Raw genomic sequence first — 134,585 nt, 5'->3', positions numbered from 1 at the left:
ACACGCCAAACCCTGCCTGAGGCCCAGGGATACGAGCAGAGGGCGCCTCTTCACCTGCTGGCAAGAATGGGCCCTGAGTGAGGCTCTGGGCATGAATCGACTCTCCTGAGGCAACTGGGGTTTTGCGTGAGAGTCGGGACCCTGCGCGGGGCCGAAGGAGGCCTGTGGCCAGGGCAGGAGGAGGCTGCAAGCCTTCCTTTAGGGAAAAAGGCCAAGCCAGTGATTTATCGCGGAGCGGTATCTCAGGAGACGCGAGCCAGAACGCAGTCAGGCAAGCAGTGATGGCTTTCGCAGCAGACAACCAGCCCCTGTTTGGACGGAAAGGTACCCAGACGGCTACAATTTAATTGTGTTTATGTGTTGCCGCGTAATCCATTTTAAATATGGGCGGATGGGGGTGCTGGACATATCAGGAGTGAAATCTGAAATGAAAAGTACTCAGGGAAGAGTGGGCCACCCTGCAGTCACCGGGGTGGGCTCATGACTGTCAGGAAGGCAGGGGCCTTGGACACATCCTCTGTCTCAGTTTCTTCACGTACAGAGTGAGACGTAGTGAGATGACAGCATTCTAAATCAGCAGTGATCTCGACCTGCTCTAAGTCCACCTGTGAGCCCACAGGGTGATGAAAACAGCCCACAGGCGCCAAGGGGTGGTTGTGTGCCAGGCACCGCTGTGCCTGGAGGGGCGGGAGGCTGGAACACAGAGAGGTAAGCAGCTTTCCCAAGGTCACACAGCCAGCAAATGATCATGCCAGGATGTACACCCAGCCACTCCACCAGCCTCCTGAGGGTGGCAGGGGGTGCAGCCAGCAACCTCAGTGTGAATATTAAGCTGCAGGAGGAGGAGCAAATGACCAGGGGGAGACTGAGTGGTCACACCTCTCTGAGGTGCAGCAGCAAATTTCCAGGGGTGCGCCATCAACAGGAAAGGAAATAAAAAGCATCCTGATTGGAAGGAAGGAGTAAAATTAACTTTACTAATAGATGACAAGAATAAAATACTGAGGAATAATTTTTTTTTAAGTACAAGACTTGGAGAGTGAAAATAATAAAACTACAGAATGAAGTGAGAGAAGACCTAAATAGAGAGTCCAGGTTCATAGGGTAGGAGACTCACCACTGATAAAATGACTGTTCTCAAACTGATCTATCGAGTCAATGCAATTTCGTCAAAATGCCAGGGTTTGTTTTTGTTTTGTTTTTTAACAGACATTGACGAGCAGATTCTAAAATGTTTATGAAGGTACAAAAATGTCTAAATGTTGTGAATTCACCATTTAGTGTTCTAAATGTTCACCGTTGGTGATGGCTGCGTCACATTTTTTAGTGAAGTTACTAAAATCACTGAATCATACATCTGAAATGCTTCAATGGTATGTAAAATGGGTAACTGTAAAGTTGTTTTAAAGATTCTCAGGATGCCTGAGTTTAATAAGAAAGACTCAGGGTCTCCATCCTCAACTCCACGGGCAGTACTCTTCACGACCTTTCCTGCAGGGTCAGACCCAGAGAAGCTGAGGAACTCTGTTCTCTCCGGCAAGGAGGTGACAGGGTGGTCGGAGGTCAGAGAGCCTGATAAGGGATCTTTTGAGTGTCATTTAATCCCAAGAGCCCATCTTACGCTCAGATCCCCCTTGCCGCCCTGTAAGCTCTGTGACCTTAAGCAAGACACTTGCCCTCTCTGAGCCTCAATAATTTCAGCAATTAATTGGAAGTAACTGGCGCATGGAATTCAGTGCCAGAGTGTTGACTCAGAGCTCCTGACTTCCAGTCGAGTGTCTTTTCCATTATGATCTGCATTCTGCACCCCTTTAGTCATCACAGATTCCGTGAGTGTCTGTAGCGATGCTAACCTGAGTCAGCAAATGAAATGCTGGTTCCACCAGAGAAAGAAGGACTCGGCCGCCTGATTCCTGCCATCCTCATGCCCAGGGACTCCTGACCTCTACTCCTGGGTGGACGCAACCACCACACCTCTGTCAACATGCCCCCAACCCCTCAGCTACCCCATATCCCCATGACACCACGTCCTACAGCTCCTCACTCCTCACATTCCCCCCATCTCAGTTACCCACCTCCAGGGCCTCACTGCCCAGCCCGGCCCTGCGGCCTCCCCTCAGCAGAGCACCTAAAGCTGTCAGACTGTGAGACTCCAGCTGGAAATGCTGTTGGCTCTTGTTTCCTGGACTGTGGGCTTTCTCTCTCCGTCTCCTTGGGAGAAAGGGTCACCATGGCTTATATTTCTTATTTTACATGACACATCCGAGCTCCTGTGTGTCGGGATCGTGGTGGGTGGCTCAGCAGAGACAGCAGTCTGTGAACTGGCCAGCCAGAGGAGAAGCTGACCTCGCAGTCGGCCAGAAGCAGCATTCCGCTTGGCAGGGGAGGCACGATGCAGAAGACTCCCAGGAGGGAGAGCATGAGGGAGGAAAGTCCAGGAGGGCGCCAGGAATCCGGCCACTCCCCTCCATCACCCCCCAGTGGCAGGTGGGGGCAGGTAAACCGAGGCAGCAGCTCTGGGCAGCTGGCAGAGACCCCGGGAGGGCTGGGACGAGCACGTCCCTGATCCAGGCTGGGTATTCTCCCCCAGTGACAGCAGTCACAGCCTCCCTCCCTAATATTTCATCCAAAGCGGGGAGAGAGGACGAGTCCCCAGCCTGCTGAGCTGGGGCTGGAGGCCCAGAGCCCATGGGGCCTGGGAGAGGCTGGGATGAGCCTGTCCATTCCCCCACAGGTGGGTGGCTGACCTGCCCACACAGGCCAGTCTCCCAGGCCCTGCAGGCCAGTGGAGAGCAGAGGCGCTCAGGGGTGGAATGGAGTAGGGACAGCTCTCCTGGCGTTTCCCCCGTATTTCTTTCAGACAAAGCCGCACACACCACATACAAGAACAACTAAGTGGAGCTGAGAGAACCTTCCAGGCAGCTCTGCAGCGTCCTCAGCAGGCGGAGGGGGCATGAATCCCGCTCTGGGTGTGTTCCTCCCGGACTTCTCCTCCTGCTCCTCCCCACCAACCTTCTCTCCCTCTCTCTTCCTCCCAGCCAGCCCCCAGGGCTAACACTGTCTCAGCAAGACAGGACCAGAGAGGCTGACCCGCCGCCCCTTCCTGGCCACAGGCCGTAGACCAGGGCCAGCAGGCTTTTTCTAGAAAGCACCAGAGAGTAAACAGCTTAGACTCTGAGGGCCGTGGTCTCCGCCATTGCAGTGCAAAACCAACCACAGACACCGGATGAATGAATGGGTGCAGCTGGGCTCCAATAAAGCTTTATTCACAAAAGCAGGTGGGGGCTTGCGTGTGGCCCACAGGCACTGGCTTGCTGGCCGCCTGGCAGAGAGTGCTTCATGGATTTGAAGGGTGTCTGAGGTCCTCCCTGGAGAAGGAAATGGCAACCCACTCCAATATTCTTGCCTGGAGGATCCCAAGGACAGGAGCCTGGCGGGCTACAGTCCATGGGATCACAAGAGTGGGACACAACTGAGCAACTAAACCACCACCACCTGAGGTCCTCAGCGAACAGGAAAGAGTAATAACTGCAGCAATGATGAGGGTGATGATAAATGCTGAGGGCCAATGTTCTGTTACAGCAGCCTCCTGACTACTGAACACTTACTGAGTGGAAGAACAGTGACGTGCGAGACGGAGGGGTGCCGGCCCCCCAGAGTGGGCAGTCTGATGGAGAGTCCCGCACACCACACAAGGCAGGGGCCGTGTGCATCCGTCTGTGACAGATGAGGAACCTGAAGTTTGGGGAGGTGACGTGATGCACCCAGGGGGCATACGTGATGAATCCCAGTGGTTCCTGACTCCTGTTTGACACACAGGTGGCCTCACAAGCTGTGTGGCTCAAGGGAGGGACAGTCCCCTGCCCTGAGCTCCCTCCAGGGGACGCCTCAAGGGGAGGCAAAGAGCAGAGCATGGGGGCGACCTCCCTGGGCCACCATGTGGGGCGGCAAGCTTGCATTTCTCAAATGACACACGATGCTGCACAACACCAGCTCCAACGCTCCTTTTAAACAAAGACTCTATTCTCTTGCCAGTGTCCTCAGCTCAGGTGGGAAGAAGCTTTGATCTATCACTTACGTTCCTGGGCTGTCAGGTGACAAGCGACCCCATCCCGACACCACGGGTGACGGACGTGCCTTTGACTACCAGGGTGTAAGAAACAAGGCCCCGCGGGCCAGCCGGCACCCAGCAGGGGGGACAGGTTGCGGGCTGCGCGGTGAGGCAGCGAGTCCCGGCCTGCCCAACGTGGGACCCTGCAGCAGCCCACCCGGAGGAGAACCGGGCACGACCGTGGTGAGGTCCTGCAAAGTCTAATTACTGAACGCATCCCGCCAGTGACCCCGACATACTACATGGGCCGCAGAACCACTGGGCACGCACAGAATAGTGAGAAACACAAGGTTGTTGTTTAAAGCCACTAATCTGGGATGGCTCGTTAGGCAGCAGTGGGCAATCAACTGATGCCCACCACTCCCTGCAGCACCGGGCACCTGCCTCTTAATCTACCTCTGCATAGAGAATCGTGACAGCCTGGCCGCAGATGCCATCAGCTGTGCTCCGGGCTGATTCCTTCAGAAAGGAATGAGGGAGTGAGGACGGCCAGATTCCAGCCACCTTCTGGACAATCAGCCACCAAGAACCGACACCGTCAATGGCTATTTGAGCTGCTAGAGCTCAACAGCCCTGTGGTCACTCCTTGTTTTCTATGCCCCCATCATCGGTGGCAGATCTCTGTCCGAGCTGCCCAGCCTGGGAGCTGCAATGTCGGGACACGGGGGGGCAGTTAATGACCAACCCAAAGTCAACAACCCACACAAGCCGCTCTTTCATGGGAGGAGTCACAGCGGCCGCTCCCCGGTGGCATCTGAGCAGTAAGAATGCCATTTTGTGTGGCCCTTCCCTGCTGACAAGCCCCAGGTAGAGGATAGAGTAATCCAGTGGACAGAGTGGATCCTGGGTGGGTCGAGAACCTGGCGGGGCTCATCCCCATTAGGAAGGGGCTGCCGGACATCTGTGAGTGTCTGCAGAATGCCAGACACTGTACTAGGATGTTTACAGACAGACAGCATGTTTTAAAAGGTCCTCCCACCTTTCTAAAGGGGATGTTTAAGGAGGTGAAGCTGTCTGTATGACACTGTAAGTGGATAACCCGCAGAACGTCCAGCACCAACAGTGAACCCTACGGACTTCTGTTAGTCATAACCTATCAGGGTTACTTCATCACCTGTTACAAATAGTCATGCAAATACAAGGTGTTAATGGTAGGGAAAACTGCGTATGAGAATTCCCTGTACTACTCAACTTTCTGCAGACTTAAAACTATACTAAAAATTAAACTCTGTTCATTTAAAAGGAAGGAATGGGTCGTGGGTGGGAGGGAGGAAAGGAGAGAGACAGAGACAGCCACACCACTGAGAAGGCTGGGAACTTTGCAGGGTGGAGCAGACCCATCTGGTCACTGTTGGCGTCTCCTAGGTGTAAGGACTATGGGGTCTGATCCGGCAGGACCCAGCTGCTGGGGAAAGGGCAGGGCTGGGCATGGAGGGGCAGGCAGGAGGCCAGGAGGCTGTGACCAGGAGCCGGGTGTGAGGTGTTGGCACACACCAGGGGCAGCCCTGGGGGTAAAGCCAGCGTTCCCAGGGACTGCAGCAGGAATGGGAGGAGAGAGGTGCCCCCACCCTGTCCTGTCCTAACTGTGAGCTCTAGGGTGAGTCGTTCTTGCAAATTACATAAATATTAGTAAGTTTATATGTGTTCAAGTCTCATGAGTGGTGCTCCAAGAAATAACAATTTATGGAAGCAAAATAAGGCCTTAACTTGGTAACTCTGACATGATTCCGTGCAGAGCTGCTAACATTTCTAGACGAGCTGGATTTGGCATTATTTCTGGTGCATGGGTTTTCATGGCAGGGCACCTATCTTTGTAAACACTTCAACAGAAAGAGGCAAGCAGAAGTGGGGGAATGTCACTGCAGACACTCTAAGTGAAATCAGAATGCACTAAAGCCCATTGCAATAGCAAAACTGCAATCAGGCCAGCAGATAAAATTTTTTCAATATTAAAAAAGGGAATCTAATTTATATAAAGCAGCATGCACTTAAGGCTCAGACTGAAAATGCTTTTGGATGCAGTCTTAGCCATTCAACCAACATAGCTGCCAGATCAAGGAAAACTTTCTAAGTCTGGATTATCTGTTAAAAAACAAACATCAAAATCTTCAGACAGGGCCATTAGTAGACTGTGTTTTAAAAATTTCAACATCAGGACCAATAAGTTTTAATTACTAAATATGTGTGGTACCACAATTGTCTAAAGATTTTATTTGACATTTTATTTTGTGTTAATATGTCTTTCTTTTAATATTTTCTATTATCAGACATCTGAATCAGGTGCAAATTAATGTAAAATCCTATTACTGAATACATAATATTGGCAAAATATATTGATTTAAAACAGTAATAACCTATGCTTTACCATTGCATTTTTTAATTTAATAAAACTTTGAATGAAATTTCTCATATAATCCAACCCCAGAAAATAATTTACCATTTACTATTATGGTCTTTCATTGTTATTCAATACACTATAAGCACCGTAGAATGTAATTTACAATTTCAGAAATTCTTGTATTTTCCCAGGAACTTTGATATGTTGTTTCTGAATCCCAAAGATTAATATCTGCTGAGGATCTGGAAGTCCTAGCCTAAACTGAAGTAGCAGGAGCCAATATGGGTGATAGAAGTGGACAGGATGAAGACACGGAGCAAAGCGGGGATGCATCTTGGAGACAGTGGCCAATGCCAGCAGCCGAGGTATCTGGTGTTTGCACGGGGGATCGGGGCATTTAATAGAACGGAGACAGAGCAGATATTTGGGCTGGAAGATGCACATCTCCCTCAATCTGCCCTCCACTAAGAGTTCATACGTCTCTGCGGGAGGCAGCACCACACCAGCCGCTGAGTGGGGACACGGTCTGCCGGGACCACTCAGGCCTCACAAGAGGCCGCCCTCCACACAGACACGGGAGCTACACCAGTGCACTCCCCCACACACGCGGGCCACAGAGGTTGGGGAGTGGGTGGGCTGGTTCTCCATCCCCCCGCACCCCGGTCCAAGTTGGCCCCAGCCGGTTGGGCAGCAGGTTCCCAAGCCTTGTGGGCAGGGCCTCCAACCAGGCTGGATGTGAGGCTCTGGGTACACACACAGTGTTTTTCTTTGAGGCTTATGAGCGCTTATCCGTGTCATAAATTGTCACCTACTTCCCCTGAGGGATTCCAGGCCGGCGATCCAGGGAGGTCTTGGCTTCCCAGGAGTAGGGAAGCGAAGCTTCCTGATTAGCTCATGGGGAGGTAAGAGTGACTCCACCACGAGGATCCACAGCGATGACTCCTGGCCCTGGTTCATTCACGCCTTCATCCGCTCACCCTTCAACAACACTTGGCAAGTGCCCTCTGGGCCAAGCCTGTGCTCCAGGTCTCAGATGAGAAAAGAACACACGGTGCAGAGGGGAAGACAAACACCCAGAAATGCAGTTGCCTTTCAGAGACACTGAAATATTTACTGATGATATGATAGGATGTCTGGGCTTTGCTTCAAAAGGAACCAAGAGAGAGGGAAGTGGTTGGATGTGTGTGAGGGGCAGGACTGGCCATGGGAGGAGGGTTTCTGGGGCTTGGGTCGGGGGGAGCATGATAAACACATTTATTATCCTGTTCTGTCTGCCTTTGAGTAAACGTTTCATAAGGAATCATGACACCAAATGATAACAGCCTCAGTGAAGATGCACAGTGTGAGAATTAGCAGGATGAGGGCTCAGAGCCCGGCTCTGCCACTTTCCAAGGGGCGTGGCCCTGGGCAGGTGTCCTAAGCTTTCTGCTGCTCCGTGTGCTTATCCGTGAAGTGTGGACAATACCAGCACGGCCTCCCCATGCCATGGGATTAATGAGCCATCGTTGTCTGCAAGAGCTCAGGCGGGTCCCTGCTAGGCAAGCTCTCTCTACCTGGTGTGACTCTCTTCTTTTTCCAGATAAAGACACTGAGGGTCAGAGTGGCGGAGACACTTGCTTGAGGCCACACAGCTCAGAAAATGGCAAAGCCATGGCTGGAAACCAAACCTGTGGGGCTCCAGAGTCCCTCACATTCCAGTATGGGACTGGGTGGGTGGACATGGTGCAGCAGGGCAGGAACCCTCATCTGCCAGCTGCAGGGAGCACCCGAAAGCCTGATGCCTTGCCAGGGAGAGACCTCCCTCCGTGGGGATGCCAAGACCTCCCCGGAGTGGGTCCTGCAAGGGGCTTAAAGTGGTCTGACTCAGGTATGCTTGGCACTGGAGAGAGAGGCTTGGGCAACCCAGAGGTCAGGGACAAACCTCTAGGGTTGGGTGCTGCTGCCACCACCCCTGAGCTGCACGGTCCACCCATACCACCTCCGGTGATGCCTGCTCTTCCCTCGGTCCTAACTTAGACCTCACCTCCCCCAGGAAGCCCTCCCAGTCTCCACAGCCTGGAGGTTCTTCAAAAAAAAAAGCACAGACTCAGCATATGACCCTTCAATTCCACGCCCAGGTACAGAGCCAAGAGAAGTAAAAACAGGTTCTCAAGCAAAAAATCTGTACATGAATGTTCATAGCAGCACTTTCCATGATAACCAAAAAGACAGAAACAGCACAAATGTCCACCAATGGGTGAACAAATAAGCAAACTGTAGTCACAATACCATGGAATATTATTCATCCATAAAAATAAGAATCGAGTGTGATATGTAGTACAAGGCAGAGAACCCCCAAAACAGGCTAAATGAAAAAAGCCAGACACCAAAGGCCACGTATTGCAGGATTCCACTTACATGAAGTGGGGAGGGGGATGAGGAGTGACAGCTGATGGGCACAGGGCCTCCTTTTGGGGTGACGGAAATATTTTAGAACGAAATAGAGGTGCTGATTGCGCTAAACACACTAAATTGCCACTGAATTGTTCACTTCAGAGGAGTTCATTCCATGTTATGTGAATTAACCTCCATTTTTTTCAAGAAAGGGAGGATGCAGTCCGAGACAACCCAAAGCCCTGGAAAGTCCATTATCCTACTCTTGACATTATATAAGCGCGAGGCTGGCGATACAGGGAGGCAGCGGGAGGCAGCTGCGCTGGCCAGGAACACAGGGTGCGGCTTGAAACGCTCGCGGTTTAAAGTAACAGGAAGCCTGAGCGGCACCGTAAATCAGGATTTTCTGACTGGGCTGCTTGTACTGAGCAGAACAAAATGGATTGAATGTCCTAAGTAGGTGTGAGTCCCCATTGCCAGGCCCTGCCGGGGGTGGGGGGGAGGCCTCTAATTTGACACTGGCCTCAAACTGAAAATCGCTCAGCGAAAAGTGAGGTTTCAACATTTTAAGGAAAATCGAGCTGGAACCAGCATTAAACATGAGCCAGAGGATTTCAGTAACTGCAAGGAAAACACAGACGGACAAACGTCTCGCGTGGCTGAAGCAGCTGGGGGAATGTTTCCTCTTCAGGGGCCTGTTTAGGAGCTCAGCACTGTGGCTGCAGGTGACGAGGCCAGGCCTGGGCCAGGCTGTGTCTGCCTGCTCATACCAGCTCCTCAAGCCTTATTATCCACGCCCTCCCCCCGCCCATCATCCCATGCTGGACTCTGTGGCTTTGGGGTGATGGCACTCAAAGACTGGACCCCAGTACTTCTGGATCTGGGCTGGCTGGAAACAGACACATGGGATTTGGGTAAAGCCCCAGAGTTTCCTTCCTGAGCCTCTGAGGGTGTGCAGCGCTGCCTGGGCTGGTGGGCAGCCTCTCTCGGAGACACGGTCTTCCCCTCTGCATAATGAGGAACTGACACCACGGCACCATCTGTTCTGAGAATCAGACTGGGGTTTGCGCTCTGGTCTGTCTGCCTGGCATGCTCCTCCTTCCCTTCTCTCATGGCCAACTCCATCATCCTGTGAGTCTTACCTTGAACCTGACTCTCAGGGCTGCCTGTCTGAGCCCTAGACTGGGTTAATCTCCTTGTTAGACCCTCTCCCCGTGTCCCTTGCTATCAACCCTGTGCTCCCTGGAATTATTTATACATGGCCCCCCCCACACTCCCGGATAATCCAGGGTGCTCTGCCATCTTAAGGTCCTTAACTTAATCACATCTGCAAAGACCCTTCTGCCACGTCAGGTCACAGATCCACAGGTGCAGGGATTAGCACACGGACATCGTGGAGGCCATAATCCTGTCCACCACCAGCGGGAAAGCTGCTCTTTCATCTTCGTCCAAAACTGACACAATTTATGGCCCGACCCGATGGAACTGGCAGCTTGGCAGGGGAGAAAGATAATAAAACAATTGCATGAATAATTGCTCTAAGGGTGCCTAACCTTTCTATCTCAGTGATGACAATGACAAAAATATATATTTATATAGCATTTACTGTATGCCAGGCTTTCTGTTAAATACTCATAGACATTGCCACATTTCAAACAATTATGTTAGAGGGTGAGTCTTATTAGTCCCACTTCACAGAAGTGAAAACTGGGGCTTGGGGAGGTTATGATGGGCCCGTGGATTCATAAGCTTATGTAGACCCAAAGCTGGGTCCGAAGCCATTGAATTGCAGTGCGTTGAAATTCACTATATTTAACTCTGCAAGTTCATAATCATTTTTTAAAAATTCAAATTGATGACTTTTTGAGAATTGCAAGCAATCTATTTATCAACTTGAGAACTAGGTAAACAAAATGAAAGATTAAATTATGTATCCTCTTTCCTGTGTGAACCACATCACTGGGTAACCAAATGGTAGACAAGTGGAAGCATCTCTGTATAAACTTACTCCAGCTAATAAATGAAAACAAAATAACAAGAATCAGAACATCATTATTGTGCAGCCCCTCATGAATTACTGGAAAGGCATTAGGCACCAATGGTTGCTAAGATCAAAACAGAGTGGCAACAGAGAGAGAACCTAAGGAGAAAAAAATCAGAAGTCTCTCCAGTGGTCAGGGAAAGGCCAGTTGTGGAAACACACAACAGTAATTTTAGTCCCAACAAGTATACATATGTGTGTGTATGTTTACACACACCTGGACAGGTGTAAACAATATGTGGGTACTTGATTGAGATAAATTAATTTTTCTCATGCTTTGGAAGCAGAATATTTCAATAAGCAAAAAGGAAATGAAAACCCTAACTTTAATCTAAAAATCTCTTCTTTTTTTTTTCATAATAGACCCATCGAGCATGGATTGCCAAGTTGCATTTAATACAGGCATTTCGTTGCCAGGGCAATTCCATTGTCCTTTATATCTGTTTTTGGTTTTGATCCTTGAGGCAACTAATATTCATTTTCAGGAAACAAACCTATGAAAATTACACCGGCTTTTGTGCAACATGCAAAGTGAGTGCATGCGGGTTCAGCATTTCCAGGCAGAGAAGGGTACTCTGCATGGCTCACCCTGAATTCCCAACATCTGTGGGTCGGCAGGAAAACTAATTCTTCAGGAAAGAGCCCCTACCCTAATTAGATTTCACTTGGCTTATTTGTAAATCTCATTCACTGACTTAATGAGAAACAAAAGTCATGTGATAAAAGAGTCACGAGCAATAAAATGTTAACTAAATTTATACAGCAGAGGGCTTGAAATTTTCCCCCCATATCAGCAAAACTGAAATCCACAGTGGAAACAGGAATTGCTATAAATGGCTCAGACCTAGGCACGGGGACCTTTTTATATTCAGGATGTAGCTTAGAGAGAACACACACCATTTAGGCATTTAAAGTGCTAGACATGTCCAAATCTTTAATAATTGGGGGCAGTAATAAGAGCTAAGACGTATTGCTTACTTCCTATGTGCCAATCTATTCTAGTAGCTTTAAATGCATTAACTCATTTAATTTCATGAAGGCAGGCTATTATTATTCCCATTTTATAGATGGGAAAACTGAGGCCCAAAAGGTATAGGGACTTATCCAAAGTTGCTCAGAAAATAACTGCCAATGATGAAGTCTAATCTCCAAGCCAAGAGAGTCAGACGCCAACACTTCCATTACTCCTAACACTTGAAAGTCGAGGGAGGGCCTCTCTGGTAGTCCAGAGGTTAACAATCTGTCTGCCAATGCAGGGGACATGGGGTCAATCTCTGGTCTGGGAAGATCCCACAGACCACAAAGCAACTAAGCCTGTGCACCACAACTACTGAGTCCATGTTCTAGAGCCTGACGGCTGTAACTACTGAGACCACGTGCCCTAGAGGCTGAGCTCTGCAGCAGAAGCTACACTGCAATGAGAAAAGCAGCCCCCGCTCGCCACAACCAGAGAAAGCCCACATGCAGCAACAAAGACTCAGCACAGCCAAGAATAGATACATAATTTTTTTTTAATTGAGAGAAGTATGTTTTCTTGTTTTTTTTAGTCAAAAATTAGCTTTTCGAATTATTATAGAACAATTCAAGAAGATGATCGCATGTTGGGATTCCCATGGATGTCAGTTGCAGCTTGACTACAAAGACTCCTTCAGCCATATTTTTGGTCGGTTTTATCAGAGTATCTGAATTTCAGTTAATGTCACAGGATAGACAGGTCTTCACGTTTGTCACAGGGGAGCCTGGGCTTCAGCACATCTTCCCCGACATGGCCTTGCAGCCACTGTGAGGACAAGAGGAGGGACGCTCCCAAGGGGCACGACTGCAGTTTGGGTGGAAACAGGTACTTTCAAGGACTAGGCTTATGCCCCAGTTAACGGCTTTACTGAGCCCTGATCTCACACAGTCACCCCAGGAGCCCCAAGAGGGTGGCACCTACAGTTGGAAATGCCCGCGGTGGAAGGACACCCACGGCTAAGGTGGACTAGGAACCTCTGACCCCCAGCCCCGCATTCATTCTGCTGCAGGGTAGTCCCTCTGCTGGGCCTTTGAGCTAAAGCTTTCAAGGGTATTCAAGTCCAGACAGAGAGAAAATGTCTCTCGTGTTGTCTGCTGCTGTGTCTCAGGCTGCGCAGGCACCTGGATATGTGGTGCCCAGCCTCCTCTTCACCCTAGGACACCTCTCCCCTGGGGCCGGAGGTCCCTGGGGATCTGTTCACCCAGCTCCCCGGGCCCAGATTGGACCATTCAGGTGATATCTTCCTGGAATTCTGTGTGGGAGTGGATATCAGTGGAGCCAGCACACGGACGCTTCCCTAGGCACCTGGAATCCCTGGTTCCAGGTATGAAGATGCCTGCTGCCAGCTGGTTCCTCCTTCCTAGAGTCTGAATGTTTAGTTCTTCTTTTGTCTCCAGTATCCTTCTGCTAAACCTTGTTCTTGTTTTTTACTACTGTTTGGAAATTTAGCTGTACTCCTAGATGTGAATGCCAGAAACCCCAAAGGCCATCCACTGACCCTCTTAACTTTAGGAGGACTGAAAGGGTGGGTCTGGCTTCAGTCACACCTGGACTGGAAGCTGTTGGGAGTCTGTCCCTTTCCTTCTTTGACACCAGTTGTCTTAATCTTGTTCTTGAGTAAAAAAAGAACCCCAGCAACATCAGGTCTTATTGGTCCATGAAACTGGGGTCCCAGAGAAGGGAGCCATGCCTCCCAACAGTGCTGGGAAAGGCCTGGGGAAGACGAGGGTTGGCTTGGGATGGCCCCATGTCCATCTCGGTAGCCTTTGTTGTGGGAGAGGAGGGGCATAGAGTGCCCAGAGTGGTCGGGCCCAGGTCACACCCCGTCCAAGGGCCAGGAAGCAAGGCCAGGCTTACCTGAGACGCACAGATTACTGTGGAATAAAATGTCAGCTCCAAAGGAAATTATGCCAGACATGCCCCCTCCCACATCATGCAAAGAACAATATCACTCTCATTCCAACCAAAGGCCCCATCTGAGGCCACCGAATCCACTGTGAATGGCAGAGATTCTGAGATAAATTGGAGCCCAAGGACAGATGGAGTGCTCAAGGAGCTCCAGCAAAGACTGTCTGTGGGATCTTGGAGAGCTTGCATGGAACCAAGGATGACCTCCCAGGCACCATGAAGGATGGCTTTGGCCCCGCCAGGCATCTTGCGAAGGCCCACCTACCCTCCAGGCTGGAGGGCTTCCAGTGGGTGAGCAGCGGGGAGATGGTCCAGAAAGAGCAGTGCGTCCAGGTGACGGTCACCCCAGAGGGGCGGGAAGAGAGCCTTGCAGAACCAAGGAGCTGGATCCAGCCACTAAGCCAGATCTTCCCTGGGGAGGGCCTGACTCCACACCTTTCAGGCAGAAAGAAGACACTCGTGTCCCCAGGGAGGACACCAGCCTAGCCTGGGGGGCCCAAGGAGGCTCCAGTTGGGAGCCTCTGGCCAAAGGGGTGGACACTCATGGCATGAGTATGACTTCCCAGGCACGAGGGTAGGTGTTCAAGGGCCACATGGGTCCACTATGCCCACCCACCCACCTGCTAGCCCCCCTGGCCTACCCTCTACCACCTGAACTGGGACCTCTTCCCGTCGGGCAGTCTTTGCTGTCTGCACACCACAACCACACGCACAGGAATACGTCTTGTTTCCTTTGTTAAGAAACTCACTTTTTAAACCTTAATGTGAGTTTGATCTGTGAGAAATGTTTTTACAATGCAAAAGCATGTGTCAGCCACATTATAGCCCGAGGCAAAAAGGAAAAATCAGTAATACTGCTCCTGCCTTCGTTTTGTTCATCGTGCATTATTTTTTGCATTTTTATTTTTCAAGTGCTGCATTCAAGTTGCATTTATCTTGATGACTGGCTTGTTTGGGGCCTCCTTAAATTTTGCACCCATGGCTCGTGCCTCATTTGCCTCCCCCAGCCCCTTCTCGGCATCATCATTTAAACAAAGCTTTGAGATCTGCAGGCGTGGCGTGTATCACCTAAGCTCCCCTCCATCCTGCACGGTCGGAAACACTCACTTCACCTGCCTAAAATAGAACCAGTGACACAGATGAGCTTTTGTGAGTCTGCTGGTCCAAATCCCTTGTGTCCAACCAAGCCCAGGGCCCACAGCCACCTGAAGGCAACACCAGCCAGGGCCCAGGTCTGCCGGGCACCACCCTCTACTCGGCCCCTCCATCGCCTGATGAATCGGGGACGAAAAAGGAAGTCAGGGCTGTGGCCTCAGCTTTCTGCCAGCTTTGCTTCATTTCTGAAGGAGCCAACCATCTCTGGCCAAGGAGGGAATCATAAATTCCACTGGGAAGGAGCCTGGAGCTCCTGAGCCGTGGCCAGGGAGGCCCCTGGGGAGCTCGAGCCTGGCGGGGAGAAGTCACAGCAAGTGCCCCTTCCGCCTCCCCACGCCTGCGCCCAGCATTTTTAGGCAGTGACATCACAGCACAGAGACCACCCCTGAAAGGAAAAACAAGTCACAAAGAGGGCAGGGGGTAGTGCGAGGGGAGGAGCCAGCCCTCCTTTGCCTTGGTGAACACAGTCAGCTCAAGAAGGAAGAATTCTCCAGGTTATAAGGGTATTGCTTTAAGCTCAGGCCTGGTGCCAGGCCCAGGTTGACTGTGAGATGCATCGCCTCATTTAAGCCCTCCGAGGAAGGCGCTATTTCATTCCCATTTTATACACAAGGAGACTGAGGCTAATTGCCCAAAGTCTCTCCCTCAACAGAAAATGGAGTCAGGATTCAGGCCCAGGTGGCAGCATATACAGACCCTCTGTGAACAGACTGGCAAGAACCCCAACTGAAGAAGTGCCACCCTCTCTGCCTGTCGGAAGCCCCCAGTAATCTGGGCCAGAGGTCAGATGTGTGTTCCCCAAACCCCTGGCTCCAAGAGTCCTAACACCCCAAACCCCCATTCCTCCAAGTGGGGGCCCCTTGCCTCCATAGGCCTCTTGCTCCCCACCTCCCACCCACTGTCAGGCTCTCAGACCCCCCTCCTTCCCAGACTTTCTCTTTTACCAGATCACTTGAAATATCTGTGTGGCTTGGTCTATGCCCCAAGCTTGCACCCCTTGTGCCAGAAAGAAGTTGGCCCTGAGCGGATGAAACCCAAGATAGATCTGTCCACCCACGTGTGAGATTCCTGCAGAATTATGTGCATTTTTTGGTGGGGAGAGGGGGGCTTAAATATTTCTGATGGGACCGGACCAGGGCTGGCAGGAACCCTTCTCTGAATGGGCCCTCCACCCAGACGCTCCATTTCACAACTTATCAATTAACTGTCAATGAAGAACCCACAGTCCTGCTCAGCCAAGAGATGTACCACCCCCAGAATGCATGCATACAGTACTCCTTTCCAAAAGTAGGAAAAGAAGCTTTCCTACTGCAAAGCCCATTTCCTGCTCAGACCAGGTGGAAAATCTGCTAACCTCAAAAGGTCAAACCTAGTTTAATTTTATACTCTTTTGTTAAGAATATCCCCTTAAAAAAAAAAAAAAACTCATGTTTCTTTCCAACTTTTCAAAAGTTAATTCATGTGGAAGAAAAAAAAAGATTAGGATAAAATTTCAAATATTAAATTCAAATGCAGGATTAATGACTTTTATTTCTAAGCCCAAGAGGTTGTCTGGAATTTAGGACATTTTTGGAGTAGTGGAGACCAGACATAACCAGATGCGGTTGTGTTTTGGACCAAGTCAGCACAAATTTCATACCTTGAAAGATTATATCCACGTCCGTCTTAATACAAGCAGTCCCCCCCTTTCCCGAAACTCTCCATCCAAAACGAACCCAGAGCCATCAGCTTGAAGACAAAGACTAAACACTTTCTAAATGTAAGTGAAAGTAGCTGACGACTGCAAACCCATATTAAATACCCGCTACCCGGCGCAATTTAAGCGTTCCTCTGCATCTCCCCTCATACCCTCCTAAAATGCACAGGCACCTAAACACAGGCCAGTGGGATTGGGGAAATAGCTAATCTGAATGAAGAGAAAAACAGCCTTTCCACAGCGTACAATTTCCCTGAGTTACTAAATACTGTGATAACATGGCTGGTAAGGTATTTCAAGAGTCTGAAGGTACTGAACATCCTCACATGTGGGCCCTTGGCTAATTTTCCAGCCAAAGCAGTTTGGATTACTTAGGATAAAGTCTAAACTGAGGTTGACATGATTTAGTCCAGTTCACGGATGAGCCTCATAAAACAGTATCAGGACCTGAGTGCACACAGAATGGACAGGGAGCGGTGGGAAGGTGCTGGCTGGTTGCAGGAAGAGTGTGGTCTGAGAAACATGAACACTCCTTGAAAAAGAGCTCCGTGATCTAATGCATTTGGAAAACACTTCACACTCTAAGACAGGAGCCAGCAAACTACAGCTCAAGGGCCAAGTCTGGCCTGAGACTTGTTTTTATAAATAAAGTTTTACGGGCACAGGGCCATGCTCGTTCATTTCCATGTCATCTATGGTGCTCTTAGGTGACAACAGCAGAGCTGCATAGGTACAACAGAGACCATGTGCCCTGCGAAGCCAAAAATATTTACCAGCTGGTACTTTAGAGCTATGATTTGCTGACCCTGCTCTAAAGCCATCTCAGAGATTCACAAATCACATCAGCACACTAGAGATTCCAGGAAATTCAGCAGCAAGGAAATCTATTCCACTTTGCTTAGCATAATATTTCACAAGCATATTTGATTAAAATAAAAACATTTTCCCCCCATGAGATATGCATCAATTCCTCTCATAGAATGTGCTTCACACGCATTTTGGAAAATACTGGGGTGTGTGTATGTGTGCGTCTGTGTGTGTATGCGCCAGAAGGAGACATGTTAACACAATCTTCTCTTCACAGGGGAAACGCTACACATGTTTTCAGACACTTGGTGGTCAAACAGGCAGTGACACAAGAACATTGTCAAAGTGGTTCTACAACCAGCTCTGGAGATGGATTTAATCACACCACAGCCACACACTCTAATAGAATGGCTCAATTTGTTTGGAGGGAGAGGAAAGATTTGATGTCAAACGATTTGACTGTTTCCAACACAGACATCTCCTTGTTATTAAAACATCAGATAAGTAGCTTCATGGCAGGTCCCCGTGGGGAGGAGGAACAAAGAGGAAGCAGATGCTGGACTGTGTGCTCCCCAAATTCCTGTGCAGCAGTCCTAACCCCAGCACCTCCAAATGTGGCTGGATTTGGAGACAGGTCTTTAGAGAGGTGATGGAGTCAAAATGCAGTCACTGGGGTGGGGCCTAATCCAATAGGACTGCTGTCCTTGTAAGAAGTGGAGATTGGGGCACAGGCACGCACAGCCCAGGTGAGGACACAGGGAGAAGATGACCCTGACACGCCAAGGAGAGAGGCCTCAGGAGGTACCACCCTGCTGACACGTGATCTCAGTCTTCCCTGCCTCCAGAATTTAGAGAACGTAAATGTCCTCTGAGCCACCCAGACTGTGGTGCTTTGTTGCAGTGGCTCAATCAGACCCGATACAGCCAACAAGGCTTTTGAGCAGAGAGCTTATGAAAGGCACCTGATAGCTCATAGCTACCCGCTATGAGAAGTGCCCCATAGCTAATCTTCACTCAGTCAGCCTACAGTGAGAGCTGAGTTTCAGTCAATGGACTTACTAGCTGTGAGAGTTTAGGCAAGCTGCTTACCCTCTCTGATTCTATGCCTCTTACTCAGTCACATGGGAGCAACGTCTTCCTCACCTGTGCACCTTCCCCAGTTGTTTGTGAAGGTGAAGTGAGACTGTGCCCAGGGAACCAGCACCAGAGGAAGCACTCGGTGAGCAGCAGCTCTCATGAGCACCGTACTGCTTCCATCCTGAGGCCACGTCGATTGGGGTCCAACACCAACTTACGACGGGCTTTCACGGGAGGAAAGAGACCCTAGAATATATGTAATCATCAGTGATGAGACATACGCTGACTAGAGAAACACTCCGACAGGAGGGAAAACAGACATGTGTTTCTGGGCTTTGAGAAAAGGTGATATTCCTCTTAGTTGTGTATCTATGGGAGGCACTCACATCTCTGACTGTAGAAGTGACAGTAACACATCTATGCCAGGCTCTGCTGAATGGCCTTGGATGTTGCACCCCAAGTCTTGATCTAAGACGTTACCCAGAAGCAGGTAACTGATTCGGCAGTAATTCCTGTGCGACTGCACTGCTCCAGGATGGAGTTCAGTTCAGTTCAGTTCAGTTCAGTCGTTTAGTCGTGTCCGACTCTTTGCGACCCCATGAACCACAGCACGCCAGGCCTCCCTGTCCATCACCAACTCCCGGAGTCCACCCAAACCCATGCCCATCGAGTCGGTGATGCCATCCAGCCATCTCATCCTCTGTCATCCCCTTCTCCTCCTGCCCCCAATCCTACCTAGCATCAGGGTCTTTTCCAATGAGTCAGCTCTTCACATGAGGTGGCCAAAGTATTGGAGTTTCAGCTTCAACATCAGTCCTTCCAATGAACACCCAGGACTGATCTCCTTTAGGATGGACTGCTTGGATCTCCTTGCAGTCCAAGGGACTTTCAAGAGTCTTCTCCAACACCACAGTTGAAAAGCATCAATTCTTTGGCACTCAGCTTTCTTTATAGTCCAACTCTCACATCCATACATGACTACTGGAAAAACCATAGCCTTGACTAGATGGACCTTTGTTGGCAAAGTAATGTCTCTGCTTTTTAATATGCTATCTAGGTTGGTTATAACTTTCCTTCCAAGGAGTAAGCGTCTTTTAATTTCATGGCTGCAGTCACCATCTGCAGTGATTTTGGAGCCCAGAAAAATAAAGTCAGTCACTGTTTCCACTGTTTCCCCATCTATCTGCCATGAAGTGATGGGACCAGATGCCATGATCTTAGTTTTCTGAATGTTAAGCTTTAAGCCGACCTTTTCACTCTCAAACTTTCACTTTCATCAAGAGGCTCTTTAGTTCTTCTTCACTTTCTGCCATAAGGGTGGTGTCATCTGCATATCTGAGGTTATTGATATTTCTCCCGGCAATCTTGATTCCAGCTTGTGCTTCATCCAGCCCAGCATTTCTCATGATGTACTCTGCATATAAGTTAAATAAGCAGGATGACAATATACAGCCTTGACGTACTCTTTTTCCTATTTGGAACCAGTCTGTTGTTCCATGTCCAGTTCTAACTGTTGCTTCCTGACCTGCATACAGGTTTCTTAAGAGGCAGGTCAGGTGGTCTGGTATTCCCATCTCTTTCAGAATTTTCCACAGTTTATTGTGATCCACACAGTCAAAGGCTTTGGCATAGTCAATGAAGTTCAATGGGAGGCAATTAAATTATTGCATTGTGTAATTTAAATTATATTAATATAATTATGATACATTATGATATATAATAATTAAAAGAGCTATAGACACAGGAACACCACAGGCTCTACTCCAGGCACAAACTGGGGACTCTTCTTAGGCCGAGACAGGCAAAAATCATGTCTTTATGCACTGATTTATTAACCATTAAACAAATATGAAGTACCCACATGTTAACAGGCAGTGATTCATCAGTTGGGCAGCCATGGTCCTTGCCTTCCAGGGGCTTAAAACCCATGAGTGTGTCCAGTACAGTGAAATACAAAACAGGTGACCGGACCCCATTCTGCGGGTTAGGGAAGGTGTCCCCGAGGAAGGGGTGTTATGAGGAGATCCAAAGGATGAGCTCCAGAGGCAGGGTGGGCGAGGGAGGAGGGTGTGCCAAGCAGACGGAAAGTGCAAAGAACTGGAGGCAGGACAGAGCAGTCATCCGGCCAAGGTCTAAGAGGAAGGCCTAGCCGTCAGAGAACAAGCTGGGAGAGGCGGGCTGAGATGCTAGAGGGTAACCCCTGCTCCTCTTTCTTGACTTTCTGATAGGATCCACAAAGCCAAACGTCACAGCCTCTCCAGCTGGGGGAGAGTCTCAAGCTCCTCCTCCCTTTGGCCCAGGGGCTGGGCGGAGTCCTCCCTGGGACAGGCTAGGTGCTATACCCGCTAGAGTCTTGGCTCAGCAGACCCACTTCCTTGCTCACATCCGAGCCCAGGGTGGCAGGAGGAGAGCTCTGCTCCTCAGTCACCGGGCACTTCCTTCTGTGTCTGGGACCTCTTCAGTGCATCACTGGTGCTTGTAGGTCAGTCCACAGCCACAGCCAACCCCAAGGGAGGCTGGGCTCTGGAGGCTGAGCTGTGGTGGTGGCAATGTCTCCAGGCAGAAGAGCAGGGCTCTCTCTGCCTCTGAGATGGGAGGTGGGGAGGGCCTGCAGCTCACCTCTCTGCTGCGGAGGAAGCTCTGGTCATAGAATGGCCAGCTCCGGGGAAGAGCTTTTTGGGTGGAGGTCTCCCCACCAATCACACCACAGAGGTCGCAGGGGGCCTCTTCCCGCTCACAGGGAGCCCATCTCCAGGCTGGCCGACCCTCTATGGGGGAGGGCGAGGGTGCTCAGAGACCTCTTGGGTTTGACCCCTGAACACATCAAAAGTATCTACGAACACAGCTCTGCACAAATGAGGTCACCTCCCGTGAAACAGGCACCATAAAGTGCTGAGCACAGCACCCACACAGAAAAGTGCTGGATAAGCCTCAGATACATTATGAGATGGTTGGATGGCATCACCAACTCAATGGACTGGACTTGAGCAAACCCCAGAGATAGTGAGGGACAGGGAGGAGGCCTGGTGTGCTACAGTCCAAGGGGTCACAAAGAGTCAGACACAACTTAGCAACTGAACAACACATTATGTAGTAGAATATAAATCCATAAATGTCATCTGATGGTCTTGCTAGAGGATTGTTTTTCTAGTTATTTTACTTGCTTTTTCTTAAACCTAGAGGTTGGTCTCTGGGGTTTTTACCATCTCATCCGTTGGTTCCAGGAAACTCTCTGGAAAATCTGCCCCTTTCCTCTTGGAGCACCAGCCTCTAGTGATAAGATCCATGTATGTTCTTGCCCCAAATACTGCTTAAGTGCCATGCATGTAGTAAAGATTACTGGTTAAAGGCATGAACTCCAGAAGAAGACTGACAAAGTAAAACTCAAGCTCTAGACATTAAACAGCTGTATCACCTTAGGCAAGTCATTCAACCCCTCTGAACCTCATTTCCTCATATACAAAATAGGGATGACTGAAGTACCTACTTCATAAGGTTGTTGTTAGGATTTAAAGACTCACTCTACTAGGTTATTGGAACAGGCACTTAGCTAGCACGGTGTGTTTTCTCATACTATTATTATATGGAGCTTCTAGAGAACTTGCCCAGATAATACACATATTACATATTATATACAGACGGAGGCCCAGGAGTAAGCACTAGTGTCATGTTCATTATAGTCACAAGTGCCCCATTACCTAAACTGATCAGTTTCTGAATTTGAACAGTGAGAGTGTCGATGGTGGATGCGAGTGTAGTGACCAATCTGTTTCATGGCCCCTCTGATGACAAAGCAGCAGCAGCCATCCTTCCAACTGGACCATTGAAGGGCCAGGAGACAAGACACCCGCCCCTGAGGCTCTCTCCTATCTTGGGTGCTGCAGGGAGAGGTGGGCCCCCACGTGGCTCAGCCAGGCAGAGGCCACACCCCATCTGGATGGCGTGCTCCCTGGTGGCCCACGAGGCCCAGCAGGCCCTCAGGGCAAGAGGAACAGGCCTGGACTCCAGCAGGCTTGACATTCCCACAGGTGCCGCTGGCAGGACGGCCGGTGAGTGGGAGCCAGGGGGCCTGGAGTCAGGCCCGGCTGGGGCAGGGGAAGTCTGCAACATGCCCATTTGTTCCCCTGCCTCGGGGTCACAGGAGCTGGAATAGGCTAGCTTGCCTCGAGCCATAGGCCCTCAATCTGTCATGACACCCCAGGAAAAAATACAGCGAAATACTGTTTTTTCATCCCGTTTATTACCCTAACAAGACTTAACCCGGAAGCACCGCTGGCACTGGGTGGCGAGGTGCTGCCATGCCCGTGGCGCCCGGCATGTCCGTGGCAAGAGAGCTCTGACCGTGGGGCCCCCGGTCCTGCTGGCCCGGCCACAGGGGGATCTCTGCCCTGCAGTCTCTATGGCCCTGCCCCCGCCCCACAAAGGCTGCCATCACAGTGACGTCAAGGGACTCCCTGCCATGGCGTCACCATGCTGGGTGGGGCCACCCACTCGGGAATCCAGAACCAGAAGTCAGCTGCTTCTGGGCTGGTCCTCGGACTGGATTCTAGGGGGGACCGTCCAAAAGCTGTGCCCTTATCCCACCGAGAGCAGGGGTCTGCACGCCGCTGTGGTGGGAGCCCTGGACTGAGGGTGCAGTGAGCAAACAGTCCATGAAGTCAGCGACTGCCCTCTGAGTGTCTGTGGGTCCTGCCACTTCCTGGGTCCTCCAGGATCAGGTCAGAAGTGTTCCAGAGATCCCAGTAAGTGCACCATGGGGCCCACACCCAAAAGGTGCCCTTGTGTTGCTTTTTTCCCTGTCCGCAGGCCACGGCTCTTAGGAGAAACAGCACAGAGTGCCTTCCCACCCGGAAGGCTGCATCACCCGGGGTACTATTTCCCCCATAGCTGAAGCTCCCTGGGCTGGAATAGGGGAAAAAGACAACTTAAGAGGATGCATGGCTCACGTTATCTCCACCATGGGGGAGCAGGATGAGGGGTGCAGTGGCCAGGAGTCATTCCCCAAATCACACCAGACAGCAGGGACGGGGGCACCCCGGCAGCTGTGCCCCTCCATGAGAGCCTGCACTGTGCTACAAGCTGGCTTTGCTGCACTAAACAGAAACCAGGACATCAGTATCTGAGATGAGCCATTTGTAGAATTTGCTTTTCTCCCACAAAGGGCTGAGTTCCACTCTCTAAAACCACCGGGCTCCCCTCTCTGCCATAAAGCATGGGGTTCGTCCTTGTGAGTTATCCTGGTGTATGCACCAAGTGTATGCTCCGAGCCATGGGGACAACACAGAGAGGGTGGGGGACGTGGCCCCTCCCCATAGGGACAGACACCAGGGGCTGTGTGTGCGTCCCTTGGAGAATCCCGGATCCTGGGTGTCATGGTTTACAGGAGAACAGGAGTCGGCTGTCACCGCGCCCCTCATGGGGCCGGGTGTTCTTGGCAAGCATGGTGTTGGGGAATACCCCGTCCTTCTCAAGAGCACTTCCCAAGGGCCCTCTGTGCCCTGAAGGTATACAGAGAGGCTCAGCCTGGCTTCTGTCTCTGATTCCTACCCCCACCCCTCAGCACTGTACTACCTAGGAGTAAATACACTAGGCAGTTCATCTGTCTCTAACATAACGTTTTTCAAGCACTCTCCATGTGCTAGGCACTGTTCTAAGGACTTTACAAGCATTAACTCCGTTAATAACAATCTTAGAGGTAAGTACTCTTACTTATTGCATCTTACAGAAGAGAAAACTGAGGCCCAGAGATATCAAGGGACATGCCTGAAGTAACACAGTGACTTAATGGTAGAACCTAGATTCAAACTCAGATATCTTGGCTCTGGAGCCTTCGCTGGTAGTTGCATAAACACAGGCTGGTTGATTATGATATGAGGACCACGTTGGCAATATGGGAAGGTGGGAAGTAACACATAGGTCACTAGCTCCTGCTAAGCCAGCACATTTTTAAAAAGATTTCCAACAGATTCCAATCCACTTGGCCTGGGGTGGGGCCCAGGAATCAATACTCTTTAAGACTTCCCAGGTGACCCCACCATGCCACCAGGTTGGAGAACCTCAGCTCTTGGAAGAGGCTCACCGCACACGTGCTATGCAACCCTGCGCTATGCGCTTAGCCTCTCGGCCTTAGCCTCCACATCTGGGGAATGGGAACACTGGCTTTGGTGACTGCAAGGAACCTCACGTGCGTACAGCCAGCAGGGGCCTGCCACACACTGCCAGCTCCTATCACAAAGCACAGGAGCTGTTGGCACCCAGGCAGAGATGGGCGTAACAGTCTGCTCGGGCAGCCGTAACAAAGCACCACAGAATGGGGCTTAACAACGAATTGATTCTCTAACAGTTCAGAGGCTAGAAGACTGAGATCAAGGAGCCTCAAGGCTGGTATCTCCTGAGGCCTCCCTGGCGTATAGACGGACATCTTCGCCCTATGTCCTCATACGATCGTCCCTTTGTGTGTCTGTGTCCCCTCTTCTTATGAGGACACTACTCACAGTGGATCAGAGCTCATTTTAACTCAGTACCTCTGCAGAGGGACAGTCTCCAAATACAGTCAATCCTGAGGTCCCAGGGCTAGGGCTCCAACACATGAACTTTGTAGGGGGAGTTTACAGTTCAGCCCAGCACGTGGACAGAACCTGTCCTGAGGTGCTGTCTTGGGCACAAGGCTGAGAATCCAGAATCTCACACTGCAAGGTGGGTGGTTCTCACTTAAGAGAGTATTTGACAATCTCTGAGCCTGGGTTCCTGATCTGGGCTTTGCCCCTGCCAGCCCTCTGAGGGTTAATCCAAAGGTCTCTGGTGTTGGGGGGATTTACTGCCCCCGGACCTTTATCATCTCACCCTGACGTTGAGGGCTCACATTTCCCACTTAATTACTTGTCCTGCAATCAGAAGAGATAGCTGGCTCTGTGCTGAGTTGGCTGCAGCTGTGAACTGTTTATTTACTTTTCCTCAGCCCGAGAATGGCTATAATTTAAAGGTTCAGATCTCAGCTACCCTGCCTGGTGCAAACCCCGCTTAAACACTTCCATATTGCTCGGGTGGAATGCGCTGGAAGCTGCCCCCACTCCCCTCTCTGGATGGAGAGCACTGAGGAGGCAGGTGTTCCTAGTTATGGAGGCCACAGGGCTGGGGAGGGAGGAGGCTGCCCACCGTGACTGCCAATTCAACCGTCTACCCCAAGAGCTCGCAGGAAAACCTAGAAGCCAGAGTCGGCGTGAGGACTACAAGATGGCAGAATGGACTGGCCCCAGACCACTCCACTCCCACCACAGTGGTCCCGGCCACAGTGGAAGCCACCGCTCTCACTAATTCCTGCGGCAAATGGTGTAATTACCACTGAAGTTGTCAAATGGCATCCAGATGGTCTCGCCTTTCACACCAGTGGTTTAATAAGCTTTTAGGCGTGACCTTGGCAGCTTGTGCTCCACCTGCACACCCCCCGGTTTGTGAAATCTGAGCACACAATTAGATCAGATAATGAGTGCCCAGGCCACCAGCCTTGAACTCTGCAAGCCCTCTTCAAGGGGCGCCCAGAGAGTCACCCCATGCCACTGACAAATGGCATGTGTCCCACCACAAATGGAGGGCCCCTGTGCATGGCCCCCGGAGGCCTGCTGGGGAGATCACAGAGACCCTGAGGGGCCCAGCGGCACATGTGAGGGGCCAGGAAGCTCCCCGGCAAGCTGTTTCAAGAGCTGAGTTCAGGCAAACCAGAGGCTTGAGCCTGGCCATCTCCTCGAAAGCCCCAGGCAGCCCACCAGGGAGGAACTGCTTCTAACGCTGCCACCCCATCAAGGGGGAACCCCAGCATGGGAGCCACCTGCTGCCACAATGCTGCCCCTTCGAATACCTCGAGCCTGAGTATCTCCAGAGTGAAGCTTCCAGCGACCGTGCACTGAAGAGTCACATTTCACTGTCGTTTTGAAAAGCCAGTTATTCCTCCCCAGCGTGGGGCACACTGCTCTGGTGTGCACACAGCTAACAGGCCTACAACCAGTGCCAACCCTGGGGCTTCTCACACAGTGACTCATCTAATCCTCAAACGACCTAGGTGCTGCTTTTATCCTCCATTTACAGATTAGAAAACTACATAGAGGGTAAGTAACCTGCCCAAGGTCACACAGTTAGGGAGTGGCAGGAACCGGATCTGAACCCAGGTAAGGAAGCAAGACATCACGAATGCACACAACTACGATCCCATTTGTGTAAACAAATAATAGTTATCATATCATTGTTAAGCCTGTAGGAAAACAAGCTACATGTTTTAAAGTTTAAGGATTTGTGCAGAGGTTTAGAAAATGACAAATAGCTCAAGAAGAGCCCCCATAATGATAATCTCAGTGCCCTTCCAAACCTGAGAAAATGGGTAGATTCAAAGAAAAGAGCAAATCAGAAGCTTTCGCTGTGATGGGTTGGCACAGAGGGCAACCGGAGAAGAGCCAGACACTTGAGCTCTTGGCCAGGGAGTGAGGTTTCTGTGGGACAATCTTGTCCCCAACTTTTGCCAGGTCTGGTTCCTGCAGACCTCAGAGAACTAGGGGAGGCCAAAACCCAAAGGGAAAATGCAAAATGTCCTTGTTCCGACTCCCTCATTGCATTTGACTCTTTCTAGGGCATCAACCGGAGAAGGCAATGGCACCCCACTCCAGTACTCTTGCCTGGAAAATCCCATGGGCGGAGGAGCCTGGTAGGCTCCAGTCCATGGGGTCGCTAAGAGTCAGACACGACTGAGCGACTTCACTTTCACTTTTCCCTTTCATGCCCTGAAGAAGGAAATGGCAACCCACTCCAGTATTCTTGCCTGGAGAACCCCAGGGATGGCGGAGCCTGGTGGGCTGCCGTCTGTGGGGTCGCACAGAGTCGGACACGACTGAAGCGACTTAGCAGTAGCAGCAGCAGTAGCAGTAGGGCATCAACATTCCCCTCATAGGCATCCTGGGTTTTAATGGTCCCATCTCAAGTTGGCATCGAAAACCTACTCTATAGACTGTACCACCATTGTCACTAAGATACGAATGACTGACATTTAGGAAAATGAGATTGCAGTTCAGGTTACCACCTTAAGGTCAATTTGGCTTTTGAAATAAAGACACCTTGAGAAGACTCAAGACAAACATGATGCGTGGAAAAGTCATCATTTTTGCTAAAATAATCGGAGGGACACAATGGCTTTTTTAAATGTCTCTGCAAATAGCACAGAATGTAGAGCAAAGATGACGTGACTTGAGGTGAGCAGACACCCAAGGACCATGCCTGGCCAGGCTGTGCTCTTGGTCCACACTACTGGGAAGAGGAGTCTCTTCTGTTCAGATTCTGGGACAGAAAATTTTGAGGAAGCCTACATTATGTAAGTGTTTCTTTCCAGGGGTGACATCACCTGGCAGGTCACAAACTCACTCCAGCGTGAGCTGGGGGGTTTCTGGCCACAGCGTTAGGACTCAGAAGCCACCGCTATGAGACATATGCAAAAGGCCAATCTGTCTCAGAACCCTCCTGGCCCAATTAGGCGTTCACAAATGGGACACATCAGTGGTGGACCCACCTCACCATGCAGGGTGTGTCTGCATGTGTGTGTGCCCCTGCGTGTATGCGTGCCGGTATGCACAGGTGTGCGTGTGCATGGGTATTTGTGTGTTATGTGTCTAAGTATGTGGATATGATTGGATATGTGTACGTGCATGTGAGTGTGTGTGTTCCTCTTCAAGAGAAAAAAAGTCTCAGGAAGACAGCATGAGACCATTTGGTCAGCCACCATATTTCACGTTTTATTGCACCCCTGCTTTGGGAAAACATAAGCCAATAAACGTGAAACCAGCTCAGAGCCTGCAGCTTCCTGCTTTGGTCAACAGAAACCCTGGGATGTGAGATGACTGAGAGATTCTGACAACTAAGCAGAAAGTTCATAAAAGACAAGGACCCAAACTCTGAGGACTCCACTGGGCTCCCCTTCCTGCTGACTTTCAGAAAGGGGCATAGGAGCTGGACAGACAGGGAGCGAGCCTGTCCGAGGCGCACCCGCCCCCCCATCGCCCAAGAACCTGCTGACTCTGCCCCACAGTCAGGCCACTGGCTCCGGCCTCTGCCGCCGTCTCCATGCCTGTCTTTTCACAGACTGGATGGCGGTGCAGATCTCCCAAAGGCCCAAATTCATATCCCAGCCCCACCACGCATCACGAGGTCCTGGGGCAAGGGAGGAATCCCTCCTGGCCCCTCCAGCTTTTGTCACCGCCCCTGGTTCCGCCTGCGGGCCTCTGCATCGGACTGCACTTGCTCCTCGGGGACTGGTGACGTCAGGACTAGTGCCTCGCCTCACGCAGGAGGCCCCGGGCACCGGAGAATGCGGTGGGACCGCGCGGTGCTGAGTCAGCGCTAGAAGGCCAGCGGCCTCGGAAGGCTCTCCCGGGCACTTCCTCTGCTGCCACCCTCGTTCCCAGGAGGGGCTTGTTGCCCCCATCTGACGGGAGTGCCTCTGACGGGTCTTGCAGGATTTCTTCCTCACTGCTGTAAGGTTTCCTCATGGGAAGCACGAGCATTTGCCTGGTCTTTTCTGAGTTGGACACGACTGAGTGTGACACTTCACTCACACTTGACTCACTTTGTTAACTTGCTGTGTCCTAAGAGGGGCCAGTCTCTCTCTGGCCCTGATGCATCAGCTCTGAGAATCCCAGGCTCACTCCATGTTTCTCGATTCAGGGCCCCAGAGAATAGCAAGGACTTGAGTCCCTTGTATTACTATCAACATTTGGAAATTCCCAATGCAAAGAGCTCTGGCTTCTAAAATGAGGCCTCAGAAGGTGCTCAAAACAGCCCGTCTCAGCTTTGACTCCAGCCCTCTGAGCTCAGCATGGTCTGCCCCATGTTTATGGTTATCAGAAGCTTTGTGAGGAAGGTTCTTTCGCTGAACATCACTATGGGCAGTGGGAATTAATCCTTTCCTGAACACACTGTCTGTGCTGGCTGTGTGCAGAGCACCCTAGGATGTCTCCCAGCTGCCCTGTAAGGCTGATAACATCATCCGCAGTCAGTGGAGGAGACAGGTTCTGAGAGGCTCCAAGACTCAGGATGACAAGGAGGGGTAGTGGTGGAGACGAATCTCAGCCTGTCTGACTCCAGAGCCTGCCCAAGCTGCCAGGCCAGCCTTTCCCCGCCTGTTCCAGGTCAGAAGAATTGCCCGGGGCCTGGTGTAAACTGTGTATGGTGGATCCCAGCCCACTTGAATGAGTCTGATTCTGAAACCTGCGGCCTGAGATTCTGCATCTTCAAACAAACAGTACTGCCCAACTCCATCACAGAGCTAGATTAATTACTGCTTCCATGCACGTTCTGTGGCTTGACAAGAGCATCTCTCAGATGTTAGCACTGATGGGAGGTGGGAAGATGGAAACCTAGCCCAGGCCAGGCAGGCAGGCCCTCACCCAGCCCTGCACAGCGCCCCCAAGGGCCGTGCGGGGCACTGCGATCCCCAGCCCCCTCGGCAGGGAACCCACTCGCTGCCCCTACAGAAAGAATGGGCGGAAATGGCCGCAGGCAGGAACTCACCCCTGCCATTTCACAGTGCTCCGCTGGGGAGGGCCTGCAGAGGAGCTGAAAAGGCCAGGGACGTGAGCCGGCCGCGCGCGGGGGCCTGGCAAACAAAACACAGCCCCCCCAAAGCAATCGTCCGCCAAAATCTGCAAGCTCATCACGGTGCCTGGAAACCTCGGTGGGGACACAATACAGGACGCATCCTGCTCGGCAGAGATAAGAGAATTCCCAGGTTCTCACTGCCCAGCCTCTCCCTCGGGACAAAAGAGCTGGCAGGGAGCTTGGAGGAACGTGAGAAAGATGCCCGAGGCGAACACTGCCAGAAGCCCCACACGGCACTCTGCACCCTGCACCTCTCACCTCTCACCCTGTTCTTCTCATCTCTAACCTGTCACCCTGCACCTCTCATCTCTCACCCCTCACCTCTCACCTTGCATCTCTCACCCTTTGCTCATCCCTGAAGTCAGCCCTCAGACTGACTAATCTTCAAGCATACCCTACCTCTGGCTGGTTGTGGGGCACTGGGCAAGTGGCTTTGCCTCTATGCTCCTCAGTTTCCCCACCTGCAAAATGGGGCTATAGGTGGGACCTACAGCTGTTCCCTCCTCCAGGTTTTGGGGTGATCAATGGTGTGTTTATGTCCTCAGCACTTTCCTGTGTCACCTGGTCCAGCCCTCGGCCAATCACAGCTTAGTTTAATCCAAATGCTGAGTATTTGCTTGCGGAAATAAATGATTTGCACACACACACACACAAAAAGATTAAAAAAAAAAAGTCCCCACAAGCCTGAAAGCCAGTACTTAAGCACACTTTCCATACGATGCCCTGGGAGGGTGGTGCTGTTATCTGACCCCCAACAGTCGAGGCCACTGACATTCAGAGATGTCAAGTCATCTGTGAAGCGTCACCCAGCAGTCATCAGGGGAGTATGTGCCTCCACAGTGCAGGGACCCAGCCCTCAGGACCTCTCTGGGAATTCTCTTCCCCTGTTCCCCTCTGTGTCCCCAGAGGATGCCAGCACGGCAACTAGTTGATGGGTGGTTAGAAAGCAAAAGTCTAATTGACTCAGATTTTATTTCCCAGGTGGTTCTGAGCATGTGGTATCCAGAACAGGCAGGATGCGGCTCCATGCTTGTGGAGGTTGAGGCTCCCGCCTCTAGAGGGACCCATGCTGCCCACAAGGTCTGCTTCCTTCCCACCAAGTACACTGAATGAGCTGGGGGCAGAGCCAGTGTGTCTTGGGGGGAACTCAACAATAAGGGGTCAGAGGCAGAGCCTAGCTAGGAACCCAGAACCTGTCCCCACTCTCCAGGCAGAGTGGAGGTGCTGACACCCTCAGAACCCTAGTGGGGCCACCTGGTTCAAAGTGCACTGAGTCCTTAAGTCAGGACAGAGGTGACCCTGTGAAATGGAAGCCTGGGGTGGGCAGGGGATACAGGGGAGTCACACCTCCCTCTGCCAGGCTGATGCCCAAGAGTGCCTGCCACACATGCCCCAGGGCACTTGAGCTCTGAGAACCTCCAGGAGCCCCATGAGTTGCATATCCTCTCTTGTTCCCAAGTCTAGAAGGTACTGGAACCCATGAAAGCCAACTCCAAAGCCCAGAGCCTTCTCCACAATTCCAGGGGGAGATTTTAGGTCTCTGTTTAGAGCTTTGAGAGTTCCTGTGAACCACATCCCACTGGAAAGTTTAGAAGCCCTGCCCTGGAAGCCACCACTTCCTCCCTCCTGGTGCCCTCCCCGGGAGGAGCTGCTGAAATAAACAGGAGTGTGGGAAGGGGGCTGTGGCAGACCTTGTGGGTGTGCTTCCCACAGTCTCTGATGCCCACCTTCTCCTGACTGTGTACCTTACCAGCTTCCCTTGCAGCTAGACTCAGGCAGTGACCCACTTCTGACCCATGAGATGTCAAAAGAATCTGTTTGGACACTTCTGGGAAACCTTTTGCCTTCCTGATAAAAAGACCAAGACCCTGCTGATGCAGTCCTGGAAATCTGCTCCACCCCTCCCCTCTCAAATATAGATGTGATGTCTGGAGATACAGTAGTCATCTTGAGACCGTAACAGGACAGGTAATGGAAATGTGGCAGACAGAATGATACCGACCCTCCCCAGCCCCCGACAAGAAATACTCACATCCTAATCCCCAGAACCTGCCAAAATGTTGGGAAATATGGCAAAGGGGAATTAAGGTTTCTAATCAGCTGATTTTGAAATGGGGAGGACATCCTGGATTCCCCCACGTGAGCCCAGTGTGATAACAGGATCCTTGAGAGTGTGAAATGGAGGAAGAAGAAGTCAGAGAAGAGCTGTGATGAAGAAAGAAAGGTGGAGATGCAGTACACCTGGTCAAGAAGATGGAGGAAGAAACCAGGAGCCAAGGGGTGCAGGAATAGGCCAGGAAGTGGGCTCCAGGAGGAATAGAGCCTCGTGAGACCCATGTCAGACTTCTGCCCCCTAGAACTCTGAGAGAAAACATCCGTGTTGGTTTAAGTGGCCAAGTCTGTGGTCATTTGTCACAGCAGCCCCAGGACCCTGACACAAGCCATATGAGATGCTGGCTTGCCTTTGTCGAGCAAATGAACCAAGGCCAGCAGCTGCCTTCCTCCACATGTCTTGTTGTGTGAGGAGAATGACTCCAGGCTGGCTTAAGGCACTTCAAGGTGGACTATTTGTGATGTGAAGCTTAACACATTTCTAACTGGCATTTGTGTCAGCTAGGGAAGCTTTCATCTCAAAATTCCTTTTGTGAGAAGGAAACAGCATTGCCAGCTAACAATGTGACTTGAACCCCAGGACAGCACCCCGAGGTCTGACAATGAATGCTGGGCAGCCCTGGGACCTTTCCAGAGAAAGGAAGGTATAGTGAGATCAGAGTTCCCTGAGCAACTCTCTTCAGAAAATTTTCCCTCCATATAATGTCCAAAAGCCCTCAATATTCTAAAATGAGAAACGGAATGTCAATTAAATGTTTGTTGAACTATAAAGTGGACCTAAGACGAAAGAGCTGACTGCAATAAATAGAAGAGTGACCTTGTCTGGGCGTTGTGGCCACTCCATGGCAGCGTCCCCATGTTCATAGTGGCCCCCCTGAGAGGACTGCATGCAACTTCTCCAATTTAATGGCTGCTCAGGACAGGGTTCCTTGTGTCTTACTTCTATGGCAGACTGTTCATCACTGATGTGACTTCGCTGACAGAGAGCCCTTTTCAGAAATACAACTTTACTGTAATGTAATTTCTGAATTGCATTTTCCTAACCTATTTTATCACTCACTTTACAACTGGGTTTTGAGGAGTGGGCTGTGGGAAGATGCCTTTGCTTATTCGTGACACACAAAGAGCCTGCGAGTCGGGAAGGGACATTTGTTGGGGACCTGCCCCCTCTGTGCTGGGTGCAGGGGAGCCAGGACTCAGGAGAGGGTCACTCGGCACCAGAGTGGGCAGACATTTGATACTCACTGCTCCCGCCCAGTGTGGCCTGACCCGGTTATGGATGAAAGAGACATTCAGTGAAAGGTCTAGCAGAGGCCCGGCAGGTGACCAGCACTCAGCAAACGTTAACTATTGAAATGCCTTTCTCTCCAGCACTCCTGGCAGCTCTTGAGATTAAGTCTGGGGAGCATTCCCACACTCCAGGCCAGGAATCTGAGGCTGAGCAGGGTTCCGTGACAGCAGGGGAGTGACTGCTCTCCACCCCTGCCAGATGCAACCCCCACCGCGGTACCCACCTTCCTCGTTGCCCCTCATGACAGCCCTGCGAAGGGCCTTGCACTGCCCACCATTATGAGATGCGTGGAGACAGGTGTGAACGCAGACAGCCAGATGGCACTTTCTGGGCTCTGACCTGTGACCTCACAGCCCCGCCAGCCACAGCAGAGCCTTCCCTGGCCCCAGAGCGCAGCGAGGTTGAGCAGGCTGTCAGCCAGAAGCAGAGAGAGACCCCTCCCAGGGCCCAGCTCTGAGTTCAGGGGCCTGACTCACAGACAATCCCAGACTGACCAGGAGCCCAAGAGAGGTGTGGGGGCAGAGAAAGGAAGCAGTGGACACCCCAAGACCCACCCCAAGAGCCTCCCAGGCTGTGACCATAGAGGCCGGGCTGCCCTCCCCCAAAGCTGGCCCACACACCACCTCCGCCCACCCTGGGGAGACCTTTCCAAAGCCCCAAGCCGCGGGATGGGGTCCTGGCGCCCAGGGAGAGTCTTGCAGGTTGGACCCCTCTCTAGCTCTGACACTGTGTGTCTCTGGGCAAACCCACAACCTCTCCGTGCCTCGATTTCCTTCCCTGTGAATTGAAAGTCATAAAAGAAGCCCCCTGCTTTTAAGGGAAGCCTTGGCCCCAAAAAACAATCCTTTATTGTCCCGACTGGTAGAGACATATTAATTCACTTTATTTTGAAAGAGGCCATGAGTGAGATATCCAGAATGTGAAGAGATAAACATCTCATCAGAAGGGTTTCTGTACAGAAAAGTGTCTCTTTCCGCTTCGCATCAGGAGAGCGTCACGTAATCGTCAGATGTGACCCGCGCCACCTCGGCCCTCTGCTGGTCGCCCAACCGCATCTGTTCCCCACCCCATTCCTCCCTGTTGACAGGATTCTGGTTTTGTTTGGCTTGGCAAGGGACCCGACTAAAAATATGCAGCTTCCCAGACTCCTTTGCAGTGAGTAGTCAGGTGACACGGTCCCAGCCAGGCGACGGAGGTGAGCTGCCCAGAGGGGGCCCCTTCCAGAGGACAAGACAGAGCAGCGTCTTGCTCGCCCTTTATCCTTCTTGGAATGCCATGAGTCTCAGAGGTGTGCCATTCACCTCAGACCTGAGCCCACAGGTCCAGAGCCCCAAAGATGGAGAGAACCAGGGTCCCTGTCCAGTCTGCCATTCCTGCCTCCCCCGCCTGGGACAACACCCCTCTGTTATCTGCAGCTGACCCACATGCACCTGAATACTAGGACCTCATCTTTGAGAGTAAACACAATAGAGGTTAGACAGGTCGTCTCCATGGAAATAACTCCCACCTTGGCCTGGAGGCCCCACCTCCCTCTTGTCTAGCAGAGAGGATTGACATCAATACCATTCAATCACAATGTTCTCTGTCTTCTTTGGGGCACTGAAAAGTAGGTGCCTCTATTCACTGACTTAAGTATTTTATTTATTTGGGCTTGTTTATCTATAATTTTCTTAGTGAAACCAGCCTTCAGGCTTCCCAACGCACAACATGACACAGACCGTGGCACCCCTGAGCTGTTGCCTCCCGGGGTGGTGACAGAGGGAGCTGGCTGCTCAGGAGAGGGTCTCAGCATCTCTGTGCAGATGGCAACTTCTTGGCCCTGGGAATGTGGAGCTGAGCTGAAAGCAGCTACCTGCCCTGACCTCGGTGATCTGGCCAAGGCTGTGGTCTCTGACCATGTCCCCCCTCGTCCACCCTCCGTTTCCCATTCGGTCTTCATGCTCCCTTTGCCCAGGCCAGTGCCAGGGACATCACTGCCCTGTCCCCACTGCAGGCTGAGCCCTCACATCTCCATTCAGAAGCCCATCTTAGGGCTTCCCCCAGACCCCGTACCTACACACCAGTGCCTCAGCCAATGCTCCCCCAAGACCGCAGCTGTCCATCACATGTCTGGCCTCCCTGTGGGCTGTGGGCTGAGACAGGAACCACCTTGTCTGTTGTTCACAGCTGTAAACCCAGAACCACCTAAGCGTTGGGCACAGAGTCGGGCTCCACACACACTTCCTGCCCCTGGAATGATTGCCTGCTGACCAAGATGGGGGACATAGTTATTTCACAGTGGCTGCGGTGGAGGGCCGAGGGGTACAGCAAAGCCTCGTTTTACCAGGTCTGTGTTTTCTCTCCCACACGCCACGTCCTTATACCTCCCAAGCTTGGGGAAAGGCTGAGGAGCATCTTATCACGTGGGCCCATGATGGGAGAGGGTGCTCACCCCAGGTCACCCAGAACAGCCCAAAAGGACAGGAGGGAGAAGCAAAATACCCAGAACCCCCTTCAGTTCTCCCCTGCACAGAAGCCTTGAGGCAAGGAGGTGAGTCACTCGTTGGAGGACAGGGAACCACACTAGAGGAGAGGGAAGAGCGGGTGCAAAGGCACTGAGGCCTTTGAGGAATGAGAGTCGTGGGTGTGTCAGGGGGCACAGCGAGGAGGACTGAGGCTAGACAGTAGTGGTTGTTGGTTTTATAGCATGAGATTATCATTAACTCTGTTTATAATAATGACAATGTTTGTCCAGCACCAACTATGCTCCAGGCACTTTGCATCCACCATCTCAGTTCCTCTAACCCCCAGAACGTAGGCCCTACAATTATCCCCATCTTTAGAGGACAAACCTGAGGCCCAGAGAATCAAACTGACTTTCATAAGACACCTGACAAGAAGGAGCAGAGCTAGAATCTCAGTCTAGACTCCTGGCTCTGCAAACATCATTCCCAAGGCCCATTTACACCACAACGCCTGCCCTTGGGCAAAGTGAAGAGAGCTGCTCAGTCACCAGGTGATATGGATCAGTCAGCACATTCTGCTGCGTAACAAAAGCACACAACCTGGGCATTTACACCCTGCTTCTGAAGTGGTCAGCTAGGCGTCCCTGCTGACACTGGCTGTGCTACTTACACATCTGAAGTTCTGCTGGGGTGAATGAGTGTCTCCTGTCCTTCCTCAGTCCAGCAGCTCAGGTCCTGCTCACTCGATGGCAGAGGCACCCAAGGACTAGTTGGGGCAGGTAAGTGTGCCTCCAAGCTTCTGCCTGAGTGACGTCTGCTAGCACCCTATTGGCCAAAGCAAGTCACAGAGTGAAACCCAGCTTCCAGGGACAGGGAAATCTACCTGCCACTTAGTAGAAGGAGCCACAAAGCCCTCAGCAAAGGCTGAACCCCTGAGGCCACTTATGCATTCCACCTGCACAGGTAAGAAAGGCCCAGAGCAGGACCAGAGGAGGCGCTGGGGATAGGGGGAGACAGGGGTCTCTCTGAGCCTGGGTCCTCCCCCAGGTAAAGAAAGAGTGACTTGTCCAGGGTCGAGCAGGAGGCAGTGGGGGAGCTGGAGCCTTTGTCCAAGCCCTCTGACTCCAAGACCCCTTCCCCTTGAGGTGTGAGCCTGGGTGGATCACTAGGTCCAACCAAGAAAAACAGAAACTTCACTGAGTATTTAAAACAGAAATTCAATATGTGGAACTGGTTGCTCTGACGATGGAAAACGGAGAAGCCAACCAGTGGAGCTGGGAGATACACATCTCATGGGCAGGAAGCTGCTGGCACCCTGGGGCTGGAGGGACAGAGAGGGGCCCCAGCTGGCAAGAGCCTGTCTCTGCAGCAGCACACTGCTGAGATGGGAGCCCAGAGTAGGGGGCGGGGAGCGAGGAGGAGGAGGGTGGTGTTCCCGGCTTCTCCCTTCTGCAGCCCTCCCTCCCAGCTCTCACCAGCACCTCTCACCAGCCAGACCCAGTGGGAAGCCTGGGGACCCAGCGGGGAACTAGGGGAATAATCTACCCCCTCAGACCGCAGCACAGAGCCGGCCAGGAAGGGCTGACGGGCGGGCTGAGGGCCCCGGGTTCCAAGCCAGAGCACACAAGCAGAGCCCTGGTTCGGACCCAGGAGGGCTGGGTGGGGGAGACTCTGCACGTCCAAAGCAGGCTCCTGGGGAGGCCCAGTCTCCTCCCAAGGCAGCACCCGTGAGGAGCGAACGCCTGCAGGGAGACGTCCAGAGGACACTCGGTCAGTGCCTACTGTAGCTGGGCTTTCCCTTCTTCCAGCCTCTGAGGCAGGAATGGCAGCCGGAGAGAAAATCAACGTCAGTAATTCGAGAGACTCACCGGGGTCACCTGTTCCCAGGCGGCCCCTCTCTCTGCCGGTTTGCTCCTGGGCTCCGGGAACTGGCCCACAGACGGCCGTGACCCAGTCCTCCATCCTGCACATGCGAGGGGTCCAGCCTTCTCATTCACAGTCTCAGATCCTCAGGACCTGGAAAAGAAAGATCACCAGCTCCATTTTATGTAGGAGGAAACCTAGACTCTGGAAACTTAAACACTTCACCAAGAGTCCCCAGGGAAGGAGAGCCCTGTGGGAACCCAAACCTGCCTCAGCCCTGCCTCTCAGACTCAGCTGCTGTCACCCTACAGTACTGAACTCACAGGGCCTGTGGGGTCCTGCTTTGGAAGGTGGGGACTGTGATCCCCCCGCCTGGATTCAGATCTTACTCCTGTCCAGCCCTGCACACAGGCTGGGCCTCCTGGGAGCCCCACTCAGTTTCCTCGATTGTCAAGAAGGGACAAGGACATTCCCGATCGCATCATCACATCATCCAGTTATCCTGTGCGACCCCAGCATGTTCCAACTTTGGATAGATACGCAACGATCATGCCGTTTAGATTCTGGTGGGGAGACACAACTCACAAATCATCAAAACTGGGAATCTGTCATCTGACTGTGTGTCCAAGGTTAGAATTCCAAGAAAGCACGTGCAATGAAATGAAGAGCAGCACCGAAGCACTATCCGAGAAGCTGCCCAGCCCCGTGGGACTGGGTGCCCAGGAGGCCGCCTGCTTTGTGGACTGGTCTTAGCTCTCCCAGACGGGAGTGTGTCCCATCTCCTCACCAAGCCAGCCTCCACTGTGGTCTGGGAACAGACCAGGGGAGAGCAGCCTGGAATGTCTGGGGCCTCCCGTCACTCCTGCCTGGACACCTCTGTGCAGAGGCGGCAATGCAAGACCACTGAAGAGTGGCCTCCAACCTCATTTCTCCAAACCACACAGAAGATGCTGGGCAAGTTTGTTTCTGAGAAGACAGGCAGGGATTTGAGTTTCTGGCGCTTGTTTGCACAAAGGATTTCGGCCGTCTTTCTCCTGACACGCAGCTTAAACACGTTAGCTGACCCTTAAATGGAATCCCCATGATGCCCCGGCTCCCTCCAAGAAAATTTCAGGGCAGAGGGTGGGAGGGGGAATAAAATGCATTGTGTCCTGCGGGCTTATTCCTGCCACTGCCAGTTTAGGGTTGACGACTCCATGCTAACTGTGTCTCCTGGTTTATTTGGGTGTCTTTTTCTCTTCTCCTTTATCTTTTAACTAAAACACAAAATAAGCATTTTGATTGCCTTCAGCTGTGAAGAGGGAAGTACATCTTACCGCCTCCCCCCGTTTGCTGGCAGAGATCAAACGTGAATTTCTCAAAAAACAAAAAGTGGAAGGTTTACAAATACAGGACTCAGAATCTGCAACAGTGCGTCATCACTCCAAGTCAGGGATGTGTGTAGCCCGACATGCTTGCCGGCAACCAGGCCGCCCATGCTCTTTCTGTAAACCCACATGCAAAGATAGTACCAGGGCCGCTTTCTGCCCATCTGCCAGAAAAAAACAAAAAAGAAAGCCCAGAAGAGGCAATAATCTTTGCATCAGCTGAGGCCCTATCAGCCTGGCTGGCAAACTGAAACATAATATTTTAGGCTGAAGTTGATCACATAGGTTTGCTGAATTCATTTTCTTAAAGTCTTGCCCCGAACAAGTTTATTCATTTTCACGAAGTCTGAAAGTGCTTTTTCTTGTTGGGTGTCTGAAACCTGAAATATTTTCAACTAAATGAGAAAATGTTCGCTGTTGAATGGCCTATTAGAGCTGTCACAAACGTGATTTCTGGAAATAAACAAGATCGTAAGAAGGTTGGCTGGAGCAGAAACGTAAGTCAGCGTTAATAGGTGGTGTAATTAAATTATCCCTTAAGCCAAGGTGGCAAGTGACACAGCTTTTTGTGTGTGAATTCTAATACAGTCACCTCCCTGGGCCTGCACAAATCTGAATGGACTTCTCTCCAGAATCACTAATTTTATTTTCTTCGGTTTCTACATATCAAATAGCTCTCTCTGTTCTGCTAGCTAACCAAAGTTCTTGAGACAGACAAGCCCATATTTTCTCGTATCATTTTACAGTTCACTTGATACAAACCTGGCTCCATAAACAATGTTTATTTTTTATGGTTTAGTATCTTGCTCAAGAAAATTAGAACTAAGTTTCATGAAGATTTATTTTCATTTTAACTATATTGTTCGCTGGCCACTGCCACTCAATACTTAAATGACTTTCTCCCCAAAGGGCAACATCTTTAAAGCGGAACAGAGTTTATTTAAACAGCTGGTTTTTTGCACAATCATTTTATTAATACATAGATTGAAGTCACGAATAGTCGGTAACTTGCTCAGTTTGTAAATACATACGGGTATAAAAGCTGGCATATCAATTAAATTCTTAAAGAGCAACACATGATTAATTGCTACCAGTAGGATGAAGTCATTGTACTCTGCTGCATTTACATATTTCTATGTCTTTAAATAGCATTTCACACTTGGAGTGAAATGAATTCCTGCCTATCTCCCTGCCAAGGACAAATGATAACATCATTTTTAGGAAAATAAATAAATCTTTTTGTTGCTATTGTTGAATTCCAATTTGTTTAAAATAATTGTCAACACGCACCCTATTTCTTTTTAAATTAAGATATGGCAAATTATTATATGAAACAAATTAAGGAATCATGTTGTCCCACGAAGAATCAAAACACTGAAATTTCCCAAAAATATTTTAAAGTCATTTTAATGTTAAATATGTTAAAGGACATGCTCATCGTTATTGAGATTCTCTCTAGTAAAGAAGTGGGGAGAGAAAAATGTTTGCTTGTTTTGGGAATAAAGTAGAAACTTTTCCAGTGGGAGAAGAGGAGTTTCATTCATGGGAGATAGAGGTTTAAAAGCTTTAAGAAGCTGGTGATACCATTTAGCAGGTGCTGATATAATGAAATACAATGTCCAGGGTGGGAGTCCCACGTGCATTCATCACTTTCAAAAGGAAGAGACTTTCTCGAGAAGGTGAGACTCTGGTATCGCTATCCGTACATGCCGAATTTTAACTGGTCATTTGTACACATATAAGATTCTATGCAATACTGTAACAAGTGCATTCTTCATGAACATTACAGGAGAACCATGAAGAGATCTTCTACTTGATAAAACATAGATGGGCAACAGATAAAATATTGAAATAGCTGCTAACTGTCTTCCATTTTCATTCTGAACATTTCCAGGTGTTTGTGCTCTAGCTGGGTGCTGCCTCAGACCATTTCGGGAAGGTGAGACACTTGGTAATTAAGAGTTGCCTTAACACTTTAATACTCTCGGATGGCTTGGCACATTTCAGGTGAGGCCACAACAAAGTTGTTCTTCTTGCTTTTAGAGATGACTGGATGGGCTCCGGAGAGGGGAAGGGGTTCCTGACACAACTGGGACTAAATCTCAGTCTCTATCTTCCCCACCCCCACCCCGTGGGTCACTCTAGAAGTAACATCGCCATCTGCTGGACCCCAAAGGAACCTCCCTAAGAGGGGGAAGGTTTCTGTTTCGGCAATCCACATTAGACCACTTACAAAATGTATTTCACATGTACAAGGCCACCACTTCGGAGACAGGACAGCAAGAACAAAATAATCAAAAGTTCAGGAAAGTGGCAATATCCATTTTGCACAAACTGGTCTGTAGCAGTTTTGAAAACTGGTTCTCCTCGATCCCCCTTTCCCAGGCAACAACCCCCAGAGAAGGTGAAAAAAGTAAGACAATTGCCATTTTTAATTTCTAAGAGTTATGAATTTCTGGAATGAAAGTTTTTTTGTTTGTTTTTTTGTTTGGTTGGTTTTTTGGTCACCAGTCAGTGCCCACCATTTTCTCTCCACACTTTCTCAGGGCTGGAACTGTGGGGGGAGATGAGCACGCATGCGCAAGTGTGTGCTTTTACACACACACACACACTATTCCTTTGGAGTTCTTTAATCTAACAAGGCTTCGGGAACACAAGAGTACAAAACTGGGATAACCCAAATATTATTCTAACTCTTTTTTCAGGAACTTAAGCAAAACAACTACCATTTTTGAAGTTTATATAACTTTTCCTTATAAATACAATCACATTCCGATTATACATCTGCATGATGTCGATTTCTGGATTTCCTTATGCAAGTAACAGTCTTGCTTCCCCCCTTCTTCCTGCTCCTAACTGATCACTGGATTGGCCTTGAAATTTGAGCATTAATTGCTTTCTCTTGGTAATTAAAGTCAGGGTATTCTTTTCATGAGAGAACGACATTGTTTTACAATTTCCCATACTCCTTGGAATAGTTTCATAGAAAGGAAAGAAGTCAGTTGTGACCTAGAATATTAACACATGTTTTCTTTACAATCCTCCCAACATTTGACAAGATGTTCAGGAAAATAAATTTTTAATAGATTACTTATGTTAAATGAAAATTACAATTAAATTTGTTAAGTATCACAATTCACCCATTTTAAAAGAGAAACATTTTTACTGAATTTTATTTTCCTTTATTACGCATCATAAAAAAATTTTAAGTGTCCTAGGAGCCTTAAAGTCAGGCTTGCTATTGCATTACAGTCACAAATTACTTCATTTCACATATATATATATTCATTTCATATATATATATATAAATACCAAGGTATTTACATTTGTAACTTAATTTCTCACTCAATAGAGTTTGAAAGATCTGGATATTATAAAGGCGAACTCATTTTCTGCTGGAATGAAATGAGAAAATGAAAATTTTAAAAATTCGTTTTATTAGGTAAATTCAGCAGGGACTCCCTGTTAGCCCCTGAAATAAACCAGCCTGCTTCTGTTTACTTTCTCCATCTTTCGGAGCCTCAAAATGAAAATTGAAGTCACTGCCTTCGGTAAGCACACTCCCCCTCCCCTTCCTATCCGATGTTTGTGTAGAAATTGTAGAGTCTCTTTTCCTAAAAGTTGAGAATGGTGCTGAGGGCTGACAGAGCCGGTTCAGATGGGGAGCCCCGTAGAAAGTTAACCGCTAGAGAAAGAAAGGGGAGGCCTGACGTGAGGGGACGATCAGGGCCAGAGCCGCAGGACAGACTGGAGTACTCACAGTTCCCAGTGTCCGCTCCTCTGTCTGGGTCCCAGTGCTGGTTCCAGAAGGAAATGTGGCTCTTTGTGCAGAACCAGAGTGAACATCCAGGAAGCTGGCAAAATCACTAGCTAAACAATCAACAGAAGAAACACAACAAATTAAAGTACCAAATTTGGGTTTTTTCTCCAATAAAGGAAAAGAAAGTGAGCAGCAGAGGGGAAGGTGGGGGAAAAGGACATATTTAAATTTTTTTTCCTGTGACCTGAGCTGGGCCCCAGGTTAATCTCAGTGTGAATCTGGATATTGCTCTCCTGACCCGCGTAATATAAAGCATTATTCGACTGCCTGTAAAGGACACAGGCTTATCGCAAACCCTGAAATTCGCCGTGTGAAACAGCCCGAGTTCCTGCCGCAGACCTGAAATGAGTTTTCCTAAGAAAATACACTTTAAAACTCAGCGACCCCCACCCCTAACGAAAGCCTTCGGTGACAGGAAATGTTAACCATTTTAAGCACTTTTTATTTGCATTTGCTCAGAAGCTGAGGGAGTGAGGGGAGAAATGTACTTCTAATGACTGGTGGTGAAAATCAGAAATCAGAGGGTGGAGTGAGCGTGGTCCTGCGTGTTTCTGAGCCGGTGAGGGGTGAGGGGTGTGGAGCGTGCTGGGCCCTGAATTTGCCCAGACAAGAGTGACCTCTCCTGAGTTCCCACAGAAGCTGGAAAGGGTTTGCATGGAGCAGTCGCGCAGCATTTCAAATTCTCTTGCTGTGTTGATAAGTTAAAGGCAGTCCCTTTCCACTCTTTAGCTGAGGCATCTACAGAAAAGGGCCCGTCTCGCAATGTTTGTGACGCTGAGATGTGTTTGTGTGTGTTTTCTCCCTGGGATCAAAAGGGAAAAAAAATTTTCCCCGAAATCAACTAAACACTGAAACTCAGAAACACACAGAATGTGTATCACATTGTCCTTCAGAAATCCATCTTGAATTAAAAAAAAAAAAAAAACTCTCTTTGATCAAAAGCCGACAGAGAATTGCATTTTTCTCCATTCTGTTGCATTTAACGCAGACTAACACAGGGTGAGTTTAAACAAACAGATGGCCTGGGTATGAATGCTCCTTTCAGTTTGAGTAGCTTGAGGTGGGTTGGATCCATGAGGGGGGTGGGGGTAGGCAGCAGTTGGGAGGATTAGTTGGAGGGGAGGAAAGCTGCAAAGTTTAGGGGGGAGCCAAGACAAGAATAAACCCATGATGAAAAAAATTTTAAACTACCTCTATGCTTTAAGTCTGTGACCCTCCAGCAAGTGTGCAGTGTAACTGTTGAAATTCTTCTGCCTAAAAGATAAATGGCCTACTTGATTCAAGAGTGTCAAGTAGGAAAAACAAAACAAAACAAAAGCCCTTCAAAGTATATTTTCAGAAGATAATCTAATGCACAATGAGCGCCCGGTAAGAGGGGCGTGGAGGGGGGAGAAGGCCGGCTCCTCATGGGAAATCTTGCTTCAGAGCTGTGTTCCAGCCGCCTCGGGGTGGGTTGGGGGCCAACTGAGAAAGGCCAGTCCTGGGCTGAGGGTCTTCACGGGGCATGAACTGGACTCGCCCCCCAAGCCCCATCAGAACAGGCTGCTCACGGCCTCCCTCCCCTGTGTGGCCCCTAAGCCACCAACCCAGGAGCCCGTGAGATTCTTCAGCCCATGGGGAATATGCGGGTGTGCAAGGCTGGGTGATCCCTGCTGAGAGCCAGGTGATCTGTACTGTGTCTTCCCCATGTGGAGGGAGGGGGGTGCTGGCCAGTGCCACTCACCCATGGGTGAGCCATCCATGGATGCCTGCCCCTAACCCCGGCCCGGCCTCAGAGACCTTCCTGAATCCTCCTCCTCCATGGAAAGAGCCTGCAGACGAGGGACCGAGGGACCGTCGTCCTCACCCCTGCCCCACAGCATGGGAGCGTCTCACCTCTGCACATCCCAGGCACGGAAAGAAGTCCCCCACCCCAGCTAGCTCTGTGGATAGGCCTGTGCCCTGGCTTTGGGCCGGTGGTGATAGAATGCTGGGAGCCCTCTGAGGCCGCTCTCCAGCTCCCTCCCACTGCCAGCAGAGCAAGCTGAGCTCCCCTCCACACTCCTTCCTCCATGCTCCGGAAGCCATGGGAAGGAAGGAAAGGGAGAAAAAGCCACAGGTCATGCAGAGTCACTTCTTAGCATCCGTGCACGCCCTGCTAGAGTGCTTAGTTAAAAGCCGGGTGATATCTGGAGGCTCAGTCCAGAGAGGAGGAACCCGGACCCAGCCAGGCTGCTTTGTGAAATTTGGGGGTCCTCTGGTCCCGGGGACCCCACAACCCAGCCACCGCCCCACTCTCTCAACCTTCACAGGGTCTCTCGGGTTCCCGAGCCCTGAGGTGATGCGTGTACCTTGAGCTCCTGTCGCCCAGATTCTAGCTTCCCCTCCATGTTGAGGGCAGACACCGCCCAAGCCTGGAGCTCGCAGGGTCCCGACAACTTGGCAAAGACAAAAGAGCTGCAGGGGGAGGAAAGGCAAGAATGTTCTAGAAGGAGACAGAGCCACACGCTGGGCCCAGGAGGCAAGCAACATCCACTTTTCCCCCTCACTGTTCTTTCTCTGAAACACCAAAATACAAACCAGGGCCGCATAAATGTATGTGTATAAAGAATTTAGTCAGTGCATGCACACACTCACACACATGCACATGTTTTATTTTTAATTTATTTATTTTAAACACCAGACTATTTCTTCTCACCAAAGGCCTTTTCTCACGCTGTTTTATCCCCGGCTTTCACAGAACTTCCCTACTTCATGTAGAGGAAGGCATTTCCCACAGCCCTCTGGCTGGAATGTGGTAAAATGCTAGCATCGACACATTTCTATTTCATTTTATTGCAGAAACGTTGTTTTATGGCGCAGGGTGTGTGGTGTGTGTGAAGAACGGGCAGAGGAAGGGGGGTTCTGCTGTGGAGGGGCGCTGCCCCGTGGTGCCGTCGGCCTCATATAAATCCTGAAAAGTGACAGTGGAGCTGGTAGGAGAATTTGGGAAACCAACAGACAAAATATACAGAGCAGCCCATAGGCCTCACCTTTACGAGGCAGAGAGAGCTCCTGGAATGGATGGGCCGGGACCTCCGAGGCCACTCATTAGGCACTTGATGAATTGGACATGGGGCCCACTGCCCTCCTGGGGCAGGGAAACGCTCGAAAACCAAGTTTTATTAACCTAATAAAATGAAAGGGGAAAAAAAATCAAGAAAATTTCAGCTGGAAGAATAAACGCAAGGAGCATAGCAAGTTAATCTACTTCTCATGTATTTAGAACCATTTTGGCAGCTGAGGGCAGTTCCCCAAAAGACCCCGCATTCCTAACGTCAGATTTCAGCCAACTGGCTATCCACTAGCTACAGCGGCCTAGGAAACCCAGGGATGCGTTGTCTCCATGGTCCTGAGCACCAAGAAGCCAGGAGTTTTTCGTCACGTTTAATGACAAAGCCCGGGAGGGAGAGGGGAAAATGGCAAAGAAACGTCTTTGGGGGCAATAAAGGGTTTCATAGAAAGAAAGGGACGTTGGCTGAGGTCTCAGGAATGCCATAGCACCCAAGGGCAGGGCTGCGGCCTCACAGGGGAGAGCTCCTGCAACAAACTGCAGAAGGTCAAGTGCAGGCAGACGTGACAAGGTCTATTTTATCCACAAATGCCTCCAGGGACCCTCAACTTGGACATGGGAGGGTAAGTGTTCCTTCTTGGACAGAGACCAGCGCAAGCCCAGGCTTCTGGTGCTTCTGGGGCTGCTCGGGCCATCTCAGTGGACCTGAGAGCCTGCTCTATTCAGGGGCCTGGCCAAGCCGCTGCTCACTCCCAGGAAGCAAGGGGGCTTTACTACCCTGGGTCCCGGAGCCCCGGCTGCAGCCGGCCTGTGTTCACCAGGCGCCCCTGCAGAGGGAGGATATGTTTCAGCAGGAGATGCTTCAGCAGGACGGGGTAGAGGGGGAAAAGCCACCTCCTCCCGATTCCCCATTAGGCTCCGAGCCAGCCTTGTGAACGGGCAACGTGTCCATCGGCCAGAATCAACAAGCCCCTGCCCAAAACCCCATCTTCTGGTCCTGCTCAGCGGGCCAACCCCCGCCTCCCCACGGCCCTTCCTCTTGTCTTAATAACACACGTACACACACTACCACCACTATACATGTGCACAAATACTGTCCACTCCTTGCTGGTTTAGTCCCAGCCTCTGGGCCAGCCTCTAACACACACACACACACACACACACACACCTGGGCCAGCCTCTAACACACACACACACACACATCTGGGCCAGCCTCTAACACACATACACACACACACACACACACACACACATCCTGGCCCTGTGTGCAGATAACAGGATCTCATTTACACATGCTCCCGCTATCCAACTCCTATGGTATTTGTGCAACTCTGAAAGTTGAGATCTCTGGTTTTTATTTTTTTAAGTTGCTTTAAAATTTCATTACTACAGGGGATTTCTAGGGCAGTTGAACTCTTCTGGATGATAGTGTAATGGTGGATACATAACATCACCATTTATGAAAATCCACAGAATGTACAGCACCAGCTACAGATTTAATGATACATCAATACTGCCCTGTCAACTGCACCAAATGCCCAGCATCCATGTCAGACATTAGCAACAGGGGAAACTGAGGTGGGGTGCAAGAGGTAGATGGGGACTGGTCTTCCTGCTTCATTTTTCTGTAAACCTAAACCTGCTCTAAAAAATGAAGTCTACTAATTAAAGAAACCTCATTGCTAAAGTGACATTAGGAATTTTCCTTTGCTGTTCTCTTCCCCGTGTGGTATTTCCTGGGAAAGGATGTTCAGAAAGTAGAAAAGTTCAAAATAGAACAGAAACCCTACCAGCGCACAGCTCTTCCATCCACCCCATTCGAGGCCTTCCTATGCTTGGTCTAGTCTCAGAGGACGTTTTCCAAGGCTGGTTTCCGCAGACAGAGGTGGCCTGCTGCCTCTGCGGTAGTGACAGCAATAAAAGCCAGGTTACTTGAACAGTATTCTCATTTATTTTTTATTTTTATTCTAATGTCCCATGGTGCTGAGCGCAGTGACACGATCACTGTTAAATAAACTGGAATCTTGTTTTCATTTCGCAGCTGGTTCCATCCAATTTACAGTCAAATGTCAGCCCATCAACTAGGATTACCAGGGTCATTCTGCCCCTGTCCTTTGAGGCCAAAGAGAAGGGTTCTGAGCCTGCCTGTGAGCCCACCCCACAAGCCTGGCACGGGTTATGCAGGAGAAGCCGCCTTGGGGTGTAGACTCCCAGGAGGAAAGTTGACCTGGGGAGCTTCCTGCCCCAGTGGGGCCTCACTGCAGGGAAAGATGGGCCCTGTCCCTCCTGGAGAGAGACAGAGAAGAGGAGACAGAGACAGTGAGACAGAGAGGGAGCGGTGAGGGGAGGGAGCAGAGAGACAGACAGACTGGGACAGAAAGAAACAGAGAACCAGGGGGGTCTGTTAGCCAGAAACTGCCTCCACCCCTCCTCCTCTCCGAGAGCTGATGTCCGCAGCCCTGACCACTGTGAGCGTGGACGCGGGCCGTGCTGCATTTACACACTTACACGGGGCCTGCACCCCCAGGCTGTCCACCCAGATCCTCAGGCCCCCTGCAGAGGTGGCTCCATCCTGCAGCCACCGTGGCGCCACCAGGTGGCGAAAGCACAGACTTGAATTCCTGCCCTCTGGTCTGCTCTGAGCTGGTCTGCTCTGGACTCGTGGGTGGGCCCGTGAGTTCACACACTGTGTGTGCACACACAGAGGGAACACCCGAACCACCACTGGTTCCATTCGGCCTGGAGCTGACTCTAGTGCAGCATGACCCCAGCGCGCGGCCTAAATCCAGCTGCCGGAAGCACCAGGAGCAAACCTGATGTCTGGGGTCCTCAAAGGAGAACGGCGACAAGGAGTCCTGAGATCTGGGCTTGGGGGCGTCAGCCCCAGCAGTGGGACGGCAGCCTCTCTCCTGCCCTTGGTGGGCTCAGAGCCCGTTTGCAAGCCTCTAAACCTGGCTTAAAATTATACCTGCTTCACAGGGTTGGGAGGGTAGGGAAAATAGAGGATATCTAGCAGGACATACACTCCGGGAACGAAGAGCCTCTTTAGCGTTCAGCGAGGCTGTGGGCACTAGGGGAGAGAACCAGGCAAAGGCAGGAAGGGGAATGCCAAGGCGTGCCTCACCCCCTCTCCTCCATTGCCATCCTTCCTCAGCGTTCCTCTTTAGACCAACCCACAGATGTTTTCATGGCACTTCTTAACTGGTGGTTGGCACTGAAAATAAACTTCAGCAAGCACTACTCATAAACAAGCAGTAATTGTCAGAGCTGACATTTATAGGGTGTCTCCAACAGGCCAAGCTCGGAACCTGATGCCTGTTGACAGGCTCCACCAGGCCCTTCAGCGGAGGTGCCGCTGGCACACCCATTCTGCAGACCAGAAAGCAGAGTCACAGGAGCCGTGTCACCACCAAGTGGCTGAGCTGGCTCCAGAGCCCACAGCCAGGCCCTGTCTCTCCTGCCTGTGTCAACCCAGGTGACGTGAGGGGCTGCCTGCACTGAGGCTCGTTATGAAAACTGGGAGGGAAGGGAACAGATTTCACCCCATTTGCTTTTCCACCGGAGCTGTTTTAGGGAACAGAAAGCCCAAGGAGAAGTGCTAGAACCAGAGGAGACTGACAAAAAGGGACTCAGCTGGGCCAACAGTCCTGTGTGGGCCACCAGGCGGGATGAGGACAAGCCGGCTCCTAGATGCACTTGCCTTGGGAGCCGTTTCCTGGCATCGGCCATCCTGAGGAGCCTGGAACTGGTAGTCCCGGGAGGTTGTCACCCCTCCATGTGCATAATTCACCAGAGAATGGACAATTTTCCAGCAAACCAACGAGAAGTTGTACAAAATAAGGCAGGGGTGAGCACACAGAACTTGGGCCAGAAGTGCCTGGTTTGGGTGTCTGAGCTCTTCCCCTTGCTTTGGGGTGAAGTGCTTGGCCTTGCAGAGCCTCAACTCTCTCACCTGCAAAATGGGGATCATCATACCTGGTCTGTGGGTCCTCATGTGCCATCCAGCATCAGGTGTGCAGCAAGGCCAGGTCACCAGCTCACAGTTCCCTTCACATGGCCTTAGCAATGAGCACCCACCCTGGGGTCTTGGCAACACCTCCCCTCCACAAGGTCCTACTGACCCATAGGGCTTTTATCCTGACTACTCAGCAGCCTGCAATGGACCATTCATATAATAAAATGCTGGCTGCACAAAACAAATGCAAAATTTTGTAAAATATACAAATGCTCAGACAAAGGCCAGGACACCAAAATGTTACTAATAACTATTTTCAATCCATAATGTTTAATGTTTTAACTACTTGGGTAATTAATAAAGGAAATTAAGAAAAGACAAAGAAATACAGCTTAGAGGAAAATAGATGCCTTTTTCTCCTGAGCGACACTCATTTCCCACGTGGTCGGTGACAATCGAGGCCCCACAGCCATGTACCAGTACAGAGCTCAGATCTCCCAGGGGCCATCATCCTGCCCCTGGGAGAGCTGCGGCAGGGGTCTGGGTTAGGAGGAGGATTCTCCACAGCCTCAGGCTGGTAGCCTCCATCTGCCCCAACCAGACCCAGTCCATACTTCCCTTGCCGTGAAACATTCACGGTTAGCCAAGGCTTTTCTTTCTCCCTTCTTTGCAGTTATAGACAACAACACAGCCACTCTATTTGTGCACAAGGTGTCCTAGAGTTTTGGGTGAACGCGCGGGGGATAATATTCAAGCTGTACACCAGGACCTCTGTGAGCCACAGCCAGAGCCGGGGCGGGTCTGGGACCTCCATGTTGCATGGCTTTGTTTAAGCTTCTCTGACTGTGAGGGTGGAGACCAGCATGCGCTGGCAGGCCTGGCTTCATGTTCCGTCCCTCACATGGCAGGGTCCCTGTTAGAATCATGGGACTAAAAATAACCACCACCAACAAACAGAAAGCAAAACAAACAAAAAAAGCATCGAAAGCAAATTCATAGACAGAAAACTCGAGGCCCCAACATTGAGGATGAGACCACAATCGAATCAACTCCAAACTGCTTGGGGTGAGGGCGCTGAACTGGGAGACACCAGCCCCTGGTCTGAGCTCGGACTGTGCCTCCTGAATGACGGGGCACCCAGACAGCCCATGCCTGCTGACACTGTGGGAGGAGGTCCCTGACTGCTCTGGCCCCAGAGGCTTTGAGGGGACAAAATCGACCCTCCTAGGGCCTCAGTCCTGCAGGACTAGGGGCAGACAACAGAGAATCAAATTTTCTTTTCCCTTCAAATTATCAGCCAAATGAACGTGATCAGCAATAAAACAAGTTCACTGGACTGTAACCTGGATTCTTTTCCATCTTTTATAGAAATAAGCATTTCCTTGCCTCTCTCCCAACCTGTAGTACTTACTTCTGTCTCTTCACTGACCCCACCTCCAGCCCCACTTCCTCTGACACTTCTCACCCATCCAGGTCTTGTGTTCCTTGTTTCAAAGGACGCAACAGCAGGCCACCGGGTCACTGAACCACCCACATGCATGCTGCCTCAGTTCAGGTGGAGCTGCTCACGCAGCCCGTGTCAGGTCAGGGTTGGGATGTGCTTGTCCCTCCATGATGATGTCCCTCAGTGATAAAGACCCCATCATCCCAGCACTCGGCCCCTACTAGGACTGGGGTAACACCCCCCCACCAGAGTCAGCACACCTGCGTACCTCAGACACTCCAAGTAGGGCCCCAGGGTCCCATCGTATGTGTGGTCCAAATTTTCAGAATAATCCCAGGTGTCCCACTTTCCCCAGCCTGCTGCCTCTGCAGAAGCATGGTGACCTGACGGTGACCCTCCCCACAGGACAGCAGCAGGGGAGTCACCCATCTTTATGACTTTACATCGGAATCATCCCCAATGCACGTCTTTCTCACAGCTGAGCCCAGAGGAAGCTCATGTTGCTCCTTGGACTAACTGTGGTCCCAGTTACCTTTCAGGTCGCGTGTGGAGGAACCCAGTGGCCATCACGGGGCTCCTGGATAGGACCTTATGTTGATCTGTGTGTGTTTAGCTGTTTTCCACACCCTTCATTCCACGGGGACTTAAAGCAATTGGACTCATCTTCTGAGGCTCTTTCATCTGCCTCCAAACCCAGAGCCATGAGTTGGCTCTGGCTACACCTGGGTCATTTGTCCTCAACAAAACCATTGCAGGTAATAGGACAGTAAGGGGCGAAACCCACCCACCACACACACAAGGGAGATATGACCTGTGAATAAAGGTACGTGTGCACACATAGAGGAAAAATAATAAACTATGCCGTAAGTTAGTACTTATGTAACTCCCCAAGATATGAATGTTACGCCTTAAATAAAATGCTTCTTACTTAGTTAAATTTGGGAAATGCTTCCTCCAACACTTGCAGGGATTCACGATGGCAGGGGCTCTGAGATGTCTCCCCGTGGAAGCATCTCCAGGCAGCACCCCTGGCTTTTGGGCTCCTGGTTGGTGCTCACGTGTCGCTGTACTACTCCATACACCCATGTGCAAAAGCAGACCCATCGCCCGACCTCCTGGAGCTCTGTCCAGTGACAGACAGCCATCAGCCAAACCAGCACACAAAATAATGAACCTTAGGAAGTCAAGTGGCTAGGGTATTGTGAGCCTACAGTAGAAATCCAGGGTGGCTCCCCAACTGGGAAGTGATGCTAGCCAAGCAAGTGATGTCAAAGGGGCAGATCAAAAGAGGAGATGGCAACTGTTCAACCTGTAAAGCGTGTTAGAGCAAGGAGCCCACGAGAGCTCAGAAGGCAGGAGGAAGGGAACATGGCAGGTTTGAGGACCAAAGAAACCAGGGTGACAGAAGTAAAGGAAGTCATCACAAGGGTGGCTGGCGATGTGGCTGGAATTATATCATTAAAAAATAAAAGTGAAGTGTTAGTTGCTCAGTAGTATCCAACTCTTTGCAATCCATGGTCTACAGCCCACCAGACTCCTCTGTTCATGGGATTCTCCAGGCAAGAATACTGGAGTGGGTAGCCATTCCCTTTTCCAGGGAATCTTCCTGACCCAGGGATCGAACCAAGGTCTCCTGCATTGCAGGCAGATTCTTTACGGTCAGAGCCACTATTACCCATTTTGTGCCTTATCATATTACAGCCCCCAGTCCATGCTCACTAGACACGGCTGCAGGCAACCAAGTCGGGTTTATTAGCTCACTGAGCAAGTAAGGAACCACAGCATCTCCAACGGCGAACTGAGGAAAGGGCACGTTAGGTCCAAAAATTGTGGATACAGTTATGTCAAGGTCATTGGTGACTTTGGCAAAAGCTGTTTGATGAGAACAATGGAAGTAGAAGCTAGATAATAATTGATAGAAGATTAGAGAATGAAAACAGTAAGTACAGACCACATTCCTGAGAAACAAAAGAAAGGAGAGGACAATAAGCAAGTGGCAGATGGAGGACCATGTGGGGCTGATGTGTGTTTGTCTTTTCTTAATGAGAGAGACCGGGTCATGTATAGACATATTTTGTAAAAATTTAGTAGTTACTCTGGGGTTTGTAAAATATATCTTTATTGGATCTGAGTTTACCTTGAAATAATACTACATGGATTCACATGTGGTACACTCCCAATTCCTCCCTCATATTGTGCTTCCTCTTATTATGCATGTTAGTCTTATTTACGCTATAAACACACAGTACATAGTGACTGTGGAGTGGAGCGGGAGGAAAAGATATGCTCTCACCTTAGTTTTCCTGATTGGTTTAAGAAACATAAAGACCCAGTGGAATTAAGTTTTCACATGTAGTTTTTGAAGTAGGAGATACCTACCCCTATGCAGTCACCAAGGTAACTTTTTCTGTCTCATAACAGAGAGCAAGTTGGCCAGGTTAGGCTCAGGGCAAATGGACATTGGGAAATTCAGAGAGCTGAGGATTCTGTCCACACTTGCATCTGACCTGCCCCAGTTTGGGTCTTGCTAGAAGGTTCCAAAGGCTGCTTTGGAACATTTTTCTTATAGCCAAATGCACTCTGTGCTCACTCAGTCCACGTCCTTCATGTTTTGGGGTGCTGTGGTACCCAAGAGAAGTTCATGCCAGGGTTCAATTCATTTCATTTAAATCTCTAGGCTCTTCAAGTCCTCCCCTTTGAGCCAAGACGTATTCTATGGATTCCATCCCCAGTCCAAGTTCTAAAGGCTGGGATTCTGCTGAGAGCCCTGGAGCCTGGCCAGGTTCTGTGGGTTCAGCTGCTGGAAGAGGGTACTGAGCTCCTTTCCGGGGGACTGAGCCACTCTTCCTCTTTGTACCAGTGCAAACACTTCTGGCCAAGGGCTCAGTCACTCTTTAATTTAGATAAAGGGAAAACTCTGTTTTTCAGGGAGAGCAAATGGTTATGTCAAGAGCTGTGGAAGTCTGTATAACTCAGCAATGACTGGCCTCACAGGCCCACTCTGGGACCGAGCCAGGCAAGTGAGAAGTGGCTAAGCCATCACTTGTGGTCAGATACTGTGATCAGAAAGGAAGACCTTATTATGCCTATAAGCTTGTGTATAACTGTCCCAGGAAACTGCCCCTTAGGAGGCCAGCACATACAAGCCTCCGAAAGAACATGTGTTTGCTCCCGTGGGCATGACCTGCATTTGACTTCAGAGCTCCTGATTCAGCTCAGCTATAATGAAGGCTCCCAGGGCCAACACAGACCAAAACACAAGGGACTGCAGCCAACATGGAACAGTCAAACTCCCCTGATTCCTCTCAAATAGTCAAATTTCCTCCCCTTCCCTGGATTGGGAAGGAGAGTCCACCAGTCTTCCCCACCCACTAAAACCACCATCCAGACCTTACTCAGGCATTATCAAATGCCCTGCCCTCTAATATCTGAAAGCCAGTCAAGGGATCATCTCAAAATTCACATCTCTTACTGATCAAAGCTTTCTTAAGTGAACAATGTAAAGAAATAGAGGGAAACAATAGAATGGGAAGGACTAGAGATCTCTTCAAGAAAACTGGCGATACCAAGGGAACATTTCATACAAAGATGGGCACAATAAAGGACAGAAATGGCAAGGAGGACCTAACAGAGGCAGAAGAGATTAAGAAGAGGTGCCAAGAATACACAGAAGAATTATACAAAAAAGGTCTTAATGACCCAGATAACCACAATGGTGTGGGCCCTCACCTAGATCCAGACATCCTGGAGTGTGAAGTCATGTGGGCCTTAGGAAGCATCACCAGGAACAAAGCTAGTGGCGGTGATGGAATTCCAGTTGAGCTATTTCAAATCCTAAAAGATGATGCTGTGAAAGTGCTGCACTCAATATGCCAGCAAATTTGGAAAACTCAGCAGTGGCCACAGGACTGGAAAAGTCAGTATTCATTCCAATCCCAAAGAAAGGCAATGCCAAAGAATGCTCAACCTACCGCACAAATGTGCTTAGTTCACCTGCTAGCAAGGTAATGCTCAAAATCCTTCAAGCTAGGCTTCAGTAATATGTGAACTGAGAACTTCCAGATGTTCAAGCTGGATTTAGAGAAGGCAGAGGAACCAGAGATCAAATTGTCAACATTCGTTGGATCATAGAAAAAGCAAGGGAATTCTAGAAAAACATCTACTTCTGCTTTATTGATTACACCAAAGCCTTTGACTGTGCAGATCACAACAAACTGTGGAAAATTCTTCAAGAGATGGGAATACCAGACTAATTTATCTGTCTCCTGAGAAAGCTGTATGCAGGTCAAGAAGCAACAGTTAGAACCGGACATGGAACAACAGACTGGTTCCAAATTGGGAAAGGAGTATGTCAAGGCTGTATACTGTCACTCTGCTTATTTAACTTACATGCAGAGCACATCATGCGAAATGCCAGGCTGGATGAATCCTAAGCTGGTATCAAGATTTCCAGGAGAAATATCAACAATTTTAGATATGCCCATGATACCACCCTAATGGCAGAAAGTGAAGAGGAACTAAAGAACCTCTTGATGAGGGTGAAAGAAGAGAGTGAAAAAGCTGGCTTAAAACTCAACATTCAAAAAACTAAGATCATGGCATCTGGTCCCATCACTTCATGGAAAATAGATGGGGAAACAGTGGAAAAAGTGACAGATTTTACTTTCTTGGGCTCAAAAATCACTGCAGATGGTGACTGCAGCCATGAAATTAAAAGACGCTTGCTCCTTGGAAGAAAAGCTATGACAAATCTAGACAGCATATATAAAAGCAGAGACATCACTTTGCCAAAAATGGTCCATCTAGTCAAAGCTATGGTTTTTCCAGTAGTCATATACAGATGCAAGATTTGAACCATAAAGAAGGCTGAGCACTGAAGAATTGATGCTTTCAAACTGTGGTGCTGGAGAAGACTCTTGAGAGTCCCTTGAACAGCAAGGAGATCAAACCAGTCAATCCTAAAGGAAATCAATCACAAGTATTCATTGGAAGGAAGATGCTGAAGCTGAAGCTCCAGTATTTTGGCCTCCTGATGTGCAGAACTGACTCATTGGAAAAGATCCTGATGCTGAGAAAGATTGAGGGCAGGGAGAGAAGGGGATGACAGAGGATGAGATGGTTGGATGTCATCGCTGACTCAACGGACATGAGTTTGAGCAAACTCTGGGAGATGGTGAAGGACAGGGAAGCCTGGTGTGCTGCAGTCTATGGACTTGCAAAGAGTTGGACATGACTTAGTGACTGAATAACAACACAGCTGATCCTGCCTAGATTCAGTTTCCCAGGACTACTATCCCATAAAGGTGAGAAAACAGGAGTTACAACAGATCCCTAAAGATGACATCAATTAGCTACAGAATAAGTCAATCACAGGATATGCCACGCCCACAATTCCTAGGCAACCAAGTTCTTAATCATGCAGTCCTCTTGGTCATAACTTGACAATCTGCACATCAAATGCATTTTGAAGCAGGAAGCCATTTACCACTAACATGTGCCTAACTAGTCCTCCAACAAGGTAACCTAGTAGAGCAACTTGTTCAGGCTCTGGGAGCAAGTCAGAATGTTATGAGAATGGGAAGTCAGTATACATGTGGAAAACTAGAAAGGGCCAGGTGCTGCTGCTAAATAGGTGAGGTGAATGGCTTGTTAGGCTAAGAATGGATTTGAGTCAAGTCGGCATGAAATTGGCTTTCTTGGTTTGCATACTGATGTCTAATCCTCATGACTTTCTGAAATGAGGGAATATCCTTTTTCTTTTTGCAGAAGAAGAAATAGACTCTCAGTTATGGGACTTGTTCAAAGTTTCACAGGCTGGTGGCGAGTGATACAGTTGGGATTCAAACCCAAAGAGCTTTCGGATCAAGACTGTTCCACCAAAAAGCTATAATCATTTAGAATGAGTATATTTTTATTAAAATGCTTGATAAACAATAATTAAGCTTAACATGTGACCAAGGTGGATTCTAAGAACATGAGAACTTAGAAGGGAAAGGAACTTGAGTCATTATTTAATTTTGCAAAGTTAATTCAATTTTTACAAAACCAATCCATTTTCAAGAATAATTCTATTTCCCAAATTTTTCATCAACTCATTTTTCATCTATCCCTCTTCTTTAAGAATAGGTTATAGGTTAGATGTAAATTGGTACAAATCATCTATAGAGCCATAGAGAAATGTGTATCAAGAACCTCAAAAGGATTCATGCCATTCGATTAAGGTGACCTTATAATTTATCATCCAAATCAGGACATTTGAGAGTAAAAACAAGCACTGTTACTAACCATATCAGAAGAAAACAGGGACTAAGTGGGCCAACCAGAGATATGGACCCAGAGATATTTCAGACAAAATAAGTCTACGTCTAAGACCCATCCTAAAGAAATCCACTCATTCATCCATCATTAATTAATTCATAAATATTGAGCACCTAATATATTCCAAATACAACAATTGCATTAAAGGATCATCATAACAGTGTTGATTTGATGAACAATAATTGGGAAACCAGCTACAGGTCCATCATTAGTTAATCATATTCTGGAAGATCCAGGTGATGGGAGACTGTGTAGATACTAAAAATCAAGTTTTCCCACAATGAATTAATAGAAAATACAAGAAAAATATTAAATAAGTATGAAACAACTGTATATTTAGCATGACCACAATTTTATAAGGATATATAAGCATGTGTTTGTTTATGCTTCAAAGTAGACAAAAATAGCCATATATCAGAGGGGCAATGGTAGATTTCTCTGGATGGTAGCATGATGAAAGGTTTCTATTTTATTCTATGTGGGGTTTTCTTTCTGTACTTTTATGTTTTCCACAGGAGCATATGTTAGTGTAGCAGGGGAAACAGGACACGAAGTATCACTGGGAGAGCCAGGAGAGCTACATTTTTGGGTGCTAGGTGCAGACACTCCACTTAGGAGTGGGGCCATAGGCAAGGGCTGGCCCTCTGAGTACAGACAGGAACAGTGCCCGTGCCTGCTCTTGGATCTGCGGGAAGAATGAATAAGCAGGACGAGTCACCTCCCTTCCCCAGACTGTCCTCCCCCAGGTCCCCTATCTCGGTCCCTGGTTTTCTCAGACCCAGGCTTTTCATCTCAGAGAATAGCTGGTGTCTGTGGGTCTGTAGCACTACAACTACAAGACCTTCCCTTTGTCCCAAAGGTGATAGCTTCTTGCCAGCATCACTGGGCTGTGGGAGCCCCAATCCTGGACCTCGCCAGGCATTCAGTGTCCTCAACAACAGTCACACATCAACAGATTTTTGCTGTGTGGACTTCCGGTTCAAATCCCAGCTGTGCAAATCACAGGCTCTGGGACCTCAGAAGGGCTGTTTTACCTTTCTGTGCCTTGGGTCCCTGGGACCTCAGAAGGGCTGTTTTACCTTTCTGTGCCTTGGGTCCCTTCTGAGCAGTTTCATGGGATAAAACTGTGTGTGTGTGTGTGTGTGTGTCTGTGTGTGTCTGTGTGTGTGTAAACATGTAACCCGTACCTGGCCTGTAGCACCTGTGTAATTAGGGTTCACTCTCCGTGATGAGTGCTTCCTCTGCTTGCTTGGGGTACCCCCAACACCCTCCTTTTAAGTCTGAGGAATGCAGCTGCCTGCAGAGATACCAATAGCAACCAAGTCCAAACCATGCACCTGTGAGTGGGAAATGCTCTTTTTCAGTCTCCACTGTGATTAAAGTTGTTCCTTTTCAATTGTCTTCAATTTCATAAAATACACATTAAAATTGATCACTAGCATAATTTAGTACAACTACATCGCCACTATCTAATCATATCAGGTAATGATTACTTCATTACCTGAAAGGAAACTGTAACTGTTGCAATCACCCCAATGCTTCCCAGCTCCTGGCAACCACTTATCTGCTTTCTGTGTGTAAGGTAAGGGTGCACCTATTCTGCACATTTCCTATAAATGGAATGTAACAGTAAAGGCCTTTGGTGACTGGCTTTTTAAAATTCAGCACAATGTTTTCAAGGCTCAGCCACACTGTAGCATGCATCAGTGCATCCTTCCTTTTGAAGGCTGAATAATATTCCTGTATGAATAGGCCATATTTGCTTACCCATTCATCTGTCAGTAAATATTTGGCTTGTTTCCACATTTTGCCCATTGTGAACAATGCTGCTATGAATGTTTGTGTACAAGTGTTTGTTTGAACACCCATTTTCATTCTCTTGGGTATAAATCCAGGAGTGGAATTGCTGGATCATAGGGTAGCTCTATGTTGAAGCTACTGAATGCGCGGCAGCTACACCCTTTGACATTTCCACCAGCGATGTGTGAGCGCTCTGACTTCTCCATGTCCACATCAGGAATGTCTCTTGACCAGCCCCTTGCTTCAAGTTACGCTTTTGTCAGGCACAGGGTTAAGCCAGGCTCCTTCCAAAACGTCTGCTCTCCAGGGAGGCCCCGTGTCTTGGAGTGTGGCCAGCACCACGTAGAAGGGCCAGGGAACAGTGCGCACTGTGTCTGCGTGAGGCTCTGCTCTGGCCTGCCTGGTGCTGCACGTGTGAGGAAAGCGGAAAACCCCCCCGGGCACACAGGATGGCAGAGTCCCCAGCACCTGGGCCCCCAGGGGCAGCAGACACACAAATGGCCCGGGCACTTTGGAGACAGTCCCTGAGAACACATGTGGTTCCGATCAGGCCTGCCCTGTGCAGCATCCTGTCTGTGGACAGCTTATTATTACTGACAAAGTATCCTCCCTCCCAATCTCAGGGAGCACTCATTTTTCCCGCCTATTAAACCTGATTGAAAAGTTGGGTTTGATTGGACTCGGCCGGGGGCCCTGTCATAAGCCGCAGCAGCTCTGTTTTGTGGTGAAATGCTTGAGGTGTGTGGAAATAGTGTCTCCCTCAGGGCCCTGGATTCCCCAGTGTTAGAAGTGGGTTTTGCCAAATGAGAGTAGATGGTGGTGCCACCAGCTGGGGGTGCAAGAAATGAGGAGATATTGGTCAAAGGGCACAGACTTCCATTTGGAAGATGAACAAGTTCTGGCGGCTAATGCACAACACTGCACTGTGTACTTGAAAGCTGCTGACAGTAGACCTTAAAAGTTCTCACCAGATGTACAAAAAAAAAAGGTAACTATGTGAAGTGGTGGAGGCGCTGACTAACTTTACCATAGTGATCATTTCACTATATATGCACATATCAGATCATCATGTGGTACACCTTAAAAGACATAGTGTCATCTGTCAATTATATCTCAGTGAAGCCGGGCAAAATGGAAGAAGTGGGTTCTACAACTCGCCGGTTCGCTGAGCTCTCAAGCTGCACTGTATGCACCAAGTAAAGGGCACCCAAAGCATTCCATTATGTTGATAAACAACTGCTTTAGAGTCATCTCATGGCAGGGGTCTTAGATCTTACTGCTGCAAAGCAAATTAGCTCCGAATTTAGCAGTTTACAGGGATATACCATCCTGTGTCCCCAGGATCCTCAAATGTATCTGGGACAGTTGTGAAGTTTAAAATCTTCCAGACAGTCATTAAGTTTTTTTCATAATTATCTGAGTCCACCTGAGTCTGTACATAAAAACAATGTTTCAATATGTTTTTAAGAATGTAACCACTTGTTCAGAATTCTCAAAAAGGAGAAGAGGAAGGCAAGCAAGATCAAGTCTGTGGAAGCTTACTCCCTTAAAACAACTATCCATCTTCAAGCAATTTCTAGAAAGCCTCCATGTATTGCTGGAGAATAGGAGCTATCCTGCAACAGCCCATCATGAGTGTGTGAAATTCTATCATATAACGTCTCCCTGCTCCATGGGACACAGTGGGCCAGGCCACCAGTTCAGTTCAACCCCTAGTTTGCAGAGGCCAGAGAGACCAGGCAGCTTGTGCAGGGCACAGAGCAAGTGGCTTAGCTGATCCTAGGGAAACCCCAAGTCTGTTTTCCTCGGCAAATTCAACAGAGAAATAGAAACCATTCTCCTGGTCACAGACACCTCCAATCCTAGCTTCCGCCACATCCTTCAGGTACAGCAGGGAGGCTGACGTAGGGTGCACCTTTGCCCCAAACACAGTGGAAGCTGACTTCCCTAGCAGCCCCACACCTGACTACTCAGCAGGCCTCTCTACTGAAGAAGGGCTGGGGGAGGGATTCAGTGAAGTCAAGGAGGGAAGAGCAGAGGTTGGTGCACCGGGGAGAGGGCTTCTGATGTGGACCCCAGCCCTCCCAGGTCTACATCCCTGGCAGCCTAGACCTCTCCCCTAAGGCACCTCCAAGTGTGCAGTGGGGCCTGGGAGCACACATGCAACCTGGTGGCTGCCCTGGGGTGGGCCAGTCTCACGGCCAGACTGGGGAGCGGAGAAGATCGTCACTTGCGGGTGCTCACTGCTGAAGACACCATGCTTGGGCTTCATCCCAAGGCCCATGACACAGGTTTTGCCCGCTCTGAGACTGCCTGGTGGTCTCAGGTTGCAGGCTGTGGCCAGGATTTCTGCCTTTCACCAGGAACCCCTTGGACACTAAACAGACATCTCTAGGGGGCTGTTTATTCTGCTGGAGAAATAACAATTATGCCACCAGCAGGACAATGGGCACTTGGAGAGACTCTGACTGCAGGATGGCAAGGAGTAAACAGAACTCTCTAGTAAACCTCACCAGAGACTGGGAGAGGGGGACGGAGAAGAAAAGAACACAGAGAAGAATTGGGTCACAGTGATTTGCAAGCTGCAAGAGCATTTGGAGAAGGAGGAAGCCAAGATGTGTTTCCACACACTCTGTTTACGAGAGGAACCTGCACATTTATAGGCCCCTGTGCGATACTTGCTGCATCTCAAGGTTTGTTTTATTTTCCAGCTAAATTATAAATGTGCTTTATTTGGTGGAATATAGGGGTGCAGTTTATTTGCTGATGGGCATGGCACCCTTGGATGTGAAAGCTGGGGATTCCTAAGAGGTTTGTTCATTCCTTTTCCCCCAACCCCAGCCTGGGGAATGCTGTAACCACCTCATACTGGCATGTCACACCTACACTAATTACCAACTATTTATTTTCTTCCTTTTTAAAAAGACTTCATTTTGAAAAACGTCAAACCTACAGAAAAATCACAAGTGAAGTGAGAAACCATCTGCCTTTCCCTAGATATACACGCCACCCCCCCATCACACGCACACACTCACACACATTACTGTCACTGCTGACTCTTTTGATAGTAGACACACTTGAGTGTGTGTCTCCTAAAAGCCACCCCATTCTCTCACAGAACCGTGACACATCAATGAAGTTCAGGAAGGCATCGCTGACCCCTGTTGTCATCAGATACAGGTGCACTACACCAGCTGCTCCTGACCTGTCTCCCTACACCCGGGACGTCCCTCATCTTTCCTCCTGACACTGACGATTTAGGAGGCGCGGGCCAGTTGTCTTGAAGAATCTCCCTCAATTTGGGATAGCCTGATGGTTCCTCATTGTTAGATTCAGAGTATGCATCTGGGGGCAGGAATACCTGAGACGTGATGCTGTGTCCTTCTGAAGGCATCATATCAGGGACCATGACGTCATTTGTGGTGGCTCAGAGGGTAAAGCATCTGCCTGCAATGCGGGAGACCTGGGTTCGATCCCTGGGTGAGGAAGATCCCCTGGAGAAGGAAATGGCAATCCACTCCAGTATTCTTGCCTGGAAAACCCCATGGATGGAGAAGCCTGGTGGGCTACAGTCCATGGAGTCGCACAGAGTTGGACACAACTGAGCAACTTCACTTCCACTTTCTAATGATGAGGTAAATTTTGATCACTTGGGTAAAGGTGGGGTCCTCCATGGTTCCCCACCATAAATTCACCTTTTCTTTCCTTCATAATTAAAATGTAATCTGTGGGGACATGGGCTGAGCAGTGCTTTAATATCCACCAATGATTTCTGCCTGAGTCACCTTGATGTTTTCTCTAAATAGACTCTAACATTTTGCATAACTGGTTATTTGAGAGGAAAATAAAACCCATGCTATAAACAAAACACTAGTATCCTTTTTTTCTTCAAAAATAAGAAAATATAAACAATGAAAAATGTTAGCTACAGTTGCCTTCTTAGGACTCTGAGCTAAGGCTTACTCTGTTAGAAAGCAGAAATTCTCATCTGTTGGAGAGCTGTTATAAGAACCCATTAGCCTCCAGCAAAGACCTTCTCCATGCTACCCTACAAGAACTAACCTTGCAAATGGCTACTTTGTAGCACCAAGAGGCAAAGGTAAGTCGCTCTGTCCTACAACACCCCCCCAAACACCATATGTGCCTATCAGTGAAGAGTGACCTCACAAACCTGTTAGGTGATGGTAGGTGATTCCTGGGCTGGAACACCCAGAAACGATTTTATAAAGATGCACGTGTGCCAGAATTCTTGCATTTTAAGTTCCATCAAACTCCCTTTTCCTTCCAAATGGAGTGATCCTGAGTAATAGTTTGATAATCTAATCCCCCTCTTCCAATACAATAGATTTCAGAAGTATTTGATTTCAGTGGATCCTGGCTACAAAGGCAGGCTCACACACAGTGAACTTCTATAGCCCTTGTCAGCTCCCGGCTGGATGAAAAACGGACTCGATTTCCATTTTATCTGCCCTGTTTCACTCCCTCTCGGTAACTTAGTCCTTGTAACTTGTTTATTCTCAAACTTCCGTGCCTTGGTGCTCATAAAACCTGTTAACCCTGCAGCCTCAGTCTATAACCCAGGAGTGGGTCACTTTCTTCCAATAAAATCTCTCCCAGGGTATGAAAGAGAACTTTAAAACAGAGCTGCTCTGTCAGGTGCGCGAAGCCGTCAGCCTGCCTGCCCATTCCCCCACCCTCTTTGAGAAGACCACTCATCAGCACCACAGAACATGGAGCACTGCACGGGGGGAACCCAGATAGAGAACCGCTGTTCTAGAGCCCAGAGGCAACTGCATTCTAGAGCACCAGGGAGGAGAATTCCAGCATGTGAGAGAGTGTGTCCTAGAGCACAAGGAGGGGAACCCCCTGTGGTGTGAGGCCCAGCATGTTCCATAGCACAGAGGGGCCAATGCACTCTCCCAAGGTCATTCATACTTACTCTTGCAGACGTATTAACCACTGGAAGAAAAGGCACTGACTAAGCAGACATCCATCACATGCCAACGTCTTAGAGCACCCCAGATCTCACTTAAGTACCCCAATGCTGCCACGTGGTGACGAGATGGCAGTCAGCCCCCCATAGCAGCTGAGGATGCTGAGGTCCACAGACATGAGTAGGTGTGCCAGGGTACCAGGCCACTCTGTGGCACAGCCAGATCCACAGTCAGGTGACTCTCACCCCCAGGGCCGCCTCCCAGGCAGGGCAGGTGGGGAGAAGGGACCCAGCTGAGCAGTGCCCCCTCTCCCCACCTTAGAGCCCTTGGGAAAGCTGTCAGGAGGAGCTTCTCCCAAATTTAACCCATAGGAGGGAAAGCGGGAACAATATGCAGGCTGCACCCCCCCTCCACCAAGGTCCATAGCTGTTTGGAGCTTGGTTCTTGCTTTTTGCTTTTAGCACACCCCCCTGTGGTGATCTCTGGAGAATCTTCCAGGCACCCTGTCCCGGCATCGGCATTGTGTGCCTGAGGGAGAGCCCAGGCTTGGCCAAGGCCCCAAGACGTTACCCTTCAGGCTGCCCCAGAGCTTCGCCAGCAGCCAGTGTCACTTTTACCTTCACGTCACTTTCACCTTTGCAGTAACAGACAGCAGGGACCCTGCTGACCCAAACCATCACTTCACACATGACCACAGTTGGGTGGGGTGACGGCTCTGTGTCCCACAGCCCCAGCTGATGCCAGCACTTTCCCTTCCCCTGGGGCTCAAGTAGAGAGCACGGCACATGGTGACACCCATGCTACCCTTGCAGTTAGTGCCAAGAGCTGACATGTTAGACTGACTTGGTGCGTCTCAGCTCTGCCAATAACAGGCAGGGTGACCTTGGGCAAGTGACTATCCCCTCTGAGTCTTTGAGTGCTATGAGAGCAATAACAAAGCTTTCTCCTTCTTGTTGTTGTTCAGTCGCTAAGTCAAGTCCGACTCTTTGCGACCCCATGGACTGCAGCAAACCAGGCTTCCCTGTCCTTCCCTGTCTCCCAGAGTCTGCTCAAACTCATGTCCATTGAGTTGGTGATGCCATCCCACCACCTCATCCCCTGCCACCCCTTCTTTTGCCTTGAATCTTTCCCAGCATCAGGGTCTTTTCCAATGAGTTGGCGCTTCACATCAGGTGGCCAAAGTCTTAGAGCTTCAGCTTCAGCATCTGTCCTTCCAATGAATAGTCAGGACTAATTTCCTTTAGGATTGATTTGTTTCATCTCCTTACAGTCCAAGGGACTCTCAAGAGTATTCTCCAGCATCACAATTCAAAAGCATCAATTGTTTGGCACTCAGCTTTCTTTATGGTCCAATTCTCACATTCGTACATGACTACTGGAAAAACCATAGCTTTGACAATACAGACTTTTGTCAGCAAAATGATGTCTCTGCTTTTTAATACGTTGTCTAGGTTTTGCATGGCTTTTCTTCCAAGGAGCAAGTATCTTTTAATTTCATGGCTGAAGTCACTGTCCACAGTGATTTTGGAGCCCAAGAAAATAAAATTTAAAATAAAACTTCTAGCTAACTTTTGACAAAAGAAACAGTTTTCATACATATGCATTGAATATATATATAGATAGATAGTCAGATTCAAATTGTATTACTGATGTCCCAGTCATCCTATGATGTAGGGAGAAGTGCACCTGTGAAGAGTGTATGTGTGTGTGTGTGTGAGGGGGGGATGTATATAAAATTTCTATGTGTTCAGATATTATATTGTATCACTGATTCCTCCCCAAGCTGTCCTCTATTCTAAGAAGTAGTTTTCATATATATTCATTGTATACATATGATCAAATACATATTATATCACTAAATACCCCTTATATTAAAAAGCAGAGACCTTGCTTTACCGACAAAGGTCCGTCTAGTCAAAGCTATGGTTTTTCCAGTAGTTGTATGGATGTGAGAGTTGGACTGTAAAGAAAGCTGAGAGCCAAAGAATTGATGCTTTTGAACTGTAATGTTGGAGAAGACTCTTGAGACAGAAAGGAGATCAAACCAGTCAATCCTAAAGGAAATCAGTCCAGAATATTCACTGGAGTACGTCAAGGCTGTATATTGTCACCCTGCTTATTTAACTTATATGCAGAGTACATCATAAGAAATGTTGGGCTGGATGAAGCGCAAGCTGGAATCAAGACTGCCGGGAGAAACATCAATAACCTCAGACATGCAGATGACACCACCCTTATGGCAGAAAGTGAAGAAGAACTAAAGAGCCTCTTGATGAAAGTGAAAGAGGAGAGTGAAAAAATTGGCTTAAAGCTCAACATTCAGAAAACTAAGATCATAGCATCCGGTCCCATCACTTCATGGCAGATAGATGGGGAAACAGTGTCAGACTTTATTTTGGGGGGCTCCAAAATCACTGAAGATGGTGATTGCAGCCATGAAATTAAAAGACGTTTACCCCTTGGAAGGAAAGTATAACCAACCTAGATAGCATATTAAAAAGCAGAGACATTACTTTGCCAACAATGGTCCGTCTAGTCAAGGCTATGGTTTTTCCAGTGGTCATGTATGGATGTGAGAATTGGACTATAAAGAAAGCTGAGCGCCAAAGAATTGATGCTTTTGAACTGTGGTGCTGGAGAAGACTCTTGAGAGTCCCTTGGACTGCAAGGAGATCCAAGCAGTCCATCCTAAAGGAGATCAGTCCCGGGTGTTCAATGGAAGGACTGATGTTGAAGCTGAAACTCCAATACTTTGGCCACCTGATGTGAAGAGCTGACTCATTAGAAAAGACCCTGATACTGGGAAAGATTGAGGACAGGAGGAGAAGGGGATGACAGAGGATGAGATGGCTGGATGGCATCATCAACTCGATGGACATGGGAGCTCCAGGAGTTGGTGATGGACAGGGAAGCCTGGCATGCTGTAATCCATGGGGTCGTAAAGAGTCAGACACAACTGAGTGACTGAGCTGAACTAAACTTAAATACCCCTCACATTTTCCTATGGTCTAGAAGTTACTTTTCATACATGTACCTTCTTTGTAAATGTTCAAGATATAGACACAGGATGTCTTTCCATTTATTTAGGTCTTTAATATATTCCAGCTTCCCTAGTAGCTCAGATGGTAAAGCATCTGCACACAATGAGACCTGGGTTCGTATCCCTGGGTTGGGAAGATCCCCTGGAGAAGAAAATGGCAACCCACTCCAGTACCCTTGCCTGGAAAATCCCATGGACAGAGGAGCCTGATATGCTACAGTCCATGGGGTTGCAAAGAGTTGGACACAACTGAGCAACTTCACTTAATATATTCCAATAATGTTTTATAGTTTTCATTATATAAATTTTGTACTTCCTTATTCCTAAGTATTTTATTCTTTATGCTATTGTCAGTGGAACTGCTCTCCTAATTTCACTTTCAAATTTTTCATTGTTGGTATATAAATACACAATTGATTTCTGTAGATTGATCGTACATTCTGCAAACCTGCTGAACTGTTCTATTATGACAACTGAGTTTAAGATCAAAGGATCCTGTTTCTCAAGGTGGAAAATGCCTGCCAAACCCATAATCAAGTGTTGCATGAGCAAGAAAGAGACTCCTATTGTGTTAGGCCCTGAGATTGGGGTTTATCTGGAAAGTACCTGCCATCACCTTAACCAATACAACACTCAACTTAAATACCACTTCCTTTCTTGATCATTCCGTCCTAAATTAGGACTCCTCCCTTGATTCTCTCTCTTATTTGTTTCCGTCTTATTAACCTTGTTAAAAATTGTAACTCTTTAACTATTTGTACTATTGATATAATGTCTTTCTTCTCCTAAAGGCGGAGACAGTAAAGACCTCATGCATCACCCCATTGCCTGCTCAATACAGCAAAGAACACACCAGGCAGGTGCTCAGTACATACTTATTGAGTACAAGAACACATATTCTTCCCTTTCTGTCTGCCCTTTGCTGCCATGCTCTGAGCACTCACTTTGTGCCTGGCAGTGGCTGAGGCCATCACATGCACTGAATCTCATGGAGCCTTCCCACCAGCCTTCTGAGAGGACTACAAAGGGCCCCCATTCCACAGTGCAGGAGAGGCAACATCAGAGAAGTGAGGTCACCTCCCCACTGGTACTTGGCTGACAAGTGACAAAATCAGGATTTGAATCCAAGTTTGAACATACTCTTCTATAAGGTGTCTACTCAGTCATTCTGCAAATTAGACTTCCTAACCATTTTTACAAGATCTAGTTCTAAGGACAGCCCTTAGTTCTTCCAGATCCTTCCAGGCAAAGTGTGGATCTGAGGGTTCTGGGGTCCCTGTGGCCACTGAGACCCCACCAGGCCCCACCTGGTGGGAAATACTGTGGCTAGGGTGTCGAAGTGGCACCTGAGGGTTCTGGGGAAGTGTGCTCCCTCTGTCTTCCTCCCCTTGGCTTAGCTTACACATGAGGAGACTGAGGCAAGGATGGTCTAAATAATATAGCCAAGATGACAGGGCCAATAGGTGGCAGAGCTTGGACTGGAACCTGGCCTGACCTGACTTTCCTGTCCTCTGCCCATGGTCAAGCATGAACAGGCTGGCTGTGACACATCCCTTGGACATAGAGGAACAACCCCACCCAGAACATCCTCAGGGTTTACTGGCTGCCAATCTGGAAAGATCCTCTGGAGAAGGGAATGGCAATCCACTCCAGTATTCTTGCCTGGAGAATCCCATGGACAGAGAAGCCTGGCGGGCTACAGTCCATGGGGTCGCAAGGAGTTGGACACGACTGAGTGACTAACACACACACACAATCTGGAAAAGTGCCTCTCTCTATATATACACATATACATGCATATAATATATACATGCATATAATATATATATATATATATATATATATAAACTTTTTCACAAGAGTGGAATATAAAACATCCATATATAAATAGCTCCCTCTCTCCTCTCAGTCTCTAATGCCACATTCAACCTGATTTATGGAAGCATTTCCTTGCAACGGGATATGCTGGAAAGTTTGAGCCTGGCTCAAGAAAGAGCAGGGTATGTTAATTTCAAGGCAAATTAATTAAAATGCAATCCAAGCTCTTTGGAAATAACACAGAAACAGTATTCAATGTTCGGTGTCCCTCCAGACAGAAACATGGCCTCCTGCCTTTGGCCAGTATGGAGACAACCTTATTATGCCTCATTTTCATCTTAAGACTTTCAATTTCATTATTCAAGGAGCTAAGCTTTGGGTATCACCTAGCACTTTTCTCATTAGTATTCCAATCTTTTCATCTTTTCAATAAATATTAAATATAGAAACTGCTGAGTCAGTTGGTGTTTCATTCAGGGCCCCAGCAAGAATCAGATGGTACATTAAAAGCAGGTAATTTGAGAATAGTCTAACAAAGGGACTGCCAAGATGAGGCGGAACTTAGGAAACCAACAAGGGGTAGTATAGAAGCCCCAGGTAGCAAGAGCAAGGGTGGTACCACTGCAGGGTTGCAGAGGGGAGGGCAGGGGGCGGTACCAGAACCCAAAGAATGGAGCAACAGAGTGGGGGCCTCTGACCAGAGCCATGGCCTCGGTGCTTGGCAGGAAGAAAGCTGAAGGGACACATGCTCCCTCTTCTCTCCCTCCCCGTAGTCCCAGCCAGGCCTCCCACTGGCCAAACCCAAGCAAGAGATGGACAGTAAGGAAGCCATTAGTACAGCCCATGCACATCAGACTCCCGAGGCCCAGACCAGGGCAGGAAGTTGGAGACGGAGTCCCCAGGGCAAGTGGGAGACACCCAGCACAGGGGGCTCATCTTTGTCCCTGACCAGACGTATGCCCTTAACTTGGGGCTTAACCTCTCTGTGCCTTGGTCTCCTCCTCTGGTAAATGGAGATGAGAGCAGTCCTGGCACTGGTAACTCTGCTGTGAGGACTCACAGCGAGCCCTCAGCCAATCATGGCTGCTGTCAACACCTGTCCTGGCCACGTGCAGGATCTCATGGGCTGGAGGAGGATGAGACTTTGCTACCGAAGCGGAGTTCACATCTTGACCCCTACCACCCAGCCATGCTCACCCAAACACACTTGGAGATCTCATATTTCGTGGGGATAATAATGACAAGAACATCAATAACAGAACTACCTAAGAGGATCACTGCAAGAATTAAACAGCATGTGGACCAAGGTAAATGTGATTGACTGGAAAAACAAACAAACAAACAAACACAGTCCCAAGTTTTCACACCCTCAGGAATGAGATGTGCTCGCCCATCATGAAGTGAAGTCTATTTCCCTGCCGCTTAAATCTGGGCTGCTCTGTGACTTGCTTTGGCCAATAGTACTAACATGGTTGCACAAAAATTTGGAATCCAAGGGAGGTCTGGTCCTCTCCCCCTCCCTCTAGAACCCTGCATGGATGTGTGGGCAAGCCCAGCCAGCCTCTGAAAGACAGGAAGCCACACAGGCAGTGATGAGTCACCCCACTAAGCAGTCCCCCACCCGGGTCAGCTAGTCCAGTGCTGGCCCAGCCGACAATCACAGACACCTGAATGAGCTCCTCCAGGACCCAAAGAACCTCCCACTGAACCCAGCCCCAATTCTACATAGAACCTTGAGTTAAACAACTGGTGGGATTTTAAGCTGCTGTGTTTCAGGATTATCTGTGATGCATTAAGAGCTAACTTACTCTTACTCTAAGTGAAAAAGTTGGCTTAAAGCTCAACATTCAGAAAACTAAGATCATGGCATCCGGTCCCATCACTTCATGGCAAATAGATGGGGAAACAATGGGAACAGTGACAGACTTTATTTTCTTGGGCTCCAAAATCACTGCAGATGGTGACTGCAGCCATGAAATTAAAAGACACTTGCTCCTTGGAAGGAAAGTTATGACCAACCTAGACAGCATATTAAAAAGCAGAGATATTACTTTTACCAACAAAGGTTTGTCTAGTCAAAGCTATGGTTTTTCCAGTAGTCATGTATGGATGTGAGAGTTGGACTGTAAAGAAAGCTATGTCGAAGAATTGATGCTTTTGAACTGTGGTGTTGGAGAAGACTCTTGAGAGTCCCTTGGACTGCAAGGAGATCCAACCAGTCAATCCTAAAGGAAATCAGTCCTGAATATTCATTGGAAGGACTGATGCTGAAACTGAAACTCCAATACTTTGGCCACCTGATGGGAAGAACTGACTCACTGGAAAAGACCCTGATGCTGGGAAGGATTGAAGGTGGGAGGAGAAGGGGACGACAGAGGATGAGATGGTCAGATGGCATCACCAACATGATGAACATGAGTTTGAGTAGGCTCTGGGAGTTGATGATGGGCAGGGAAGCCTGGCGTGCTGCAGTCCATGGGGCCGCAAAGAGTCAGACACGACTGAGTGACTGAACTAAACTGAAGAGCTAACTGATACAGTAATGATTCAGCACTCGGTAAGTCATTATTACTGCTGTCATTTTAGTAGAAGTAATAGTCTGACTAATAGTGTTAATCATCTCCTCCCCACACATATTTGCAAAGCTCTCACAGCCTTGAACTTGCAATGTATTATTATTCAATCCTAACAAGGACCGTTCTAGGTCATGCTGTGGTCTCCCTTTCACAACTGAGGAAACAGCTCTGGCAAGGGGACTAGACCCTCACCTGGAAAAAGGAGAGCCAGACCTGGGGTCAGAGTCTAGGGCTGTCCCCTGTCACTGCCAGGCCTCCTGAGATGGCCACTGCACATTGCCTGGATTTTCCCTAGGGCATGGCATTATCTGAACACTTTAAATTTTATTAACGCAGTTATTACAGGGTGGATAGTGACAGAATATTGGCACAGTGTTCCTCTTACTTTGGTCCAACTATTCAAGTCAATCCCTGCATTTGCCTGGGCCCTTCCAGTGACAGAGGCTCAAATAATGTCATCAAGACTGCCCTGGTGACACACCCAATAACTCCAACAACAATGCTATAGCTGGCTCTGACTCAGGACCCTGGGTCACTTACCACCCCCGAGCAGTCCTGTGTGTTCAGAGGGTGAACAGCAGTCATCAGTAGGTCTTAAGAAAGTGTTCCAGCCTGGATCTGGGAGGGTGAAGCCAGCCCAATCCAGCTACAAGGGAGGACATTGGAGAAGAGGCTCTCCCCTGGGAAGACCAGGATGCCTTTCCCAAACAAGAAGAAATGCCAGTGGGGCCCAAATGAGAGACCGAGATAATCCAGCTCTGAGCTTTGGACTTGCCTCAGTCCCAGGAGGGTCCTGAAACCCCCAGAAGAGGAATGAGCATTCACTCTGACCACATCTCATTCTGATCCCTTCCACAAGATCTGGTTTCTAGTTTCACTTAAGTAAGAGAGTCTTCTGCCATATTTTGGCACCTTCCTACCACACCATCCTAAAACAGCTGCATGTCCTTCAGGAAGTCACATAGCTTCTTTGAGTTCAGTTTTCTCATCCATAAACTGAAGATTTTAATGTTGATACTCGAGAGAGACCATAAATATAAAATGTCATAGACAAATATCTTGGCTAAATTTTTCATTTCTCTTTTACTGATTTTTTTATATAGCATTTCACAAAATGGACTGAAAAGAGGACATTATTTAGTCTTATATTACTAAGTGGGAATTCCACCCATGCCTCAGCCTGCATGGTGTTGGCACCCAATTACTGCCACTTCTCAACACTCTTCCTATCTCTGGAAGTTGGTGTTTCTTGGAGAACAATTTGACAGGTGGAAAGAGTCATAAGGAGGTGGCTTTGGTTCATTTCTACAGATAAAAAGTAGTTCCAAGAATCAAATAGAAAAATGTCAATTCAAATGTCAGCTTCATGACTAGCCAGAAAAGTCCAAGACAGAGGACTAATCTGCTCATAGTGAGTCAAATCACTATAGTATATAATCTGAAAAGGGTCCTCCCAAAAATGACATGATAAAAAGGAGTTCACTGCTTCTGAAGTGAAGCCATAACAGAAATGACAACAACAGGTGGCGTTTCTTGAACACTAAGTCCTTCATGCACCAACTCACCGACTCCTTCAGCAAGCTTATGAGATGATAGTGTTACCTGATTCTAAAGGTGAGGAAACCAAGACCTAGGGCCCAAAGAGGGAACTGAGTTAGAAAGGAATGGGCAGGAAAAGCAAAAGGAAAGAGAAAAATAAGGAAGGAGAGACAAAAGGAAGAAAATAAATGGCTTCTAAGATTTTAACAAAGCTTCTCACTTTCTTTCTTCCTTCCCTTTTAGAAGCTGAGGGTGTAGTTCACTGAGAAGGAAAGAGAGACACTTCTATAGTCAAAGGGGAATCTTTTCATGTATTTTACTGTCTCTAGCTCTATAATTAAGAAACTTGGGGTTCTTATACGGCAAATTTTTCTTCTCCTTTAAAAATGTTGTCACTGGAACAATCTTGGCCAGAGGGTGGGGGGCTACCATCTAAAAACTGTCACTTTCCATAAGGTGGCAGCTCTAAGTTTCCTTCCTTCATTTCAGCATAGCAATGTGATACAAAGAATGCTGGCTTCCCCCTTCCAGCAAACGACCACATTAAAATTCATTCTCTCCTTTCGTCTTTTTACTGTTTATTTTACAAACAGAGACACAGTGTCTGAAAACTCCAGTAGCTCAAAGACACACTCTTCTAGTGAAACCTAACTACTTTCCACTTTTATATCTGAAAATGAAGCACAGTCGTCCTTCAAAAGAATTTGCATCCAAATGGATCTGCTTTCCAGTGGAGGTGGGAATCTCACCCACTCATCCAAAACCCATAAACCCACACCTCTTCCCCAAGGCCCCAGGGATGCAGAGCTCCCTCTGAGAAAGTGAAAGCTGGAAACTCAGAATGAGTGCTGGGGTCAGGGAATAAGTAAACTATTCTGTTCTTCATGAATTCGCACTGAACTCGCATCCTCAAGGAAAATGTGGAGGCATTTGGGGGCCATTTCTTTAAAGATCAATGGAGATAAAGAATTTCTTAAACAGGACACACAAAAAAAGCACTAACCAAAAAGGATAAACTGGACTTTACCAACATTAAGTACTTGTGTTCATCAAAAGATAACAATTTAGTATATCAGACATATAATGAGGTACCATCTCACTCCAATCACAATGGCCATCATTAAAAAGTCTACAGATAACAGATGCTGGAGAGGGTGTGGAGAAAAGAGAGTCCTCCTACACTGTTGGTGGGAATGTAAATTGGTAACAGCCACTATGAAGAACAGTATGGAGGGTCCTTAGAAAACTAAAAATAGAATTACCATATGATCCAGCAATCCCTTTCCTGGGCATATACCAAGACAAAACTATAATTCAAAAAGATACATGTATCTGTTTGTTCATAGCAGCAGCATTCACAATAGCTAAAACATGGAAACAACCTACATGTCCATTAACAGAGGAATGGATAAAAGAAGATGTGGTACATATATACAATGGAATACTACTCAGCCATAAAAAGAAAAAAATAATGCCATGTATAGCAACATGGATGCCACAAGACATTATCGTACTAAGTGAAGTAAGTCAGAAAGAGAAAGACAAATGTGGAATCTAAACTAAGGCACAAATGAACCTATCTACAAAACAGAAACAGACTCACAGACATAAGAGATCAGACTTGTGGCTGCGAAGGAGGAGATTTCATTGGGAAAATATGAACACTGAGATAACACAGTGACACGCCACAAGAACGGCTGATGACGTCAGCTGGGGCCACTGGACTCTCATACGCTGCCAGTGCACACAGGACCACCATTTTATGCTTGTTAATGCATGCTATGCATGTTAATGCTTGTCATCTTCTATAAAGCTAAGTTTATAGCTGCCATGTGACTAGCAATTCTCTTCACAGGCATGTGTGCATGAGAGATGAAGGCCTCCAAATTCTGTCTCAGGGTCTGTTCTTGTGGGGACCCAAAGGAAGACCCTTCACTTCAGAAGAGACTAACAGTTAGGGGAAAAGTTCTGGAGTCAGACAGACCTAAAACTAAATTCAAATTCTTCCAATACCAGCTGTGTGATCTCAAACAAGGGATTTAGACTTGATTTTCTCCATCTGTAAAATGGGGATAATATTGGAGCCACCTCACAAGGGTTTTGAGGATGGAATGAGCTAATGCACACATGGCACTTTTCACAATGCTTGGTCTGTAGTCAGCATGTCAAAGTGCACAATGTTACACTCAGTGTTCAAAGTCTGGAAGCAAGTTATGTTCATCCTACAACACAGAAAAGTCAAACTGTTTCTCACATCTTATATACACAGTTATTCTGTTTTTTGAGAGTGTTTAAAGAAATTCATCAGTGGCTCTGCTTGGAACCTAAGGTGTTGGGGAAGATAGTTTTGGGGACATCTGATTGCAGGAATAACAGAAAATGAATGCATGCTGAAAAACACTGGTTGAAAAGATTCCATTTCACTTATCTGTTTCTCCACAGAGACCACACACTGTGAGATATTTGTAAGATTAGGTTATTTTCTGGAAGAGCAAATTCACCTCATCTCTCTCAAGAAGACGGATTTATTCCACAAGTTTATCCCAGGTCAACTAAATTTAAGCAGACTAATTCAAAGCTACATTTGAGCAGAACCAAGTTCCTTTCATGCACACTTTGCAGCTTTCCTGACGAGCACATTTTCCACTGGAGGTTGGTCACCTTGTCTTTTCTATGACATTCTTGCCTCCTCTATTTATTGGCATAATGGAAAGATTGTAAACCTGCTGGACATTTTTTCTTTTTATGTCTTTCATGTGTTATTTTCAGATCAAGAATGTGATTTGTCCATTTAGAAACTGCCTACCTTCAGGAAAGAAAAACTTACAACACTGACATTTCTTGTGCAGCCCCAAATAAACAGTAGGTAGCCCTCCTGGGGGTGGATAGCAGGTATGTCATTTGAGACATAGCACATTGGGTCTTATCTCTCTCTCTGTCTCTCTCTCTCTCTCTCCTCTTTTTAAGTTGCACTGGAGTCACTTGGAGAGGATCTATGCTGGGAGCATATGATGGCCTCATTACAAACCAAAGGCACACAGAGAGTTTGGGTCACAGAAGGATGGGCAGTCAGCTGTTAAGGTCTGTCCTCAGACTCAGGCTCCTACAACTGAACACCGTTCTGTTCTGAGTGACCCTGGACACATGACTTTACCCCTCCAAGCCACAGTTTTCTCTTTAGTAACAATGTCTGCCTCACAGAGTGGTCAGGATGCTTAAATGAGATGTTGCTGGTGAAATGCCACTAGACCTGTCACTGCAAGAAGCTGTCCCTGCTATGACTAATCAGTCTGATGTGGTTGATGCTTTGAGGTGAGAACACCACTTTCTAATTCAGTGGTAGTTTTCATTTATATTACATATTTTGGTTGTGGCATGAGTTCTTTTCCTTTGTGATAATGTGGAGTATACATAAGTTGGGCTTCCTTGGTGGTTCAGACAGTAAAGAATCTGCCTGCAATGCTGGAGACCTGGCTTCGATCCCTGGGTTGGGAAGATCCCCTGGAGAAGGGAATGGCAACCTGTTCCAGTATTCTTGCCTGGAGAATTCCATGCACAGAGGAACCTGGCAGGCTATAATTCATAGGGTCAGCAAAGAGTTGGACACGACTGAGCAACTAAGCACAGCACAGCACATGTATGTCAGGTAGAAGGCATTCTGGGGTAAGGAACCAAATGTTCAACTAAGGATTGCATAAATGATAAAAATATACAACTGTCCTTCAATCACTGAAATAGAAAAAAATATATATATACAACTGTATCACATTTTTGGAAGTCTAAGTAGGTGTTCCTGCAGTTGGCTTGGCAACTCAATCAAGTCAGCTTTGCCCAGGCCCTTTGCATTGTTCTGCTCTGCCATCCTTAACTGTTCTCCCCTGCGTTATCACCTCATGGTCCCAAGATGGTTGCTGCAATGCCAGCCTCTTCAACCATATTCAACAGCAGGAAGCAGAGCAAGGCCAGGACGGTAAAGAAGAATTTCTTCATGTGACCCTTTACATGACTTCCTTTCCTTTATCAAGGAAGAAAATCCTTCCATAAAAGCTCTGCTGACTTCCCTCTGGCTTATTGACCAGAACAGGGTCACTTGGCACCCCTGGCTTCAAGGGAGGCTGAGAAAGCACATATCCAGATCATCCAGGCCTTTGGAGCAAGAGAAAAGCATTGGCACAGGCTTTGAGTAGCTGACCAATAGTTTCTGCTATAGGGTGTCGGACTGTGGTGAAAAATTGGGACTCTTCAGTCCTATGCATCTGAATGAACTGGGAATTGAGGAGAAATGTGGCACAATCCAACTTCCCTGTTCCCCCAGCCTTCCCACTAACTTCCAGTGCAAGCTGTAGCAAGCACCTCACCCCTCTGAGCACCCCCGAAACTAGGAGAGGCTTCAAGCAACCCTCCAAAGAAACGACAAAAAGTCATGCCATTTGTACTTTCCACCACATAAAAAAGAGAGTAAAGATTACTGAGCAGTGAAGTATGGATTTATCTCATTAATTAATGAGTAAGTGAGCCTGTTAAGACTTTCAGAAGGAGGGTTTCTCTGTAAAGCTGGGCAGGGGATGCAGAGTAAAGAAGGCGTTAGACATTTAAGAGATTCGAGCTATGTGTTAAAGGGTGGGTTGGTCTGGAACGGTCAAGAGAATAAGAAATTCTCAGCAGAACAGGGTCAACAAAAGTGTGGAAGTGGGAAATCCAATGTTTACTTAGAGGCCAGTAAAGAGACAAACAACCTAGCCATGTTTTCAGCAGCCTGTTCTACCCCCAGACTAGTCACTCAAGATGTTACAGGAAGGACAGGGTTCTGGGGTATGTTGCATTAGCAGACACCTTATACTCTAGCCCAATGCATCCAATGAAAATATTAATAATGTGAGCCACCTAAGTAGTTTAAATTTTTGTAGCAGACACATTAAAGAAGTAAAAAGAAACAAAATGCATTTATTCAACTCAGTATGCCCCAGATACCATCATTTTATTATGTAATCAACATATATAATGAGATACTTTGCATTCTTCTTTTTCATAGTAAGTCTTTGAAAGCCAGTGTGTATTTCCTCCTAGGGACATCACAATCTGGAACAGCCATATTTTTAGTCAATGGCCACATGTGACTGGTGGCTCCTTTATCAGAGAGAGCAGCTCTGACTCCATGTGGAGACTGACATGACATGGCCTTTTCCTTTGTCTTCTTTCTTTTTTTTAATTTTTCTTAGCACTTCTTGCTGAGAACTAGTATTGTAGAGAGCTCCCAGTAGGACTGCCAACTAGCACACTGCTTCTGGTGCTGCCCCCCCCAAATACCCTCCATGGCAGGGAAAGCGGGTTAGGACCCAGGAGTCCAAGCTAGGACCTTGGAGGGGGTGGAAGGGAGGTTTCTCACTCTTCACTCAAGCCAGCATGCTGACAGTGTGGAATTTCTTTTAAGTCTTCTGTTTTGCCATAAAAATTTATGGAGATTTTATGTTCTACTCCAAAATATAGACATGTTTGTTTGAATATTGAAATGTTTTGGATTACTTGGCATCTAGGAAAAATCAAAGTTCGCCATGTTTATGCTGCAACTCTCGCTCTGCTTGCTCCATCTACACTTGGGGTTATGTACCCCTCAATTTAAGATGCACAGGATTACCTGAGCTCCAAGTTTCCTTCCAGCTCTGGAAGCCCAAGACTTTTTTAAAAATTAAGTTAGATAGTTCCCTTGCACTTAAGCAATCCATGAGCCTGTGTGTGTGTGTGTGTGTGTGTGTGTGTGTGTGTGTGTGTGTGTGTATTGCTGTTTTTTTCCCCTTAACCAGAAAATAATAGATCTGATCTAGAATAACTCACTAACTGGGAGGCTTTGGGTATCAGATCTTCCAACTGCTCCCTTTTCTCAGCTAATAACTCTTCCTTTTTCTGCTGAAAATAAACCCTATGTCTCCCAGAACTATCCCCAAAATGGTTCCTCCTGGAAGAGATATGGCTCTTCCGGAAACCACTTGTGAAAAACCAACATTTAGACAGACATACCAATATGATTATAATTCTAATCTTTATGAGAAACACTATGTTGCCACTAAACAAAGTGGTAAATTTTGTAAATATTACAAACATTTTATATATAAATATACTATACATTTATAAACATTATTATATTTATTGATATTATATATAAAATATAAAAAGAGTTAACATTCCTCCTATCCAGTGGTGGGGTCTGTGTCCCCTCCTCTAGAACTTGGGGAGACTCTATGACTGTCTCAACCCATAAAGCTCTGGTGGAAGTGACCGCCAAGATGAGACAAAGAACCCTGCCCCCACACTGTGAGGAAGCCCGAGCAGCCACAGGGAAGACCGAGCACAGAGGTTCTGGTGGAGGGGCCTGCTGGGTCCAGTTAACACCAGACTCACCCCACACACACACAGGTGAGTGAACCAGCCTTCAGAGAGTTCCAGAACCCAGCCATCAGGTGTTCCCAGACGCTACGCCTCTGCAGCCAACACCACACAGAACAAAGCAGAGCTGTCCCCACAGAGTCCTGCCCAAACTGCATGTGCATGAGCAAAAAATGAATAAACGCTGTTGTTTTAATCCACTAAGTTTGGGTGGTTTGCTGTGCATAGGCTGTTGAATCCGACAGACCCGAATCTGAGTCAGGACTGCCCCTACTCTACAATCTCACCCCACACACACACCCGCAGTCACTCCCGCATCACCCGACACACAGGACACACACCTCACACTCGCACACATGTTTGCACACAGTGCAGAGGGCATACAGTTGAACCTGCAGATGCGGGGGCACTTTTGGTGAGGCCCCCAGCTCACATCTAAGTGAGAGTCGGTAAGCCATCAGCAACACCAGAGTCAGTAAGAGTAAGACTGTGATCATGGAGGGCACTTCCCCATCTTCACCCAGAGCTGGCCCTGTCTGAGAGCTTCTCCTAAACAAACTCATCCAACCACAGTGTCCTGAAGCCCTGAGGACTCTGTTGTCCCGTTTCCCAGGAGAGTGTACTGCCCAAGGCCACGCAGGAGAGGAGTAAGGGAGGCCAGGCCTCTCATCACGTTTCCTCCCGAGGTTTGGCAGCAGAGCCAGCCCAGAACGGAGCCGTGAAGGGGGTGTGGCTATGTGCCCATACGGTTTGCTGCAGAAATTGCAGCAAGTTTCATGACCCAGTCTGCCCAGGATCCCTCGGGGCTGTTAATGATATACAACATAAGCACTGATTAAGTTCTGAAATCTAACAAATTCTGAATTCTGAAACAGATCTGGCTCCCAGGGTCTGAGATAAGGATTCAGATAAGAGACCTATGGCACAGACTGTTGGGATCATGAGTCCCAACTGTGGGCAATTAAGAACAATGAGCCCGCTCACATTCACGGGGCAATGCTGGCGTTTCGCATGGATTATCTCATTACTGCTCACATCCATGCAGGGGTCAGCAAACAGGGCCCATACAGCTGCAGGAATGCTGTCCAACCTCCAACCATGCTCTGGTGGGGGGTCAGCAGGCTGACCAGCTGTGAGGGCTGGATGCATACTCACAGGCTTGGCACCGATCAGGTTTCCCAGGGCCAGCACCCTCCCTCACTGGTGCCGACATCGGGATCCACACTAAGCACCAGATGAGAGCTGTCTGTCACAAGGTTTGCAGGGCTTTCCCCAGAACATCAGTACAGCTGTCAGGGGCTCCCTCAGGCAGTAAGCATACAGCCAGGCTTGGGACTGGGGACAGACAGGATGGGGATGTTCCAGACCAACCCACCAAGAAACAGCGAAGAGGAACTAAAGAGCCTCTTTATGAAAGTGAAAGAGAAGAGTAACAAAGCTGGCTTAAAACTAAACATTCAAAACACTAAGATCATGGCATCCAGTCCCATCATTTCATGGCAAATAGATGGAGAAACAATGGAAACAGTGAGAGACTTTATTTTCTTGGGCTCCAAAATCACTGCAGATGGTGAAACTGCAGCCATGAAATTAAAAGACACTTGCTCCTTGGAAGAAAAGCTATGACCAACCTAGACAGCATATTAAAAAACAGAGATATTACTTTACTGACAAAGGTCTGTCTAGTCAAAGCTATGGTTTTTCCAGTAGTCATGTATGGATGTGAGAGTTGGACCATAAAGAAAGCTGAGCGCTGAACTGTGGTGTTGGAGAAGACTCTTGAGACTCCCCTGGACTGCAAGGAGGTCAAACTAGTCAATCCTAAAGGAAATCAACACTGAATATTCACTGGAAGGACTGATGCTGAAACTGAAACTCCAATATTTTGGCCACCTGATGGGAAGAACTGACTCACTGGAAAAGACCCTGATGCTGGGAAAGATTGAAGGTGGGAGGAAAAGGGGACGACAGAGGATGAGATGGTTGGATGGCATCACCAACTCAATGGACATGAGTTTGAGCAAGCTCCGGGAGCTGGTAATGGACAGGGAAGCCTGGCGTGCTGCAGTCCATGGGGTCACAAAGAGTCAGACACGACTGAGCGACTGAACTGAACTGAGGATGGGGATGGGGGACAGTCGAGGGGCCCTCTGCCAAAAAGGAGGAGGGTGGCCCTTGCCCAAGGCCATCTCCAGTGCTTCCACCCCTGGGCTTCTCTGCCACTTTGCTCCTGAAATGCCTCACCTCTTTCTAAGAGCTTGGATCCGGTTGACATCTCAACCCTGCTCCTTACTCTGGGACTTTGGACTCAGCACTAAAAGTCATGCCTCAGTTTCCTCGTCTGTGAGGTGAGGATGTTACAACTACAAGTACAGACACTATAACAAGCAAAGGGTATGATTCACAGATAGGAAGTTCAAGTTCCACAAAACTCACAGTGATACAAGTCAGGACGGCAACAAGCTAAGGAGATGGACGTCAACCAGGAAGGAGGACGAGGGGACCCCAAGGGCTCTGTGAATGCTCTGTGTCTTGAGCTGGGTGGTGGGTGCACAGGGTGTGGGATGGGGACACTGAGTAATGACTCATGGAGCTGTGCTCTCAGTGCACTGAGCTGCAATGAAGCCGGGCCTCAGGGAAGCATAAAATAAGTGCAGCTCATCATGGAGCTCAGAAGACAGCAGCTCAGAAAGCACTTGTGTGCAGTCTGGGTGCATAGATACCTCGCGTCAAGCAGCGAGGGTCCTGCAATTTCACACCCTTGAGGCTGTGCCACTTTTCTTGACTAAGTAAGGTTTCTCTGTTCAGTTTGGATGTGCCTTCGCTGTGATTAGGATCTTTTGTGGTTTTTTTTTTTTTTTGAGGAACAGAGAGGTCGGGGAGTGGAGGGCAAGACAGAGGGGAGCAGGAGAGGTGGGACGGGGCCAGTGTAAGCAGCGGCCTTCCAGGCCATTGTCAGCGCACACCCTGGAACTTCCTCTGTGTGCCCTTGGGCTTGACTCTTGCTTGAAGCCCCACATCCCAGGAGAGGACTGCAGACTCCCCAGTGCAGCTCCAGGTCAAGGGCTGCCTCCTGTTGCAAGACCATGGCAGGACCAAGATACTGTGGACAGCAGTTGTAATTTGTCCCAGGAATGGACTCGGCTCAGAATGAAACCCGGAACCTCCCCTCCCTCTAGGCCAAAACACTTCCTGTGGAGTCTTTAAACACAGCAGTGTTTATCTAGCAGGGCGCCGAGGCTCTGCTGAGGCTGACAGTTTTGAATGGACTTATGTTTCACCTCCCAAGAGAAATCTCTGTCCCTTCTCTGCAGGTGGCCTTGGGGGACACTGCTTTCTGGGGGACACTGGACTTGCTGCCCCCTGCATGAGCTCACTAGCTGTCCGGGAGGGGTCTGGCCACCTGGACACGGCTGGCCACCTCGAGATCCTTAACTGATTAGTATATGCAAAGTCCCTTTCACTCTGTAGGTTGACATGGTCATGGGTTCTTGGATCATTGGACATCTCTGGGGAAGTGAGATATCCTGCCTACCATACTGTGGTAGGCAGGAGTCCACAGATTGTGGACTCAATCTGTGCAAGTCGAAAGAATCAGCTTGAGCCTCAGAAGGTTTGCGCCAGTTTACACTCCAGCCGGCAGAGCACAGGGGCTCCTGTTTTCCCACACTCCACCTTCCTTTCTTTCAAGCCCTCTGGCTTCCCTGCAAAGAACTGTGCTCAATCACATGAATCTACACCCTGAGTATTAAATTGGACCCAAATTTGTCATTGCTCCCCCACCCCAAAAAATGACATCAAAAGGAAAACAGCCCAACGAACAATATCTCTTTCGAAAACACTAGTTTGTGAAAAACCAAAATATTAAGAAATAACTATTTTGCAATCATGGATTGAATCTTCCAAGTCCCACTTTTAAAACTAAAATCTCAGATTCCATTTCATAGGCATTGGAATGAATCTCCCCATGGTTGGAGTGGATTCCAAAAGTGACAGATGTCTTAAGGATAAAACTTAAGAGAATACAACAGTGTTTTTAAAAGGCTTTTTGCTCACCCTGAATCTAATCCTGAACAATAGATAAAATAACAGACATAAATTAGGATCAGCACAATCAGCAGGCAAAGTAACAATGAGCATGAAAAATTCAATACTGTGTGCTATGATATTTCACAGGCACATGCCTGTTAAAATTCACCAGACTTTGATGTACCTTCCATGAGTAAGGTACATTAAAATACATTTTTAAAAAAATACAATGACGTTCTATACTTGTCAAAAAAAAAAAAAAAGAACCTCGCTTAGCTTGACATCACCCCTGTGTCAATGACCTGGGAGAGTCCAGTCTATTCATCTTGGAGAATAATCACCTGTGAGATAAATAATTATCTTCTAAAACACAATAAAATACAATACCCAGTGCTGGTGAGGATGTGGTAAAACAACACCCTCATGCCCTACCCATGGGAATAGAAAGCAAATTGGCAACCAGTCCCAAGAGCTTTGACCACACTTGGACACTGATTCTTTAATTTGTTCTGGCCAACTGTCCCAGGGAAATAATTCTCAATACTTCATATGGGAAGTTGCTAAATAAATAGTCACTCAACTGAATTGAGCTGGACCTCAAAGAAGCCAGGGAGCTGGAAGAAGAGGAGGAGAGTCAAAGGTGAGCTCTGGGTATGACTCACACACCCTTGAGGGACATAACCAAATGTGAGAGCCCACAGGCGGGAGAGCAGGTCCGGGGCTGAGGAGGGACATCCCTTCCTGCCTTGTGGGTGGCCACCCTGTCGTCACTCTCTTCCTTCCACTGGCGCCCCTCCCAGGTCTCTTCTTCCCACCAGGTGGAAGGGTCACCACCATGACTTTCCCGCAGAGAGAGAGGGAGGAGGCGAGGGAGAGAAGAGCCTGCGTCAGAGAATGGGAGAAGGAAGAGAGGGTGGAGGGGAGTATGGGGACGAGGGAGGGGCTCCATGGCATTTAGAAGCTTGAGGCTGGAGCTGGGAGCAGGAGTGCAGGCTCTCCTGAAGACAGCTGCTAACAAGTGTGTTCAGATGCAGGGACCACACCAGACCCCGGTCCTCACTTGGTGGACTTGATCGAGGTTAACTGCCATTTAATCAGAAAGTGCAAAGGGTGCCCTTGGCAGCGGAACAGGCCCATCTCCCTCCACCCTGCTGCCTGAACACAAACACGGTGGCCGTCCCACACTGGTCCTCGGGCCACTCACTCGAGTGGCAGAGAGGTGAGCGGGAGGGAGCCTTGAGCCCTGAAGACTCTGTGGAGCAGAGGCACCCACCTGCCCCAAACAGCCCACCCCAAACAGCCCACCCCAGGACTTAAATTACATGAGAGCAAAGTCAATATCTATCATTTTAAGCTGTTCTCTTTTTCAACTTCCACCACACATAGCCGAGTTTAATCCTAAGTAGCACAGTGACCAGTACGTAACAAAGATATTACTCAGTGTTATAAACATCAGCATTCTAATTATGATTACTATTATGCTTAATGATGTACAGTTATAACATTATATCACTCTTAGACCTAGAACCTCACCTTGGAACCCACACCTCATGGGGCCCCACAGTTTGGAGTAGAGTCCTCAAATATTTCTGGTGACTGGAACCAAATAGATAGGCAGTACCATCCAGGTAGGACACCCCAATCCAGGATGGGACCCATCTGAGCCTTGGTCCTCATTGCCCCCAAGTCTCCAAGAGGTCAAATAGATGTGCTGAGTTTGGAGACCTGTGTCTATGGGACATCTGGGGTTCTGTGGCCACTGGTGCCTGTCTGGTACCACTGACTCATACAGTATATTTTATGCAGGGTCACATGAGCCTAGGCCACCAGAATAGACTCTGTTCTGGAGTCATTCAGATTGTTTATTAAGACAAGAGTCCTGCAAAAAATATCTGCCTGGAGCCCCACACATCGTATGGGCAGCCCTGTCATTATTATTATTAAATGCTAATAATTACTGCTAATAATAAATGCATGTGTGTGTGTGTGTGCTAAGTCACTTCAGTCATATCCGACTCTTTGTGACCCTATGGACTATTGCCTGTCAGGCTCCTGTGTCCATGGGATTCTCCAGGCAAGAATACTGGAGTGGGTTGCTGTGCCCTCCTCCAGACGGTCTTCCCAACCCAGGGATCAAACCCAAGTCTCTTATGTCTCCTGCTTTGGCCGGCGGGTTCTTTACCACTAGCGCCACCTGGGAAGCCTGCTAATAACAAGCAGTCCCTGTCAGTCGAAACACCACAGCAATAAAGCTAAGCCCCTCCTGCAAAAGTTGAGGGAGTTTGGGACTTGCAAACTCCCTATAGCCAAACAGGGTCCAACCCGTCAGTGTCCCACAGGATTCCTCTCCTGAGGGAGGAGAAACCCGTGCCCCTCCCTCTCCACCACCCTCCCTCCCAACCTACCAGCCTGAAGGCTTCTCAAAAAGGCGAGCAGCTGCTTTTCTCTCACCTCCTCTCTCTATCTCTGTTTAAAATGGCCACTGGGGTCCAGCAAACACTGAGGAAGTAGGTGCGCTTTCAGGAGCAATGAGGTTGACAGGGTGGCCGGGGCCCTGCCAGGCACTGAGAGCCGCACACACTGACTCATTTCGTCACGCGGCCACCCAGTGAGTTAAGTTGCCGCATGTGCCCGATTTACAGGTGAAGAGACCGGGGCACAGGGCCCACCTGGCATTAGGACGTGGACAAGCCCAGACTGAGGCTGTGCCTAGATGCAGAGTCCCACGCGGAGAGCGAGGAGGGAGGGAGGAAGAAGAAGGCAAAGCAAACAGTGCAGAGGGTGGACAGAGTCACATTAAATTGTTACAACGTCTTGGTTACGGAGTAAACAGCTGAAATGGTCCCCTAGACTCACTGTGTCTTAGAGTCACGGAGGGAGGCTATTAGCCCAGCACCCTCAGACCCCAGCTTGAGAGACTCTGCCTGAGCAGATCGGGAGGGAGTCTGAGAACCAGTATCTTAACTTCTAGGTGATTCAGCCCTGCCATCAGGGTGAGGAAATACCAGATTAAATGATCTCTAAATACACCCTCCCTTCCAGCATTCTGGCCCTTCCATCACCTCTGGGGAGGCAGGCCCCTCCCTGCCTCCTTAATGCAACACAGGCAGGCTTCTTGTACCTCGTTTTTATGTTGCAGACAAGGAGGCTGAGACCCAGAGCAGGAGAGTGCCAGGGACATGGTCATCCCGTGGCTTACTGACAGAGCTCACTGTCCTCCGTTCCCTTCCTCCAGGCTCTCGGCTCCAGTCTGAACCCACTGGGCACTGTCTCCCTCTGCCACGGAGAGCAGCCTCTGCTACAAACAGGAGAGTCAAGACATACAAACAGATGAGAGGGAGAGTGCCCCACAGGGGTGCCCATGTCCTCTCAGCATCAAGCCACCATGGTCCTCGCCAGCCAGGCAGCTGGGGGCATCTTCTCAGGTGGGCACCTCCCAGGGAAGGTGACAGCCTTGGTGCCTGTGGGGGGCGGGGCTGGCGGGGACACACTGGTCCATCCAGCAATCTGTTTCCAATTCCCTGACACAGGGGCGATTTATCCTCCTCACTGGCGGCCGCAGGCTCCGCATGCCTCAAGGATTACACGCTGAGTGAACTCTGTCGGCAGCAGCGAGTCAACGGGACGCAGGACAACGCGTTCCATTGTTCCCACCCGCCTTCCCAGGGCCCTGATTGGCAAGAAAATGTCTCCGAGAGATGGATTGAAAGAAAACATTCCCCAGGCCGAGGTCTCCCCACCAGACTGATCAGCTACCAGCACTCAGATGGCTCTTTGCTAGACTGGCAGACTAGAGTCTTTTCTGTTACCAAAAAGGCTCTCTTCTCCCTTGTCGACCCCTGTTACCTGGGAAATTAACTTCAAAATGAGGAGGGTCCCTGGGGACCACCCACCCCGACTTCCCAGGGAAGGCCAAACTGCAAATACTCCACCTATCACTATTTATTAGTGTAACTGTTACTAACAGTGTATTGAGCATTTACTAGTGTCAAACTTGGTACTAAGCTGCATAACTGTCTCGAGAGCAGAGGTATCAGACAGCATCAGGCACACAGTGTTCCTCTGCACGCAATGAGGCCTGCCTCCTCCTCAGTCCTGACCATGCAGCCTGGCCGGCTCACAGCGGCCCTGGCTCTCCCTCAGTGAGTGGCACAGTGAAGGGTCTGAGAAAGGATGCGTGCAGCTGTGGGCTTACAACCACCCAGCGCGGATCATCACAGCCACGTGTGTGTCATCACATTGGATAAACAACGTCACAGGACAACAGGAGAGGGCCATGCAGAATGCTTTCCCTTTATGTCAAGGGCCCGGGCCAGTCACTGAGCAAAGGGGCCAGTGGAAGTCTCTGGGGTGGGAAGGAGCTGGGAGCAGGACCGAAATCGAAGGAGGAAATGAGATATAAGAGATGGACGTGTAGGGGGAAAATGTGTCAGGCCTGGGAAGAGCGGAAGCAGAAGGGAGAGACTGGAAGGCCAAAGCAAGAGGTTGGGAAGCAGGACTATTCCGTCTCCTGTTTCCTGCGTGCGGAGCTCTCCTATGAAATCCACCAGCCCACTTCCCCAGCCTCAGAAAATGTTGCCAGAAGTTCACTGCAAGGCAGGCACTCGTACAAGTGAGAAAATGCCTTTCAAGGATGGCACCCGTTTGTCACTCATTCCTCTCACTCCATCCTGGTCAGATACCACTAGTCAACCATGAGCTCTCCAGAAAGTGTCTAGCAATTGATCAGAGTTTATGCATGAAACAAAACTCTTTTGCTATATATGCTTGGCTCAGGTGATTTTTACCTCCTTAACCCCCTCTTATGTTATTTATGGCCACAACTTTCCACCCTTTTGACCACCAAACATGGTCCCATGGCCTTGTGCTGCAGCCTGCAGCCAAGCTCCAGCCCCTGCAGGAGCACTGCCCTGAGTGCAGGCTGTCTTCTCCAAATCATGTGAGAATACACATACCTGGCATGGCACCTAGAAGCATGGCTGTTTGAGGGGTTGACCTTGGGTTTTGGACCGAATGCTGCCTTCCCTGTGACCTATCTCTCTCTGTTAGAAAGGTATGCGTAGGACAACAAAAAACCAGAAACCAAGCCAGGACTGTATAGAGCCTGGAGAGGCCAGCGCCAGGGCCAGTGGACCCTTGGGCCAAACAGAACTGGCCAGGCAGATCCACTGAAGTGAAGTCTTGCAACTTGGACCTTCCACCATCAGAGGCCCTCTCCCTATCTGTCTTCCAAGCAGTCCCAGTGAGATGGAACATTGCTGCTGCTGCTGCTGCTGCTAAGTCGCTTCAGTCGTGTCCGACTCTGTGCGACCCCATAGACGGCAGCCCACCAGGCTCCGTTTTGCTACCTAGGGAAAAAACCTCTGAACACATTCATTCCTGCCTTCTCAAAGTTTTCTCTGTCTCCGTAACAAAAACTCATGCAAGCTTCAGCTAGGAATACAAAAATAAAAGAATAAAAATGAGCAAAAGAGCAGAATGGTTGGTTATAAGAAAAGATGGAGGGGAGCTCAACGCATCCTGAACAGTGGCCTGGGGGCCCCGTGATTCAATGCTCTGATGTCGCCATCTTGAAATTCTGAATAATCTTGTTTTTTTCACCAGTTCATGCCTGCTGGAGACCTTGAGGAGATGGTGTGGGACCTGCCTCAGCCTAGCCCCACCCCCCACAGGTGAGGAGTCTGGGGCACTCATCATCCACCTCTGTCCATCACAGACTGCGGACCCCCAGCATCTCTGCTCTGCCCAGGTGTGGGCTGAGAGGAGCTGTCAGGGGAAGTCTGGGGCACCTGCGGAAGGTCATCAGCATGCACTGGGAAGGAGGGTGCTGAGGGCAGGAGGGCCAGGCCGTGGCAACTGCAGGCACTAAGAATCACAGACCTAGAGTATATGTAGCTGGGGGGCGGGGGTACCTAGACTAACACCAGGAGAAAACTGTACCTAGCCACAGCCTTCTAATTCTACACAGAGCTTAGTGCTAGTGCAAGCTTAGAATCCCAGAAGCTCGCGGTCCACCCTTCCACAGCATCCTTCTCACAGCTCTCTGTCTTGGATTGTGACACAACCTACTTAAAACTTAGGACAAAATGCAAACTCGCCCCCATGGCCTACAAGGCCAAGCACTCCATGGCCTGGTCCCTGACCCTTGCCTGCCCCTGTGCTGGCCCCTCCTCACACCAAGTCCCTTCTCACCTGTGGGCCCTTCTAGAAGCTTTGAACCCTGACTGCAAATGTCCATCCAGCCTACTCTCCTTCGTGTCGGGACCTTTGTCATCCTTCAGGGGACAGCTCAGATGTCACCTACACAGAGAGGCCTTCCCAGAGCTGCTAGCTTCCCCTTCCATTAGTTTCCAGCATAGCACCTGTCTGTTTCCTCTAGAGCAGTCATCATAGTCAGTTGTGAAGTTTTTATTTATTTCCTCTCCAGTCATCTGTCTCCACACTAATTTTAAATCCCATGAGGCAGGTACCATGTCTGTTTTGTTCACTGAAACAGTCCTAGAGCTTGGAAGCATGCCCAGAGGCTCAATATCTAGCAAACGAACTAATGATTTTGACTTCCTGAAGCTCTCTGACTTCAAGGGGAATATCCAGTGGTCACCAGGTAAATGGGAAACAGTTTAAGCATAACCACTGTCACATGTGGTAGCTGGACCCCAAGGACAACACAGGATTCGGGGTTTGATGCCCCCCAAGGACATCCACTACTAATCCCTGGGAGCTGTGAGTACATCACCTCACAAGACAAAAGAGAATGAAAGCTGCAATGGAAGTAAGTGTGCTAATCAACTGACCTTCAAATGGGGAGGTCATTGTGGACTCCCTTAGTGGGATCCAGTGTAATCACAGGGACCTGAATGTGGGAGAGAATGTGAAGAGTCAGAAAAAGAGCTGAGATGACAGAGGCAAGGTCAGAGAGATGCAACATTGCTGACTTTGAGTCTGGAGGAAGGGGCCACAAGGCAAGGAATGTGGGCTCCTCTGGAAGCTGGAAAAGGCCAGGAAACATTCCCCTCTGGAGCCTCCAAAAAGAACACAACCCTGCAACACTGACTTTACCCCAGTGAGACCCACATCAGACTAGACTTCAGATTTCCAGAACTGTAAGAGAATTGGTTTGTGTTGTTCTCAGAAACCAAGTTGACGATTCTTAGTTACAGCAGTCACAAAGGACATTAACTCACTCTCTCTCGCAATGCTTTCTCTATGAATACCATTTGATTCCTGCAGCAGCCCTGTACTTGGGAATATCAGTGTCCCCATTTTATGGATGAGGAAACTGAGGCACAGAGGGATAAAGTTGTTGCCTGGTTCCATAGATGGCATATAGATAGCTAATAGATGACAGAACAGGGTTGTGCACCAGGAGGTGGAGCCCAGAGTCCATGCTGGTGCCCAGTGGCTGCCTCCACAGAGCCACTCTGGTGACTGGATGAGACAACAGGTTGAACACGTAGCACAGCCCTGGGGCATGAGAAACCCTTACCACCTAGACCTGGCTATGGTCAACAGCATGGTCTGATTCCTGCTCAGAGGGCCAATGGCTGTCATCTGCAATGATCCTTCATGGTTTTTCATAGATCCCTTGACCACCAGGCTAGGCATTGGTATGCAGACTGGCTAATTTACTGCACATCAACAGCTATGCTGTAATAAGGAAGCCCTGAGCTTGGGGCTAGTGATAGAAGGTTTGGGTTAGAATTTCCGCCAGCACCAGTCAGCACACATCCTGTGTAGGGGTACTGTGGAGATCACCCAGGAAGGAGGGGTATGTGGCAATGCCATGTCTGTTCCCACATGCCTCTCTGACCCACTGCCCTGTAAACCTGCAGAGCCCCCGAGGCTTCCTGCTCCCCCTGACCAGCTGCACAGAACTGGTCAAATCTCCTCCTGAATATGGGGGAGCCTGGGTTTTCCTCATCCCATCCATCTGGGAGCAGCGGCTTGTATGCTTCATCTAACTTGTGCTCCAGGGCAACAGGACATGTGGACATGGAGATGGATCGTCTCCTGAAACGATCCCTCTGGGAGGGCAGGCCCAGCGCTACAAAACCAGCTGTGTGCTCATCGAGGCAAAGGGCAGGCGGCCATGGAAAACAGCCCTGCCCAGTTCCCTCTGCAGCAGAGACATCCCGAAACCTTTGCTTCCTGCTGCCTCTCTCCCCCGGACCCTGGCGCCAGGTTTGCACTTAACCCTGAAAAATGAGAAAGGGCTCAGCTGGGAAGCCAGAGGCAGTGGAGCTCTGTAAAGGGGCCCTGAATTTTTAAAAAGTTTAAGATTAAAAGTAAATCATCAGTGACTTAGAAAAAAAGCATTTCTCTCCAATCCAGAGGTTCTTAACCTTTAGAGGAACTTGGGCCCCCTTGGAAGTCTTATGAAACTAACAAGCCCCTTCTTGGAATGTTCATAAACACATAAAAATTTGCAGGATTACCAAGGAAACAATTATATTGAAATACTGTGATCAAACTATTTTTAATTGTATATAGTCAATATATGAGCTTTTTTAGAAACACAGATTTCACAGAGAGTCTAACAGCTTCTTTAACTCAAAGTAGCACTGAGCTCAAATTACATTTCAAAATAGTAGCTGTGACTGTCCTATGATGGGGAACATCTATGATTTCACTGGTGATGAAGTCACATATTCTGTTAGTGCCACTGGCTTGTTGCCTTTGACCATAACAGAAGGAAATGCTACATTTAGGTCAGACAAAATAAAGATGTATAATAAGGTTTTTTCCTCTAGGTTTGTCAATCCCCTGAATCCTCTCCACGGATAGCTTGGTTAGGAATGAGGAACCCCGGTGACAAGCACGATGACAGTCACTCCCGGATGCCCCTTGGTTCGCACCCAGAGAGTCAGCAAAGAGAAGACACCCGGGGCAAGCCTTCAGTACCCTCAAGCCAGTACATGAAGTGTAAGATATTCTAAATTTCATGTTGGGAAAAAAGAACACCCTCAAACAGGGGGGTAATTTTGGAAGTTTTGGTGGCTATGCTGAGGTACAGAATTTAGTCATGTTTTTCCCTGAGTTTATCTGTCATATATATATATATATATATATATATATATATACATACATACATATATGTATACATATATATATAATTCAACTTGTAAAAGTAGACATTCACTGGGTAGAGATGACTGCAGATAGCTTTCACATTAAATTCTGCACATAAGTACTGTTTATGTTTTCTACAATAGATGCATATTACCTTTTAAATCAAAAGCTACCAAAAAAATCACTGAATTGTATGCTTTAAATGGGTGGATCATATGGTATATGAATTATATCTCAAAGCAGCTCAAATGTTTTAATTAATTCTCTAGTTTTTGGACAGTTAACTTGGATACACAAGACTGACTTGAACAACTAGTTAATTAAAGCAAGTCAATCAAACTAACTTAAAAAAAGAAAAAATATAAGCCATTTGGGAAATGTAAACATTGTTTGGATACTGATGATATTAAGTAATTATTATTAAATATTTTGGTGTGATAATAATATCATGATTGTGTTTAAGAGAAATCATCCTTACTATGCTAGTCATTTCTTTGCATTTTTTCCTACAATGTGAGTAAATCTATAGCTATCTCAACAAAAAAAATTTAATTTAAAAAATGAGTGAGATCCTATCTATCAGAGATGCATTCTGAAGTAGTTGTAGATGAAAAGACACAGCATCAGGAATTTGCTTCAAATTAATCCTGACTTGGGGAGAGTGGGTAGAAACAAAGGAATTAAGATTGGTAAACATAAGTGTTAAACGATGAGTGATGAGCATGTAGAGCTTTGTTTTGCTTTGGTATTTTGTCTGAAATTTTCCATTAAACATTTTTAAAAGCTAACCTTAAAAAAATTAATTGGAAAAAAATTATAGGCAATAATAACGAAAGTAATTCACAAATAAGGTGATAAAATATCTAGAAAAATATTTTTGTGTTTTAAAAACTGAAGAAAGAAAGAATCGTCACTGTTTTCCTTCTGTTTCATCAGTTGAGGGGACTCTAGGTAACAAACCTACTGTCCTTCCTCCCCCAGCAACATAAACCACCCCGAACAGGAAGGTAGGCCTTGCCCAGCACCCCACTTGCAGGCAGTGGGCTCTAGAGACACCCCAGTGTGGAGCCCTGGAATCAACATCCAGACCCAAGGTCCCAGGCCTATCTCAGCGGCAGCCAATCCCTTCCCCACTCTGAGCCTCAGTCTCCCCACTGTCCAAGGAAGGAATTCTGCACCAGAAGAGTCTCTAGGCTTCCTTCCAGCTGGTGTGCTCCGTGATCCTCTGTGCTGTGTTTACTTGGGCTCTGGATGAGCAGGCTCTGACATGCCCCTAGCTGGGACCCAGGGAAGTCACAGGCCCCTGCCGCTTCCCAAAACATGGGCGTTCCATACCCTGCTGTGAGCCCAGCACGCGAGGCTGGGTGGAGGGGTCCGCACATGTACTCATCCTGATGGCAAGCGGCCAGGCCAAGGGTGTTTACAGGGACCCTGCAGCGAGGGCAGAGGGTGTGAGCAGTCAGCCCTACTCCGGCCCAGCCAATGGACACCCACTTCCTTCCAGCCTCACCCTGCCCCACCTTCCAGCACCCCCTGAGCACACAATCATCTTGCCTGCCGCTCCCTGGCTGCGACCCGGGCAATTGCAAACACGTGGGACCAGGCTGTAGCCAAGAGTGACAAAGGCTCTGCGGGATAACTGGCTGGTAATGAGGCCGGACGAGGCATGGACCCCCTCGGAGCGCCCTTGATTCTCATGTGCCCCAAATTCACACCCAAGCAGGCCCCACATATAAGCTGACACATAGATAGTGTGGCTTACCTTCTCAAAACCTACAGGGCTCCCCTGCCCTGCATTTGGGACCCTGGCCCTCCACCATTTGGGCTCCGGACACCCTGGCCCCAAACCACCATCTCAACCTGATCTCCAAATCTCTCCTGAAAGTGTCTTCCCTATGAATGAGTGTTCTCCAAAGTGGAGAACACTTCCATGGAAGTGCATCTTACGGGACACTTGCAGCCATCATGCCACTAAAAGGCTCTACCTCAAAGAAGTCTGGCAAACACTGGGTTAAACTGATTTAACACAACTTGCACGTGTCCTTGGTGTCTTCCACAGGCCTTCTAGTGACTTTACGATGAGCACTGTGAATGTGAACCAGAGGCAGTTGCATTTTCTCTGCTGATTTGGCCCCAGAAGTTGTATATTAATAGGCATTTGGGGACCAATCATCCATGTACTTGAGAGAATTCTGCTTTAGACAGACTGATCTTCACTGGCATCTGTGTGATCAAGGACGTTTGTGATGTTCCAGCATCTCGCTATTCATTTGTGAGGAGTTGGCAGGTTTTTCCACAGTCAAGCTCATTCACCCTGATCTTATATCCTGAAAACTGATCTTTGTATGTATTTGCTTGAACAGTTGTGCTGGTGACCCTCTAATAGTCACAGCTGGGCCCACACTTGTCCCTAGAGCATATATTTTCTGACCTTCCAAACTTTCAGCCATTCAGGAAATGTCGCTGAGCACCTAGGACATGCGTCACAACAAAGAGACATCCAGGGCCAGCAGGAAAGCAGCTTCTAGTGCTGGTTCTCACCTGTAACCAGCCAGACAGCGGCGATGTGGCAATGGTTCTGGAAATGACCAGAAGATGTTTCAAGGAAGTATGCAGTCCCACAAGTCCAAAACCAGGGCAAGCAAACAAAGGCAAGAGTAGGCAGCCACAGCAGTCTCGGTGGGCAGGACGGCACCCTCTCCAGCACAGAGATAGAATGGTCAGAATCTGACACCCAAGTCATTTCTGTTTAAGCCCCTGGTTTGTCATCACTTGTCTCAACAGCCCCAGGACACTCATGTTCACCCCTGAAGCCGGCCACCAGAGAGCCCCCGATCCCTTCCTGGGCCTTCACCTTGCCTTTCCACCTCAGGAGGGCTCAGCTTCTGCCCTGTCACATGGTCTTCAGGATGGAGTCCCAGACACACCGTGACAGCACATGGAAGCCCAGCTGCCCTCTAGGAGTTGTGTCCTAGGTATTTAATACCACCTCTCGCGAAGGAATGAACCCCAAAACCATGAGAGGCTGGGAAAGGTCAGTGGCCTTAGAAGCCATGTAGCCCAGTGTTGCTACAAGAGTGGACCAAGGACCTACCTAGGGCAGGGGGAAGAGGCTGGCAAAGTCTACCTGGAAAAAGCAAGCGTAGAACTGGTAACACTGTTAAAAGCAACAATGTCATTCCCCAACCAGAGATCAAACCTGCATCCCCTGCATTGCAAGGTGGATTCTTAACCACTGGACCACCAGGGAAGTCCCCTACGTACTTTTTAGAGCATCTAGAATTTAAAAAAAAAATCACAGACCATCCCAAGTGCTAACAAAGATTGTAGCAATGGAAGCTTATACAGCACTGGTAGTAACGCAGAATCCCAAGTGCTAACAAAGATTGTAGCAATGGAAGCTTATACAGCACTGGTAGTAACGCAGAATGGGGCAGCCCCTTGGGAATCAGTTTGATGGTTTTTTTATAAATTAAGCATAAATTTATCATGTGATTCAGCAATCCTGCTCAATGTCATGTACACAAGCAAAATAAAAAAATTTATATTCACACTTAAAAAAAAGCAATACCAGGGCTCTGGAAATTGAACAAAGGCACACAGCAAACTGGGAAGAGCCTATTCTTGAAAAACAGCCTTGGGTTGGGGTACAGTTACTGAGAATCTGCAGTCTTCTCACCTGAAGCTGCCACCACCCACCCCTCCCAACCCAGTCCCCTTGGTCAGCAAGAAATGTGGCTTTACCAGCATGGGGATGGCTTTTGAAACCAGCAGCGGGGCTGCCAGAGGGCACACTCAACTTGGGGTGGGGTCAGCTAATAACGGTGAGCTGGCGACATGCAGGGGAACGCCCGGCTCCCACAACTGGAGGCTGTAATCTCATAGGAAGAGCATCAAGGCAGCTAGAGGTTGATCTGGGATCTGGGAAATGAGAGCAGCACAGAAGGACAGGATAAGATCTGCCCTCATCTTTGTCTATCCGGGAAATGAAACCAAGAAGCCTACTAGACAGCAAAAGCAAAGGAGGCTTGAGGATTGGCTGAGCTGTGACCATGCTCCCCAACCACAGAGATGCAGCCACATACAATGGAAGCCTTTGGGTACAAGGCTCTGTGCACAACCTCAGCCAATCTCACTGGCTAAACACTGAGCTGTTCTGACACTAGGGGACTACTAGGAGGCAAGGCTGAAAAATGAAAGCAAGAATCAAGTGAGTCTGAGCAGAGCCATGGGGAGGGCTACACTCTACAGGGGAGATGGATGTCACAGTTCAAGTCCAAGAAAGTTACTTTAAAGAAACCCAAACAAAACAACTCTCTGAAATAGATTCAGAATCCATATTTGCTGCAACATAGTATCTACAGTGCCCAGCACCACCAAGGGGAGAGGACTTGAGGCCTCTTACCTAAAGCCCAGTAAGGAGCCACCTTGGAACTGGATCCTCCAGTCCCAGTCAAGTCTTCAGATAAGACAGCAGCCCCACCACCATCCTGATCACAGCCTCATGGGAGACCGTGAGCCAGACCCCAGCTAAGCAGCTCCTGAACGCCTGACCTTCAGAAACAATGTGAGAGAGTAAATGTTTATTGTTGTATTGAGTAGCTAGGTTTGGGGATAATCTGTTTCAGCAATAGATCACTAATACATCTGACTTCTATAGTGAGGATGCGAGCAGGGTAGAGGAAAGGCTATACTTTCCCCTTCAGTGCAGAAGATATGGAATCTTTGGAAGAAATTTAAATTCAGTTTCACAAGCATGCATTAGGCTCCTGGGTGAAGATGCCCTGCAGGAGGAAATGGCAGCCCATTCACTCCAGAAATCTTGCCTGGAGAATCTCACGGACAGAGGAGACTGGGGGACTACAATCCATAGGGTCACAAAGAGCTGGACACGATTCAGTGACTGAGCACACACACACACACACACACACTCAGAAACAACATGTAGGTGAGCATAATATTCTAAACACTAAAAAAAAAAAAAAAAGTCACCCATTGCTATCTCAGTTTTCTCTTTCAAGTCTGAAGGATTTTTTTTTCTTTCTACACAAAGCAACAATAGCAGGATTCCTTGGAATTCTCTTCTCCTGGATGGGAACAGTGAGGTTATGGATGTAAAGTGAGCTAAGGATTTATTCTTGGTGTCCATCAGTGAAATGAACACAGTCAACCCTGAAAAGATTCCATGCTTCAGTGGCTGTAAGAAAATCAAATAAAGCTGCACATGTTCCAAAGAGGGGGATGCCGTTAAAAATGCTGTGCTAATTAGCTCCCTGTGGGATCATCCCAGGAGTGAGCAGGAAGGGAGGACAATAGAATTTGGGCTCTACTAGGCAAATATTTAGAACATGTACAGAGCAGAGCTGTGAAGAAAGGAGAGAGACTCAATGAGGGAGGCTGAGTGAGCTGACAGCTGGGGAAGGGAGGTTTTCCTGGACAAGACTGTGAGCACGGCAGGAGGCCAACAGGACAGTGCAGTTTCAGAAAAGAGCATCGAGGCCAGAGGGCTGCTTCCCACACTGCATCCCTGTCCGACCATGAGACCCAAAGGGGTATTCGATTCAGACGCCAGAGAGAAAGGATCCCTGCAGGGGCCTGGGAATGAGCATCTCAAAGATTCACTTGCCTAAAGTCACAAGGCTAGTGAGTCTATGAGAACCAGCTTTCAAGCCTAGGTCTGTCTGACTCCACAGCCCCAATTCTTAGCTACAGTGAGGCATCTTCTACAATAGTTAATGAATCATGTACCAGTAAGAATTCCCTCTGTAGTACCAGCACCCAAAGTTCTAAGGCAAAGTCTTTAGCTGTTGGGTGTCACATTGCAGCCCATTTAAAAGTCCTTAGGGAAAAAAGAGTGCTAGAGGCTGTGCCCTATAAGGGAGAAACGAATAAGGGGAGATCTGTTTTTCTTTTTTTTTCCCTCTATTTTCCTATTTTTTTAAACTTAATTCCACTTAAGGGAAAACAGTTTGTCTTGAAAGGGAAAGTGGCTGATAGGGATCACAGCTTTTTGAGGATAATTGCTTTTTTTTTTTTACGGTTCTCCTCCAAAGTAATAGCCCATTCAAGGCTCTTTACTTGATTTCTTTCACTTGAGATTTTTTTGAATTGGTAAAAGTTTTATGCGACACAAAGTGCAAAAGGAACATTCACGTATCCAGTGAAAATTCCCTGCCCACCATTCACCAAGCACCCCCATTTGCCCCTCTTCTGGAGACATTTTTCTGGAAAGTTCTTTTCTACCAAATGGTAGATTAGTCACTAATTCTATGTCGTGATTTCTTCACTTGACAACATACCATGTTGCCACAAGTAAAGTATGATAACACCGTCCCTAGCACTTAGTGGGGATGAAGTGTTTGTTACTGCTGCTGCTTCCCTTATCATCACCATCACCATCTCCACCTCAGCCTCTGTCTCCACCTCATCTCCATCAAGGATGTACTGTACAACACAGGAAATACAGCCAATATTTTGCAATAACTAGAAATGGAAAGTAATCTTTTAAACTGTATGAAGTACAATTGTATAAGAAGAAAATTTTAAGATATTTATGATTATATTCACAGTCCACTCAGATAATCCAGGATCATCTCCACATCTCAAGCTCCTTAACCTTAATCACACCTGCAGAGTCCTTTGTGCCAAATAAGATCACATCCATAGGTTTGGGGGATTTGGGGAGCCTACCATACCCTCCTTCACCACAGGCTTCAACTAGCTGTTTTGGAGAAAGGAGCCCATAAAAATCATTTTCTGGGGTGTTAAAAGCTTCCCAGGCTGGAGTCCATTCTGTCATTAAGAGGCTCAAATCTTTTGGCCCATAGCAAAGACCGAAGTCTGGTCAAGGTATGTGAAGTGTAGATGAAATGGGTGATACTCTGGGAAAATGTAAGTCACCAGCACTGGCTGAAGCAGATGCAGGTATGCACAGACCCACAGGGGTGTGGTATCTGCCTCCATCATATGACACCAACTCACCGAGACCCAGGGCTGTTGTGAAGGAGAAGGAAGACCACGTGCGATCACAGCACAAATGGAAGAGCCTCACACCACACAGAGGCTCCCACCCTGGAGTCCCCATATAGAGATCAGGGAGGGTTCGGGAAGCCCTGAAAGGTATGGTACGGATTTAAGAGTGTGTTCACTTCCTATGGATACTGTAACAAATGACCAAAAACTCGGTGGCTCCTCTGAACCCCCTAGAGGAGTCAGATTCCTAGAGAAAGAAAGTAGAAAGGTGGGTGTCAGGGCTGGGTCGAGGGGGATGGGTAGTTATTCTCTAATGGGGACAGTTCTGTCTTACAACCTGAGAAGAACTATGAAGATAGGTGGTGGTGATGGTCGCATAACACCGTGAATGTACTTAGTGCCACTTCAGTGTACATTTAAAAATGGTTACAATGGCAAACATTATATGTATTTCACCACTTAAAAAAAAAAAGGCAGAGGAACATGCAAGCCCTTCCCAGCCTATACTTCTGTTCCCAATGAGCCCCGACAGGAGTGCAGTAATCAAGAGCTGGTTTGTGGGGTCAGTAACCTGAGCTCACAGCTCACCTCTGCTACCAGCCAGCTGTGTGATCTCAGGCAGGTTACTTAACCTCTCTGAGTCTCATCTCTCCCCATGTACAAAGAGGATAAAACCACCAACTCTGTAGTATCGTCATCCCTGGTGCCCGGTGGTGCTATTATTTATTGGCTCAATTGGTTGCTCTGTGTTTATAAATTGCCATCACACAGAACAACAGACAGGAGTCCCAGATACCCATCTCCATTCCACTTTCTTAATCCCCTCCCTCTCCTGTTTTGACTTGGGGTTCGCCATTTCTACATTTGCTACTGTCCCTGGCAGCATATCGACACCATCCCGGGGTTTCTCTTTTGCTGAAGCAGCTAAAAGGGCCACATTTTCCTTGACTCCCAAGATGGGCAAACAAACCCAGCCTGACCCTTGGGAGCCCACTTGAAGCCTGTAATGAGCACAGTGATTATTCCAGAAACAGCCTGCCTGGCCACCCCCGCTGCTGAGCACAGCAAGCCCCGCCGGCGACGTGGGTCACAGTGGCGACATGGGTCACTCTAATTCCCGCTCAGCACAGACTCTAGGAACACATAGATCCTGTGCGAGGTCCAGAGCCCCTCTGGGATGCCGCCTGCGAATGCCAAAGGCACCTCATGCCCTCGGGGGGCTGGGGAAGGCTGCCCCACCAGGCCCCAGGCTCTGGGATCGCTTCTCCCTGACAGACAGGCACTAATATCTCCTGGGGGCAGAGGAGTGGTTTGTTTTCTCCCTCTTCCCTTCTGCTGCTCAGGCACTCAGAATTCAAAGGAAACCAGAGCTCCTGTCTCCTGGCCCATGTCACAAAACAATGTCACTTGGGATTTGTCCAGCAGGGCAATAAGGCTGGACCTCAGAGACAGATTTCCTGGAGGAGAAGAGGGCTGTGACATCTGTTTTTATTGCTTCTGAACCCACTTGGTTACTCCCCTTCTTTGAGGGAATAACAACTTTAATTGAGCTGAGGCCGCCCCGGTGGTCTGGCCCTGGGGGGCCTGAGCCGCGCCCCTCTCTGGGCAGAGCCTAAATTGCAGGTTGGGTAAATTGACTGTCGTGGGGCCTGTCTGAGAAGGCAGAAGCAGCTCAGGCTCTTTCCCATCGGTTAAAGCCACTGATCCACTGGGAGGGAGGGTGGGGAGTGTTTCCAGAAGGACAGAGCTGTTGACCCTAGTCAAGAAGTGGAAACAGCCTAGATGTTCATCAACTGACAAATGGATAAAGAAAACATGGGCAATCTACACAATGGAATATCATTCGTCCATAAAAAGGAATGAAGTACTGATCTTGCTACAGCATGGATGAACTTTGCAAATGCCATGTGGAGCAACAAAAGCCAGACCAAAGGACCACTTACTGTGAGAGTCCATGTTTACCACAAGGAAGAGCTGGTGACACATCCCCCATCAACAGTGGGGCAGTATATTTATGATCATTATAAATAATGAGGGCTTCCCTGTGGCTCAGATGGTAAAAAATCTGCCTGCAATGCAGACCTTAGTTCAATCCCTGGGTTGGGAAGATCCTCTGGAGAAGGGAATGGCAATTCACTTCAGTATTCTTGCCTGGAGAATTCCACGGACAGAGGAGCCTGGCCAGCTACAGTCAATGGGGTTGCAAAGAGTCAGACACGACTAAGCGACTGACACACACATAAACAATGAAGAGCAAAGTCAGTGCCTGATGGTCGTCAAGTGCTCGGTATCTTTTTTATTAACATGTTAAAATAATACACATTTTTATATGTTTGAGTATTGGGAAAAAAATTGAACTACCAAAGTATTAGTAGTACATAACTCTGGGAGGTGGAATGAAGGGAGATTTGTATTTTCTTCTTTGTATGTCTCTATATTTTCCAAGTTTTTTTTTTTTTTTTCTGATGAGTTATTTTAGGAAACATTCTTTGTAGGTTCTAAAGATTTGAAGACATGTTCCCTTGCCCTCAAGAAGCTAGAAACTACTAAGGAAGAAAATAGGTTATAGAGCAAACTGTTACAAAAGGGCTTGCAGGTCGTTACAGGAACTCAGAGGAGGAGGAAGCCCTGGTGGGCAGGGAGGCTTTCCAGAGCAGGGAAGTCAGTCTGGCAATTAGAGCACCAAATGACAAAGGTTCTCTTTTCAGCCAGACAGTCCCAGTTCCCACACTTCCCAGGTCACATATTAGTCTCAAAGCCAGATCCCCAACATGTTTGACTGCAAAGATAATTTCTAACTGCCAGCAGCCATCTTATATTTGGTGTCCTAGCCTCTGAAGCACAACCCCAGCCATTCTGAGTCTTTACTGTGGTCCCATTTGTGTGGCTATTTGATTTATTTTCAAATGCCAGTGATCAAGTCCATCACTCGATACCAGAAACAGTGGCCACTCAGCAGCTGTCCTTCATATTGCAGGGGCTGGAAGATGGGAACTGCATTTGCCAGGATCCTTTGCCATCAAGATTGTTCTAGACACCACCCATGAACAAGCCACCCAAGATTTGAGAAGTGGGAGAAAGCCTGAAAACATTGCTTCCCTGGCATCAGCAGGCAGACATGTGGAACTTGGCAGGTGTAAGATTTTGCAGCAGCTTCCTGGAGTCCCACCAAATGCTGTGATTGTCAGCAGGAGTTCCCTGCAGTTCCTGTGGCTTCCTGGTTCACCAAATTTTAGTGGCAAACCTGAGCACAAGTGGCAATGTTCCCTGACCCTGGTTCCTCCAGCTCTTCAACAATTTTGAAAGCATCTGAATGAAATCTCTTGTTTTCTGAGGGATGCGAGAATGCTTCCATCTGATCCACAGATCGTCAAGGCAAACATTGATCAAACACCTCCACACTGCGAGCACAGTGTGTATTATGTATAATGCCACAAGATGAGATAGCTATGAGGCTATTATTGTCCCTATTTTTGCTGTGTCCAGGCTCACAGAGAAAATAAGGGGCAGAGCTAAGACTTACACCCACCCTTACTCTAAAGTCAGGACCCATCTGAATGCCTTACTGACGCTTCTACCCAAGTTCTCCATGCACTGGAGCTTCTCTATGAGCCCACAAAACGTGGATGATGCATGAGGCTCTCTGCAGACACATCACTTGAAGTAAGGGTCCAGGAGGACCTGGGATAAGACTGCATCCTTAGCTTGTTTCACTGGCACCTCTCTCCTGCCCTCGAGACCCAGCGACAGGTCTGCTGACAAAGTGCAATCCCCAGTGTGTCAGTGGAGGCATGTATTTCTAAGAATTTGAGAATACTAGAATTTGGGAGATTCTTGGCCCATTTTTAAGACAGTAATTCCAAAAGAGCCACTTCCTAGACCCTTTTCCTATTTGTGCCATCTCTAGAAGGATAAAACACTGGCAGGTGTGTAGGTTTCAAGGGGATGTTGGGAACTTATGCACTTTTAAATGCAATAAAACCTATGTTTTGAATCCAGTTCAAATGAAAGGTCAAAGGCTCCTCAAGGAAGTGGGTGGGGAGGGTGGGGGAGTAGTAGGGAGCTTCGGGAGTTCTCTGTCCTCTGATTCTTTCAACCTACTTGGCTTCAGGAAGGAAACAAACCAATTCAAGTAACAGACTAAAGTAGTTTCTGGTTTAGGTTTATTATTTTTTAAATTGTTGGAAAATATGTATATATTTATTTTGGGCCCATTAGAGTTTTGAAACTTTAATGTCTAAATTGCCAGGATTATATGAATTCCCTTTCAAAATCATTGTCGTAAAAAAAAATCTGTAACGTGGTTTGGAACTGTCTCCTCACACCGTAAAGTGATATCACTGCTCGGTCCTTGATCCTTTTCCCTTTTCACCAAAGCAGATGTGTCCGTTCAGCTCCTCTGACTTTGAAAAGTCCCAGGGAAGACCTTCTCCCCTTCTCACCATGGGAACCGGGTGCTTCTGCCGACAGTAAGCATTGATCCAGAGACCAGCCCAGGATCCCCTTTTCATAGAGATGGTTCAGGGAATGCTGGAACCACATGATTTATTATGCTAAACATTTCCTCTCAGTAAAAAAATAAATTGTGGTAAAGTAAGGTTTGGAGTGCCAAGCAGGTGGTTCTGAGCCTGGAGCAGGCATATCCAAGACCAGCCACGGAGGGAGGCCAAGTGGCCTTGGTTTCAAATGTCTTCAATTTTTCCAAACTGAGAACACAGCAAAGGTTTGAAAGTTCCCTAAAGAGTCCAGAGATTGGCTACATCACGCATCACTGGAAGTTCTGTAGGCCGACAGCAGCCTGCACACATGACGCCAAGGCCCCAGAAGGTCCACAGCTGGGCCACGGGGGGAAGTGGTGGGGATGAGCTCTGGGACACCTGCCTGCTCCCCACATCTGCAGCTGCCTGCTTTGTTTTGATATCAGGTTCTGCAATGCATTTCAGCTGAAGAAAGTTATCTGAGACTATCTTCTCCAACATTCACATTTTTCAGATGAAGAAAATGAAGTCCAGAGAGGAGCAATGATTCTCCTAAGGTCAAAGCCCTAGACCCACAGACCCTGACCCAGAGTGACAACATTACATGTTCTACGCTGTGCTATCTATACTGACCCTGGCAAGCTGTCCCCAGATTGTTCCCTTTTCCTCCTGAACACACAGACTATTTTCCAGCTGTGCTTAGGTACATCCACATGACTGATTCTGGCCCATACATGTACCCCTTCCTTTGTCTGCAGATCCAGATGACACAGTGAAAGATGTGCAGCCTGAGTCCCTGAGTGGAGGTGCTGAGCAGAGACCAGAAGCAGCACCCCACCAAGAAGGAAGAACACTGGAGGGTAGCGTGAGTGAGAAATAGACTTCCATTTAAGAAGCCATTGAAATGTTGGTTATTTATTACACCAGTTATCCTGCCGAGACTAATTCAATACTGTGAAAGAACAGCCACCACCTACTTTATTTCATTTTGGCTTTCTGCACACCACAGGGGATCTCTCCTTTTGGTTACCACTTTTCTCTTTCCCTCCTCCCTCACAAGTTAATCCTAGTGCCAATCAAGATGCCCCACCCTCCCCAGGCCTGGGGGTGGGCACAGCACCCAACATCAGCCTATCAGATTCTCTGTCCTGGGGCTTTGGATCCTGAGCAGAGTAAATGGGGGAGAGAAAAGGTTGCAGCTGACTCATCTCATTGGTGAATTCTGCTTCCTGATTCTCAAGTCACAAGAGACAGACTGAGTTCCAGTCCTTTCCAAAACCTAATTGTTAAGCTTTTCCTCCAGGCTCCCACCATATCCCTCCAAATTTAAATTTTCCGGTGTTTTTTCCCTTAAGCTGTCAAGTCTATTTCTATTCCTCACAACCAAAACAAAAAGAAACCAAACTGTTACAATGTAAAGATGAAATAATAATAAGATTGCCTAATATGGGACAGTGTCATATCGCACCTAATAGTTTCAGAAAATATCACCTTATTTAAACCTCACACCTGCCCCAAGAGTAGATAATAACATATTAATATCAGTGAGACTGAGAGACCAAGAAATGTCACTTGCCCAAAATCACACACCTAGTGAATGGGGCAGCTGGAGTCAGAGTTAAAAGGCTTGAGTTCAACTCCAATATTCTACCTGATAGTCACCTTCACAGGATAAGACTGTATTTTTGTTATGTTTTTAATTTTAAAAATAATGCATGTATATTATTAAGACCTTCAGTTTCTCTTATTACCAGAACCACTTTTAACAGTTACTTGTGTATCATTCCAGAATTTTTCTATGCATATTCCAGCATAAATATTCTTTTTTTCTAATCTAGGTGAGTGGGCATAAACACTCTTCTGCATCCTTGTGCCTTGCAGGTGGTGCTGCACAGACACCACCAACAGTTTATCTAGTTTTGCTTATAGGCAGGTACCACTATTTATTTATAATCATCGACTAATAGACATTTCAGAGGTTTTCAGCATTTCGATATTCAATATTAACTTCATATATTTATTTGAATTTTTCAGAAGAAATACAGTTGGTCCTTGAACAACGAAGGGGTTAGGGGCACCAACCCTCCAGCAGTGGGAAATCCTCATATAACTTACAGTCAGCCCTCAGTACACACTGCTCCCCCAGGTCTGCAGTTCCATCTCTTCGGATTCAACCAATCACAGATTGCGCTGTACTGTAGCAAATAGTATTTACTATTGAAAAAAATCTGTGTATAAGTGGACCCACATGGTTGAAACCCATGTTGCTCAAGGGTCAACTGAATATTAATTTCAATCTTCATGAGCCTTTGGGCGGATGCCTGAGTTCACCTGCAGGTTGGATTCCTAGATGTGAAACTGCTGGATTGAGAGGCACATGAATTTTAGATTTTGATATGTGTGATTGACTTGTTCTCTCAAGAAGAACCCCTAATTCATATTCTATCCAAACACATCTCGAGAAAGTTGATAAGTGGCCTTGAAATGCGAGATATCAGGACTTCCCTGGTGGTCTAGCGGCTAAGACTCTGTGCCCTCAATATAGGGGATCTGGGTTCAACCACAACTAAAAGACCCCACATGCTGCAATTAAGACCTGGCACAGCCATAATAAATACATAAATATTTCTGAAAAAGAATTTTCTCTTTAAGAAAAAAGAAATGTGAGATGGCATTGCAGACAACTGAACGGTCATCGTTGGTCCAGATTTGCTAGGCTGAAACCATAGTCCAAGGGTAGAACCCCTCCTGGCCTTTTGCCCACGAAATGCCAAGACTGCAGCTTTTGACTTTTGGTTAATGGCCAAAAGACATTTGCTCTGAATCAATAAAACACACAAACCGAAAGAAACGAGGCTCTCTCCACCCTCCACACCAGGAGAAGGGGGTGTTTAACCTATCCCCCACCCTTCCCCAAGCCAGTTCTTCCTGTTCTGAAGCTCTCAGCTGAACACACAAGAGCTTCAGAAAAAGTTGCTGGTTTGGATTACCAGAAAAATAATGTGGGACTGTAAATAGGCCTTATGACTTTTTATGAGGAAGCCATGTGATGCTTTTACTGCCTTCACAGCAGTAAATGTCGACATCAATTTAATTATTTGCTGCTTGCCTGACTGTCCCCTTTCCACAGAGGAAAAACTGTCACAGAGTGTTTTCACCTGGCCTACAGTCACATTGAGGACCACTGAATGGGGGTATGAGATGCCATCTTCGGACACAGAATCTGAACCATGGAACTTCCATCTGGAGCAAAGATTCAATGGGTGACTTGTTGATTCCATGGTCCCCAGGGTTCACCCCTGGACAACCTCAGTACTTACTGAACATTACCATAAACTAAAACTACCATTCTCAACACACACAACAACCACTTTCTCATTTTAGTTTTATGATTCTGGGAAATGGGAATCATTAACCTCTCTGAGCTCCGTTTTCCTCATCTGTCAAAGGACCTGATGCCAGAGCTCTGTGTGGAGACAAGAGGTAGAACAGGATGTCCTGAGTTCAAGTGCAGCAATCACATGACTCTCAGCAATCTAAACAGTCTACAGCCCCTCACAAGTCTGCCCTCTGATAGCTCTCTGACCTCGCCTCCTACTACCCCCACATACCTCCAGCCACACTGACCTCTTTGACATTCACTGAACATTCCAGGTATGTTCCTACCTCAGGGCCTTGGCACTGGCTGTTCACCCTGGTTGAGATCCTCTGCCCAGGTTTCCACATGGCTCCCTGTCATACCCCTTCCGAGACTTCTCTCAAATGCCACCTCCAAGGGGGTTTTGAACTCACCATCCTATTAAAGTCATATGAGCACCCCCACCTCCAATTCTCTCTCTCCGATTTCCACACATCCTTTTTGCTCCATAGCATGTCACTAGCAGACATACATTTCATTAATTTATTTACTTTTCGTATCTAACCATCCCCTAGAATGTAACATCTACGAAAACAGGGTTTGATTCTGTAGTTTTGTTTTATTTTGTTTTTGCTCTTCTCTACTCTATCACCAGAGCCTAGAACAGTGTCTGGCATAAAGTGTAAATGAACTACTGAAAAGAAAGTGAATCGGATGAGATGATGTGACCAAGACCTGCAACGTGCTCTTCAAATCTCATCTCCCTTCGTGGACACACAAGAAGACTACATCTCCCAGCCTCCCTTGCAGGTAGGTGGGGCCATGTGGCTGTGATTTATGACCACTGGGATGTAGACAGAAGTGCTCTAAGAAATGTCCTCCAGGAGGGCTTCCCTGGTGGTCCAGTGGTTAAGAATCTCCCTGTCGATTCAGGAGACATAGGTTCAGTCCCTAGTCTGGGAAGATTCCACATGCCACGGAGCAACTAAGCCCAGGCACCACGATCTCTGAGCCACACTCTAGAGCCCGCGAGCCACAACTACTGAGCCTGTGTGCTACAACTATTGAAGCCCACTCACTTAGAGCCTGTGCTCTGTAGCAAGAGAAGCACTGCAACAGGAAGCCCCAGCATCGCAATGAACAGTAGCTCCCCCTCACCCCTCACCACAGCTAGAGAAAGCCCACGTGCAGCAACAAAGACCCAGCAGAAGCAAAAATAAATAAATAAATATTTTAAAAAGAAATGTCCTCCAGGATCCTCCAGCTCTCTCGTCCACTTTGTCAGTGGCAATGGAGGTGACATGATGAGGGGGCAGGCCTACATAAAGCAGCCTGGATCCCCTAGTCACAGCACAGAGGCAGCCACCCAGGAGAGTCACCAAGCTGAACTGGGCTTTATGTGAGAAAAGCAAATCCTTATGGTATGGAGCTCCTGAGATTTCAGGGTCTATTTGTTACTGCAGCAAAGCCTAGCTAATGCTAATACAGGTGGGAAAATACTGGACTAGTACTCAGGAGGCCTGTGTTATAAGTATAGTCAGTTCTTCTATTACTGACATACTGCTGCTACTGCTAAGTCGCTTTAGTCAGGTCCGACTCTGTGCAACCCCATAGACGGCAGGCTCCTGGGATTCTCCAGGCAAGAATACTGAAGTGGGTTCCCATTTCCTTCTCCATTACATGACATATGTAGCCCTTAAAATCACTACCCTATGTAAAATTACACAATAAAAGCCACAGGGCTTATGAAAAGAAATAAGTTTAGGAGCACAGCACTCAAAAACCAGTGACACATTAAAAAGCAAATAATGGGAAGCTAAATAAAAATAGGAGGTCCCTCAGTTTCACACATGTTAAATTGTTAATATATAAATACTACAGAGAACATGACACTTGACCTTAAAAAAAGACCTGAAGTTTGCTGGAGAACAGGACTTCAGATGGGCTGCAGCTTATGAGTTATTATGAGTAGTGGAAGGAAGATTATATGAATTCTTCATCTGGAAAGTTCTACCAGATGTGAGATCAACAAACTACTGCCCCTCAGCCAAATATGGTCCACTATCTTTTTTGGTAAAATAAAATTTTATTAGAACACAACCTCACACGTTCATTTGCATATTAATTACCTCTGGCTGCTTTCATACTACAACAGCAGAGTCAGAGCAGCTGCAACCAAGCTCAGCAAAGCCTCAAACATTTACAAGGAGGGTTTCCCTGGTAGCTCAGCCGGTAAAGAATCCACCTGCAATGCAAGAGACCCGGGTTTGATCCCTGGATCGGGAAGATCCCCTGGAGAAGGAAATGCTACCCACTCCAGTATTCTTGCCTGGAGAATCCCATGGACAGAGGAGCCTGGCGGGCCACCGTCCATGGGGTCGCAAAGAGTCGGACACGACTGAGCACACATGCATCCTTTACAAAGAATGTTTGCTAATTCCTGTATGAGATGGTCTCTGGGATCCCACGGGTGTGCCATTTTCCTTACCTCAATTTGCTAAAAGAATGGTGATTAAACACCTAGTTCTGATCCCCTTCTCCTCAGACAAGGAGAGAGGCGTGGACACATGCACACATGCGTGCACGCACACACACCATGGCCAGGACTTCTCTGAGTAAACCATCCAAGTCTGCGTTCAGCCCTGCCACACCCTGGGCACTGTGCCCAAACCTGGGGGCAGCCATCCTCCTCACCCACTCACAAGTGCCCTCTGGTCAGCCCACACCCACCACAGGCTGAGGGCTGGGGTGAAACCTTCCATTTCCCCTTCCTCTCAGGGGACGCCTCAGAAAGCCTGTCTGTCTGGGCCACTGATGGGCTGGAGGGAAGGCCATGAGCTTGACCTAATGAGTCAAGTGCAGCATGCCCAGACTAAACATCCTTAATTAAGCTCCCACAAAGGTTAAATGGGCAATTACACTGCCCGAGGGAGGGTCAAATTAGACAGATTGACCCTTTACCCCCACAGAAGCAGCTGGAACTTCCCTCTGGAAGGGACACCCTCCACTCCAAGAGGGGAGGCCATGAACCTTCCCACCCCAGGCATAAACTCTGGTTTGCCACGGTCCATCCAACGCGTGGTTTCTCAACAAAGGGTAGAGTCCCTGGCCTGTGGAAGTGAAAGTCTTCACAGTGACATCTGCTAAGCTTCCAGGCCACCAGCCTCGGGAGTCTGAGAATGCAATGGGACAATGGCTCCAGATGGATCCTGCACATGTACAGGCACCCAGGCACATCCTGCCCAGCACTTTCCAAAGTCCATCTTACTTAAGATGAGCCCGAGAGCCAAAGTGAGGCCGACCAGGCCCTCAACGCCTCCTGCTGCCCAGCGCGCATCACATCACAGCCCCAGGGGCTGGTCCTGCCCAGCCTCACTGGCCTCTGGGCCTTTTGATCACTCTTCCTCTGTCTGGGATGCCCTTCTCCAAGATATCATCAGCCTGACTCGATATCTCTCTTCTGGGCTATAAGCCATTGTATCACAGAGGCCTTCCCTGATCCCCTTGCACCCCACTCCACCCTCTCCCTGGCCCAATTGCGCAGACACCACCTGAGGTATGTGACGAGATGTTCCCCCTCAGCTGCTCATTCTGGGATGCCCATTCTGTTCATGATGTACTCTCAGCACCTGGATTAGGTGTCCAACAGTGTGGCTGGATTAAGAAGTCAGTCCGTGAGTCACATGCTTCCTGGTGCCAGGCAGAGAGTCAACATGCCTTCTCTCCCAAAATTCCCCAGCAACTAACTAGACCCAATTTACCGAAGGGGAAACTGAGTTTCAGGGCCTCTCAATGACTTGCCCGAGGAAATACAGCAGGTTAAGTGGCAGGGTTCAAGCCCATACCCAGGCTCTCAATCATTGTGAAATGCAGGGAGTGCACATCAGTGCTGAGGACAGGCCCCATGTACTTCCACGCCCATTGACATGCAAGTCGGGGGCAGCTTTGGATAACTGGAGGAGTGGCAGCTTTCTCATTCACTGGCTTTCTGGAGAGCTAACCTGGAAAGAAGAGACAGGTCTCTCCTTGAACTGGGCCCAGTCATCAGCTCTCTGATCTGTGGCAAGCAGCATCTTAATGGAGAAGCAAGGTGAGAATCCCTGCATTACCAGAGCATGATCAGAGGGGGCTGCCACTCACTTCTTTGTGGGTACACTGAAGACTATGCTGAGGGGCTAAATTTAGGCTCCTCTTGACTCCCAGCTTCAAACAGAAAGCAAGGGCAGGGCCTCTGAGATTCCTCCATATAGACACCAGGCAGCTCCCTCCACCCCGGCCCTCTCCTGCCCAAAGTAGGGCTTTCCCCTTACCTCCTCCCCATCACACAGAATATGGTAACGTCTGTGCAGCCCACAGGGACCATCTAGAAGCGGTTGGAGGCATCTATTTGGAATCTTGTGGGAAAAGCACCAAATTTTTCTTCATATGTTTAAAATATGCTATGAAACTAATAAAATTGGGGGAAATGAGTCAATATTAAAAGATATTCAATTTACAAATAAAGGCAATTTCAGTTTTTTAAAATAACCAATTGATCCTGCTTCCATGAACATAATTTTACAGAATTTGGTTTATGCTTGAAATGGCTACATATCAACCCAGGTTCTCCTAGTTTTTGTTTCTCCCAAAGCAGATCTGATGTGAAGACTTAAAAGGAAGTAGTTTATGACAGAGGCTACCCTAGGAAGCACGGGTCAGAAAATAAGAGAGTGAGACAGATACAGAAGACAATCCAGAAAAGGGTGCATTGAAGATGGGGAGCCCACTGTGGACACATGGAACTCAGTCCCACTGGGGACCTCTGAGAAACCACGTGGAACACGTTCAGAATTGCCCCACTGTTACCGCAAGAAAACTGCAGACCAATACCCCTGATAAATATTGATGCAAAGTCCTCAACAGAATACTAGCAAGTAGAATCTAATAGCTTGTTAGAGAGATTACACAACCATCACCAAGTGAGGCTTATCCCAGGAATGCAAGGATGGTTCAACACATGAAACTCAATCAACATAATACTCTATATTACTAGACCATGGCAAGGGGGAGTACACGTTCAACTCAACTGACACCAAAAAAGGCATTTGACAACATTCAAAGAACACTCAGGAAACTAGGAACAGAAAGGAACTTCTTCAACATGATAAAGAATATTTATGAAAAACCCACAGCTAATATCATGCTCAGTGGTGAAAGAATGAAAGTCTTCCCTTTGTTATCAAGGACAAAGACGCCCACTTTCACCACTGCTGTTCAACATTGTACTGCAAGTCCTAGCCAGAGCAATTAGATAAGAAAAAGAAATAAAAGGCATCTAACCTGGAAAGGAAGAAGTAAAATGATCTCTACTTGCAGATGACATGATCTTCTACACAGAATCCTTCCTTCCCTGGAAGGCAGGGAGTCACGGGCATTTAGCTACCCACACTCATCACTCTACCAGAACCCCCACTTCTCTGCATAGGAGAACGACCCACCTCCTCACTACCAGGATGCAAAGTGAGGTGACAGTGAAGGCAGCTCTCAGGAGCCAGAGAAAATTCTGAAGAGGAACAGAAGAGGAACTCAGCTGCTTGAGGTGTGGGGCTGCCAGCTGCCCATAAGTCATCTACAAGAGCGGCAGGTGAACTGAGGAGCCAAGGGCATACAGAACAAGGCATCTGCAGCATCCTCCCCTGGGAAAGACATTTTAGTGATGGCCTCAAGCTCTTAATAATCCCTGTTGGGACTTTCCTGTGGTCCAGTGGTTAAGAATCCACCTTGCAATGCAAGGGAGGCACTTTCACTCCTTGGTCAGGGAACTAAGATCCCACAAGCTGCAGAGCAGCTAAGCCTGTAAGCCACAACTAAGACCTGATGCAGTCAAACAAATGAATTGTTTTTAAATTATAATCATTGTCAAGGAGACATTTTGTTTGTACAAGAAGGTGATTTTAAAAAATGTTTAACTAATTTTCCTAATTATTTAAAAATGTGGAATAATTGAAACTATCTTAAAGACTTTCACTGCATATCATTTTCTATTATGGTCAAATACAGAAGAAATCATCCTTGAACTAAAAAAATGTTTCAAATCTAGCTGAATTTTTCTGTATCTGATATTTCAAAATAAGGATGAAAAGTTTTCTAGAAATTTCATATAAATGGAATCGTTGCATATGTGCAATTTTGTATCTGGCTTCTTTCACTCAGCCTGTTTTTTGAGCTGAGGCTGGATCATTGCATGTATGGGTAACTGTTTAGTTGAATTTTGTTGTACATATAAAATGGGTGAGTTTCATGGTGTGTAAATGACACCTCAGTACGGCTGTTTACAAATCAGGAAGTATGAACCTCTAACTTACAGAGTGTGCAAGCATCGTTGATCCAGCCACCTTGCCTCATTACAATCTCAGGAAGAAATTAATGTCTGTTCTGGTGATTCCCACTTCAGCCAGCTTGGGTGCATGCCATTCTCCCTGTGCTGAAAGGAACACAAACTCCTACAGCAGCTTCAGAGCCCTTTGTCCATGATGGATAGCAGCCCCCTCTGCAGTTGGACACTCACCTAGATGCCCAGGTGGAGGGCACCTCCAGGGCTGCTGATGGGAAAATCACATGCTGAAGGCCATTCACAGTGAGGGACACACTATCAGACATCAGGCTGCTGGCAGCCAAGGGAGGCTGGGGCCTCATGTCTCCCCCTGGAGTGAGGGGTGATGCTGCTATGAGCCACAGGGTTGGGCGACTCTGGCCTGGAAAGACCACCACCTCGCAGTGGCCTGCAAGCCCCTAAATCAACCTCCTTTAGTGTACTAAACAGAAAACTAAACAGTGTTTCACTGTTTAATCCCAAGAGCTTGCACTCATCCCCATGAACACAGTAAGCTGTTTCACCCCAAGGCCTTTGCATGTGTTGTTCTCTCTGCTTATGCTGCCTCCCTCTGTTGCTTCTTAACCTCTCTTTATTCAGCAAGTCTCACTGCAAAGACCATGTGCTCGGGAAAGTCCTGGCTCTCCCCTAGGCCAGGTCAGACAAGCTCACAGTACTGTGTCACATGACTTGAGTTCCCTGTGTGATGCTGTAGAACATCTGCCCTTGCTGGACTGAAAGTGTCTGGGGTGGAGAGTACACTTGCCCTGCTCACCACAGCACCCTCATGTCCAGTACAGTGCCCAGTACACAGCACCACTCGTGAAATTCTGGGCAAAACCATGAATGAATAAACAAGCTCATGACAGCAGAGCTGGCCAAGTCACTCGGCCTCTTTGAACTTGGTATCTTATTTCCATAAGGGAATAAAATATCATCTACGCTGGGGGAATGGTTACAATTCCAAGGGCTAAAGTGCATGGACACAGCCAGCCCAGGCCTGGCACACATACCACAGGGACTATTCACTGAGCTCCCTATATGGATCTGGACCAGATGTGCGTCATAGCCCCCTGAGTCCTCCTCTCACCAACCCTTTGGGGCTTCAGCACTGTCACTGTTCCCATTTAACAGATGAAGAAACTGAAGTTTAGTGGTGCTTAGTAACTTGCCCAGGTCTGACCACTAAGTGCCATGCCCTTAGTCATCAAACTCTGTTGCCAAGTGAGAAAAGCAGGGATGAAATCAGCTGGGTAAGTCTCCTGCTGGTCTGTATCTGATCTAACAGTGGTCTCCACGAGGGGGGATGATGGGGTTTCACTCTACACTTGGCACGCCTGTTTTCCCACAAGGAGCAAGAATGATGGGTGTAAAAGGAAATATGGAAAACAAATGAAGGGGGGAATTGCTCACAGACTCCACCCTCCACGGCTGGGCAGCCTCGGGTCCCTAGGGACCTGACCCTCATGCAGGAACACCCAGTTAGATGCCCTCAAAGACCCCAGACCCTCCTCCAACAGCCGTGACCTTTCACCCAGCTGACCAAAGCGAAGACCACCAGGGAAGCCGAGGTCAGCCAGCAAGGGGTGGTCGCAGCAGGGTGATGGCATTTTCAGGAGAGAAGCTTCTGGGGGGTCCATGGGCAAGAGGGGTGGGCTGAAGGACTGGAGAGAGGAGGCTGTCTGGGGTGGGGGTGGGGGGCTCTAGCAAGCAGGAAGGGGCGGGGTCTGCAGGGGACGTCCAGGGCCTTAGGCTTCCTTCTTTCCCAGGAATCCTTTCATTTGAGGGAAAACGAGGGGGAGGGAGATGGGAGAAGGCAAGAAAAACAAAGAGAGAAATGGAGAGGAAGAAGAGTGAGGTGTAGAAAGAGAGCAGAAGAGAGAGGCAGAGCAGTAAAGAGCGGCTGAGATGGAAGCAAGAATAGAGAGAGACCCAGGGGACCAAGATGACACAGCACACTGGCCACAGACTTGGGGAAACACAAACAGGGACAGAGCCTAGAGGGCAGGGAGGGGAGATGGCAGGGTCTTAGCAGGCCCCTGAGCTGGAAGGGACCACAGGGTTCAGCCCCCTTCTTCTATAGCCAGACTTTCATAGAAAACCTCCACACAGACTCCAAACAGTACAAGATTCCAGCGAAGTCCAGAGCCAGCAAGGCATCCAGAGAATTCAAGTTGGGTCAGAAACAAAACAAAACCAAGAAAAGCACCAGAGCTGCCCCCCTCCCCCGCCCCCTGGTCCTCACTCTCTCCCTCCCCTGACCTGAGGATGGGGACCTGAGGAGGTGGGGGCAGGGCAGGCAGCAGGTTTAGCTGCAGAGGCCTGCTACTCATTAAGGCTGTTCGGCCTCTCGACACGGCACTAATTACAGCTGAGTATGTCATGTTATTTTGATTCATATTTCCTGCCTGGAAAACAGACTGGAGTGTTGGGCCCAGGCCAGGCTGGAGGACAGAGGGCAGGGCAGGGACCTCCCCTTGCTGGCCAGAGCCCCCTGCAGGAAGCAGGAGCTTTCCAGGGGGCTGAGCTATAGCACTCGCTGCCCCCTGTCCCACTGCCTGCCCCCCAGTGCTCACCAGGGGCAGGGAGGGGCAGGCAGTGCCAACCTCTGGCCTGCGGCCAGTGCAAAGCCTGCCTTGGCTGCTCCTCTCAGCCTAAGCCTCACTGGTCTCATCTGTGAAATGGGAACATCAACACCATGGATCTGCAGTGAAGCCCTCTGCACCACACTGGACACACAGCAGTTTTATGTTTGCCGTCATCATTATTTTTGTCAAAGCTCAGAGATCAGTGGCCCTGGGACTGGAGCCCCCTGAAGGCTGTGCAGCCGGCAGACTGGAGGGAAGGCCCTAGGCTCTGCTGGGATCCTGTTTCCCTCCCTGTAAAGTGGGCTCACACAACACCTTCCTCGTAGGTCAGGTGCAGGTGTCACAGGTTGGTTCCTGCACAGCGCTTAGGAGGGCGCCTGGCACAAAGTCTGCTCCAGGCAGAGCTACTGTCACTGCCCTCATCACCACTATGGTTATGACCAGGCCTAAGGCTGCCAACCCAGGGTCTGCTCCTGCTTTATCCCTTAGAGTTTCCAGCTCCTCCTAGGACTGACTCTGATCGAAGACAGTGGAAAGGCGTAGCACCGCAAAGTTGGCTCCAAGGATGCCTGCCCACCTCACATCCATTTTCAGGGAACCACCCAAGTCTGCAGCACAACCAGGCTGGGAGGCTGGGAGCAGGGTTGGGGGCTGCCATTGGAAGAAAGACCCTTGTCCCCTTCACTTGCCAAAGAAGCCAAGAGCCAGCACCAGAGAAAGCTCTCAGGGACATGCTTAGGGGCTAGGGGTCATTTTTCCTATAATCCATAACAGACAAGCACAAGCCAGGCCATGTGCCAGGGTCCTGCCCTCCTGGGCTCACCATCTGCTTGGGGTAGACAAGACTGCCTGGGCATTGTGCTCATGACCAGAGAGATGCTGTGCATCCAGTCCAGGAATCAGGACAGAGGACAGCTCACCAAGGACTGAGCCCAGAGCTGGGGAATGCTGACCAACGATTGAAAGAAATATCTAATGTGTATTGTTAAGTGAATCAAGCAAGACTACAGATACACATGTGTACATGCACACACATATGTACACGCACACATATATCAATATGTGTGTGTACACAGATAAGCACAGATACACACACGTGTGTGTAGTCACATGCTCATACATAAATACAAAAGTAATGCTATCTTTTGAATTTGAAAGTTTGTTGTTGTTTAGTCACTCGGTTGTGTCCAACTCTTTTGCGACCCCATGGACTGTGTCCGTGGGATTTCCTGGGCAAGATTACTGGAGTGGGTTGCCATTTCCTCCTCCAGGGGAATCTTCCCAACCCAGGAATCGAACTCATGTCCCCATGCCTCCTGCATCGCAGGTGGATTCTTTACCACTGAGACACTAGGGAAGCCACCTTGTATAAGAGAGAAGGAAGTAAAAATCTGTCACATGAAACCACCCAGTGCCCATCAACAGAAAAACGGATAAACGAAATGAGGTCCGGCCCTACAATGGGATATTATTCAGTCATATAAAGGAATGAGGCACTGATACATGCTACAATCTAATCCTCAAAGACACTATCGGTAAAAAATCCAGACAAAAAAGATTACGTATTATATGATTCCACTTATATGAAATGTCCAGAATGGGCAAATTGATAGAAAGTGGATTACTGGATGCCAGGGGCTTGGAGGTTAACTGCAGGTGGGTGACTGACAACATTCTAAAGCTGAATTCATATAAACTTACTATAAAAACCTTGAATTGTACACCTAGCATGGGTGAGCTTTGTAACTGCAGAATATACCTCAGTAACGTAGTTTTGAAAAGTCTCTGTTTTGTGGCTGTCTGCATGAGCACCAGGGGGTCAGAAGAGAAATGAACAAATGCCATCCTAGGGAAAAGGGAGGGGTCAGTTGAGGGTTGGGACAGGAGTGGAGCTGCTCAGCAACTCCTTACAGTTTGACTTTAGAGCCATTGGAGTATTTGCTCCCTCAAATGTGTTCATTTAATATAAAAATAATGTCCATTTGAGGGGTGTCACTGTGTAAGGCTGAGCATCCCCAGATGCTACCACACTCCTGAGTGGGTGGACCCCAGTCTCCTGACCCCAGTTCTAAGCCCTTCCAGTGCTATGTCTGAATGACCAGGAGGTGATAAAATGACAGGGACTGAATGGGGTTCTTTCTTCCAAGAGACAGATAATCATTGCTGCTCCCACCACTGTTTTCTGATTCCCTGAGAAAGGTATCGTCCCTGCTCTCAGGGCCAGACAGCCCTGCTGGGGCAGCAGCATCATTATCAACATCCTCTCCCGAAAGAAAGGGAGACAGAGGCCCGAGTTCCTATGGGGCAGAGAAGACAGATCTGAGCCAGACTGGCATCTCGTCTCACTGGTTACACTCTCAGCGGCTTCTGAAGGAAGCCCAGGGCATCATGGACCAGCTTCTGCAGTGGTCAAAGGCACTAATAACCCTTGATTAAACCCCCTCCACACACACACACTGCTTCCCACCATGAAAACAGCCTGCAGGCTCCTTTACTTAGTCCCAGTGAAAAAATGGGCTGTCCCCAGGCTGTTGCCCTACCCTCCACCCGGTGGGGACTGTGGATGGGACCCCTGCAGCCAGAGGCAGCACTGCAGCAGCTCCTGCCCCTACAGCAGTCAAAGCTCCGGCCCCTTTCATTATGTTATGCTGCTTTCCCAGGGGGACCTCACACTTACAGTATTATGTTCTAACCACCTTGGCAAGTCTTGAAAAAACACCCTGGGCATATTCCACTAGCAAAAACAAAAGCCTTACAGTCCAAACAGTGCCCAGCAAAGACCAGGGGAAGAAGGGCGGGGAATGGGGCAGGAATAAGACTGAATTTTTTTAAATGGACTCTTGTTTTTAATGGAGATAAAACGCACATAAACTTCTTTAAAGTATGCATTTCAATTATTTTCAGGATATTCACAAAATGTGCAGCCATCACTATTCTCTGACCGCAGAACATTTTCATCACCCCAAAGGGAAACCCACACACACCAAGCAGCCACCACCTCTCTCTCCCCTCCTTTCAGCCCTTGGGAGCTACCAAGTTATTTCCCATCTCTGTGGATCTGCCTACTCTGGACATTTTCTATAAATAAAATTCATACAATATGTAACCTTTCACGCCTGGCTCCCTCCACCTGCATAACATTTTGGAGGTACATCCACATTGTGACTTATATCAGAATTTCATTCCTTTTCCGAGCTAAACAATATTCCATTGTACAGAGAGATGACAGTTTGTTTATCCATTTATCAGTCTGTGCATATCTGACTTGCCTCTGCTTTTTAGCTTGTTAGGAATAATGCAGCTAAGAATATCTGTGTAGTTTCCTGTGTGGACATGTGTTTCATTTCTCTCAATTCTAACCTACGAGTGAAATTTCTAGAAGAAATGAAGTCCTGTCCTAAGGCTGGTGTTCTCCTTGTAAAAAGATGCTTTTCCATGGCCCCTCAACCACAGGAAGGGGGCCCACAGCAGACATTGGCAAGAGGCACTTGGGAAGTGGTGGTGGTGGCGAGGGGAGCGGGAAGCAGCTCTAGGAGGTGAGAATCTGAGCAGTGCTCTGGAGTGGTGGGCTGTGGCTGAGCCTAGCCAGGTGGGGGACACTGAGACAGCAGAGCCTGAGAAGCCCAGCAGCGTCCTAGGAAAGAGGCACAGCATGAGCCAGAACCTCATGGTGGGCATCCACACGGCCCCCAGACCACTGGCCAGTCGGTGTGGAGGGAGAGGCTCTCTCAGGTCATGAGCTGTGAACATCGTTACATCATAAACCCTTCCCAGCCATACTGCCTGATGTCTATGGGGTCTGCCCCACAGAGTCTTTTGGCAAATCCAGGTAAAATCACTATCGATGAGAGGAAAGCATCAAGATGAGTGGTTGAGAGGACCCCCAAAACATGCAAGAGCTTTATCTCTTGAGCATCCATGAGAATATTCTGGGCAGTAAAAATCCAACCCAAAGATCAGGGTGATCCCCACAGATGTTCATTTATCCAGTCATTCAACAAATACTTCTGAGTCATGTGCTAGGTACTGAAGATGCACCAGTGAGTGAGAGATGAGAGTCCTTGCCTCACAGTCTGATGGTGGAGCCAGATATTAGATGTGATATTAAATATTAAATATTAGATATTAGACTGCGATGCAAAGCATGATGGGTACTTACAAGGAAGCGAGCAGGAGGTAAAGCACAGGGAAGCACTGAGAAGGGGAAGGATCTGCCCAGACAGAGGGCAGGAAAGGTGACCTTGAAGCCCACGGGTGAGGAGGGCCAGTGTATAGGGCATGGAGGGCCCCAGTGAGAAGGGGCACAGTGGAGAGGCTGGCAGGCCAAGTAGGGATATGGGGTGACCTCGGGGAGACTCACGGGGTTTCTTGAAGGGAGAGAGGAAGCCGTGGAAAGACTCTGCCCAGGGATTGACTGTTCTAGGGTCATAACCCACACTCGGCCACTCTGCTGACTGACAGGGAGTGGGCCAGACACGGCCCAGGTCACAAACGCTGGTGGCTAGGCCCACAGAGCCGCACTGCTGGTCAAGACAAAGGCACGGACTCAAGGCCCACTGTGGAGCTAGAACGTCAGGATGATGTGGGAAGGGGCAAAGGAGGCCAACAGGGTAACTGACAGGTGCTTCAAAGTGTCACCAGAACCCCTGCGTGGAAAAGCACATCACCCTGCGGAAGGAGCAGAGCGGCCACGAGGAGGACAGTGGGAGCCGGTCCCCAGGACCCTGAGGCAGACCAGGGAGGAGGCAGTCCCTGCTCCCCAGCATCTGGTCCCTGACCCTGGCAGCCAGAGGGCTCGGCCAGCACACGGTCCTAACCCTCTGCCCACCCCAGTGTGGAGAATTCTGTTTCCCCCTGGAAACTTCCTCATGAATATTTTGCACAGAAATGAGAAGGCAAATTCCCGGCTCCGGACAGAGGGTCACAGATTTCAGAAAGTCATCTTTAGAAAACACTGGTTTCTATTTTCACCAAATCCCTAGGAGATGAGTTATGAAAGCCTGGGAAAGGCTGAAGAACAAAGCACGTGCGGGCTGTGGGGGAGGTGTAGGAACTTGGGGACAGGGAGGCAGGGAGGGCCTGGGGGTGCTCTCAGAGATGTGGGGGGCAGGAGATGGGGGTCTAGAGTGGGTGAGCTAAGGGTATTACACAGACACCACAGCTAGAGTTGGACAGTTCCTTTTTTTAATTACCTACTTGAAAAATGAAACATGAGTATCTTTCTGTACCAGAAACCTTATTTTGAGCCAATGCTGGGAAGAAAACACTATACAATAAAGTCTGGAGAGTCATGCAGTTTGGATTATACTATTACTACTAAATAACAGCGTCCATCACTAGAATTGTTAATAAAATAATCATTACTAAACACCGATAATCCATAGTATTAGTTAATGAGTAACTAATAGTCACATGAGAGCTGCTCCACATGCTCCACCTTCCCTGGTGGCTCAGTGGTTAAGGGTGCGCCTGCCTAGGCAGGGGACACAGGAGGCACAGGTTCAAGCCCTGGTCCGGAAGATCCCCTGGAGGAGGACATGGCGACCCATTCCAATGTTCTTGCCTGAGAAATCCCATGGACAGAGGAGCCTGGTGGGTACAATCCATGGTGTCACAGAGAGTCGGACACAGCTGAGCGTGCACATGGCACACACATACTCCACAGCCAGTCCTCAGCACAACCCTAGGAGGTAGGTGCAGCTTTTATCTCCTGAGCCCCGAGTCCCCACCTTGCTTACGTTCATCCATCTGTCCATCCATCTGTCCATCCATACATTCATTTGTCATATGAAGCCACAGTGACAAATTCAAAAGCAAATAAAGCACGTAAATAACTAAGTGCTAGGACAGGCCGAACAAGCCACGGAGTTAGTTAAGGAACCAGCAAATGCCACAGCTGGATGAATTTTGGAGTCAGGCGATCTGGGCTCAAATCCCCAGCTCCTGGGCCACCTGTCCAACCTTGAGCAAGCTGCCGGGTTTTACTGGGCTCCCGTTAATCATGCCCCACAAGGCCATTCCCAGGATAAGGAGTTGGTGACACTAGGCAAACAGCACACGCCCTCGCATGCAGAGAGCAGGCCTTTGTGGCAACATCAGCATGGCAGAACAAGGGCATCAACACTCCAACAAGAATGAGAGCAAGCAGAGCAGAAGAGTGAAGAATTTAGCCTTAAGTGTTGAGATCACACATAACTTCTATTGTCTTAGAGATAATGTCTGGAACTGTCTAGATTTTCTACTGTATAGATATACAGTTTTTACAGGAGAAAAATAAGTTATAATTTTTTTAAATGGAAGTTCATCACATCTGACAATCTTTACCCCCACTGGATGGGCCAGAGAGGATACAGTCAAGGACTCTGTGAGTTGGCAGGCGCCCTCCGAGGACCCTGGAGAAAACCAACGCACGCGTGTTGCCAGTATCTCAAGTGAAAAACCTTTCTTTCCATGACTCCCAGTAAACCCTGTGGGGTCTGCTGGGAAAGCTTGAAGGCCAAGGCCAAAAACCCATGTAAAGAGAGGGCTGGGCTTTGGCTGGCAGCTGGTGGGCCCACCTAAGACGGGCAGCTGACTGGTGGCCACATAGGAGCTGGTGGCCGGTCAGTGAGGACCACTTTTCTTGCCGGGCTGCAATAGTGTCCAGACCAGGAGATGGGGGCACTCCAACCTCTGACCACTTGGTTCCTCCTTAAAAATGTCCCGAGGCACCCAATGAACATCAAGGGTGACCCTCCCAGGGCTGCCCAGGTCAAGGTTGCTGCCCTGATTATGAAAGCAGCAGAATGCTCAAAGCACTTTGTCTCTACACCTTTTATGAGCCTTGAATCCCCTCCTCCCTGTAAGTCGGTGCAAAGATCCTTATTTCAGCTATAAATTGAATTAAAAACTCACATTTAATATTTAGTTATGGTGCGGTTAACGGCTTTATGGGCCAGGCCGCTGCCTTCCTATTTGCTTACAATGTTGTCCTTTATATTTGCCAAAACCAGGCTGCTCGAATGACGGGGTGGATGCCAAGTTATTAACAATTATTACCTTTTACAGTCATTTTTGGCCCCAGTATGCTTTTTTGGTGGTCTCATAATTTCAAAACAGAGACCTTTGAAACTGTACCCCAAGACCAAACGGGCCTGCGGAGGGCACTTCCTCTCTCCTGGCCGAGTCCAGCCCATTTCCCATTGTGAAATGTTTTTCCACCCCACATGAGCCCAGCATGAGCTGAAGCTATGGGTCTGCGGTGCAAACCATGTTCCTGGCGAAAAGGAGCCTCTGTGAGGCTGGGGCCCCTCTGAGGGCACCTACAGTGCAGCACACATCACGCTGCTCCCTGGGACAGAGGGTGGCATTGGGGTCAAGAGGGACAAACTCCAGAAGTGACGTGGGTGGTCTTCACTGTCGTCACACAGGCCATGGACTGAGGGCATGCAGAGGCCTCCCACAAAACCGCTGGCCCTGTGACCCCACTGCCAGGAGGGGCCCCTCAGAGCCACTGTGAGGCTTTCAATTCTGGCCAGATCATTAGCTGTGCAATTATAACCCACACATGCATGATCCAGAGTTGGGGTAGGGTCTATATGAGTGCTCTTGTGTGTGTGCACATGTGTATGTTTGTGTGTATGACTGTATGTGAGCATGAGTGTGTGGGGAGGGAATAAGAGAGAGAGAGGACATTGAGATACCCTGGTTCTCAAAATAATTTTTATGAAATATATCTTTCTTAACGTCCTGATTGCTTTTAAAAACCGTGTGTGTATATGTGTGTATGTGTATAACATGTGTGTGTATGTATTTTTTGCCTGGAATTAGATAATGATTGCACAACACTATGCACCTATTTAAAAAATCACTGTATGCTGTAGACAGGTAAATTATATGGTAGATGAATTTTACCTCAATAAAGCTGTTTAAAAAATAAAACATCTCCTCCTGTACCCCAAGCATCTCCAGCCCTGGCTAGAGCATCTCCCATTCTGGTGCCTAGATGGCCATCACCATCCCACAGACATGTCTGAGTCCCGAGAGGCCCAAAGTATGGCGGGTTTCTGTAGAGGGATGTGAGCTGGGCATTCATTCTATCTCTACCTGGCTGGGTCCCCCGTGTGGCTGCCACTCTGCAGCAAGACTTGCTTTCACTGGGAACCAGATTGAGCCTGTGGGACAAAGGCAAACACCACCAGCTTGTGACACAGCAGTGCAGATACAAGCACTAGGCTATGCTTGGAAAGTAGGTGTGTGGGCTGCTTTTAACTCTGAGATAAAAGACTAGCCAGTCCCCTTCACCTTTGGTGACCCAGCCTCTAAATGGCCATACTGAGAAACATCAACCACATGCTATAGATGAAAATATTAAACAAAAAAGGGCTGTGGATGATAGAAGATAGTCTCTGCTCCTCCCTGCTCCTCCTGAGTCTAGGCTAGGCCAGCACTAGGCACTTGGCTGACCAGTGGGATATGGCAGGGTGATGCGTTAGGATACCCAAGGCTAGGCCCTAAAAAGCCTTCTGCTTCCATGTTTTCCTAGAACCACTCAATCTAGGAGCCCTGAGCTGATGTGAGCACACAGGCATGGTCATGCAGGAAAGGCATCTGGACGTGACAGTTCTAGCTGAGCAAGCCTTCTAGCCACCCCTGCCAAGGTGCCTGCCATGTGAACAGGGCATCCATTAGCTGAGTATCACCAAGTGACCTCCATCGATGGCACGTGGAGCAGAAGAATCACCCAGCTGAGCCCTGCCCAACTCCTGGCCTCCGTTTTTATGAGATAAAATAAAATGTTCTCATCTGAATTTCTGCTACTCAGTTCCTGGCACTGTGTAATACTGAACTGGAAGCTCACCATGAGGCTAATGCTGTGGCCTAGAGGGAGTGTGGCAACTAGGGGCATATTTCGTTGAAACACTTGTAGGAGGAGGGTGTAGCCAACGGATAGTTGGCATCCTACAATGGACAAGAAAGCTTTGTTCAACCAGGAAGTGTCCACACCCTGCATGACTTTTGATGCTGACAGATATCAAGGTTCATTTTGTAATTATCTGAGCCTGGAACATGACTCTTTTCTATATACAGATATAAAACATTTTAAAATAATTTTAACATACCCTGAATTTTCCAACTATCATGTAAATCAAAGGAAGATTACAATTTGCTTGGTTTGAAACCTTATGAGAAACTGTTCAGCAAACACAGTGAGAGCTGAGCAGCACTCCTAGAGCCTGAGCCGTCCATACAGCTCTCAGAGCACCCCTTCTGAGGCTGCCGCCCTTCCAGAGGGTGCATAAGTCTAGAAGCAAAGATACTTAGTCTTGATTTCAAAATCTCAAATATGAGGAGAAGGACTTGACAGCATGCCATGGGGAAGCATTTCCTTTAAAACCCAGATTCATCTATGATAAGGAGAGAGAAACATCTGATGACATGATCAAGACCCCTAGTACAGGCAAGCCTGAGCACTTGCATATTGAAAATATTTTAAGTAAATAACTTCCTTACATTGCTTCTTTATGTAAGAATTATGGCACTGTTTTGGAAACTGTTCATATGAGGCTACGTGACATGAATTCTCTCAGGATAAGAAAGGAGGTACTGTGAAGTAGCTGTTATAAAAAGGAGGCACTGGATGTGACAAGGTTGAAAACCATTGTGCCACATGGACTTGGGTTCCTGATGCCATCCAGGAAGGGTGGGAGTTTCCTAAAAGAGTCCAAAGACCCTGACAATGCTTTGATCCTTTCTGTTTGCTCCTCCTAGCAAAGGATTGTAAATACTTTGTATTTACAAAGGGATAATTAGCTATCTCAGATAATTGTACATCCCTTTGCCTGGGGAGCCCCTGGAGGATGGTCTACCTGCCATGACCTTCTTCGGTCAAGGACTGGTCCTTCCACCCAGGGACCAGGAAGAGAAAGAATCCTCAAAATCAAAAAGCACCATTTCAAACTGACCAATATGAGGACAATACTAAGAGATTATTAGAAGAGAGAGAAAACCACTTAGCTGGATATTGAAAACAAGCAGAATGAACCAGATCTTTATGCACAGGTCAAAATTAGTTGGCAAAATATGTCTTCAAATTCCAAGAGCAGACCTTGGCTGTAATGCCTGTTGCCTAATTCCTGTGTGACCCAGGGCAAGTAAGGCCCCCTCTCTGAGCTTCTTTACTGTCTGTAAAATGAAGGAACTAACTGAGTAAGGCGATTGATAAATGCCACCAGGACACAGAGTCCCTTTGCCTGGGGAGCCCCTGGAAGATGGTCTACCTTCTATGACCTTCCTCGGTCGAGGACTGGTCCTTCCACCCAGGGACCAGGAAGAGAAAGAATCCTCAAAATCAAAAAGCACAATTTCAAACTGACCAATATGAAAGATAAAGACAGAAAAGAAAAAAAAAATCCCACCACATATTAATGGTTCAGAATACACATAGCAAGGTCATTTCTGGAGAGAAAAAAAACAGGGCTTTTCAGCCTGTGAATAAAAAGTGTCCTTTAACAGGCGATAATTATATACAGGAAGGCAATTAAAGTTTTAATAATTTAATTACCTTCCTGCAAACCCATCAAGGTAAAATATGGAGTGAAAACATTTTTGAGGGCCAGCAGCCACTAGGAGAGGGATCAAAGGCCTCTGAGATAGCTCAGCTCTGAGGCAGTTGACACATTAATTTTTACGGGCTGACCGCCGTTATTAATAGAAGAAACTAGATGGAAGTATTTTTCCACGGTGGGGGGGACCACATCATCATTTGATGCCTGATGTTACAGCAAACATAGTTTTGGCTTCTCCCTGGAAATAAATCTTGTTTTCTTTGACCTTCGTTTGCTTGAGGCAGGGCCAACTTTCAAGACTGGACTTCATAGAGAGGGCTCCCCGCTCACTGCTGCCATGTCGGAACATCAACAAGAAACCGTGAAAGGAGATCAAAGGGGGTCTGGTCAGAAACCACAGGACAGGGCTGGCACGGCCAGGAACAGTGGGGCAAGCGCGTCTCAAAGCCAGTGCGCCCGCCAGAGATGGCCTGCGAGTCCCCCAACCTCAGCGTTCTCACTACCAAGCACCAGCTGCACGGCTACTTACACACAACTTTGAACTCATCCCCTGCTCTTGCCGATGTTGTTTTGATGATTGTAAAATACATATGACATAAAATTCAACATTTTACCTTTGTGAAAGTGTAGAGTTTTCAGATGAATTAAGTACATTCATGATGTTACACAACCATCACCTCTATCTCATTCCCAAGCTTTTCCCACCCCAAAAAGGAAGCCCGTCAGCATCCTTCCCACTGCCCTGCCCCAGCTGGGCAACCGCAAACCTGCTTTCCGCCTCTGTGGGTTTGCCTGTCCTGGACACACCATATAAGTGGAATCCTACGCTATGTGGCCCTTTGTGGCTGCCTTCTTTCACCTATTACTTTTTAACTGAACAAAACATATCCCTAAAGGAAGCGTTGTGTTATTATCTATAATAGAAGACCTGTATCATTTGCCATAAATGAAAAATGACCATGAAAATTAACACACTGGAAACAAGCTCATGTCACCAAGTCTCTGTCACCACAGCACACACCCCCAGAGGGTCCACAGTGAGGAATCATTTTACATCAGTATGTACGCCTCTGCTCCATTCCACATTCCACTTCACAGCCACATAACAGTCCCTGTAGGACTAAACTAAACACTTCCTATTTTTCTTTAATATTTACTTATTTATTTGGCTGTGTCAAGCCTTAGCTGTGGCACGCAGGATCTCTGTGGCATCATAAGAGGCCTTTGTTGTGATGCACAGGCTCCCTCGTTGTGGCACACAAACACAGAGATAGAACCCACGACTCCTACATTGCGAGGCGGTTTCTTAACCACTGGACCATCAGGGAAGTCCCATTAGTACACCTTCTATTGATAGACATCTATGCTGTTTCTATTTTGTGTTTCAAACAATACTGAAATTGATATCTTTGCAACCATTCCGTGTCAGTATAATCTTGATACAAACTTCCGGAAAGCCTGGTTCAAAGGATATTTGCATTTTACATTTCAGTTGGTGTTTCCAAGTGTTTTCTTTCTTTCTTTTTTTTTTTTCAAGTATTTTCTTTAGAGATGGCCCGAATGCCTCCCTTCTGTAGCGACATGTGAATATACCCGTTTCTGCACCTAACCACTGACATGGTGAGTTACTAGTCTCTTTGTCTTCACTAATTTGATAGGTGAGAAATGCACAGACCTCATTGTGGTTTTCATTTGCATTTGAGATAAGTATTACTAGCTCCACTTTATAGATGAGGAAATAGACTCAGAGATTTGCCCAAGGTTACACAGCAAGTAAGTGCCAAACAAGGATATGAACCCAGGTCCACCAGACTCCAATTGCTGGGCTTGTCCCCCTACGCTCCTGCTGCCTCTCATGGCACATGATGGAGTCTGCCACTTGTGGATGGCTTGTTCCACCAATGGAGAGGACACTCCTAGTTGGCAGGTTCCATATCCCTTCCCCACCACGCCTGACTTGACACATAGGATGTGAGCACCTTGTAGACACTGCTGGTGGAACCACTGGATTGGATTATCACACCTGCATGCCCATAGTGCAGCCTGGCTTTGAGGAGGCCACAAAAGGAAAGGACAAGCTATGGGGACAAACAGCCAGAGTTGTCATCATGGGACACCTCTGTGACCTTACAGTTTCTGCCATGTTCCCGAGCTCACCAGAGGGGTCACAGCTGGGCTGAAGGATGACTTACGCCAGTGCTCACAGGCACCTCTGGGGAAGGGCCAGTGCGGAGTGGAGGTGTTAATGCCTAAATATATAGAACTGGGGTATTAACCAGGACCATCTTCCACCAGCTACATGCTCAGGTCTGGTGAGCTTCATATCCTACAGGTTCTGGCAAAAGTGAAAATGACCTTTTCAGAGTGTCAGGTGTTTATTAGAACTTACTGCAAGTACTAATAGAGCCCCAGTAATCAGAGACCCCGAAAGACCACTGAGTGGACTTCCCACAGCCCTAAGGAAAGAGACGCGGGCAGTCAGTGGGAGTCACTCACGTGCATTTGAAGGTTTCCTGACAGCCTTTCTCAGCACACATCCTTTTCTATTCTGTGTTTCACAGTAACTCTCTGAGGTCAGTGTTGCAGTCGCCTTTCACAGATGAGAACATCGAGTCTCAGAGTGATGGTGCAGCTTGCTCGAGGGCCCGCAGTTGGTATTGGCAGATACAGAAGCAGCTATGATTGGACTCAACACTCAACAAGGACTCACCAAAGGCCCCCTTACTGAAAGGCTATCTGGGGGCCAGGGGTCCCCAGGCCTTGTTCTCTGGGGACAGCCCCAGGCCCTGACCTCTTGCTGCTTCTGCTGAGGAGAACATCTCCCATGTCCTGGAATGCAGCTTGGCGGCAGGGGGCTCAAAGGCTGCCAGGACCTCTCTCAGCACCCTTGCTCCCCTCCTTGCACTGAAGTCTGACCTAACAATGGACAGAGCAGCTGTGGGTGGGACTGCACGCTTCACACTCCCCTCGTGGGCTCAGCAGGTACTGGGGTGCGGGCCTGATAGCATGGATTCTGAGAGAAGCTCCATCAGCCCCAGCTCTGACAGTGGCCCAGCTGGGCGGGTCTGGGAGGAGGGGCCCCAGTCCCAGGCCTGGGCCCCATGTGCTCATGGATGTCTGGGCTGGGCGCCAATCTTCCCAGTTACAGCTTGTAAGGTCAGGCTGGGGTCTGAGTCTACACCCGCGAGGCAGGGATGGGATGAGGTGGTCAGGAAGAGCCCTGCCCTTCCTCGGGCCCTTCTGACAAGATAGAGGGTCCATGAGAGCCACCAACAGGAGGTGGGTCCATGAGCTGAGCAAAACCCACCAGGCCTGGGCTGCCCTTAGCAGCTAAGCACCTCTTCTCCCCTTTCTTCCACCAGTCACCCTTCCTTTGGGGAGCAGCCCCTCCTGGACAGGTGATGGAGTTGCCAGTCACAGGACTCTGCCCCCAGTCATCCTGATGGACTGAGGGACAAGGGATGGGCTCGTGATGAAAGGATCATGTATTCCCTGGGGTTTCTCCATGAGGTCTACAGAAGATGGTTCTGTAGTAACAAGGCTGCAGTCACACATTGTCCTGGGGGAATAAACCCCAGAAGCAGAAATAGAAGCGAGAGAAAGAGACGGTCCCAAAGGGCTGGCATTTCCCACTGCAGGTGTCTCTAGTCAGCTCCCACCTGCCCCTCCCAAGACCCAACAATTCCCCTTGTTCTGCCTTTGCTGTCTCAGTAGAATTCTTACGGCTCACATTTCCTGAGCACGTGCAGCATGGCGGGGGCCGGGGGGGTGGGGGTGCGCACTGTTGTGAGTGTTGTACTTGGATTAACTCATTCCACCCTACAGGAGTCCTCCGGTGAGGAAACGAGGCATGCAGGTCAACAGCTCGCCGGCACAAAACCAACGGCAGGGCAGAGCCTGGATCTGAACCCAGGCCTGTGAGCTACCTTGGCATTCAGCAGAGCTTCACAGATGGGCATCACTGCTCCCAACCAACAGCCAGCACTGCACTGATGTCAGGTGTGGCCACAGGACCTGTGTCGGCCAAGAAGAGGGGAGTGAAAGTGGCACTGCCCCTCTTGGGTGGAGGCACCCTGCCCCTGCACACTTCTGCCTTCCCTCACCCAGTCTTGGCATCATGGATGCACGTGCTGAGCTAGAGGTGCCTCTAGATCCAGACAGCCTGGACGCTGAACAATTTCATTGGGGGGGGGGGAGGCATGGCGGGCAGCTGTCCTGGGAGCCATCTCCACCCACAGTCAACTCTGCACCAGCAAGAAATCAGTACTTGTCATCCTCAGTCACCGGCTGTTCAAGACTGTTTCTCACTACAGCAGTGTGTGGCCTATTCTGACCACAGAACGTTTGTCCAACTTGCAAACAAGAGTCTTGCCCAAACTCTGAGGCCAGCACTAACTCCTGTCTCTTCCCACCAAACTGGCAGGCCCTGTCCTGTTCATTTCTGTTGATTAAATTGGTCTTTTAAAGGGAGGCTTCCTCCCCAGCTCTGCAGTTGGAGACAAAGCCCTTGAGAGCTTGACAGCAACCCTGTGCTGTGGGCCCCCTTTCAGACCCAATGAAGGATCCCTGGCTTGTAATCCCTCCAAGACCATCAGCCACAGATGTGACTGAGGATGGTGCACTGGAAATGAAGCCCAATTACAGGTTCTATTACTACAGAAAACAGCCTCTTTGGAAGCCAAGGGGACTTCAATTAGTGCAATTTCTGACAGAAAATTATTTCTCAAAAACTTGAGGTGAAAATGGGACAATAAGAAGGGGGCCTTGAAAATGATTAGATGGGGTTAAAATGCAGGGGTATTGACCATGGGGGACTCACAAACACTGCACAGCATTCAACTTCAGCAAAGGACAGCCCAACCAGAAGGAACACACACTTCTTGCACACAGTAATAGGGGTTCCTGGGAGCCCTGAGCCTCATCCATGGATCTACCTTACTAAAAGTTCATTCTCAGCAATAACCCTCTCAGAGGCCCCAGAGTGGCCCATCCAGCCATCACAGCATCAGAACTCATCTCTCTAAACCACTCTGTCAGTCAGTACAGGCTCACCTCAGAGATTCTGCAGGTTCAGGTCCAAACAACTGCAGTAAAGAGCAATCACAAGAAAGCAAGTCACACAAATTCTTTGGTTTCCCATGCATATAAAAGATGTATACACTATATTGTAGTCTATTAAATATGCAATAGCACTATGTCTTAAAAATGTGGACACCTTAATTACAAAATACTTTATTGCTAAAAAATACTAACCATCCTCTGAGCCTTTAGCGAGACATATTCTTTTTGCAATGGTAACATCACTGATCATTGATCACAGATTACTATAACAAAATATGATTCCTCAGTGATCAATGCAAAGAAACAGAGGAAAACAACAGAATAGGAAAGACTAGAGATCTCTTCAAGAAAATTAGAGATACCAAGGGAACATTTCATGCAAAGATGGGCTCAATAAAGGACAGAAATGGTATGGACCTAACAGAAGCAGAAGATATTAAGAAGAGGTGGCAAGAATACACAGAAGAACTGTACAAAAAAGATCTTCATGACCCAGATAATCACGATGGTGTGATCACTCACCTACAGCCAGACATCCTGGAATGTGAAGTCAAGTGGGCCTTAGGAAGCATCACTATGAACAAAGCTAATGGAGGTGATGGAATTCCATTTGAGCTATTTCAAATCCTGAACGATGATGCTGTGAAAGTGCTGCACTCAATATGTCAGCAAATTTGGAAAACTCAGCCATGGCCACAAGACTGGAAAAGGTCAGTTTTCATTCCAATCCCAAAGAAAGGCAATGCCAAAGAATGCTCAAACTACTGCACAATTGCACTCATCTCACGCACTAGTAAAGTAACGCTCAAAATTCTCCAAGCCAGGCTTCAGCAATACATGAACCGTGAACTTCCAGATGTTCAAGCTGGTTCTAGAAAAGGCAGAGGAACCAGAGATCAAATTGCCAACATCCGCTGGATCATCGAAAAAGCAAGAGAGTTCCAGAAAAACATCTATTTCTGCTTTATTGACTATGTCACAGCCTTTGACTGTGTGGATCACAGTAAACTGTGGAAAATTCTGAAAGAGATGGTAATACCAGACCACCTGACTTGCCTCTTGAGAAACCTGTAAGCAGGTCAGGAAGCAACAGTTAGAACTGGACATGGAACAACAGACTGGTTCCAAATAGGAAAAGGAGTACGTCAAGGCTGTATATTGTCACCCTGCTTATTTAACTTATATGCAGAGTACATCATGAGAAACGCTGGGCTGGAGGAAGCACAAGCTGGAATCAAGATTGCCGGGAGAAATATCAATAACCTCAGATATGCAGATGACACCACCCTCATGGCAGAAAGTGAAGAGGAACTAAAAAGCCTCTTGATGAAAGTGAGAGAGGAGAGTGAAAAAGTTGGCTTAAAGCTCAACATTCAGAAAACTAAGATCATGGCATCCAGTCCCATCACTTCATGGGAAATAGATGGAGAACTGTGGAAACAGTGTCAGACTTTATTTTTGGGGGCTCCAAAATCACTGCAGATGGTGATTGCAGCCATGAAATTGAAAGACGCTTACTCCTTGGAAGGAAAGTTATGACCAACCTAGATAGCATATTAAAAAGCAGAGACATTACTTTGCCAACAAAGGTCCGTCTAGTCAAGGCTATGGTTTTTCCAGTAGTCATGTATGGATGTGAGAGTTGGATTATAAAGAAAGCTGAGCGCCACAGAATTGATGCTTTTGAACTGTGGTGTTGGAGAAGACTCTTGAGAGTCCCTTGGACTGCAAGGAGATCCAAGCAGTCCATCCTAAAGGAGATCAGTCCTGGGTGTTCATTGGAAAAGACCCTGATGCTGGGAAGGATTGGGGGCAGGAGGAGAAGGGGATGACAGAGGATGAGATGGCTGGATGGCATCACCGACTCGATGGACATGAGTTTGGGTAAACTCTGGGAGTTGGTGATGGACAAGGAGGCCTGGCGTGCTGTGATTCATGGGGTCGCAAAGAGTCGGACGTGACTGAGTGACTGAACTGAACTGAACTGAACTGAACATCCATGATCACTGATCACAGATTACTATAACAAAATAAGATAATAGTGAAAAAGTTTGAAATATCGTGAGACTTACCAAAATGTGATTATGAAGACATGAAGTGAGCAAACACGGTTGGAAAAATGGTGCCCATAGACTTGTATGATGTAGAGTTGCCACAAATTTTCAATTCGTAAAAAATGCATTACCTGCAAAGCACATTAAAGTTAAGTACAGTAAAATGAAGTCTTCCTGTAATTACAGTTATTA

At 48.3% G+C, this 134,585-nt stretch overlaps 2 long non-coding RNA genes across 2 annotated transcripts; one reads left to right on the top strand and one right to left on the bottom strand.

Annotated features, from left to right (window-relative positions):
- Positions 1 to 36,219: 36,219 nt before the first annotated feature.
- LOC145514726 (uncharacterized) lies at positions 36,220 to 130,173 on the bottom strand. The gene is made up of 8 exons (XR_014060320.1): positions 129,775 to 130,173; positions 47,871 to 47,979; positions 46,061 to 46,197; positions 45,380 to 45,485; positions 44,241 to 44,303; positions 42,990 to 43,099; positions 37,868 to 38,015; positions 36,220 to 36,824 (listed from the first exon to the last, which is right to left on the bottom strand). It is a non-coding gene; the product is annotated as an uncharacterized LOC145514726 (long non-coding RNA).
- On the top strand, positions 129,438 to 134,370 carry LOC145514727 (uncharacterized). The gene is made up of 3 exons (XR_014060321.1): positions 129,438 to 129,585; positions 129,840 to 130,260; positions 130,641 to 134,370. It is a non-coding gene; the product is annotated as an uncharacterized LOC145514727 (long non-coding RNA).
- The last annotated feature ends 215 nt before the right edge of the window (positions 134,371 to 134,585 follow it).

This window comes from Giraffa tippelskirchi, chromosome 7 (assembly GCF_054371585.1).
Source record: "Giraffa tippelskirchi isolate mGirTip1 chromosome 7, T2T-mGirTip1v1.2.pri, whole genome shotgun sequence".
NCBI classification, from domain to species: Eukaryota; Metazoa; Chordata; class Mammalia; order Artiodactyla; family Giraffidae; genus Giraffa; species Giraffa tippelskirchi.
This window is presented reverse-complemented; position numbering and strand designations above follow the sequence as displayed.